This window comes from Agelaius tricolor, unplaced genomic scaffold (genome assembly GCF_023055355.1).
Source record: "Agelaius tricolor isolate 1412-34295 unplaced genomic scaffold, bAgeTri1.0.p SCAF_1, whole genome shotgun sequence".
Classification (NCBI taxonomy): Eukaryota; Metazoa; Chordata; class Aves; order Passeriformes; family Icteridae; genus Agelaius; species Agelaius tricolor.
In genome coordinates, this window is record NW_027269261.1 from 3832747 (window position 1) to 3976925 (window position 144179).

General features: G+C 44.4%; 1 protein-coding gene across 3 annotated transcripts; it reads right to left on the bottom strand.

Annotated features, from left to right (window-relative positions):
* Window positions 1-26609: 26609 nt before the first annotated feature.
* Window positions 26610-99556, bottom strand: CCDC85A (coiled-coil domain containing 85A). Of its 3 annotated transcripts, XM_071445790.1 has the most exons (5): window positions 98748-99556; window positions 95357-96272; window positions 44167-44243; window positions 34827-34946; window positions 26610-28600 (listed from the first exon to the last, which is right to left on the bottom strand). In XM_071445790.1, the coding sequence occupies exons 1-5, from the start codon at window positions 98964-98966 to the stop codon at window positions 28511-28513; spliced, it is 1422 nt and encodes a 473-aa protein (XP_071301891.1). In that variant the 5' UTR covers window positions 98967-99556; the 3' UTR covers window positions 26610-28510. The 3 variants fall into 3 exon arrangements, with proteins under 3 accessions (XP_071301891.1, XP_071301955.1, XP_071301988.1); XM_071445854.1 differs by lacking the exon at window positions 34827-34946 and having other exon boundaries at window positions 98748-99094; XM_071445887.1 differs by lacking the exons at window positions 34827-34946; window positions 44167-44243 and having other exon boundaries at window positions 98748-99094.
* Window positions 99557-144179: the final 44623 nt, after the last annotated feature.

Here is a 144179-nt window from a genome sequence, read left to right on the forward strand (position 1 = left end):
CAGCTGAGTCAGGGAGGGCCATGGATCCTTCTCCAAGGAGCCAACATCCATCCCTCCATCAATGTAACTGACCAAAACCAATTGTAGCTCACAAACAAGCACAGTATTTACCCAAAAAAACCCAGACCCAGAAAAAGTGAGGACATGTTAATTTAGGCAGAGTGTCAGTACATCTGCACTCTCACACAGGCTGCCTTCAGCAGTTTGATCAGAGCACAGCACACAAAATTGGAACAGAGCCCTACCCATAAGCAGTAAAATATATTTATTCTTGGCTCATGTTTCCACAAACCCTAGCACAAGAGTTGGGTTTCATGGTGACAGCCATTCTGCACCTATTGCAAAAGAAACACCCTAAAATAGATTTAAAACTCTACCTACAAATCAAAGGTGTGGCAAATGTGTGCAGAGCTGAGATTCCCAAGCAACACAGCCTTGTGCTCTTAGAACTGCCCTGTTACTCCCCTGGATATAAATGATAAAGACATCATATAACATGAAAAGGAATGAAAAAATCCCTTCACAACACACAAAAAACCCTTCTAGTGACTTAGTGGCAGGCCCAGGAGATAAGAAACAGAAGATAAGTGAAGGCAAGCACCCCAAGAGCATTTCAAATACCAGTCTCAGTCTAAAAGAAGAAAATCTATTACTCTTCTCAGGAGAAGAAATCAGGTTCTCTATTGTCTCCAAGCATGGAAGAAAAGAACAATATCTCAAGACAGGGTTTGTACTTCTCGGGAAATAGATGGGAAAGATGTTTTGTCATTTTTTTTGTTGAACTTTTCTCAGAAAAAAAAAATCACTATTTTACCAATAAATCACATTTTTCATAGCATTTGTGCTTGACCTGATACAGAAAAAGAATTTGTTTAGAAGATGTGAGAACAGAGAGTGTCGCAGACATGTTTTGTGAAAATCCTTTTCTTTAGGATTTTTCCTTCTGAGAAGCTGAGAGGCCTCAGAGACAAAATGTAAACAATGGTTTTCTGCTGCTGTGGAATGCAACAGGTGCATCTGGGATTGGTCTCGTGTGGATGTTTGGATTTAGTGACCACTCACGGCAGAGCTGGCTCTCTCTCTGTCCCAGACACAGATCTTTGTCATGCATTCCATTCTATTCCTAGCTGTCCTTCTGAGAGGAAACCTTTCCTTCTATTTCTTTTTAGTATAGTTATAATTTAATATATATATCATAAAATAATAAATCAAGCCTTCTGAACACGGAGTCAACATTCTCGTCTCTCCCCCCATCCAAGAACCCCTGTGAACACTGTCACACAGAGAGTTTTTCAGAAGTGATCCTACATCATTTGACTGGGTGTTACATCTCTGCAAAGATTGCAGCAATGACAAAAATGAACACACCCAAGACTTTCTTCAGAGCCTTCCAAATGTGCTCCTACAGTAATTCACACTGCAAACATTCCCCATTCAAGACCAGGTGTTTTAGTTCAGTAGAGTTGGAGGTAGTTGAGAGAGCGTCTGAATCCGCTGCTACCCTGAGCCACCCAGAGCAGCCTGCCAGGGAAAGGACAGATGTACCCACCCAATTCCTGATTTCCAGACAAGGGCAATAAATAAACCCCGTGGCAGAAATCCACAGGCCAGGAGGGAGCAACCTGTGAACACACACCAAAAAATACATTTTTAACCCAACTAAACCTCCAGAATCACCTCATACTCCATGTCAGGTTGGTTTGCTTAAGCAGCAATGGCAATAAACAGCTTTTGTACAGCTTTAGTGAGGCTTCTCAGCCAAATTTCAGGGACTCTGAATCAAATGCCAGAGAAAGCAATGGAAAAATTCCCATTGCATTGAAAGGTCTTTAGACATGGGCCATCTACCATAATGTCTTGGCAGAGGTATTCCTATGTACACCAGTAAAAATACTGACAATTTGGGAAACCTCCTTTTTTTGCCTATTTGTGACTTATCCCAGATACCCTCTAGAAATACCCCATTAAAATGTCTATACATTCAATCTGAAGTATGGAACTAACCCACTACAAGTCAGCCTCATGTCCAGTTAAGGCCATGATTGTGATATGCAGGATCAATTTATTTAGGAACAATGTGATTGTTCAATTTCTAACCTAACATCAGATTTTCCTAGAACATGTTGTCCTTAATGTTCACCACATTGCATGTATGCATTCTAGCATAAAACACCTTTTTTCCCCTTTTCCCTAAAGAGGTTAAAATGCATTTACTACTGGAACCTACTTCTCTACCAAACTGTTACAGGAGACAACATTTTTACTAGGCTTAATTAAAACTCATGTTAATAAGATAAAGTGTAATAAACTAAATATAGCTAATATTTTATTGTAAGAAAAAATGCTAAATATATAGCATACAGTAAACACATCATATAGTTAATTATATTAGCTATATTTTATTAGCTATATGATGTGTTCACTGTATGCTATATATTTATTATATTAGCTGTATAACGTGTTCACTGTATGTTTAAAGCATTTAACATAAACCAGAATGTTTGGTTAATAAATACAAATGTTAAATATCCATATAATATGGAGATGCCTAAATGTAAATTGAACATCAGTATTTTCTATAGCACGCTGCTTTCCCTTGTTGTAGGTAAGAAATTACTGATTTATCACATGTAAAAGCCCTGAGGTTGTAAAAGCTTTTTCTGAGGTCTCTGTGGTACCACTGATGCCCCAGTGCAGCCTGTGCTGAGCTCTGCCCAGCCACTGACATCCTTGCAGCACTTTGGGGGCAATTCAGTCAGATTTGATTCCCCTGAAATGCAAGGCCATGCACGTACAGCCAAAGTACCAAAAGCACAGCAAGGTACCCCTGGTGTGACCAGGACATGCACAGAATCCCCTCCTTCTCATCACTTTTCACCACGTGTACAACAAACACTGGCAGCTGCCAAACCCTGTCTGGGCTGGAACCATGCCAGCTCTGAAACCTGCACCTCCTCAGAGCCCATCTGCTCTGCAGCACACAACAAACAGCCCTGGGGTACCCAGCCAAGCCCTCCCCGTGCCCATCAGATCAGCTGTGGCTCGATATAATCCCAGGAGAAATCTTGTCCCTGCCCTGAAACCCCACGGTCTGGAGTCAGGGGCCTCAGGGGAGCAGCCACTCTCAGTCTGGTTTCTCTGCTCCCCCTCCTCCTCCCTCCCAGGCAGAGAAGCACTCCTGGCTCTTCTTTATTTGCACCTGCCCTCCCTGTGTTCGTGAGGCTCAGTCTCTACAACATCAAGGTGCAGTTTGCCCGCAGTAAAGGATACAAAGTACAAAAACTGCATTTGCAGCACAGACCTGCTCTCCTGGTCAGGCACAGCCCACAGGAGGCCTGGCCTGCTCTAGAGCCCACTCCATGCAGAGAACATGGAGTACATGACCTTTTCACCATTTTGTTGGTTTGGCATCACTGTCCTTCAGGTTTTTAAAGCTCATTCCAACTCCTGCTCCTTACAGGGACCAGTAAAACAGGCTAAAGCAAGCACAGCCCTGTGGCTCCCTGGCTGGAGGGAATGAATACATTTCAGGGATGTCTCACATGCTATGACAGAGGTGTATGGTCAAGAACATCTACAGTATTTTATAGGACATAAAGGGGAAAATGGGCTGTAATAAATTGTAAAAGTTATGCCTTTTAGCATCTGGATGGCCACTTTAGAAATTTAAGATCTTACCTTTAAAAAGTGAAACAACTGAGCTATAATTCATTTTTATTTCACTTCCCCATCAAAGACTTTCACTCCACATACATCACGTTTGGTTTTTTTTCAAAAGCTGTCAAGAACATAAGAAATTTTGCCTTGAAGAAAAACACAGCTATTTCTTTCCATCCTGCAATATCATGTGTTTCAATCCAGACAGGGTTGCAGCAGCTCCATTTATGCAGATTATATTTCAGGAGAATCCATCAAAGCAGGGAATGATTGCTGTATGTGAGAAAGGTTAATGCTCCAGAAAGGATTCTGGAAGGTAGATACTCCAGGAAGGACTTGGCCATCCTGCACTGTAGCCTCACCTCCTGCACAAGGCTGAGGCAGCTTCAGCACTGACTTTATCTGCTTCAGCCTTCCCAAAATGTGCTTGCATGGTCACAGAGTGTCTCGTTCAACCAATTTCTGAGCACACGGCTCTTTGGTTCTACGTGGTTCAATGTTGGGGTTATTTTGCCATTTCTGCCCTTACATTTTCAGCTCTCCAGGCAGAGCAGCACCTGAACCATGGACACCTTGAAGAAGCAAAGTCACACCTCTCCTGGACCAACCCCAGGGGCTGCCATTTCTTCAAAAGCCCATTTTTACTGCTGCTTGGGTAAAAGATGTTTGTGCAAAACTCTCAAGTGCCTGCGTTTCTATACAGAGCTTATACACAGACTTTTACTAATCCAAAGCAAAGCCACAGTACAGGTCCTTCCCTCTTCCTTTTTTTGGAGAAGTGGAAAACCTTTGCAGCTCCTTCACCCCTGAGGATGCAATGAAGGCTTCCCCTGTTTCACCCAGCAGTTTATTGTGGTGTGTATCACAGGTTCCTTCCTATGAGCCTGCGAACTCCCACAAAACACTGGGTGGGACCTATTTCTCCTGACTTTGGATTAATCCAAGGTCACACACACACATCTTTTTAAGGGAGTTGATACTTTTTAGGATCCCAGCCCTTTGGGTCCCATTTTGCCTTGGGCAATGGAAGCTTCCCAAGAGAACGTGGGTTTAGGCAGCATTTTATGCTTCCTTTCCCAATCAATACACCATAAAACACACGCCGAGGTCCCTCTCACAGCTCCAAGGAGCCTCCCAGCATCACTTGATCTTCCTTTGTGCCTTTGCCTGCAGAGTGGCCTCCCGTGGTGCCCTCAGCTGGAGGACAAAGCTGTGTCACTGCAGAGGGCTGCAAACGAGCCGCTGATTACAGAGCACAATTAAGAGACATCGTGCCGGTCCCTGCAGGCTGGTGCATCGCAACCTTCCACGCTCCGAAGGTCAGACGAAGTGAGCACAGTGGGAAGTTGGATCCCTGTCACCGGGAAGCTCATTGCATTTGGGAAAGGCACGTAGAAACATTTAGATTTAATTGCAAGTGGCAAACCAGAATGCCAACGAGATGAGAGCAAGCTGGTCCTCTGCAAGCATATGAGATTCAGTCACCAGCTCAAGCCAGGAAAAAAAGAATCAACTTTAAGAGCTTAGGAAGGTGATAAACTTCTGCCCAAGGATATAAGGATGTTCCTTAGCAGCAAGTGTGGCTTACATATATTCATTGTCTTTGAGACACCTACCTCAAGCAGGCTTTACACCACGAGTCTGATGTGGCTTTCACTTACACCACATTTATAGCACTTTTCTGCAGAGTTTGACAACACTGGAGTTTGGAAAAGCAAGCTCCACATGAGTTTTCAGATCTCAGCAATTTAGGCATGTTCTTCCATATTTTGGATTCCTTTCTGAAACAGAGGCTTACAAGATTACAGCCCCCTGTGAGCGCACCCAAAGGGAATAACAGCAAACACCGTGTGAACACAGCTCTCCCTGACACCAGCCCAAGTCCTTTCCCATCCTGCTGCACATCCCTGCTCCCAGCTGTGACCACAGGGATAAAGGCAGGCTGATGCTACACACCTCATGGGCTAAGCTTTGTCTCTGTAAATAAACCCGCTGCTATTTTTCCTTTGAACAACCTTTAGCAGCTTGATCCTGCCTCTGGGAATATTTCCTTTACAGAAGCTCATTTGAAGGATAATTCACACAGCCCCACGAAGAGCTGAGGAAAAGCTCCAGAGAGAGCAGACCCAGAAGATGAGTGCCACTCACTTTGATCTGCAAACCCTCACATTTTTGCTCCGTTTCTGCAAACTTCAAAAATTCAAAGTTTTTGCAAACTTCTTATGCCAGGATGTAACCTTGCTAAATTTGTTGTATGCGGACTATTCAAGGAATAAACTTGTAAATAAATTTCTCTTTTTCCCCCTATGTGTTCAAGGGGTTTGATGGAGTGTCTGCTGATATTTGGGCCAACAGTTGCCAGAGGCTTACAACTGCAGAGTAACTCCCACACCAGACGAGAAGTGCTGGGTTTGCACAGTCGGATCAGAGAGAGACAGACTGACACTCTTAAAAATATTTCTGCTCAGACTTTCCCTTCTGTCTCAGAGGAATAAAATGTTTTCCAATGAGGCTGAATTTCCCCTTTTGTGGTGCCTTCACATCATTCTCTCAGGCTCCAGAGACAAAAGATTAAAAAAAAATTCTTTCATGTCTAATTTCAGTTTAACTTCTGTTATGACTCCCTGTCTCTGGCCTTGTACCAGGATTTCCTCTGCCTTCTGAAGCAAGAGTAAACTCAAGTATTAAACAAAACCTTCTATTTAAAAAGAAAACAATTGAACTTTTCATGTGTAAATCTACACATTAGTTCTAGAAATTTAAAACTGATCTATCATCTCCAACACCTCTATAAAAAATCCCATGCTGAGGGCTTTTCCCCTTTTGTTGACAATACAACAAATAAATTCAAAACAAGAGACAACTGTGCACAGGCAATGTGAGAGTGAGAGCAGATGAAGAGTTGATATAGAGAAGCTGATTTGCTGTTCATTTTCAGTGCCTGGGTTGTCCTCTCACGTTTCAATATGCATATTGTACTCTGATTTCACAGAGATCACAAAGCCCTTGCAGACACAGGTCCCTGTGTCACAGGCAGGCGGGTCCTGCACAAGCAGGAGCTGCTGAGACACCCCCTGCCCCCAGCAGCACAGACAGAGTTACAAAGTCAGCCCTCACATCTGACAGGGAGAAGAGAGGACACAGAACAAAAAGGGAGACAATTCAGGCAGAAAAGATAAGCTGAGGACACAGCACAGCCTTGATCTCTAGCTGATCTCATGCCCTCAGCACAGCTGGAAGCTCTGGCTGAAGCACAGCAGACTGACTTAGACCAGTCCCAGTTTCATTTACTTGGAAATGAAAGGCACTGCTGGCAGAGGCTTAGCACAGCCAAGAGCTCAGGAGCAGGCTGGAGTCAGCTGAGGTACCTCAGGTGGCAGACATGTCCCCTTACACACACTCAGATGTGGATGCTGAGCTCCTTGCAGCCATGCTGAGAGCTCTCCATCCTTGCCAGGGATTTGGGCACAAAAGCAGCAGATCGGGGAGGGACGGATCTGCTGGAGTGGCTGGTGAGATCTGCAGCCACCATCAGACACTGTGGCTGCACTGCTGCTGAGTCTGTCAGAGGAGGTATGAAATCACACCCCATTAGTTCATTCTGAAAGTTGCAAATATCACTGTTTGTGCAAGAATCATCACAATATAAATGTGATGCTGTAAATGTTTTTTAAAATAATCTTTTATGTATCTAGGATCTGAAGTATGCAGAAAGAAGTTAAAAATGCTGGAGCAGAAGACAGAAGAAACTTGTCCTCTTTGTTCTTGCCAGAATGATGCTCCAAATTCCCTGGGAAATACATTGCCTCAAAAAGTACAAACTCTATTTCCAAACGAGCTTGAAACCCCACCAGACACACATGTGCTCCCAGACACAGAGCTCCAGAACACCAGGAGAAACTCCTCAAAGATTTCCAGCATAATTTTTCCTTACAGTGTTGTATGCAAAGCCCACAGGCCATTTCTGTCAGCTGCTGTGCAGGTGTGGAGCCCCACTCTCACACCTCATCCACAGTGTGGCAACGCTGCCTTGAACAGGATGCTGAAAATCCAGCAGAACCCACTGGACAACAGCCCGACATCTTCTCCTCCAGGGCATAAATGTGGTGTTGTTCCATAAGTCACCTTTTTGGTTTAGGTGACAACAGTCCAGAGCCAAGGCCCCAGCACTGCACAGCCCCAGGAGCAAGGGCATTTCATATGGGGATATGGCATTTTAAAAGGAGTAACTTCTGGCTGTATAATTACAAACTGCATCATTATGCATGTGCACAACCAGAGGAGAGGACAAACTGAGGTCACCCAGGAAACTTTGATGCTGTCATTTCTTCACCCACCTCAGAGCATCTGACTTTGCAGCTTTAATAATATTCTTGTCATGAAGGGGTTTTGTTTAATTTATATATAGATTATGGGCTGCTGTCCATTGGCAGACACCCACAGTCTTGGCTGGATGCAGTTTAAACAGCAAACCTTCCCTCTGTTGGAAACACCTGTTTTAGCCAGAAGAGCATTTCATTGCAGGTGTTACACTCTGAATGAAATAGGAACCTGTTTTGATTCTGTGATCTGCCCAGGGATGACAGCATCATTTAATGCACCCATCAAAAGTTACTAACTTGGTTGTTATGGAATGGGGAACAGTGCACATGACCTTTGTTTTAAAATTAGCATTGCAGACTTTTAATAGGTTTCTCAAAAGTTATTGCTATTAACATGAATATTACAGGAATAAAATCAGCCCCTTACAGTCAGTTACCACAGTGCTTAAACAAAGCTGATACCTGCTGAGGTATCAAGAACTCTGCTGTTCATAAAGGAGGACTTAGATGGAGACAAATCTGTTGCCTGGTAGAGATAATGGTAAAGATGTCACCAGAGTTCATCAATTGTTTTAAAGGGGACAGAATTTTACAGCGTGTCTGTTATTGGCATCTGCCACGCCTGGCTGGTGGGTGCTGGACGCTGGCTGGGAGGCACGGGGGGCACTGGGAGATGCAGGGCACCGGGCACTGTAATGGGTCTGCAAAAGGTCTGGTCTGGAAGAGCTGCACACACAGCAGGGATCAGTGGTTCCCTAAGGATGTCCGCTTGCAGCGTGTCCCAGTCCCTGGTCAAAGGCCCAGTCCCAGGTTCCAGGCAGGTGTTTGTGCTTTGGCCTTGTCTGGGAAGAAAGGGGTGAGTTTTGATGGTGTGCAGAATCTTTCTAACAGCTTCCCACTCCTCACGGTCCCAGTGAAGAGTTATCAGAGCCCTGAGTGCCCTCTGAGGGGCCACTGTCCTCTTTACTCCATTTAATGTGCTAAATGCCACCTTGTGAGCTACAGTACCTTTTACAGAAATCACCGTAGAACTAAGTTACTAAGCATGTCAAATTGGCTACAAATAGCAAAGGTATTTTTCCAGGGAAGAGTCACTTTTTTTCTATCATGCCATAGTTTTCAGCTATTATTGTCATTTCTAAAGTATAATTATATATAGTTGGTGCCAAACTGAGTTTACAGCCTGTTGTAATTCCATGCTCTCATCTATTTTTCTGCCCCAGCAAGCCTAACTGCCAAAAATAGGAAAAATCCACCCAATTTACAAAGAGAAAATCATTAAACTTGATTCTACCCATATAGCAACTTAAATACCATCAATTTTAATATTGGGCATTGCAAAGGGCACTTGGATATGTACTGTACTGCCTCCACAGATTCAGGATATGCAATAACTGTGCAATACAAGTCACTAAAGACTCCAAAAGCTACTGGAAATGGAGCATGTCTGGACCTGTGGAGCACCATGCCAATACTGTGTTATCCAGCTTTTTACCTGGCAGCTGGCCCAACCCAATAAAACTGATGACCATGAGATGCTTTTCTACAAATGGAAAGCCTGCAGTTCGAGACAATCCAAGTGCTGAGCTCTGTGCAACAGGCAAACACCACTGCCAGTTGTTTTTTCCTTGTGGAGAAAGGGGCAATTTTCTCCTGGTCACTCCAACAGAGGAAGTCACAGCTCTGTTCTCTGGATCTGCTGCTCCTGGGAGGCAGCAGCAGAGAGGACCTGACTACCACTGCTATGATAAAGATCATTCCCTTGGTGCACTGAAACACTTCCAATTCCCCTTTCATTCTATGCAATTTTTAGTTGCTTTTTGCAGATTTTTTTTTCACACATCCTTCAATCTGCCACTGCCACAAGGCTTCATCCAGTCAGGTCCAACATGCAGACACAATTTCCTGTTACAGAGAATCCCACAGACTCCTTCAACCCAGCATCAATGTAGGAGCTTTCTAAAAATCCTCTACATCACACAGCTCATGGCCTCGCTGCCACTTGCTTTTGGCACGTGGCAGGGGCTCACTAGTGTGACCCAGAGCTCCTGACAGGGGAGCAGAGACACAAATAAAGCTGCTAAAGAAGTCCTGCTAAAGCAGCCATCACACCCTGAACTGGCTGCCCCCTGTACCATGGCACATCCCAGGCTCACATCCAGGATTTTGTTGGCATCAAAAAGTACTGTTGATATTTACCCTGATCCTCTGAAAAATTAGTGGGAAATGAAAAACCAACAGAGAACAAGGGTCTTTTCTCAGGATGGCAAAAGCAGGAAGATTATTTGATCAGGAGAGTAAATCTGTCTCCTCCATAGGCATTGATATTTGGGATGGCACTGAGCAGCCATTTCCATAGTTCCAGAAATTCCCTTTCTGGTCTGTGACCACAGACAACACCATCACTGTTGGATCCTCCCATCCCATCTCCCAGTTCACACCTAACTCACCTTTACACTACCAGACTGTACAGACAGCAGCAAAGCAGCTCCCTCAACTCCACTGGGCTGCCTCACCCTGTGCCTGAATCCAGCCACGTGCTCCAGAGCCTCCTCCTGGCTTAGGGCTGGGGCTGCCCACTGCTCCCCGCACGTATCCATTGCCATGGCTTTAGGGCAGAACACATCATCTGCTGCTGGAAAGGCAGCTGGAAGCTTTGGTGCACTGAATCTATCAAGCTGTTTAAATTATTTGAGACTATTTCCTGGCAGGTGCCAGTACAACACAGTTTTTCACTCCTTTTTCTTCACTGGTGCTCCCATCCTAAAGGGCCCTTCCCAGAGCCCTCCTGGGAATCCATCAGAGACCTGTCCTCTCCTGCCAAGACCAGCCCAGGAAACAGTGGCTGATATAAGGCAAGAGGCATCACACCAAGTAAATGGCTCATTAATGACAAAGTTTAGCACAAAACAGACACCAAAGATCCCTCTTGAAAGAGGGGATCTGTGTCTGACAATGTGTATCTGACTGCAGGGAAAGCCAAAAATAGCATGGCATAAGGAAGGACACAGAGCCAGGCTCCCAGGGACACTTCTGCCCAAGCAGGAATCTTTCCCTGGGAGTCTACAAAAGCCATTGTTGGTCTCACCTGCTGCCCCATTTACTGTGCTCTGTACAGGTCACAATGGTTCAGGTACAATGAACACCACTGTCAATCCCCAGCCTCCAAAGCAAGGCAGGCTCCACACTGCCATGGACACCTTCAGAGCAGGGGACTCTGAGCAGGCTCTGTCCCTTCTGTAAAGTTCCAAGGGCATTCCCTTCCTCCCAAAGAAAGTTCCCTGAGCAGATGACTGCACCACTTTGGAGCACTTTTCCCGCTGCTGAGGGCACCTCTGCAGGCTGTGAGCCCTTAGTCCAGAGCTGCCACCAAAGTCATATGCATTTGAAACACAGTGACTCTGCAGCCTTGGCCAAGGGCTCCAGCTGCATTCCCCAAGCGTTATGCTCACTGTGCTAAAAGGCACCTGCAAAGCAGGTCTTCCTGGTATTTACTTTGTAAAATTAAAGTACAGGGAGGGAAAAAAAATAGAAATCAGTATCTTTCTGCTACCCCTTAGTTTGCATAAGCAGTCAATGGTAAATGTCAAATGGCAGCAGTGCATTAGAAAAGGATCACACTGAAAAATTCTGTCTTCAAAGCCAGATCCCAAACCCCTCACCAGCCCCAAATCTGCTCCCGTTTCACACACAACATCCTACATTAGGAGCATGTACACTAATGCTTCATTCAGCCATCACAGCATTAGAAAAGGATCACACTGAAAAATTCTGTCTTCAAAGCCAGATCCCAAACCCCTCACCAGCCCCAAATCTGCTCCCATTTCACACACAACATCCTACATTAGGAGCATGTACACTAATGCTTCATTCAGCCATCACAGCTCCAGGAGTGTGGGAGTCAGGGAGACTCCAACAGCACATATGCAGAGGGTTCTCTCTATGCTGAATTTTAGGAAGTGCTCCCCTGCTTCAGACAGCTCTTCCCAGGTTCAAAGGAAGGAACACGGAATATTGTGAGATCCGAGCTCATTAGAGGAGCAGGTGGGGATGTCTGCAGCTGAATAAGCAGGTTGCTTTGGGAATAACTTGAAACAGATGTCCTGTCTTAGTGCTCCCTGAACATTTGCTGCAAATAAATTGCAAGTTCACGGTTTAAGGCTGAGCCTGTCATTTATCTCTTTAGCAACTCCTCTTCTGTTTTCTTCTGCCTGTTTTCTTTCAGAGCAGAAAATCTCTTTGTAATAAGATGACTTCAGAAGCTAGAGAGCAAAATCTGCTTTTTGATTGAGCAAGGGAAATGAAGGACTCCCTGCTGGATGAGTTTACTGATATTTCAGGTAGACAATACTGAGAGATGCTCTGCACATTGTCCAGGACAGACACACATTCAAACAACATCAAAGCTCACTGAAGAAAACCATCAACCAGGCTTTATTAAGGGCATTTCCCTTAAGATATTTTCCCAAAAACATTCATTGTTCAGGCTGGGGAGGAAGTTGAAGTTTTACATATGTTTAGCCTGCAAACTGTAATTTCAGCACAGCAATGCATTTACTCATCTCAAATGTCTGAAAGAGATGAGGGACACTTGTTCTGACCCCATACCCAAGTCCTGGGAAAGACTCATTCTGGACTAGAACCATATTTGCCAAGAGATTACTTAAAGCACATGTTAAGGAGGCTTGATTCCCCTTCATTCAGGAACACTCTGCTTTGAGAGACCAAAGCACACAGCGTTTCACCCACAGGCAGTGTTCTGGGAGGCTCTGTTTGGAGACACCCCCAGCCTCTGCCAGAAAGCAGATACCGATCATCACAAAGTCCCTTTCATTTCCCATCTAGAAGGTGCCATTGAGATCCATTCAGGTTTGGCAGCCAGCCCCATTGGGCAAGGCTCAGAACATATTTAAAAAACGTTACACAGATAATGAACAAGGGACTAAAACAGGCAACAGCTTCTAACTCTTAGTAGCACAGAAAATAGGATGTACAAGTCCACTGCCTTAACCCACAGTGGTGTGTCTCTTCTTCCTGTGCTGCTGGGATAACCCTTCCTGTGGGCAATTCCCTTAATAATGTGCCTAACTCAAAACTGTGCAAAAGAAACTTCCAAAAATCTGCACAGAGGATTAGCTCAAGTCTCAAGACAAAGAGGCAATAATTCACCCACTCCATCAGCACTACCAGCAGCTAATGTAAAATAAATTCCATGGGAGTTTCCAAAAATGTCAGAAGACAGTAATACCTTAGTGAGGCAGAGCATATTCTATGCATCCTGTTCATTAGCTGAAAAGCCTGTCTGCATGACTGTTTCTTCTCATTTGAATTAATCACACCGTATATTAAGAAGAGACCCGCTGAGCTCTTTGATACATAAAGTATTTAAAAGATATTATTAAAAAAGTTACTTTGGAAAATTGCAATTACACCTCTATGTGTACACTTGCATTTATTGCTTCTCTTCCTGTCAGCCTGCATCAAACAGGAGACATGAATGTTTCCACAGCCAGAGGTTTGGAGCCATGCTAGGGATGTTTCCAGGGAAATATTAAAGTATTGTCCTGGTGAAAGGCTACACATGTCCCAGTATGTATTTCATAATAAATAGAGTACCTCAACTTTGATCTACACCCCTGTTCCAAACACAGGAACCCAGAAAATCCAAGTTCAGCCCGGTCCGTTAAGTAGAGCCAACAACCTCCAACTCATGCTGTGCATGGAAGCTCCTCTATGTGCAGTATCTCAGGCTGGAACCTTAAATGTTTTTAAAAGCCCTTTGCAAGGCAACAAACCCATCAGTCCACCAATGTACATCCCCCTTTTGTGAATTAACTCTCTTACCTAAAAGGAACTTCAACTTTTTTCTTTGGCCTTTACAGGCAGACAATTTTTCTAGCTTGAGATTCTCTTCCAACTGATACAATAAATGCAGCCACAGCCAGTTTATCACCATTTACTCTGGGATCAGGCAGCTCTTCTCCCTTCCTGATGTTCATCCCTAAACTATCTATAGACAACAGCCTAAAAGATCCAGCCAGCCCTTAAAGTGATACTTGGGCACTGATTTTTGTGTTCAGGACAAGCACAATTTCTGCATATAGGGCTATCACCTTGCTACCATAACTAAAAGCAGGAGAATAGCAAAGTTTTAATTCCAGAGCCCTAAAAAATATCTCATGATATTTGTGAATCACAACAGCAAACAGGCCTCACTCAGACCCCCACAGACAGCGTTAGTAAAGGCTGACACAAGGGCAGCAGCTCCAAGTGCTAAATGGATAAAGTGGCATCCCCAGCAGAATTTTTCTTCATTCATTATCAACACATTTTTAGAGTCATCACATAACCCTGCCCACCCTTCCCCACAGGGATATGGGTATCAAGTCATTCGTCAGCAGAATATTGTCACATTTTACAATATCACCCTTAAGTACACGAGCTCTCAACAGGACAGTGCTGGAGGTTATTGATTCTGAACCACTGACACAGCAGACAGCATCCCCTCAGCAGGAGAGATGCCCAAGGTCAAACGCCTTCTTAAAATACACATTTGGCTACAGAAGTTTCATTAAGTCCAATAAACCATCAGGTATTGACTGGTGGCGCTATTTATAAATAATCAGCCTGTGCAGTGCTGACCCCTTTTTTATTTAATGAAATTTTCCTCCTCTTGTCAGTGTCAGGTACTTTGAGTAGGCAAAACGCTGTGACCTCTCCTACGCTAAAGTGAAACTGTGTGTGAACACTGTCATAAAAGCCCTCCCCAGCTCCCGGAAATAGCATGTATCTACTTAGGCAATAGAAACAAGATGTCAAGTCTTTAGGAGCGTGAGCTGCTGAAGCAAGCACCAAACCCTCCCTAGACATTTGCACACCACAGACGGGGAGCGAGGGAGCTCTTTCATTCAGCCTTCATTAAATAAATAATATATTATGCACAAGGAAAGTTTGTGTATTGCAGCAATGACAACAGCTCTTTCTGAATGAAGGCATCCAGGAATTAAAGCGCTCGCTCTTTGTGCATTTCCTAAAGAGAAAGAATCTCCTAAAGGCAGGATTTCTTGTGGAGGAGCTGTGATGTCCCACAGCACTGTGGGCCCAGCCAGGTCCGGGCTGGGCCTCAGCAAAGCCTCCCTTCTCAGAGGTCCAGTGCAGGACCAACATCCTGCTCTGCCCAAGCTTCCACACACTCCCTTAGTTCAGCATTGCTTCTTCCTCCTTAGCCCAGAACTGCCAGGAGCTTTATCCACCACAGGCTGGCAAAATCTCATTTTGAGTTAATGGTCCTTTATTTCCCAATGGAATTTCCTTACTCCTATTCTTTATACCACAGTGGCAGAAGTAGGGATCTCTTTTCCTCTTTCTGAGGTAATTTGGTCTCCTGACCTTTAAATTCTCAGGTAGGGGTGGGGAATCACACCAAAAAAATCCAGGAAACATTAGCTCATCCCTTCAGGCCATTCTATATTTAGCAGTTCCCCGGTGTGCTGCTATGTTTCTAATTGCTGTAGTCTGAATATATGCAGGAGAGGGAGCTGCTGTTTTACAGAGGAACAGCCCTTCCTCCCCAGGTGTGAAGTGTGGGATGGCAGCTGACCCGGAGCAGGAGCTCCCAGGGTCAAACACAGCACCCAGATTGTTCTCCCCTAAGGCCCAGCCTTGCTGGACTCGCCCTGGAAGCTGCCTGGGTTTGTTTCCATGCACTCCCCCCATTCTCACAGCAAGGGTGCACTCCTGGTGGGTGGGTGCACACATTTATAGTCACTACATGGCAAGGGGACATTCTGATTTGCAAGTGAGCAGCGTTCAGTGACACCACACTGTAATGAATACGGGGCATGGAGAGATAAGGAGTTATTACAAGCAGGATTAAAACCCTTCAGTTGATCTGTATTGATTTTCTTTTTGCCGTACTGCCTGCCTGATCATACATCTTCCCATTCCCATCCCGCCGCCGGGCAGGAGGGGGCACGGCTCAGCCGAGCCTGCAGAGTCTGGCACGAATCCACGGAGCAGAGGAAAAGCCGCCGGCATCCTTGAGTGGTTACAAATTACAGACCTCTCAGCAGGGGACCGGGCTGGAGCCAGGATCCAGCTCTCAGCGTGCCAAAGCCAAGCACAGCTAAATTACACTCCCAGCTGCTCTGCCAAGCAGCCGCTGTGGCAGACGCAGCCCCGTGCCCGGGGCCGCCGTGCACATCCACCCACAGCAGCCCAGGCATGGAGGGGCCAAACCGCTCCCTGGCTGTCACTCTTGGGCCAGGTTTAGCCCTGTTCAGTGGAACAACCAAAATCCCATCGGGAAAGGCAGACAAGAGTTGCACAGTGGGAGTGCTGAGGGAGAGCTCCCACACCAGCAGCTCTGCGGTGCTGCCCTTGCTGCTGCTCCAGCACAGAGCTCCCTTTGCTTCCAGCCCACACTGACCCAGGAACAAGTGCTATGTGACCAAAGAGCTCCCACCCCTCCCTGCTGACCGGGAAGCAGCAGATTATTGGAAAGCAGGAATTATTTTCAACCTTGTTAGCATTTGCCAAGCGTCATTTCAACCCTAACATTATAGGTGTTTAATAGGGCCATACTGAAAGTCTTTGAACCTTGCAATCAATACAGCTGAGCTGCTGCACAAAATTTACAATTGATCTGTGTTTCACTTCATTAAATGTTAGTTTTACAAGCTTTGAAGATAGGCCTGCTTAAAATTGTTTAACAACCTGTGGCTGCACCATCAGCTCTAAATGGCCACGCAGCACTGACTGAAGGCTGACCCCACTAGTCAGGGATCTCTTGCCCTACAACAGCATCAAACTCACTTTTAAAAACCTGCAACACGTACAGCAACATCCCTTTCAGCTCAAAGCACGCTGACACAAACCACTTAGAGAAAGAGAGAGCACAGACAATAAAACTAAAACCCTGGGCCCACCTTCTTTGAACACCCATCTCAGATGTGGCTGAGCTGCCCACCCTACAGGCCTCAAGGAGGGACTCTTGAAAATTCTTCAAATACTAATTTTTGAACATACCAGCTCCCCTGGAGCAAGCAGGCACATGTTGTTAGTCACCTGGAGACCACACAATCCTCAGGTGGACTAAGCCATACAGATTTGCAGCAATAACGTGCACACCCAGCAAATTAATGATCAAATCTGTTTTCTGGCTTCTCTTTCTTGATCCACTGAGTTAAGAGTGAAACACAAAACCTTGATTCCTGCTACACCGGGATGGCTGAGAGGATCTATCAAGCCCTTACTCCACAGGCAACGCTCTGCATAGCAAACCATCACTCAGCTACCACTACTAACACACAGTGTTACTTATCTTCTAGACAAGTGTAATATTTTAGTGCAAATGGGTTTATGTACCAGTATTTCCTCATTTCTATGGCCTTGCCTCACCAGCCTCTATATTTTCACCTCCAAGCCAACAGCTAGTAATAGAGAAAAATACTGTACATTCATTACAGATGAAAACAAAAAAAAAAATTCCACTTCCATTATTTCTTTATGTTCCGGTTAAAGGTTACGCTTTCCTCTTCATTCCTGTCTCCTACAATTTATTAAGCCCTTTGCCAGGGTAACTCTTGGAGTAGGTAAAAATCTATTTACACAAACAAGTGATATATTGTACAAACCACCAGATAAGAATCAGCATTCCTGAAAATTAAAACATATATATATATATATATATACACATATAGCAGTAGCTGAGGAACTTTGTCACCTACCATGGGCAGACAGGCTGGGGCCTCCTTGCTTCTCCTGCTGGAGACGCCGCTCGGCTCCTTTGGCAATGGATACTCACGGCTGTGCCGAGGGCGGCTGTGACAGTCCTGCCCCCCTCAGAGGGAGCGCTCCTGCTCGGCACCAGGGGCTCAGAGAACCAGGCCACATTTACAGCCCAAAAACGCAGCTCCCCCGTTCACCAGGCAAGCAATTGGACATGGCAAAAGCACAGAAAACATTTTTGTATTGGTACTCCACATGACAGACCAAAACGTCCCAGATGTGTTACAGTCACATTTTCTGAAAAATCCCTTCACCAGGATTCCTTCTCCTGGGAAGCTGAGAAGCCTCAGAGAAAAATGAAAACAATAATTATCTGATTTGCTTCTCCTGTGTTTTGCTGCTTTGGAATGTGGTTTGGACATTGTTTACCAACTGGCCATTGTTTGATTGGTTTCATGGGAATTGTTTTGACTAAATGACCAATCATAGTCCAGCTGTGTTGGGCTCTGGAGAGGGTCAAGAGTTTTTCATTATTATCTTTTAGCCTTCTGTCTGTATCCTTCCTCTATTCTTTAGTATAGCATTCTTTAATATAATATAAGTACATAAAATAATAAATTAGCCATTAAGAACATGGAGTCAGATTCATCTTTCCTCCCAACGATGGGGGACCCCAAAAATACCACACAGATGCCACTACTGAGGTGTTACACTTCAGCAATTACTCATTCCTCTGCCAACAAATGGGAAACCTCTTTTGGTTGCCAGGAGCTCCATGGCCAGGAGGGAGACACAAATACAAAGTGATCCAAACCACCCCTGCAACACATCCCAGGGAGGTTCACAGCACCCACTACAGCAAAGGAATTCAGAAAATTCTCCTTTGTGCATTATTTCTCTCCCTCATCCACATCTTTGCTTTGCACCATGCTGACAGCAGAGGCTGGGAAGTGGAATGCTGGACTTGGAGCTAAAGCATCACAAAATGCAATGTTTATTGTCACTGTCTGCAGGAGAAAAGCTGTTTCTCTGACATTCCTACACAAAACAAACACACTCCTACGAGATAAAAGGAGCAGGGAGCTGCTCCAGCCACAGCCCAGCATGACTTCACAAGGCCCAGCAGCCTCTGCCAGCTTGCCTGGCACAGCCACAAAACCAACTCCAGACCCAAGGCAGGAAAGGAGAGGAACTGAATTCAGCTCTCAGCTGCTAAGTTTTATTCCTCTTTGAGCATTGACAAAATCCAGATGGTCTTTTCTCTGAGTGAAGACCATTTTGCACCTGGAAAACTCCAGTTGGGAAGAGAAACCAGAAGGCAAAGGGGAGAAATCTGCTCATGCAAGCACTTTGCTTTGCAAACAGAGCTGTACCCCTCTAATCAGCAGCAAATGTTCCCGTGCACAGCAGGAACATGTGCAAAGCAAACCTGTCTCTCAAAGAGATGAAGGCATTTCTTCACATCAATAAATATTTCACACTGATGTAAACAAAAAAACCCCAAACAGACACCTGTTGGAAGGTTTAAAATTGAGGGAAAATGTGTGAACAAAAATGGTGTTAAATGAGGCTGTTTGGGATCTACCTTTCTTTTCTGAAATCATTTGAAGGATTGAAGGGCTGAAGCCAGCAGTAGATTAGAGGGACCTTCCCTCAGGAGCAGAGTTCAAACAGGAGGAGTTTTCTGAGCAATGTTCCCAAGCAAAGGCCACCAAGCATTCCCAGATGCCTTCTAGTAGTACCACAGCAAATAACACCACATAAACATTAAGCTAAGACCAAATAAAATAAGCCTGCTTCTCAGGCCCAGGCTCCACACACCGCATACAGAGTTACCCCTCTTTACCAACTTACAAGGTGAAATTGATTTTTAATCCTTTTTAATCACTGCCTGTGACAATTCCCCTGTAATTTACCCACTCCTCAGGCAATCGCAACAGACACACCAAAACAAGAATAGAAATTGCATTGTTTTGAGGTTATTTTCCAGTCATTTCTTCCCATGAAATCCCAGTTAACAGGACTGCCCGTGTAAAGCAGCAATAGAAATGTGAAGGGATTTTGTCCTTTTTTTTAATTGAATATCTGGTAAACCAGCATTAATTTTCTGGTGGGTTGGAATATTGTAAGGATCACTCAAGTAATTGGAAACAGAATAAAGACTTGGGTTTGTGTGCAGTTATAGTTCAGCACTGCAGTCATTTTTGCTGCCCTTTGGACATCTTTATGTATCTGAAAAGAATGAAAACTCACAGGACACATCTGAGCAGAGGGTAACTTTGGTTACACAGCTCTCTTCTAATACTATCCCTTAATTGATACAATTTCAGCTCTTCTTGTTCAGGCCACTGGAATTCTGAGGCTAGTAATATGCAAAATAGGAACTAAAAATGTGGTTAATAGACAGTTTAGCCCAAAACCTTTCTGGGAGCATATTTAATTACTCCTAGGGAAGGAAATAAAAATGTCTGCCTAAAATTTTCTCCCCAAACAAATGAATAGCATGGGGTAATTAGACTAAACATCTTTCCCTCTTGCAATCACTCTTGCAATTATGGACTGTTTACATATTTTGTATGACAACAGAAAACTAAAATGCAGCAAATGTGACTTAGAACCCATTTTTTATAACATGCATTCAGAAATTTTTCCTCAATCTATGACATCAACAGCTCCTGAGTTACCCACAGGCACAGGCAAAATTTATTTACGTGGATTCCACCCAGCCCATGAAAAATTCCCTCCCTCTATGACACAAAGGACTGGAAATCTCCAAATTCCACCTTTTTTTTTTCTCCTTTTTCCCCATCCAGACTCTCCCAGATCAGTATTTTCTGTATTTATAGCAAGTACCTGTGCTGGAGATGAAGGCCCGGTCCTGTGAGGGGAGAATGGAGCCGTGAGGGAAGATGGCGGAGACGCGGCTGTGAGGGGAGAGAGGAGAGTTGTGAGGGGAGAATGGGGTCATGAGGGAAAGACTGAGCTGTGAGGAGAGAGAGAGGAGCTAGGAGGGGAGAATGGTACTGTGAGGGAAGGTGTGAGGGGAGATGGCAAAGATAGGACTGTGAGGGAAAATGGCGGAGATGCGGCTGTGAAGGGAGCTGTGAGGGGAGGTGGTGGAGACGGGGCTGTGAGGGGAGAGAGGGGAGTTGTGAGGGGAGAATGGGGTCATGAGGGAAAAATTGAGCTGTGAGGAGACAGAAAGAGTTATGAGGGGAGAAGGGCTGTAAGGGGAGATGGCAGAGGTGGGGCTGTGAGGGGAAAATGGGGTTCATGAGGGGAAAATGGGGTTCATGAGGGGAGAGAAAGGGGAGTTGTGAGGGGAGATGGTGGAGACGGGGCTGTGAGGGGAGAGGGGGGAGTTGTGAGGGGAGAACAGGGCCATGAAGGAAAAATTGAGCTGTGAGGAGAGAGAGAGGAGCTACAAGGGGAGAGAGTTGTGAGGGGAGATGGCAGAGGTGGGGCTGTGAGGGGAAAATGGGGTTCATGAGGGGAAAATGGGGTTCATGAGGGGAGAGAAAGGGGAGTTGTGAGGGGAGATGGTGGAGACGGGGCTGTGAGGGGAGAGGGGGGAGTTGTGAGGGGAGAACAGGGCCATGAAGGAAAAATTGAGCTGTGAGGAGAGAGAGAGGAGCTACAAGGGGAGAGAGTTGTGAGGGGAGATGGCAGAGATGGGGCTGTGAGGAGAGAATGGAGCTGTGAAGAGAGAGAGAGGAGCTAGGAGGGGAGAATGGTACTGTGAGGGGAGAATGGGGCTGTGAGGAAAATGGCAGAGATAGGGCTGTGAGGGGAGTTGTGAGGGGAGAATGGGATTCATGAGGGGAGAGAGAGGGGAGTTGTGAGGGGAGATGGTGGAGATGGGGCTGTGAGGGAAGAGAGAGGAGTTGTGAAGTGAGAGAGAAGGGAGGGAAATGAGGCCGTTGAAGGGAAAATGGGGCTGTGAGGAGACGGGGGGTAGTTATGAGGGAAGAATGGGGCCGTGAGGGGAGAGAGGGGAGAGCCGTGAGGTGAGATGGGAATTGTGAGGGGACGTGAGGCTCTGAAGGGCTGTGTGAGGAAGGTGCGGCTCCTGCCGGTTCCCGCCGTCCCGGCTGCATCATGTGAAAAAGCCCACTGCAAACACCAGCTCCAGGGACAGAAACACCCCAACAACCCCTGCCCCCATCCCAGCAAGTGAATCCTGGGACACAGCAGGACCAAGACCTCCGTATTTTCCTCAACCAGGCAAGCACATTTCCGACTGAGACCTCAGCGTCAATTAATTAATCAAGATCCAAGATAAAAACTTATCAGCGCCAGTCTGGGCACTGATCACCGGCTGCCTCTTCTCTCCATTGTTCCTTTTTCCTGCTAAGGTAGGGATATTAGCAGGGGAAAAGTCAAGCCGGCTGTCACGTGGAACTATCCTCTAAGAAAAGAGAAGGCAGCTTCAAAAGAGCTGAGAGAAGCAGCTGGGAAAGCTTCAAGTTGCCTATTTTTCATTTATTTGCTTTTTGTTTAACCAACTGATCATTTTAACACCTGAAAATGCCTCCGAAGTGCCTTTAGAGCAGCACATTCATTGCTCTCTGCTGGCACATACCTGCCTTCCCATCCAGCTCAGTTTACCATCAGCACTCGCAGAAACATTTTCCTGGACACAGTAAAGTTATTACTTAACATAAGCACATATGGATTATGGATGCTCTGCAAGGATATTCCTGCACTTTCCATTCTGTCAGGGTACCAACACAACTTTTTCAACCCCCAAAATGCTCAGGGCAAAACTCTGAAATCTCTAGTGAGAAGCCAAAGAGATGCTGTAAAACGGCCACAACAGGCTTAAAAATAAAAAACAAAACGAAGTGTGAAAATCATGCCAGAAAGGAAAAAGAAAAAAAAAAAAAAAAACCAAAACCAAAAAACAAAAACAAAACACCCCAGGAGTTTTAACATCTGAACATACAAGAATGCTTGTAAGGAAGGCTTTAAATTGAGTTTCATAATTTGTTGTGATTGAAGAAAAGGCCTTATTCATGACATCACTCATCTTGCACCTAATTGTATGCACATGTTGGGGCTCCAGCCTGAAGCAATGGGTTAATTCTCCAATTATTTCACAGGATTAAAACTACTTTTTTTTTCCCCAGGAAATGTAGTGTGATTGTGAAGCCCATCAAGACATGCTATTTCATAATTAATTCTAAATAAAAAGTGAATTCTCTCCTTTGTCTAAATAGTTTGCTTTGGCTCAGCTAGGAGCAGCAATTAGCAGGACAGCCTCCCTGAACACATTTGATCTGCTACAGGGTTTCCTGCTGTGGATCAGAGGAACAAACCTGATTTCACACAATCCATGGGGTTTATGTTGGCTGGATGTGCTGTAATTAAAATGATCTTTTTTTCCCCAAGGGCTTTGTTTATCTGCTTGTGCTTTCTCACAGAGAGGCATTCATGTAGCTAATTTAGCACTTCTGTTGATTTACACTTCTGCTCTTTACCAGCTCCTTTGTAGCATTCACTGTTTGTAGTTTGGTGCAGAAACTGGGACCTGTTGTCACTGGTGTTATAGGTCTGTTTTATTAGCAGGAGTAGAGGAACAGTTCCCATGGAAACATTCCCGTCTTTCATGGTGTGCTTTTCCTGGGATTCTCAAGGTTGGGTAGGGTGGGCTCTGGGCCTTCCTAAATGGGAGCATGCAGCAGTCTGTGAAAACTTCCCCTTCAGCAGGGGGAGGAAAAAACTGCATTTTTAGATTGTGTATTTCCTCTCTTATGAAGTCTAATGCCTGTGAAAACAGAGCAGCTCCACAGCCCCACACCACTGATTGATGTTCAGGCCAATCCCACCGCTCTGACAACAAATCGGATCTTATTTGGAAAGGCCACCTCCAAACCCAAGAGAACATTTTCCTTTCACTCTGACCTTTACACTTAAGCTGTGAGTGAAGCTGTGGTTTAGCAGGGCTCAGCACACTGGCCTGAGCCAGGATGGGCCTCCCTGTGTCACAGCAGGCACTTCCCAAGCTCCTTGGAAAAGGGCCCCAAACACGCCATCAAACCCCTCCTGTTCCACAGTGGAGGTGTTCAGGCCTGGGAACACCAATGCTCACAAGCCTCTGGCACTTACCAAGAGTGATGAGAAAAAGAAAATGAAATCACCTGTGAAAAGATTAAACAACCATCTCTCTCCCTCAGTGTTTGCCACACACAGGTGAGCTCATTGCAAATTGATTATCCCACCTAAACACATAATGAGATTCACCTGCAGCAGCCTGGATCCTGGCAGGGCAGGAACCCATCCCCATCCCCCTTCCCTTTGTACTCTTGCTTTCCAGAAGCTGGCAATGGGCTCCCAGTGTTATTTTTTATCTGCAGCCTCACAAATATTTTTTTAAATCTACTTCAACATATACACAGTAGTGGGGGAAAAAAAAAATCCAAAGAAACTTCAAACTTCAGGGCCACAGCCGGTGCTTTGAAGAGATCCTTACAAGTTCTTATTCAAGAGGAGAGTAATTATCATGTTCTAACAAACATATTAAATAATTCAGTATTATTATGTTGGCAGTTCTTTGTGAACCAGGGGTTTAGGAAGCAGTTTCAGACAGGACAGGTGATGCAGTCTCTGGGGTCCTTCCCCACAAGCCAGTAGCATGAGGAGAGCCACTGATGCCTGGACTAGGCTGGAGCTCCCCAGAGCCTGACTCCAGCAAAGCCCTCAAATCAGCATCACAGCACTCTGTGGTTTTACTTATTTCCATCATCCCCATCAATATTTCTCAATTTTAGAATTACTCACATGGAACCATCTGAGCTTCCACAGTTTAGGAAGATTCAAGTAAGGTTTTTGTCTCTGGTCTATGTTATCTTAAGCTTTTAAAACAGTCATTTTTATTTATGTAAGAGTATTCAAAAGTTCATTTTCCTTCACACTACCATCTCTGTGTTGCTTAACCCTTACCAATCCCACATAGTCTTGCTAAGCCTTCCCCACCTCTGACCTTCCACACACTGAAAATCTCAACCATACTATGGATTAAAAAAAAACAACAACCAAACAGGAGGAGTCTGGAGCCACCAAGCAGGAGGGGAAGGAGCTTTTTCTTTAAGAGAAGAGTGAGTCCAAGCAAGATGATTTCCTCGTTCCTCCTTTGGCAGTTCCCCTTCCCCCTCACTCCCAGTATTGCACACATCAGACCTGAGTTGCCAGCTCTGGCAAACACCACCTCACAATCCTCTCCTGCATGTACTAGAAAGTCTCATAACCACACACCAGCCCATCAAATCCCTGGTTTGCTGCTTGATTAATTAATGCAGAGCCTCTATTTACTCAGTCCAGGCAGAGCTGCTCTCAAATCAGCTGTTCTTACCTTGGGGACCTTGGATGACCAGAGCTGCAGTTTGGTGTTGGTTTGGGGACACTCATGACTGCTTCACCTGAGCCTGGAAAACACAAGTGTGGAGACAGACAGAGATTTTGGCATTCCATGTCCAGCAGCTGCATTTGCTGGCCCATTCTGCTCAAAATAAAAGACAGTCTCATCAAGACTTTTTTTCCACTTAAAAGTGGGAGAAAAAACTGGCTGAGCCATTTTCTTCTGTACCAAAGTGGTGAGATCAGTATAAAAAATTCACACCACCCTGGGACTTACTTCAAAAACATTTGGGGAATTAAACAAACCAGTGCCCTGGCATGGCTGGTATTTGTTGGGAAGGCAACACAGGGAGCCTGGGGGGCATTTGGTGTTTGAGAGGTTTGGGTAGCACAAAGGAGCACTGGGTTAGGCACTGTCCCCGGGCCACAGAGGCTGTTTGGGTTAGCTCTGCTCAAAACATTACAAAGGGCACTCTGGCTTCATGCCACGTTCATAAACATGTCCATCAACTGCAGCCTTTGGGGAACAGGCTCTACTGAAACCAGTCACTTGCTGAAAACAAAGTGCCATTCTTTACCTTCTAACCCTTCAGCAAAGCAGCTTTCCTGCAGTACAGAAGGTAAAATCCACTCCATACATCCACTACACAAGTGCTATTTAAAATTCACTTGCACAAAGAATTTATAGTTCATTCAGGCTCAGCTCAGATCCTGGGAAAGGCCCTGTAACATCATCTCCAACCAGAGCAGAATTCTGCTAAACACAACCACACAAAGAGTCCACGAGGCTTGGCACAGTTGCATTTCACTGAAAAGGGCTTAAGCACAGGGGCAGGGAGCAAGACAGAGGAGCTGAAGGTCCCCAAGTACTACAGCAATTTTTATTCATTAGCACAGAGGCATTTCAGCAGGCTACAGACTCTCCCAAGAGCCCTGACCCTCTTCTCCACACACTGCCCACTTTCTCCTCTTAGGAAGGTGCATTTGAAGGAGTTCCCATGGGATTTATTAGCTCAAAGATATTGATTGTACTAAGTATCTCTTTTCTCCAGAAAATTCAGTGAAAGTTCTCTGCACTGCACTAAGAGCCAGCCCTTTCCCTTGACCCAAATGAGCCCATGCTGGGACAGGGATGTGGTGACACACAAGGCCACCAACACACTACAGGACACTGCCAACCCCTCCAGCACCCCTTACCTGAATAAGAAGACACCAGGAGCTCCACATTCTCCTATCTGCACCCCAAAACTGCTCTGTGAGGAGGGCAGGAAGAAAGAAGCAGCCCAACTGTCCCGGGGCTGCAAACACAGCACAGCTGAGGAATGAATGAGTTGCACCTGTGCACAATTACCCACAGCTATTCCTTGTTTAGCAGAAAACAGGGAAGCAACTTCACATTGCTGGGATTTTTTAAAGACACCTGGCAAGAAAATGAAGAAAAATGTACAGTGTGCTGCTAATTTCTCAACCAAACATGTTCAATGGCTCCTGCCTGTAAGCCCAAGCAGCTCAGAGCTTCAGTCAGTAAAGGAGAGAAAACAAAGGTGGGATTCTATAATTTATTACCATTGCTAAGATGAACACAATACTTGATACCCCATCGTATGCAGAACTGTAAAAAAATAGTTTTAATACAGTATCAAAATTTACACAAGTGTAGTGTCAAAAGACCAGTGTCCCTCGCTTGGCCCCTGCACACCCAGAGTGCAGGCACAAGTACAGGTGATACAGCTGTTCATACATACAGAGATAGGAATACAACAATTGAAATTGAACTCTGCAAACAATATAGGGGAGAAAACAACCTGGGGAGAGAACAGATAGCTGGCTGGGCTGGGAGTTATATCAGAAACCACGCAGGAGGGCAATGGTTCAAAACAGAAGGCTGGATCCTGTACTTCCAACTCAAGGAGAAGCAGTGAAAGGGAGATTTCCCAAGAAAGCAATGCTGGATCAGAGGCCTTACATTGAATGGTACCAAGTGAAAATAACAACAGAAACCAACAGAATTACTGCTGCAAATGAACACGCTTTTTCTGAAGACAGATAGCAGATTTACATCATACTCCTATATAACAAAAGATTGTACAGCAACAGAGCTACATTTCACTGCAAATAGCCCACGGATACAGTCCAAGCTCAGAAAAACAGAGGTTCTGACTTTGGCTCAAATCTCAGTAACCAAGAACAAACCAGAAACCCAGGAATTGTTGCATTCCTATTTTTTTAATTAATTTTTATTAGTCTTTTTGATACTCAGCTATGGTAAAAAGTTAAGCAACAGCATTCAGTCACAAGCCTGTTGCACATTCATACATGAAACTATCATTGCTTTAAGATATACACAAAATATCTATCGTTGTAATTCAATACACACAACTAGGATCATACACAGAGATAAAAATAAACTAAGCACATCTAGGGCGCCGTCTGGTCAAATCTCAGGCAATCTGAACAAGAGCTTTCTGCCTCATAATAATGAAAGGCATGCTCTGAGGATAATAAAACCTTTTTCTTGGAAAGAACGCTACAGTGGCAAGAAAAGCTTTTTTTCATAATGCAGTGCAATCTTTTAGATCCTTGTAGGCTCTTGTTAAACAAACCAGCATGTCTCTAAATTAAACAGTAGAAATTAGCATCCTGACAATTGGAATATAATTTCAAAAATAAATTCTAATGGAAATCCTGACTTGAGACCTGTAATAATGATGCCTAAGTATTCTGTTCATTAAAGGGCCGTTCATTAAACACCTTACACCTCTTCAGAAGATGTGCATCAAAGTGAATCGAAAAGAAAGCTATCTTGACTTTCATTTAGAAAGAAATTGTGGATCACTACAAGTACTGTAGTTATGCTACACTACCGGCTGGTTAGGACTTTATGGTCTTTTAGCACCTCCAAAGGCAGGTATTCTACCAAAGCAAAAAAATCACCTGGAAATTGCCTAAGCACCATTAACGGATCCTTTACAGACTGAAGTGTGAGTTACTAAGAAGCGACTTCCTCAAACCTGCGGAGACCAAAGGCACAGTTTATCAGTGTCTCTCCAGTCTGCTGAAAAAACTCTCTTAACTCCAGTGGAAAACTTGTTCAGACCTATCAGAGATTCACTGTAACTAACCAAAATAAAACTTATTTCGCGTTACGCCTGCAGAATCCCAAATATCTTTTGGTTAGGATGGCAATACCTCAGTGCTTCTAAGGGTGGAGTGTTGCAGTGAGGGCGCAGAGCTTCGTTAGCTGGGCTATTGGAACAGCAGGATTGGGGGACACTGCCACACAGCTCCCTGGCAGGCCCCTGTGCAGAATGTCCCCCCTTTCCAGCAGTCTCTTGCAGTGCAGACCCCCGTGGTCAGCTGGGGATTGCGGCGGACACAGGCGGTGCTTCCCCTCTCCTGGGCGGTTCAGGCTGTGCTCTTCAGAGAGAGGATGTGCTCAGGGCCTCTTACATGGGTCCTTTGTACTGATTTCCTGACAGGTGCTGTCTAATTCCAGGGCACGACCCTGCAGCATCTCCAAGTTTCCTCCACACAACCTAGAGGGAGGGATGGAAAGAGAGCTCAGTTATTATTCCCTGCTAAGGAGCACCGGTGTTCTTATGGACATGCATCTGGAATGCCACAGCTCGGCACACACGCCATGCAGCACAGCTGGGACACAGGGCAGGGACACACAACAGGAGCAGAGACTGTCTCAAGGGACACAACATTGCTTCTGAACACAGAAAGCACATGCTGCCAGGTAAAAATGACTAAGAACAGGGACACATGAACTGGCACGTGCATCACTGGGATACTTTACGCTCCACACACAAGACTGAGGGTGTTTGCAGACCTCAACAGAAACTCTGTCCAACAATTTCCCCAACCACATCTCTTGCAGGATGTGACTGAGAAGCACAAAGATCCATCCAGAGGTGTCTAAATGTCACCAGTTTAAAAACCACAGAGCAGTTCTCTATTTCCAAAGGTTTACTTGTTCTCTTAAAATCAAGCAAGGCATTACAAATGGTTACTCCACTAGCTCTTCCTTGAGGTCAGAGGAACTGTGCTACACTTTGCTTAACACCCATGTTACAATGCTGGAATTAAAAAGGCAGAGAAGTGATAACCCCCAACACTCAGGGAAGTATTTTATAATGATTTATAGAAAGGTTGATGGAATAGGAGCACAAGAACAGTAGCTTGTGGCATGTCCCCAGGCCTCTCAGGGACCACTAGAGACAAGAATGGTGATTCCTATCAATTGGATCACAATTTCAGATTATTTTTTTGTAACTGCTACTAAATCACCCACTAATCTCCAGGACAACAGCAATAAGACTGTCAAGAAAGGTAAAAGCTGTTTTCAATTGTCGTCATTCATTATTTGTATTTTACCAGTGCCTAAAGTCCAGCAGTGAACAGACTGTGCATTAGCTGGCACTGAATAAAAACAAAGGAGCTGGATCCTGGGAAGCTGACATCCTGAAAAGGTAGTTCCTGTAGCTGATGGGAAAAGGCAGAACAAACCCAAGGTCCTACTGTAATTCTGTGCAAGAGATGGGAAAATAACCCAGTTTCTCTGAGCCTTTGCTGAAGAAAACCTGAGTGTAAGCATGAAAACCAGAAATATTTTAGACTGGAAGCAACATGGCTACAGTGCTAAAGCTACAGGGCCTAACAAAGTCAAGTCTTTAAAGGGAACTGTTTTTAATTCCAATGGGTGGGCATGACCCAAACCCTGCAAACTTGCCATATGACAAAATCTTGCAGCCAGAAATCCCAAGTCACCATCATAAAAAAATGTGTGAGCATGAAAAATGGGGGTTCAGTGACACCTCCCAAATGGGGTGTCTGTGGCACAGCCAGGCTGGACCTGACTATTCTTTCCAACCTCTGGTTCCTGATTTTCCTAACTTAATACAAGCAAAGAGGAAGATCTCCTGGACAGCTTTTGTGAGAAGGCACATTGTACCTACCCATGACTTTCAACAATTTTTCTTCTCAATAAAAATTAAGACAATATTTACCATGCAGCTAATGCTGACACAGTAATAAACCAGGGGGTGACTCTTCCCACAGTCCCTTGTCCCAGCTGAATGAGTGACCCCTGATTGCTAGGAAGGGACAAACCCATACAAGAGAGCCCAAGTCCTAAGCATAAGAGACAAGTTGGGATCAAAATGTCCCTCAAAATAATTCCAAATTTCAGCAGAAAGCTCAGCTAAAGGACAGCTGTGAGGCTCATGATGCAGCCATGGAGTTTCCTTTCCAGCTTACTTCCAACACAGCAGAGTGTCAGGATACAGGAATGCCCCTGGAAGCCAGACAGGAACCTGCACCCAACTGCAGGGGAGAGCCATTACATCTGCAGCAGCATTCCAGCCCTGGGGGACTCCATGAGCAACAGCAAATACCCCTGGAATTCTCAGCTTCCTGAGCCCTCCTGCCCAGCTACACCCCTAATCCCAGCTGGTGTATCCCACCTTCCCTTGGCCTCCCTTCCCAAGTGAATTATGAACAAAACTTCCCAGTAACCTGAGAAAAATCAGGACTAACACCCCTCCAGATTCCTGTGCTTTGGAATTACCCCCATGCTCTCTAATACCCCATGAACTACCTCCAAACCTGCTGCCACATGTGGCTACATTCTCAAAAGGCACTACAAGCTTACAAATGCAAAGCAAAACCATTCCCAAATCCATTGCTGATGAGGAGGCACCAATACCATTTGCACATCCTGAGGAGAGAATTCCCACCTCTGTTATCTTAATAAAATAGCAGCACTATCATATAGAGCACAAAATTCCTACAGCATGAATTACACATCCATATTTGCATTTTGCAATATTTTGGTACCAGATTGCATTTTGGTACCAGTCAACACCACACATCAAAATTCTGGAGCTCAAAGTGAAACTTGTCATCGTTCCACTGTTTTCACAGGCAAAAGGATGCCATGGCAAATGTTTCCTGTGAAACACCCACAGTGCATCAGGCTGCAGCTAAACACTGAGTTACAGCCTGGCAGGAACTGCAAGGAGAATGCAAAAGAAAAGAAACATTATAATTAGTTCATCACAAATCTCCTGTGCTTTTAATGTAGGCTGGGTGGGTGTAAGAGAAGACAAAACCAGAAAGGAAATAACCAACTATTTAAAAAGTATAATAATATATCAATAGTCAAATCAGGCACAGATTATAAGAGTCAGAGAAAAAGGGAGCATTTCAATGCCAGCAGCAGAGCTTTGAATGGCTGGGGAACAAAAGGACAAGGTGGGATACAAGTATATATTTGAGATTTACACAAAGGAAGTGATAATGTCAAATTGAGCATTTTGGAAGTGGCATTACTTACATCACATGAATTTTTATGGATTACTATTAAATATGTATAACTTACAAACTGGGGTTTTAGCCATAAATTGTGAAGGAATATCACAGGCAGAAAAATATAAAAGGGCCATTGCTCAGGTGGGGAAACTGAGGCTGTCAGGCTTCATCACACTTGCCAAGTTTTATTCTTATGAAGGATAAATTCAGGTCAGCTGAGTCATACACTACTTTATCCCAGATATATTATACACATAGATTTTTCTGATCAATATTAACCCACATGTTAACACTACAATGTTCCTAATGAAACAGTAACTGCATTACAGAAACAGTAATTAACTTAATTTCCATATAAAATCTTCAAGGGCGTACTGTCAGCATTTAAACAAAGATTACTCTGCATCTTCAGGTGTTTCCAGGCTCAATATGGAATATAAAATTCAACACCTTAAACTTACCCTGCACTTTTTCCCAGCTGTCTCAGTGCAAAGCAAATCTGTGAGGAGCACCACAGGCAGTTTGGTCAGATACAAGTGGCCCAGGCATGGAGACACACACGTGGCAACTTCTTCTTCCAGCAGGTCATGGAAGAGCCTTGGCCAACCAGCTGCATGCCAAAGCTCTGCTCCTGTTCCCCACTTCCTCCTCCAGAAGGAGAGTCCAGGCAATTGTTTAAATATTTTTTCAAGTTTTTCAAAGCCAGGAAGACAACAGCAGTATTTTAACAACTCCCTCCTCTGTTTTCTAATGGAAATGTCCCTTTAAAACACATTCCTGCTCTTTAGGTTTCTTGCTGTGCACAAGTGGGTTGCACTAAGAATGAGATTTTATAACACAGACTATTTCTTTGCTGCAGGAATTCCAAGTTGCCAAATTAGCATGGAAAAACAGGCTCCTGGTGCTGGCTGGTTCTTCCTCCTGCACCTGATCCTGCAGAGTCTTCATTCTCCAGAAAGGAGGGACCAAACCCATGTGTCCCCCCTGGGAAACAGCAGGGTCTGCTCCCTGACTGGGGATAGGGAAGTCAGGCAGTCTGTGGGCTGACAGCTCACTCTCCATTTGGATACAACACTTCATTTATATCAATTGCTGCACTACCTCCTTGTGAACTTCCAGCTCAGCTTTCACATCATATTGAACTAAACTCTGTGTACTTCTTATCAATCCATTTCAGCAAGCAAAGCATCAGCTGTTGTTCCAATATTTCACTTACACAGACCAGCTGTTATTACAGGTTGTCAAAAGCACCTTGTTAAATGCTCTCTTCAGGGAAGAGCCTTTGCCAAGGGGGATTTTAAGAGAACTACAAAAAGCTTTTTTCCATAATGACACATGATCTCTCGACAAAATTACCCAGCATAGCTTTATTTTCTCGGCAGCAGCAGGTGAAATACATGGAAGGTGCAGAGAGGACCTGGAGCACTCTGAACCAGGCACTCCTTGGAGCTGGGAACATTTCACAAGGGTGAGAATGGTGCACTCCTGGGGCATCCCCCGCTGCCTCTCCCCTGGGGATGCCAGCAAAACAGGCGAGGCGGCTGCAGGGGAGCGCTGCCGTGCCCGGGGCTGTGTTACAGGAAGGGATCTGTCCGGGGTTTGTGTTACAGGAAGGGATCTGATCAGGGGCTGTGTTACAGGAAGGGATCTGATATGGGGTTTGTGTTACAGGAAGGGATCTGATCAGGGGTTTGTGTTACGGGAAGGGATCTGATCAGGGGTTGTGTTACAGGAAGGGATCTGATCAGGGGCTGTGTTACAGGAAGGGATCTGTCCGGGGTTTGTGTTACAGGAAGGGATCTGATCAGGGTTGTGTTACAGGAAGGGATCTGACCAGGGGCTGTGTTACAGGAAGGGATCTGATCAGGGTCTGTGTTACAGGAAGGGATCTGTCCCAGGGTTGTGTTACAGGAAGGGATCTGTCCCAGGGTTGTGTTACAGGAAGGGATCTGATCAGGGTTGTGTTACAGGAAGGGATCTGATCAGGGGCTGTGTTACAGGAAGGGATGTGATCAGGGCTGTGTTACAGGAAGGGATCTGATCAGGGGCTGTGTTACAGGAAGGGATCTGTCCCAGGGTTGTGTTACAGGAAGGGATCTGTCCCAGGGTTGTGTTACAGGAAGGGATTTGATCCCAGGGTCTGTGTTACAGGAAGGGATCTGATCAGGGGCTGTGTTACAGGAAGGGATGTGATCAGGGCTGTGTTACAGGAAGGGATCTGATCAGGGGCTGTGTTACAGGAAGGGATTTGATCCCAGGGTCTGTGTTACAGGAAGGGATTTGATCAGGGGCTGTGTTACAGGAAGGGATCTGATCAGGGTTTGTGTTTCAGGAAGGGATCCGATTGCTGTAATCTGTGCTTGGTTCACTTGCATAAATCCATTTCCTCAGGCTCCACCGAGGTGAAGCCTGGCCTGAGGGGCACAATCACCCTGTGCAGGAACTTGGCCCAAGGGGCACAATCAAATCACCCTGTGCAGGGACTCGGATGTCCAGGTAAGTTAACAGCACTGCTGAGCTCAAAACCAGAGTAAATGTCTGCAGAAGTCTCTTTCAGAAAGAGGGCAAACCTCCCCATCCAAGTATGTCCCTGCAACACCTGTGTAGGTGGGGAATAACACCCAATGAACCTAGAACAGGTTAGAAATGAGTGAAGCACAGGAGAAAAGAGGTGCCCAAAGCCCCAAACAACCACGACTGAGCCAGCACTGGGAGAGAGGAGTACACAGTCCTCACTCTGCTCAGCTCTCCCTCCAGAGGAACACAAACACCACTGGTGCCTGTGCTGCAGTGGGACAGTGAGCTCAGTCACTCGTTGTCTCAGGTCTCCCCATAAACCTTGGACATCTTGTAACACTTTCTAAGTTTCTTTAATTGCAACAGTTTTACTGCTGACAGAAGGGAGAACTTGAAACTTTACCCCTCTGATCACTTGTGTCAACTGCTGCGTATCAATGCCACACAGGCCTTTGCAATCCAGCCCTGACTTCAGGGTAAAACACATCTGTTCCCAAGGGAGTTTCAACATTGACCTTGGAATTGTGGTCTTTGCTATTTTTAACACAAATATACTGTGTGCCTTGGCTTTATCTCTGCATTAAAGTCTTTCTCTCTGCACAGGTTACAGGAATCCCTTGTATTCCACTGGAGCACAAACATGAAACAATGAAAGACTTCTTTATTCAGCAAAACACCACTTCCAGCCTCAAAGAAAAACTACAAATGTAACATGGAGAGCAGCTACAGCTGGAACCAACATGGCTGAGAGGGCTGGACCCTGCCCAGGAAACACACAGTCCACAGATGCAATGAGTGACGAACAAAAACAACCCCACTGATGACAGCAACATCCCGGTGGTGCCCACGGGGATGTTGCCAGGACAATACACACGTGTTGAGGGACACACAGGACGTTTTGCATGGACTGTACCAGAGGAGCAGCGTTACCTTCAGAGCATTTACCACTGAGTCAGACTGCTGAGAGGCTGAGCCATGTCCAGTGACGTTGGCTGGCTCGTTTGCAGAGCAGTGACTCCCCTCCGCCCCTCCTGGCATCCTAAGGGCATCCTTCGCAAAAAATTAAACACTCTTTAATACACAAAAGGCTTGGTCACTGATTAAAACAGATGTCAGTCATTTATTGCTCTTTTGCAAAAGGCTGAGAAGTGCTGAAGGTGTGTGTTACTCCAAAGCCCCCTCTTTCTGTGCCACAACCGAGGGCCATTGAGGCAGCCTGGGTGGCACTGCTCAGTGTCACCCCGAGGGCGTCTCCGTGGGAAATCAGGACATAGTAACAAAATTTCCTATGTGTGTACATCGCCTCACAGAAGTGCTACAAAGTTTAGAGAGATAATTTCAACCTCAGCGTAAGGTTTTTAGAAAGTCTAATTTTATCTCTGTAATTCTGGAGGTTGTTCCTTCAACAGAAATCATATTTTGGAACGTTGCTGCGAGGTTTGCAACACGAGCTGTCCCGGGAAGGAGTCAGGAGCTCCAGGCTGCCAGCTCCCTCCTTCCCTGCCTCCAGCTCCTCCAGGCAAGGCCCCCTTGCCCTGAGAGATGTCAGCTTGTCCCCAGCAGTGGCAACCTCGGAGGCTTTGTCCTCCCAGTGGACACCTGGAAGGGCTCTTCAGGATACTGCTAAAAAATGCAAGCTACATAAACTCTTCCAGCCCAGTCAGCTCCAACTTTGCAGGATGTAAAGCATCTCCTGGAGTGAGGTAACCTGAGCAAGCAGGCAGCTCTGGAGGAGTGCTAAAAATACCCCTGCAGCATCCGTGGGCAGCGGTGGGAGCGCTGCAGCCGCAGGGCCCGCCCCAGCCCCGCTCCCGAGCTGCTCCCAGCCCGCCCTGCCCTTCCCTTTCATTCCTCACACACAGCTTTGGGCAAAAAAAAAAAAAAAAAAAAAAATTTGAGAACTACAAAGAAGCAAAACGGTTCAGACCGGGGGATGGAAATTTCCTCCTTTCCAGAGTAACAAACACCATAGGAAACATTAAGAAATAATGTAGCAGTAATTCCTGCTGGAATGTGTGGGAAATGCATTCTGAAGGAAAAATAATGACAGTGGAAAGAGCCTCTGATGAGGATCGGTGCCTCCTGTGCAGTCATTTGCCCTGCTGAGCAAGCACACAGCACAGGGCAGAGCTTGGGGGGGGTCTCTAATCTAAACAATAGGAAAAGATGAAGGGGGGTGTGGGAGAAAAAGGGCACAGAGCAAAGACACGAGGCTGAACTTGACAGATCCAGTCTGGAATTCATTGGAAAGTAACCCAGTCCAAAGCAAGTTCCTGATGCTCCTGGGATATGCCAAGGTCACTGTAAGCCATAGAGCAGGCTCAGAGCAGTGCCAAGGGGCAGAGAGAACCCTCACAGCCACCCAACACACCAGCTCAGCCCCCACAGTCATCTGGACTGGACCTCACATATTTTTAAAAAAACCCTAAAAAATTTAAATACCTTTAAAAAACACCAAACCTCAGAATGCTGCATATGCTAAAGCCATAGAAAAGGTACATTAAGCCTGAATCTGAAACTTCATTTCCTAGACACACTTGTCCTCCTGCCAAGCACAGGATCCATGTAACCCATTAGAGTGGGCACTAATGGATGGGATAACCAGGCTGACAGCAGCAGCACACACTCAGGGCTGTGCAGGGCAGCATCCTGCAATCCTCCCCTGGAAGGACCTGGAGCAGTTTGCTGTGAGGTATGGAGGGGTTTTAGGACTTGCTTTGGGAAGGATTTATAGATCTGTTAGTGACTGGCCAGACTTAATGCTGTACTTTGAGAAAGGAAATGAAAGTTGAAGGAAAAGGGGCAATAAAGCAGATTGGGTTAGGATAAATTCAGTCTGTCAGCTTTGGAGCTTTTACCAGTAAAATATTCTGTTTCTTTACTAACTCCAGAGGCAGCAAAGATTTTGGTCAGTTTTGAATCGAAAATAGAAATATTGCCATTAAAATGCAGAGAAAATGAGTACAGACTACACATGTAAAGTCTCCTGAACACAATAAAACCCAAAGCTCCTGCAAGTGGTGCTGCTCTCAGAGTTCAAGCCTTCCTCCAGGCAATTGTGTTCCACAGCCTCTTCCCTGCCATATGTAGCACATTTTTGTCTCCTTTCATGAGAAAGAGAAACTTGTGAACACAATGCTTCAAGCAGCCAGCACATGTTGGTAGGAGATTGAAAATTAGTATTTCCCCTGCGGACATCCTTCTCCTTCTTCCCTCTGTCCTTGATAAGAGACCTAAGTTTTCTTCAAAAAGTGAGGCAGATTTTGCAGCCCTGAAGGCCCTTCCCCAGCTCAGGGATTTCTCATTTCAGGTGAGGCCACTCCACTGAGGCAGCAAAGCTTCTGCCTCCCTTGAAGGAAGCTTTTTCCAGGGGTTTTGGGGAAGCCCAGCCTGAGCATGGCCCTGTGAGCTGGAGCACTCCAGCACTGCTTTTGGGAGTTCCTGAGGCAGGGAAGCAAAGCAGGAGGAAAAGGCACTTTGGGGGACAAGGACCTGAGGTCTGCAGAGCCTCTGGCACAGCTGCTGCCTCCCAGGGGGAGTATGGACACATTTAACCCTCCACCAAAACCTGCCCTTGGTGTCCTTGCACTGAGCCCTGTCACTGCCCTGCCCTGAGTACTGGATCCTGAGCAGGACCTCGAGGATGGGAAGAGAAATCTGCTCCCTTCCTCCTCCTCCTCCTCCTCCTCCTCCTCCTCCCTGGCTGCACTCAGTACCTTCATGGAGCCACTGGAAGCACAATCCCTGTGACAGATCTTTCCATTTCTTATCCAGTAACAAACTGTGAAAGTGGATCCAAATCAGACAGGAGGGATGAAGTCATAGCTCTGTAGAGCTGAAAGCTCTATAAACTTTAAAAATCTGGAGTAATTGTGAACAAACAGTGTTGTACAACATCAGCACCTGAGAAATAATTGACTTTTTTGCTCATTCCACACAACCAGCCTTCCCTACAGGCCCTGGCCAGCCCTTGTGCCTCTCCTGAGCCTGCAGGGATCTGTGTGCAGGTCATCCCACTGCAGAGAGCAGGTAAAACCCACACCACATCCTGTGTATGGCTTCCCATAAGGATCAGGATCCCTGAATGCACAGATCCATTTGCTGCTAGAAGTAAACCTACAAAATATCTAATGCCAAAACGTGACTCTAGTGAATTGAAAGAACAGGAAATCTGACTCAGCCCTGTAATATCACCTAACAAAAAGCCCAGATGAATGGAAATTTAGCATTTCACTCACACTAACTGCAAAATGTTATTACTCAGGCCATTTTCCCACAAACCCTGCACTGTACCCTGGCCAGGGTCAGAATAAAGCCCCCTGTGTAAAACAGGGGATTTTGTGATGGAGAGAATTAATCATAAGCCTTTCTACATAAGTCAGTGGAAAGCTTCATTTTTTCAATCTGTATTGTTGAAAAGGACAGTCGTGAATGAAAGCCACTGTAGTGCCCAGCCCAGTGTCCAGCTCAGTCCATGTGCCAGCCCCTGCAGAGGTGCCTGGCATGCAGGGAGAGGCAGGAAGGGAAAAGGAGTCCATGGCTGCCCCAAGGACACTCACAGCCACCTCATGAAAGCTTCCAAGAGAGCAGGAGTTTCCTGCCTGCTGGGCACTGCTCTGTGCACTCACCATCCAAGCCCTACCTCATTGTGCAGCAGCCTCTTATTCCACAGGCAAGTGCTTTACTGGGAACAGATCCTTCCTGCTGGGGAGCTGCCACACCAGGTCAATTACTACCTGATTTTCAAAGCTTTTTTTCCTGATTTCTCCAGCCCTCAATTTCCCTGTACAGCTTAAAGCAAACACAGACTGTGTTTGTCAGCTTGTTTCAAACAGGCAGGAGAAAGGAAAACCGGGAAGCAATAACTGCAGCATGTTGCTCTGCTGCATTAATAACACACTAAAGAAAACAGTGACTTTTTTTCAGGGAACATTCCTGTCAATTAAAATACATAATCTTCAAATGCTGCAGTTTTTCACCTGTCCTCAAAGACCTCAGCAGGAACCTGCTGCCAAAATCCACACACTCTCACAGTTTGTGCTTGGAGGCACACTCAGATTTTGGAGTGGCCAAAACCATTGCTGGCTTCACCCCCTCAGAAACAGCCATTTCCAGCAGGCCCTTCAGAAACCTCCTTTGATAATGAGCAGGCAAGAGAAAAACATTCTGGGCTGTGGCAGTTCCAAACCTTGGAGGCCACACCTGTAAAGTCTAGAAGATTCTGTAGAGTCTGCTAGAAAATCCTGAGGACAAAGTAATTCCAGGCCTTTTGAGTTATAACTGGAAAAAAGCACTATCTGTCCTCTGAGAGCTGCAACTCTCTGTACACCAAGTTTTTCTTGAATTTGTGTCTTGGTAGCTTGAAGCTCATGAGCTCTTGTCTTCCAGCCCTCCCCTGTCAAGCACAATGGACAGCCTGAGATAAAGGCTCTGCCCAGAACCTCAGCACTGGCAACTGGAGCCCTTTATTAATGGCCAGTTAATTTACACTGGGGATGGGAGCACATGAAGGAACTGGGTGGGTGGATGCTCTTGATTCACTTTCTTTCAGCAAATATTTGATTAGGAGACATCAGTTTGTTCAATGGCTTTTAATTACATTTTGGTTGAAGGATTCCCTATTCTACATGCTAAGGAAGGGAGGAGACAAACACTAATCAAACAGTTCCCATCTTCTAATTAGATTTATAATTTAAAAATATCATGAAAAGGGAAAATAAAAAACACAGACCTCAGCGAAAGGTTTTGGAAAGATTTGGAAATGGGTTGAAATTAAATGTGATAATCTAATGGAAGGGGGAAGAAAGAAGGAAATGGAAATGTTGGAAGAGGTAAAAATAAACTAACGTGTTTAGGCCTAAGAGTCATGCCTGCCATTTTCCAGTTTAACAGACCAGGACTGGAATGGATTAACAAAGATGCAAACCCCCCAAAAAAGGGCCTGAAGGACAATGCAAGTGAAAGAAATACAGCAAAAAGAGATGGAAAAGGACCAGAAACCTTGGAAAGGCAAGAGTGAGGAAACAGAGGCAGCAGAGCCCAAGTGAGAGGGAGCAAAGGGCTCCAGTTCAGCCCAGCCCAGCACTGGCTCCTGCTCCTGTGCTGAGGGAGCCAGGAGCTCACTCCCTGCAGCCCAGCTCCAGCCCCACTTTGTCTGCAGCACCCTCCCCTTCACTGAAAGGGAAAGCTGAATTACAAGGACAAAGAGCTGGAAGGGGAAAAGTCTCCTCCTCCTCCTCCCGTGAAACAAATAAGAAGTGAAGCAATTTAAATTGGGTGACTTGCCAAGTTTGTCTTTTGCAAATGCATCCACTGTCATTGTATGACAGATGTCCACATTGCCAGAGCATTTCAACTGAGCTGATCAGCCCTGAAATACCATCCCAACAAAAACTCAGGGATATCTTCAGCTAATTGACATGTGGATGCCAGGCCCTGCTCTCTGGCTTCCCCAAGCATAAGGCACAGGGAGCAGTCATGCACCACAGCAAGCCTGGAAGGACATTCCTCTTTCCAGGCCTCTGAAGTTACTCCTGACATAACAGGGCTGTCACAGCCCAGGGAGCTGCAGCTGGGATCCAAATCCAATCTTTGATCCCTACATGTTTTATTGATTATCTCTGAGCATCTTCATTGCAGCAGTATAGGTGTTATGTCCTGGTGTGATTTTAGTGGTAGGGGAAGATATAGGGTTTTAGTAATGGGGAGGCCTTCGGGATGGCTTCCCAGTTCCCAGCCCTGCAGCTCAGTGCACATGAGATACACATTTAAGGAAGAAAAAATGCCCTATCCACCCTGCACTGCTGATGGGGAGGAGACAGAGAAAATCAGGAGTAAAGCTGAGCCAGGGAAAAAGGGAGGGCTGAGGGGAAAGTGTTTTAAGATTTAGTTTCTATTCCTTATTATCCTGCTCTGATTAGAGTGGTAATGAATTAAACTCTCCAGGCCAAGTCTGTTCTGCCCATGACAGTAACAGGGGAGTGACCTGTCCCTGTCCTTATCTCAACCCATGAGGCTTCTGCTGTGTTTGCTCCCCCTGCCCAGTTGAGGAAGGGAGTGATGGAGCAGCTTTGGTGGGCACCTGGCCTCCAGCCAGGCTCAGCACGCTGTAGGTGGTTAGAGCACTGCTGATGCTGCATTTTCCCTTTTCCATGGCAGCTGCACAGCCTGATCCCAGTGGTGCTGAAGTTCCAGGTGTGCTTTGAGTCAGCAGAAGGCACTGCCAGAGCCCATGTGCTGCTCCTGCCCCAGCCCACAGGGAACTGCTCTGGCCTGAACTCCACCCAGCAAAGCAGAAACGTTCTTGCCCAAGCCCTGCAGCCCCCAGGCCCTGCTGGCATACAGCCTTGCCCACAGCAGTGTTTGAGGAGCACCAGGGCAAGATGCTCACCCCTCAGTACAGTCTGGCATTCCCAACAAAAGAGCCAGCTGTGTGCCATAAATCTTGGGAAGTATCTGCTTTCTTGCTCAAAAGTCCTGTTTGTGGCCAGAAACTGAAAGGGTCTGGATCATATCTTGTTGTTGGAGAGAAGGAAAACAGAACAACAACAGCAAAAGAACAGCTCTCACCAAACCTGCAACTTACAACTCTCTGTAACTCTGAAATCCCCTCCTATGCTCTGAGCCACCTTCTCAACCACTGTGCAGCACAGCAAGAGCCATTAACAGGCTTAAGTGAATATTCCCATTTTTATACCTTTCCTATTACCTGACCAAACTAAAATGTTGACTCAGTGGTGGTACTGCAATTCCCCTGACAAAGCAGCCCTTTGGTACAGCAGAGTGAGCTGAAACTCAGATTCCGTTTGAACAGTGGTGGCAGCACTTAAAACCATTTGCTTTGGAAATGCCCTTGCCACTAAATATTAATAAAACCTTTACATTAGAGGTCTGTGGGGTTTTGAAAAGAAAACTAATACATATGGAGGAAGACAAGCAAAGCAAAAGAAATTGGAAAAGAACCACATCTAAGTGACAGAGGAACAGAATGATTTGTCTGGAGAGGTGTCGACAAATGTGTCAGTGCATTTCTGTCAGTGGCACATAAGCAGAAAAGGGGGAGAAGAAAGGATATTGAAAGCAGAGAGGAAAAAGAAGAAAAGTGTGGCAGGAGGAGAGAATAAAGCCTGAGACAAGGCCAGGGCTCTTCAGCAGAGACAGCAGAGGTGTCACACTCATGGCTGTGAGTTCTCACCTATCTCCTAAGTGCAATCCTGCAATTCCCAAACCCTCCCAGTGCTCCAGCACCTCATCAGAGAGGGACTATCCAAAAAGCATCTCTCATGGAGGCAGTCCTGAAATTTTAAGGCAGGACACTGTAAATGAGTTAGGGCTGTGCCAAAAACCTTTATCAGTTGCTGAGCTTGTTGTAGATTTTCAGTTTATTTGTCAAAAGCACTTGGCTTGGCTTCATGCCCAACAAACTCCCATTCCTCCCATTAAATGGGATCAAACTAGTGCCAGGAGTTTATGCATTTCCATCCTGCAGCCTTGTCTTTGTGACAGGGCCTGATCACACTGAGGTGAGCACGTTCTAGGTGGGACCCACAGGAATAACAAACCCCCAAAACAAACTCGGGCAAATGTAACACCGAGGTGATGAGAGCAAAGTTAGAATCAGCTCGGTGTCTACACTTCCTTCCTCTCCCCAAAGCCATGACTTCAACCAGGAGGAAGAGTAAAATATGCCAGGAAATGTGAACTCTTGCCACTCATTAAGACTCAGAATGAAGTAACCAGAGATAGGAGGAGATTTTTCAGAACTCTACCACAGATCCTTGTGCCAACAAAACACACATAAGACAAACTGACCTGGCTATTTGAAAACAAAAATAGCTTCCAGGCTTGCTTGCCTCACTCTTCCCTTTTAAACCCCTACCCTCAGCATATTTTGTTTCAATATTTTTACAACAGCTTCAGGCTTAGGTGCCAGGCTGTTTTTACAGGGAATTTTCTCTGGTTTGGCACCCCTGCCAAGATATTTTCACTGAACCCAATGCACACAGGGTGGGTATTCCAGGCTTTGGTCAGATTTGGGAATGCTTTTTGTGGGTTCTGCCTCAGCACCTCAAACCCAGACAAATCAAACATTAAACACACAGACACTTCTAAAGATTTGGCCCATGAAGAATGTTCTGCACAATTTATGTCCCAGTGCTGTTCCAGACCCAAGACAAACCACACAGTATTTTTGGGTGGGTTTGTTAACATTTGCCCTGAAAACCATTCTTGAAAAGAAAATAATATTCGTTATCACTGAGGATCAACCTTTGTCTTTCCTACTGAAAACGGTTTACATGTTAGTGAGCAGGCATTTCTTGCTGTCCTTCTTTTCCAGATCCAAAAATTAGGGTAGAGAGAAGAAAAGTGCCCAAGGTCACCAAGCAAACAGCTGTAGAGGCCCTTCCAACTGTCACATGAAAGGTGAGGGGAAAATCCACCACACTTTACCTAAAATCTGCCTCAGGAAAAAGGGCAATAAATCTGAGCCAGTGCATTTTACTTCTTACTACATCACTGTTACCTTGGATTTTACAGTCAAACAATGGCACTAAGTCCAACAAAATATACTTTTCTTCGTCAGACCAAAGACCAGTGTTCAATTTAAACAAAATCCAACTTCTTTTCCAGTGGGCAACTTCATTTGAAGACCTGATGGATTTTCCTAAGGATTATTTAATGAAATATAATAGAAATACATTCTAGTAAGTATGTGCATATATCAGGATTACAAGTGTCTTTGATTCATTTGTACCAGACTTTTAAGTTTTTCATTCTTAGAAACATGTTAGGAAAACCTTTAAGACCATATTTGGTTATTTATTCAATTGCGTTTCAGCCTTGCATTAATGTAGCTAATATAGTCCTTCAAGCATTAAAAATAATATAACCCAATTATCACTTATAATGTTTGTGTTTCAGAGCAAAATATTTTTGTTAACTATAAAAAGTAGTTGATATTTTAACAAGAACCTCTTGGAATAAAAGCAGAATGCAAAGGGTCAGTTCCCTGTGATTCCCAACCCATTAATTAATTAATTAATTAGAAGTAGCCGTTTCCAGGAAATTTTTTCTTAACAAAGTATCAAAGCCTGCAAAAGAAAAATAATTAATGAAAGCATTGTCAGAGCCTTAAATGAACCCCCTAGTGGAACACAGCAGGATGAGCAAACAGATGTGGGAGCCTCTGGGTGTGTGAGTGTTGGAAGGCAGGAAGGACAGGGCTGCTGGTCCCTCTGCAGCCCGGCACTCCCGCGGGGCTGGCACCCACCTGGGGCAGCATCCGATTTTCCTCCTCCAGCTGTCTTACTCTGGCCTCCAGCTGCCTAACATAGGACAAGGTTGATTCTAAAAAATCAAACAGAAAAAAACTCGTATTACCCACAGAGATCTGCTCGTGTTCGCCAGAGCCTGTGCCACACTCTCACTTGTACTCACAGCAGACTGCCTCTCTCAAATATCCATGGAACATCCCACTCTGCTCCTGCCAGGGCAGAGCAAACACCACTGACCCTGGAACTGATCAATTCCTTGCTGCTTGTGACTCTGCACTTTAAGGTGGTCCTTTCTCAGACCCAAGGTATAGCTGCATTTCTCTTCACAGAGAAAAGCAAGGTACAACTTCCCAAGGCTGTTTCTAGGATTCACATTCTCTGAACCTCAGAGAAAGAAAAAACAATTCTTATCTCAATTGCTGCTCCTCTTGTTGTTCACAAGTGGAAAGCATTGTGGAAGATTGTTTACCTGAAGGGAATTGGTAACTGGATTCTGGTGTGAGTGTTTTGATCCACTGACCAATTGAATCCATGTGTGTGTGTGTGTTGGGACTGTCACGAGATTCTGGGCAGTTGAGTTGAGTGCTTGGCAGATTCAGTGTAATATAGTGTAATATAATATAGAATAATAAAGTAATTAATTAGCCTTCTGATAAGATGGTGTCCTTCTCGTCATTTTCTTGCCTTTGTCAGGGTTGCCCTGCTTTTACTCTACCCAAGGAATCTCACAGAAAGACAACACAGTTTTCCAACCCATCCCCACCTGGAAATGCTCCACATGGACAATGCACCATCTCACATGGACAATGCACTGTCCCACATGGATAATGCACTATCCAACATGGATAATGCACTGTCCCACATGGAATAATGCACTATCCCACATGGACAATGCACTGTCCTACATGGATAATGCACTATCCCACATGGAATAATGCTCTATCCCACATGGATAATGCACCGTCCCACATGGACAATGCACTATCCCACATGGACAATGCACTGTCCCACATGGATAATGCACTGTCCTATATGGATAATGCACTATCCCACATGGATAATGCGCTATCCCACATGGATAATGCACTATCCCACATGGACAATGCACTGTCCCACATGGATAATGCACCATCCCACATGGATAATGCACTATCCCACATGGACAATGCACTGTCCTACATGGATAATGCACCGTCCCACATGGATAATGCATCATCCCACATGGAATAATGCACTATCCCACATGGACAATGCACTGTCCTACATGGATAATGCATCATCCCACATGGAATAATGCACTATCCCACATGGATAATGCACTATCCCACATGGACAATGCACCATCCCACATGGATAATAATGCACTATCCTACATGGATAATGCACTATCCCACATGGACAATGCACTATCCCACATGGACAATGCACTGTCCTACATGGATAATGCATCATCCCACATGGAATAATGCACTATCCCACATGGATAATGCACTATCCCACATGGACAATGCACCATCCCACATGGATAATAATGCACTATCCTACATGGATAATGCACTATCCCACATGGACAATGCACTGTCCCACATGGATAATGCACCATCCCACATGGACAATGCACTATCCCACATGGACAATGCACTGTCCCACATGGATAATGCACTGTCCTATATGGATAATGCACTATCCCACATGGATAATGCGCTATCCCACATGGATAATGCACTATCCCACATGGACAATGCACTGTCCCACATGGATAATGCACCATCCCACATGGATAATGCACTATCCCACGCAGATAATGCATTATCCCACCAGGTCAGCACTGCAGAGCCCAGGGAGAGTAGAGGGTGCTGTGCAGGCCGCTGGGTCAGGGGCACCCCTCACAACACCCTTGTAGGGCTCTGGTGCACATGCAGCCTCCCCAGCAGCACAGCAGCTCCTGGGCTCCACCCCAGCTCCACCAGGCCGTGCTGCCACAGCTGGGGCTGTGCTGGAAGCAGCTGCGTGTCCCCAGGGCCTGGGAGGTCCCCAGCTGGTTGACAGCAGGACCAGCCAGGGCACAGAGCAGCTCACAGCGTGTCCTCCTCTGCCCCAGGGACACGCTCCCAGTGCCCTGCTCTGCCCTCAGGACTGCACAGAGAGCAAACCCTGCTTGCTCTGCTCACCAGGCACTCACTGACCTCCACAAGGGCAACATTTGGTGCCTTGTGAAGAATGTGAGACACTCCCAGTCTGCTCCCAAGAACCTGACATAAGAAGAGGAGATCCCTGATCCGGCACTAAAAGCCCCCACGAGCTTTACCATCAGACATTTCCTGGGTCACTTAGAAGTGCTGCTCTTCAAGTCCTGGATCTAAGAGGGAGACATGTCTAGGAATGCAGCACTCAGGTGTAAGAAAAAAAAGAAAAAAGGTGCAGAAAAACTGCTGTGACTCCTGCACCTCTTTGGGTGTAGGTGGAATTCTGCATGTACTCATTCCTGACTCAGAGAGCCATTCAAATTCCTCTGAGATGTCAATTCCCATCACACATTGGTACTCACATTGCCATGTAATTAGCAAAATTGATGATTGATGGTATGGAATCCATGGGTATTGGGGCATTGCTGATGCCTGATACAGCCCTTCAAAGCTGCATTGACAGCACAGCTGTTCACTGGTTTAAACTGACAGATGAATTTGGGCATGAATTTCCTCTGATAGCTCAACACTAATGCAGCCTGCCCGTAAAATAAGGGAAATAAGGTGTCACTTACTGCTCTTACAAGGCTGCAATAGGCTAAAATATGCATGGGAATTTACACAACATGAAGACAACAAACAGTAATTTGTCAAAGATGATTAATGCCCAGCCAGGCACTGGATTAAAAATAGCCTTGTGCAATAAAAGAGGAAGAGGTAATCTGAGGTTCTGCAGGCTCGGCTGCCTGAGGATTTTCATAGTTAGTGATGGGTGCATCTCTGGAGAGCGCTGAGCCCGGCTCAGATGAGCACTTAGGAGATGAACAGCTCATTCAATTAACTGCCAACGACAGGGACCCTCCCACCAAATCAGCTCCTTCCCAGCACAGGCACTCCTGGGAAGGGCTGCAGGAGCTCCCTCACATCACATTAGCACAGGCAACAGCCCCCAGCACATCCCAACCCTCCCCTCTGCTGTTTTCCATATGAGATGGCTCCTTAGCACTCATTATGTCAGAGGGCTGGACCAGGAGCTCTAAATTCCTTGGTTACAGGTTCACTGCTGTGTCAGTGTGGGCTTGGACTTCATGCTCCAGTCCAACTGCCCAGCTGTGCCCACCAGTTCCCTCCCTGTGAGCTCCTCTCTGGATTCTCTTCAGCTCCAGGCTGTCACAGACACATTTTATGAAAAATTCTTTCCTTAGGATTTTTTTCTCCTGAGAAGCCTCAAGAACAAAATGTAAGCAATGGTTATCTGCTGCTGTGGAATGCAACAGGTGCATCTGGGATTGGTCTCATGTGGTTGTTTCTACTTAATGGCCAATCACAGTCAGCTGGCTCGGACTGTCTCAGTCAGTCACAAGCCTTTGTTATCATTCCTTTTCTATTCTTAGCCAGCCTTCTGCTGAAATCCTTCCTTCTATTCTTTTAGTATAGTTTTAATATAATATATATCATAAAATAATAAATCAGCCTTCTGAAACATGGAGTCAGATCCTCATCTCTTCCCTCATCCTGGGACCCCTGTGAATACGGTCACACCAGGCCTTCTGTGATTTCCTGGCTGAGCATTCCTTATCTCCTCAGATAACAAGATAACACACACCTCTTGGCAACATCTGCCTCTTACTAGTTTTACTCCTTCACTTCTCTGTTGGGAGTCCAGAGCAGAGATCCCTGCTTCTTCAAATCACACAACTCTGCCTCAGTTCTCAACTTCCCAATGCCAGCTGAGGATTTGGTCTGGAATCTCTGGGTCTCCTAACCCTCCTAAAGTGTGAAACAGTTACTTAAATCTCCTCTTGTAATCTGATTAAAAGGGAAAATTAGGTCATCTACCAAAGGCTTGAGCAAGCAAATCCTAATGTATGTGAGCCTTCTTGACACACAGACTAGACACATATATATTTCAGGATCTGTTAATATATTTATGCTGGGATGGTATGAGCTTAGAGGAAAAATGAGCAGAAAAGTCAGCTAAGGACATAGCAGACAGAGAAACTGAAAGCACAGTGAAAGTGAAACAGTCACCAAACTTTAAAAAGACCAACCAAACAAAAGTTGCACTCAAAGAGTTTATGAGAAGACCTGTATGATCCATCCCTTGTGCTCTGGAACATCCTGTGCAAACAGGTCAGTCACTGGCTCATGTCATTACTGCCAGATTTGACCCCTGTGGGCCCCTTGGTTAGAAGATTTCCATTCCTTCCCATCTCCCTTTGTGAGGCATTGCTAAGGATGGAATAATTTGGAAAAATTCCCATTCTCAGGAATAGGTTACTACCAAATGAGCTCCCCTCCTTGAGCTTCCTATGCTCTTAACATCTCTGAGAACACGATCAAGGTGGTGCTTCATTCCAGGGCTGAAATAAAACTATTTCTGAATTATTAGAGACACAGAAATATCTTGCTCTTAGGGAAATTCAGTGACAATTCACCCTCTCTCCACATCTGTCACTCTAACATGTTGTAAGAGAACATCAATATTTACAGAGCTGATCTCCTTTTCTTTTGACATCCACACTCTTGAAGCAAGGAGATATTTTGGGGTTATGTCAAACTTTATCAGACACTTACATTGCTGCCAAAGGCATATTTGTGCACTGGATTTATCCATTTTTATATGACTGTGCCTGGTCTCAGTCTAGCAAGGAATTCATAATATTCTTTAAGCCAGATTATCCTCTGCTGTTTCGGAATGGGGAGGATGTCATGTTAAATTCTGATATTTTCCTTTTTCTTTCTGGGTTTGTTTTGGTTTTTTAGTTTTTTGCGTTTTTTTGTTTTGGTTTGGTTTTTTTTGAGGCTTACAACTCACAGGCAGCTGTGGGACTGCACTGGAGAACATTTTAAAGTCTGAGATCCTCTACACACTTATTAGATCTCTAGAAAAGGAGAATCCCACAGAAGACAAAAACCCAGAGGTTCAATCAACTTTTCTGCTTGTTCATAGGAGCTGGAGTAACAAGCTCAGTATGGCAGGTGGAAGGGATTTTATCTAACAGGGGAATACTTGAGGGAAAGACAGAAAGGGAGAGCCAAGAGCTGGACAGAAGGCTGCTCTGAAGCAGTCCTCACATCCTCATGGCCAGAAAATGGAAAGTCATGACTTGGTGATAATGCAAAATTCCCCTGGGTTCTGTTACCAGCAGCACTTCCTGCTTTGGTACTCACCTCCTAAAGGAGGCATCCAGAATCCTTGGGAGCCACTTCTCAAGGCACATTTTTAAACACTCAGGGTATAAATGAGGGAAACTCATTCCAACAATCTACCTGGGCAAAGGATTCAGCATGTTGGGTTCAGGGATACTTTGATGTGTGGCAACAAGAGTTTGGCTGAGGTACATCCAACTTCAACAAACTCCATTTGTTATGCTGCTCTTCCAGAATCACAGAATTAACTAGGTTGGAAAATACCTTTGAGACTCCTGCACTGTGCTGGCAGGAATTGAATAATTGCACATCAAATCAGATTTTGGTCATTCAAATCCACACCCAGCACACTGCAGTGACAACTAAATAATCTTTCATTAAATGGGAGATGAAAACCAAGGTTGTGCAAGGGGTGCTCTAAACCCTCCTGTAATGCCTGGCAGCTCCACACATTTAGGAAAGGGTTTCTCTGCTAACTGGGGAGCAGATTCAATGATATGCAAACCATCTCCCTGTCCTAGAATTCCTAGTCATCTGATTTAATTGCTTCAATATTAATATTCATGACTGAGACAAGCTATCACTGCAATCCATCCCCTTTCAGCTACCTTGTTCGGATATAAGAAAATAAAATGGCACTGCTGGATTTACACTCTCAGCAATTCACACCCCTTGCACTCAGTGCTGGCAGTGTCCACCTCCCCAGGGCAGGATCAGAAGACCTCCCAAGGTCATTTTTAGCCCTGTCTCCTATGATTTTCTATTAGGGCTGTACATCTTACATAACATCCCTGACTGGAGAAGTGCTGGAGAGTTCCTTGTGCAGCCAAATTCCCCCACAATGCAGCAATGCTGGGATTAGTGCTACCATGTAGAAAGAAAGACAGACATCTGCCCAAGGCAGAGTTTTATTAAGCTCACCAGAATGTTTAGGAGCTATTTATGACAAAGGCACATATTCTCAGGAAGTTTTGGGACAGTGAGCACCATGGCACTAAGACAGGGTTTGCATTTCTCAGTCTTGCTGTTGTCTGAAATTCTCTGTCCCCAAACTCAGATTCCTCCTGATTATGGATCCAGCAATTCTTGACTTCTCTCAGTAATTAAAAATATCATTAACTAAGCTGAGCTAGTTCACCAAGTGTGTCAAAACTGAATCCTAGCAAAGGGAAAAGCTGGCACATGCTGGTTCAAATATCCAGGATGCAGTGGCAGCCCTGACACTTCTCAGGCATCGTGTGCCATGTTTCCCCTTTTCAGCACACATTACACACAGACAGGTGCTAATTACCTTATCTCTGCAATCAGAGAATTTTATTCAGATTTCACACAAAAACTATGTGTTTTCTCAGGTGCAGCAGCTTTTAATCACAGATTAACTATTTCTTAGAAGAAAGCATACTCTCCTTATTTGAGGCAGCCCTGGCCATGCCTTTACCAATTCAGTGATGGGGTCTGAGTCAGACTCCAAGGTCTGACTGGATTTAGGTGCCACTGTGGATCAGACAGTTTAGTAAGCAGGTCTGGGCTGGCTGTGCACACACACCCCTGTGGTGGAGCTCTCCAAGGCTTTCCTTCTTCCCCAGATCACCAAGGAATGTCCCAGGTCACCCAAATGCTGCCTGTGACACCACTTACCAGAAATGTAACATTGGCTTCCACTTAAGAACATTACTGATTTAGGCTTAGGAGGTTTTGTTGCACATTTAGCTTTAGGTGCAACAAAATTTCCAGTTGAATTCACCTGGAAAAAAATAAACTCAAAAAAAAGCTTAAAAAAAGGTTTAAAAACCTTGCATGGAGAATAAAGGATTCAACTATAGGAGCACCTAAAAATGATCTCAGATGTCAGCTGAGGCAACACTCTTACTAACAGTTGGATAACACTGTCCCACTAATGGGCTGCTGAAACACTAACCTTGCTTTGTTTGAGGTTTTTTGGTGCTAGAGGTGACAACAGCAAGGCTTTCCTTGCTGGCCTGTTTGATACTGTGTTAGCTCCCCTCCAGCCTGTGCTAAATGCATTTGGCACAGTATTGATGGAAACAGAGAAAATCAAACCCATTATGCTGTTGCTGAAGCCTTTCCCACTGGCTGTCAGCTTGTTTTGCTATTGACTGCTGTGGTTTATGATGGGTAAAATCTTTATTGGTTCCATTTACTCAGGTTTGTCCCTGTGCCACCACACTCTCCTGGGCTCATCAGGAATGTCCCCAACGCAGGCACAGCCCCTGGCCTGGAACACAGCAGAAGGAAAGGGGGGTGGGTGTTCAGCAGGCTCCTGCATGGAACCCAATGGAAAGGTGGAAAAGGCACCAGCTGGGAACAGCTTTGCTTAGGGAAGGGAGATGAAGCATTCATCCATCTCTCCAACCCAGTGCCCTCATCTCCTTCCTTCCCCAAGCCAGGCTATTCTCAGGCTTGCCTCTTCCCGCTTTCCAGCTGATATCACACAGGAATCTTGACCTCACACCAGTGTCATTGCATCTTCTAAGTGTCCCTTGCTGAAAGGGCCCCGGCTCCCTTCCAAACCTGTGACCACTGAGAACTCACTGTACCCACAGAGCCATCTCCAGCTTTTTCCAGTTTTGCTAAGCCTCTGGAAAATGAACAGTTACAGGATAAAATTAAAAAATACTATAAATGAAAATAAAAATCTTCCCAGCAACAGCAAGATTTGTACAAAAACCAGAGGGTCAAACTGACTGAGACACCAAATACATGCACTAAACGTCACTCACAATCCCCACAATTCTCCCCAGATGCTCACAGCCACTTTTCTTAGCCCATAAAATTGTGTTTCACAAGCTCCAATCATCAGATGTTGAAGAGACATAGTTTAGAAAAGATAGTTTAGGTGAGAATTTTACTATTGGTACAGCAATCTCAAGTTAATAGTACATTGGCTTCCACCTGGCAAACTGCAGCTTAGGCCAAACCTGAAAACCACATCTCCAGGAATTGTGAATCAGACCAAAGCTCTCAATCATTTTTATGCTCATCTAGTGCCTTGTTAGGAGGCAGTTATCCAACCTGTAAACTCCTCTTTTATGGGAACTGTTTGTGTGACTCAATCCCAAATTCCAACAATGTTCCTGAGAGTACAGAAATAGAAGCTCTCTCATTACTGAAACCATTGAACCATTGAACATTTTGTTGCTACAACTACAAAAGAGATGCCAAAAATCACAACAAAGATCAATAGCCACATGAACATGTGGAGGAACAGCCAGCCCACAACAGTTCCTGTTCTGGGTGTATGTGGGGTAAATTTGAAGGAGGGAGAAGGGCTCCAAGAGATGTTGGGCAGCAGGCAGTGCCAGGAAAGCAAGAGGGGCAGCAGGGCCACCCTCTCGACTCTGTTTTCAGCTCCTTGCCTCACTTCTGATCCTGCTGATGCTTCATTGCCTGCAACAGGAGCATCCTGCATGAACTGTGCTGTGCACACAGCATCCAAAGCCTCCTGTAAAACACAGCAGGAAAAACTACAAACCCAGTAAACATCCAAGGGAAAAAGCAGCAAGATGTGCACAATGATCCAGCTCTGTGAGGAGCAGTGGGGAGCGTTCTCATGAGCAGGAAAGGGCAGCAGCTGGGGAACTGCCAGAGGAGGACAGGCCAACCTGGGCAAACTCAGTGGAGATTTAAAATCATCAGGACAAAAGGAGGGCTTGGATTAATTTCTCTACACTGAGTGATTAAGATGTAGGACAGGCTATTAAATGCAGTAAAAGATGTTACAAGATTAAATATGTCCTGGGGACTGAAACCACCCTCTTGCTTCCAGAGCCCATTAAAGAGCCATGGTACAGTAACACCTGCCTGTCCCTCCTGAGCTGGGCACATTTAAAGCAGGAAAGATGAGCATTTTGTAAAATTACTGCACCAGCAATCTCAGCACAGAACCTAATTCCAAGGAAAAATTAGCTCTATCCATTTCAGCTGGCAGCTACACAATAGCAGAGGGAAAGGCACTCAGTGCAGTCTCCATCTCCTCTGTAAGACTCTTTTGGAATGATTGGGGAAGGCATAGCAGAAAGAAATAATCAAATGACAAGGTATTTAAAATCTATCAGTGCAAGCATGTTGCTCTCTAGGGACCCACCTCTCCTGGGCTGCTCCCTCCACAGCTGGAGCATCCATGTCTCCAGACAAAATCCCTGGGAGGGGAAGCCCCAAGAGGGACCTCAGGGATCAGGAATCTGTGTCCAGCTCTGGCTGAAACCAGTACTCAGCTACTTCAGCACTTAGGAAAACCCTGCAGATGTCTCCTGCATGTTCCTGACAGCTCAAACATCCCCCTTAGGGGCAGAAAGATTCCAGAGCAGACCAGACATCACCCAACAGAGGATACTGCCTCAGTTTCAGCTCATTATTTCCCTAATTTCTGAAGATCTGCATGTCTGATCATTATCTCTGTGCTCCTGATATGATGCTGGGATTATGGGATTATTCCAGAGAGACTCCCAGCAGCCAGGGCAGAGGAAACTCAGGTGCTGCAAACCAAACCCTGCCACATTTAGGCTTCCAAGCTCTCCCAGGGATGGGGTTTAGGCACCTTTTACATATTTTCCTATCCACATGATGAAATTCTTTCTGTCCTATACCCACATTTTTCCCTGTCTTGTTGCCTTTGCTCCCTTCCTGAGATTCCTGTGGCTGCATCCTACATTGTTGCAGCTGGGCCTGGGAACTAATCAGACTGTGCTTTATCTGGTAAAAGTGCACAGCTACAAACCCACACCATGGACTGATGCAGAACACTTGTGAGAGGGCAACCCATGTTTTTCAGGGCTTCAGAGGAAGCCAAATGTTCCACATTAACAACTTCATGGTTTCTCAGTGCTTTTCAATGTTATCTCACTGCAATCAACATACACTGCTGTTATACTAACATGATGCTGATTAAAGCACTCATAATTTAAAAGTAACCTCAGCACAGCACGTATTACTGAGAGCTGTACTAGGCACATTCACCTGCTATAAAGCTGTTGGATTAATGATTTATAATTATTTACTCCCAGACATGGCAAATCCCACAGATCCCAGCACAGCAGATGTGGCAGCTCCTTCACTGATGGGACTTCTCCCGAGTGTTGGTGAAGCTGATCCTTGGGCTTTAAACATTGTGAGCATCTTCTGACTGTCACAGTCATATTTTCTGGAAAAATCCCTTTGCCCAGGATTCTTCTCCTGAGAAGCCTCAGGGAAAAAGGAAAACAATAATTATCTCATTTACTTCTCCTGTGTTTTGCTGCTTTGGAATGTGGTTTGGAGCTTGTTTACCCACAGGTGGTTCTTTCATTGGTTTCATGTGAATTGTTTTGACTTATTGGCCAATCAGGGTCAAGCTGTGTCGAGGCTCTGGAAAGAGTCACAAGTTTTTCATTATTATCTTTTTAGCTTTCTGTAAGTATCCTTTCTGTATTCTTTGGTATAGTTTAGTATACTATTCTTTAATATAATATAGTATCATAAAATAATAAATTAGCCTTCTGAGAACATGGAGTCAGATTCATCATTCCTTCCTTCATCCCCACAAATACAATACCTGACCAAAGAGGTGAAGAAAGCACTTTCACTTTAATACACTTCCAAGACTCAACTACCTCTCCATGCAGTCCTAACTAAAGGACTTCAATTGCCTTCCATGGAATGGTCTGTCCACCCCTGTGGATGTCTGTCCATCCAAATCAGCCACCCAGCACAGCCATTCCCAAATCCATGTCCCTCTCAAGCACAGGAATTGATGCCATTGCTGTTGGCTGCCCCAGCACCTTCTCCTTTTATGTTCCAAGCACCATTTCATCCAACAGGGATGAAATCAGCCAAATGCAGGAAGTGCTCTAGAACCTGAAAAGGGCAAATCAGCAGTTGCAAGAATTCCTCAAGTTTCTAAATGACCTGCATCCATTTGCAGGGTGTGTTCACCCATTACAGTGCTGTGTTCAGCAGGAGGGCCTTCAGACAAAGCTGGGATGACTCAGGCAGAGCAGCCCAACTTGAGAGCTCTCCCAGCTGCTTATCTCCACCATCAGAACAAAACAAACATTTTAAACAAGGTCTCCTCTGTTTATTTCCTGGTTATTCACTAATGGGAAAGCAATTTACGCATTTCCTCTCCCCAAACACACAAATAATTGAGCAGGGCTGTTGGTTCCACAGGCGGCTGGAAGTGGTTGTGTCCTTCTGGCTGAGGTTTACACGGAGCAGCCCGTGACTAATCCATGCCCCTGGCTCAGGGAGCTCCTCAGGGCCCTTTCCTGCCCCTCCTGGGCCACTCAACACACACTGAAAGAGGAGTCAGACTCAAAAATCAAGTGCATGTGTTTGTGTGGACATGGGCATGTGAGGGGAGGGTTTTCCCCCATGAACTACCTGCCATCAAATTACCAGGATTTCATTCTGGCCACTCTGAAAGTTTCTTTTATAGGGTTACAAGGAGGAAGAATTTGCCCCATCAGCAGACAAAAAGCAACAAGAGACAGGTGAGCATTTGCCAAGCAGGTGGTACTGTCTCATTTATCATCTCTGATTAATACTACTAATTAAACTAAAATATAGTAATGTTGTGAAATAGAAAAAAAATCTAGAAAACTAAAAAAAAACCCTGACATTTTTCTCTACCAGCAGCTGCACAGTAGCACTGAATCTCCTGAGATTTTTTAGAATGACGACAAAAAGAATTATTGCCAGGGTTCTGGGCACAAAATACAGATGTGACTGTAACTACAAACTGCAGGAAAACTCCAAGTAAAACAGTTGGGGGGGGGAAAGGGGATTCCAAATCCCATTATATGACATATGTATGACCACAGCAAGTCATGTTAGAGACACAAGCAGAGCAGCCTTCCTACTGCTTCATTGCAGAGGGATCAGCTCAGATACTGTAGTGCTGTGGGCAAGGGAGGTAAAATCAGTGTATAAATGAGCTGTCAGGGCAGCTGCTGTAACAAAATGCAGACAGCATCCCAAAATTTCTGGAGAAAATTGAGACATATAGACAGCCTTGGAGGTTTAAGGCTAGAAAAATGCTATTAAAACAAAGCAGTCTGGCTTCCTGCCCTGTGGAGACAAAGGAATTTTGATAATAATTCCAGGAATGCCTGGTTTCCTTTTCACTGCTGGAAGTGGATATGGTTGAAAGAAATCTGTGGGCTTTTTCCTGTAAAGAAAATCTTGGCAGAAACAGTTGGACCAAAATTAAATTTATGAATGAGGTTTTTTGTGTGACTTAGGACATGAACATAAGATCTGTAGCAATAAATTACTGCAGGAGGATTATATATTTCCTGGGTTTTGTGAGTCTGACACCCAGTTCCAATCCATGTGCACTATTTTTGCCATTCCTTAAAACAACACTGCTTTCATGCTCACCTATGGAAACCTGTATCAATTACCTGCAGGAGAAAATCTGGATCAATTCCCCTCTGTGACTTCTTTTACAGCATGCTGAGCACAAAAAGGACACCCATCCACCCCAGATAAAAACCACAGAACATCCCCCGGTGTTTCCTGAATCCACCTGCTCTACAAGGGTATGGAATTGCCTTGGTGGCTCCAAGATTTGGCACATTACAGCTGTTAACATCCCAAAATCTTACACAAATATGACCCCCAGCACCCCCTGATATTTCCTGGAAGGTAACAAGCAATCCTGGCCTCACTAAGGGTACAAGGATCTGCCCTCAGCCTCAAAGCCCACAAAGCTTCCAGTCCTAAGGAAGACTGAGAGAAAAACAGAGCACAGGGCTGGAGACTAAAAGGAATCTCCTCTCCTCCCATTCTTCCCAGAGCAGCAATTACAACACCCTGACCCCAGGAAGAGCTGGCACACAAAACAATGCCTGTCTGGAAAGGTGCCAGCAGCTCAGGGAAATTGTAAGCCACTTTTCCCATAGAATAAACACATTTCAAGGAGGTTCCTTGAAAAACAAGGAACCTTTCCTCTGGCAGAGCAGCCCCTGAGAGCTCCACACTTCCCTACTCAGCCTGCTCTTCCCAAGGAAAAGGGAACTTTCTGGCACAGCTGAAATAACCCTTTCTTGGGCACTCAGGTTCCAGCTCTGGTGGGAACTGAACTCTTCCAGCAGTGGCAAGTCCCACCATTCCTCATCAGCCAAAAAGCACTTGGGCAGCAAGTGGAGTGAGAAGCAATGGGAACTGCTCCATTTGCTTTGTTTGTAGAGCTTTGGGTTGGTTTGGTTGTACCTTTTTTTGTCAGAAGGCAGAAAAGGCATTGAACACATCTCTAGCCCATATCCCAGGAAGCTGTAGTGAGATTTCCCACCTCAGTCTCCTCCTGCTCCCACACCTGCTTGTTCAAAGATGATACTCCCAGGTTTCATTCTCACTTTTTGGTGAGGCAATGCTTGCAGAGGCAGCTGACACAGCTGGCTGAGTTTTGCTGAGAGGATTTGTTCCACGCTGACCTGGCCTGGCTCCACAGTCAGCACCCAGGGACAATTTACACTGGGCAGGACAGCAGGAAAAGTGCTCCCACTGCAGAACACACGAGGTGACAAAAGGGCTTTTCCTGATTTTAGAGAAGTCCTTCCCTTAGTCAGTGATCCAAGGATGCCCTGAAGGGTTATTCCCACCCTCCCAGGAACTCTGACTCCAAGGGATGCATCCCATCATCAGAGAAAGAGGAAAAGCAACAACAGAATCAAACCAGGCTCACTCAGGTGTATGACTGTGGCAGCCACCTTCTCATCCAACTTTTTGGTGAAGTTCCTAAGTAAAAGGACTGAGAGCTGCCTGGCCAACACTTTAATGAGACATCATTTCCACCTAAACATCAGGAGCTTTATTTAAAAGCCATCAAGCCTTGTGTCAACTTCCAGATTTGCTTGCTGATTACTGTCCTTACTGAGGACATTTTATGTTTTGACAAAAATCCTTCTCTTTGAGTTAAGCATGAACACACAAGTTACTGCTCTGTCTTAGAATATGAGATTAAAGGGTCAGCTCTCTAAAGGACTGGGACTTTTAGTAAGAGAAAGGTTGAGGGATAGACTCACACCTGGATTTGAAGTTTTTGGAAGGGGAAGTCAGGGTGGCAGAGTCAAAGAAAGGAAACATGATCTCAGTTTAAACTAACAAGTGAGACAAATCTCTCCTGGTGGAAGTCAGAGGAATGCAGACCTGTTTGGGAAAGTAAAATCAGAGGAAGTGAGTAACTATCAGCAATCTTATTTTCAGAAAATAACCTTATCTTTACTGCCTCATTTTAAACATAAACACAGTGTTTCTTATGTGGCAGTAAAGAGTTCCCTGTAAAGAATTTGTGGTTTTTTCTTGCCATCCATTACATCCAAAGTCTACAATCCCTTGAGCATCAACCATTTACCACTGGACACGGTAAATGTTGGCAGTGCCAATTTTGTCTCAGTGTAATTGTTCACTGTGTCCTGTCAATTCCTACTCTGTTTTCCTTGTTCTTGCCAAAGCCCAAACAGCATCCACTGCTGGGGCCACCAAACCAGCTTCTTCCACAGAACCACAGAACAGTCTGAGTTGGAGCAACAGAGCACATTTCAGAACCACAAAATAAATATATTAAAATTAATTGAAAATAGTTTTTGTTGAAAGCTCTTTCCTTGCAACAATAGCTGTCTCAGTTCATAACTCCCAGGTGTTGAGACCTCCCTGTGTCACAGGGATATCCTAGGAACAGGACATCCCATTGTAGACATGAATTACTTTAAGATCCAAATCAGTTTTCCTAGTCTTTAATCAGAGACACTTCACTCTTCAATATTTAACACACTGACCCAGGACTAATGCAGGACACTTGTGATTTGAGTATCAATTTTTAAAGTGCTTCTGAAGTCTCAAGAGGCTTTTCCCACTAAAATTCAGCCCATGCTTAACCTATTTACATAGTCTTTCATCTTCCTGTTGTAAGAACATTCCATCAAATCTGCTGAGTCAGATAAACCTCTTTACAGGAAAAAGGATATTTGTCCTTTGGATTCAGGCTTGAAAAAGATAATGGAAACCACAAGTTTTCACAAATTCTGTAGTAACTGCTGATATTCTGGGGAAACATCTTTGTGAGTTATTATTTGCTGCTTGGGGAGCATATCTGAGGAAATTCTGAATCACAAAAAAGCTTTCCCATGCTGTAAAAAGATAATTTCCCATTCTGTACATTGCAACTTCTCTGTACATTGCAAATTAAATTCCTTTCCCTGCTGAAATACCAAATCCAACCCATCCAGCCTACAGTTCATTCAGGGTACTGAGCAGATCACATGTCGAGCCAAAGTCACTTTGATCCTAGAAAAAAAGTACACTGTTGAATCAGCAGAGTCATCCCCTAGATTAAATTTGCCACTAATCCAATCAGATCCAGCACTTACTTTGCCCTCCATGTTGAGCACCCCCTCCCAGTCTATTAAGGACAGGGGATTGTCACAGACACATTTTATGAAAAATCCTTTCCTTAAGATTTTTCCTCCTGAGAAGCTGAGAGGCCTCAGGAACAAACTGTAACCAATGGTTGTCTGCTGCTGTGGAATGCAACAGGTGCATCTGGGATTGGTCTCATGTGGTTGTTTCTACTTAATGGCCAATCACAGCCCAGCTGGCTCTGACTCTCTGTCCAAGACACAAGCCTTTGTTATCATTCTTTCTTTTTCTATTCTTAGCCAACCTTCTGCTGAAATCCTTTCTTCTATTCTTTTAGTATAGTTTTAATATAATATATATCATAAAATAATAAATCAGCCTTCTGAACCATGGAGTCAGATCCTCGTCTCTTCCCTCATCCTCAGACCCCTGCGAACACGGTCACAGAGGATTTCATTGAACGGTGCTGCTTCACAACTCCCAGCTCACGTCTCAGCACAAATGAAAAGCAGTTTAAATTCCACTTCCCCTTGCTGATGCATATCTGAGTGAGCCACTGCCTTGGCACCGTGGCCATGTCCCACATATCTTCCCCTCCAAGTTGTGTCTTCCTCCTCGATTTTTTCCCCTGCTTTTACATCTGTCAGGTTAGTTTTGGCCCTTTGCACTGCACCTCATTTTCTCCCAGACCACTTTCTTGTAGTCTAAATCTAAACACCAAATCTCCTGATTTTCTGGGTTTTTTGGATTTTTTTCAATTGCATTTCATTTGATCATATCTCCCTCCCAGAGTGTTTGTAAGTCTTTCTTTTCTGTTCCACAAGATTTCGTTTCCCCTCCCAAAAGGAAATGTTATTTCCTTTTGGGAAGGGAAACGAAATCTTGCAATTTCAATGGGGGTGCAATGGGCAAGCTTTGGTCCATGTCCCTGCACTTGATGGCATGCTGTGCCTTTTGATGGCTTTCACTTTGGCAAAGATTTCTTTTTTTCAGTATCCATGCCATGTCCCACATACCTTCCCCTCTAACTTGTGGGGACACAGCACAGGGCTGAGTGAGCTTCTCTGGGACTCCTGGGCTGAGGGAGGTGGAAATAGGATATTTAGATAGTGTGGATATCTGTATTGTTGTTGTTAATAATAATAACAATAATAACAATAATAATAATAATAATTATATTTTGTATTATTATTTAAATAATGATTTTTTAAATATATACTCTCAAAAACAAAATATAAAATATCCTAGTTTAATAAAAAAATAAAATTTTTAAAAAGTTATAATCAAACCAATCAATACTCAAATTTAAATATTAACACCTAATATAACCACTAAAAACATAAATACGCCTCTAAAACCACAAAAATTTAAAAAATAAAAAACTCCCAAAAAAACTCTCTCTTAATTCCAATCCATAAAAATGCCCACATTCACTTATGGGGCAGCTGGCAGAGGTTCAGCTGCATCCCCTGCTCTCTGTGCCACTGCTGCTGTAACCTGGGGGTCACCAAGCCCCAGGGGAGGCCAGGCTCCCTCCTTCCAGAGTTTTCATTGAAATCCAATTGAAAATCAGCCAATTGAAGTCCCCAGAGCAGGGACCAGAACAAGATTTAGTGTGGCCTCTCCCTCGGACCCAGCCAGCTGTAAACACTGTGAAGTTCAGAGCCTCAGAGCAGGGCTGGGCCAGCTCTCCCAGGACATTTCCCTTCCCTCTCCTGCATCCTGCAATGGATGTTATGGACTGGTGTATCTGTTCATCCTGCTGGGAGTCAGGGCCCAGCTCACTGGGAGTTCCCAGTTTTCACCAGGCATTGCCTCTCAGCTGCTGCTCCAGACTTGGAGAGACCTTAAACCCTTCTCACCCAGAGCTCAGAGTCCCAGAGCACAGGCAGTGAGTCACTTCACACTGAATTAACTCCTCCTGCTCCTGGGAGCCACAACACAAAAGTTAATCAAGTGGAAGAGAAATTAAGGATGTCGTTACTCAAAACATCCAAGTCGTATTTCTGGACTCTGAGATTATTTCATATCTGCCATTCATTTGTTAAAGCTCCTCTGTGAAAGCACTCCAGAAAAAATATGTTTATTTGAAATGTCACCTTTAAGGAGCCTCATACCAAATTTAAGCTCAGTTAGCTCATACCCCACTAAATTGAAAATCTGTTAGATGAAAGATGAATATGACTGAATTGCAGTTTGCATAATGCAATAGCACATAATCAAAGGTAGGATTGCTGTCCCCAGCAGAATTCTCTCTAGAAAAAAATCTGTTTCATTGTAACAGGACAGGTTAATTACTTTTTGCCCCCCAATAAAATTACTTTTATATAGTTTTTGGTTATTACATTAGAACAAATGATGCATGGACAATTTTAAACATGATTTCTCCCTCCATGAAGAGAATCAATTAGCAAACTCCCAAGTCCTTCTGCAGTTTTTATCCTGGGTTTATTGAAATTCTCTTCAGATTTTCCTCCATTCTCATTACTCTCGTTGCCTGATCATTTCTGAGACTGGGAATTATTAACTAAGTAATTAACTTCCTTACATCTTCATATCACCCATGAACATAAACTATTACCTTGAGCACCTAGAGAGGTGCCAACAAAAACACCTGAAAGCCCACAGACAGCAGTAAGAGTGGAAATCTGCCTCCATGTCCTCAAAATTTTGCTCCTCTCTCCTTGTCAAACACATCTCTTACATCTGACATGTTTATCAGCTGGATAAATATGCACATTGTTAAACTTCACACTCAGAAGCATCACTTTGACCCTGGGGCAGATATTCTCATTGTATATTTTTGCAGCTGGAAGACCCACAGAAGAGAAATATGCTTTGAAAAAGGCAGCCAGGTCAAGGCCATAGGAATGAAGATTTAACATTAAGATTTATTTAAGCAAAATAAATTTTTAAAATAATGATTTCCCCCCCAAAAATAACATTCCAATGAAGTTAGATCCTGTCGCAAAGAAAGGTGAGGGGACAAGTGTGGAAGGAGTGAAAAAGTCCAATTTCAGGGTGCCATTTAGAACCTTTTTCAAGGGGTTAGAATTCACACAGAACCATCTTGCATGTTAATTAATCCAGCAGGGGAAGGGGCTGTCCTTGGCCATCAGGTGGCTTGTCACCTCTGTTATTTGTCTGACATGTCACTGGTATTTCTGGCATTTTGACTGTTGCTCTGCATCCCCTTTGCAGCCAGCCAGGGACTCGAGGGTTGTTTCTTTCCACGGGTATTTTCAGCAATTGTCCCCCACATTTTTGTTCCTAACTGGCCTGTTTTGTTACAGGAACAAATTGTAACCCTTCCAAATGGTCCTTTCAAAATGGGAATTGCCCATATTTATTCCTGGAGTCTGTCCCATCTCCAGAGAGAAAATGTCTAATTACTCTGTTCATCTCAGACATTATTCACTCACTCATTTAGCTCCAGGGGAAGTGAGTACTCGTGGCATTTTCTTTTAAAGGCTTCTAATTCTGATAGTGTCACCAATGTAATGAGCATTATGATGTGAATGACCATGACATTTATTTTCCCTAATAAACCAGCTCAAGCAAGGTCCCCATCCTAAAGAGCCACAACAGGAAGCTGCATGGATAAGATGATTAATATGCAGGGGATGAGTGAAAATTTGGTCTTGATTTATTTACTTGAATTAGTCAATGCAAGCAGGTGTGAAGGGAAGCAATTTTCCCTAAAAATGCAGGAAAAGCTTTGTATTCTTTATTCTCTTTCTGGCTTGTGTCAGAAAATCATAAAACCTTTCTAGCTTCCCTTTTAGAAAAATGCAAAGCCAACACAAAAAAGCTGCTGTGAAGTCAGTGCCTGAAATGATGGATGCTGTGAGAATTTGGTCACAGCTGTCCCCAAGTTGGGAACAATCTGCAAACAGCCCCTGGACCTCTGGCAAATGGGAACAGAGCAGAGGCACAGCTCTTCCCAAAGGTCTGGAGCTGGCACATGCACCCTTGGAGCAGTTAGTGATGGCTCTGAAGAGGGACAAACAAGTGGCCACCACAGTGGCTCTGGGTTCAAGGTAGATTTGAAACAGATTTAGACACCTTGAGCAGGATTTGGGTGGAACTCAGGGGGCCAGATCCCAACTGTGCTCTTTAGATGCACTGATTTGGGCTCCCTGGGTAGAGAGAAGGCTGAGAAGGGAATTCCCCAGCACAGGAGAATGTCACAGGGCAGCTCTGCTGCAGCACAGCCACTGCTTTCTCTGTGCTTCCTCCCACTTCAGCCCAGGGAAAGCACAATAATCTGATTTTTGCTCCAGCATTTATCTAGATACCGTACAAAATAGGTACACTTATTTGCATTTTCACACAACTGCTGCATTTTCACACAAGTGCTGCATTAATAATTGCTCCAGGCACCATAAGAGGAACTCTGCCCAGCCTGGCAGAAGGGACAGGAGATGTTCCCAAGAGCAGAACACTCATTGTCACTGCATCAGCAAATATGGGAGCTGCTCTTGGGCTGAAGCTGGGAAATCACAGCAGCTCTCCATCGCTCTTTCCCTCCTCCAGAGCCAGCCCCATTGAGCACAGGGCCTGCCTCACACTGCAATACACAATGACCACACTCCAAGGACAAACTCCCTAGGAAGGAGCCCTCTGCATCCAGCCAGACCTGGACAGCCTGGGCTTGGCTAACAGAACCCTTCCACTTCTGTCAGGATTAACCTAATGGGATATTTATGGTGTAAATGCTGCTTACAGCCACTGCAAATGCTGACATCCACTGTAAATGCTGACAGTCATTTGTTGTTTATTAAGTTATGGGTCTGATTTTCAAAGGCAGCCAAGTGCCAGCTTTGTTCCCGTTGAAGCCATAAAGAAAAATCTCCCTTGATTTCACAAGAGTCAGATGAAGACTCAAGACTTTCCAAAGCCCTTAATTGTATAGAGATGCAAAACCTCACTGAAAAAAAATAAGCATAGAAAAACTGAAAACACTCAAAAAAATTCTTCAAGTTTACATCAAGCAAAATTTTGTGCAGTTTGCAGGTATTTCACATCAAAGCTATGACAGATGTGAAATCCAAAAGGAGCAAGAGTTAATTGAGATCCATGAGTTCTCTGTTTCTTAAATGCATGACTCTTCTGTTCCTTAAATCCAGGTACAATGCAGAATGACTGATTCCTAACCTTGCCCTGAAGTATAATACACAACAGTACAATGTTTCTCAAAGAAGAAGGATCTGTCTTGTGGCAGTAGCACGTCCAATTTAAATTACATGAATATTTAAGGAGATATTAATAGGTACCTTAAATAAACAATGTGCCATGAAAATAGCACCATGTACATGTTTTAAATCCCTTAAAGTGTAATAAAGCACTTGCAGGAAGTAATTTTTACTTTCATAAGAGTCTAGAACAGTGGCTGAACGCACCTTCAGAGCTGGCATCAAAAAAGCAAAGGTTTAGCCATGGATCACAGTTCTCAGGACAAACCCAACATCTTCAATAGATCCCAGTTTGTTTCAGAAGCATCTTCCATCCCATCCCTAGCACATCATCCTCAGCACCCAGAGGTTTAGGTACACCCAGGGAGACAGAGCCCAAAAACCAAAAATCCCTTCCAGCACTTCCAAGAGCTGAAATCAGCAGCTGCAATTCCACGGAACTTTGGTGTCCTCAAGGCAAAGGTAACACTTGCAGATCTCTAGCAAATAATTGTTACTAAAATAACTCCTACAGAGGTATCAGGTAAATCAGGGGCTCTTAAAATGCAGAGAGGCTTTTACCAATTTAGGTATTTGGGTGCAAATCCCACAAGCCAAATTGCAGGTAAGGGAACAGCCCAACTTGCCAGCCAGGACACCAGAGACCTCACACAGCAGCTCCCCCCTCAGAATAAATGGTTCAATGTTGAGTTAGAAACCTCCAGAAATAGAACTTTGAGATTATAATTTTCACATTCCCTTGGCTAAAGGTGTTGCTCTAAAAAGAAACTGCTGAAAAGAGAGATCTATCACTGAATTAAAAATTCAGGGCAGGTAAGTTCCATGTGGAATGTCTAGGTATTTAAGAAATCCATTTATCCCATGCATTTCTATTTCTCCCTGAGCTTCCTTTTCATGAAATTGTATTTAGAATTAATAGGATTTAGAATTATATTTAGAATTACACAGTCAACACTGTACAGCTGTGTCCATCTTTTTAAGATGCTTTATAAATTTCCTAAATTTCCCAAAGATTTCTCAGCAATTTGAGCTAGATATGGATTTTTTCCCCCCATTTTGCAATTCTACAGATATTTGGATTTAAAAAAATGCTTAAACAAAATGAAGCTTAAAAAAGTACCTGCTAATGACAACCATTTGCTTAATGGCAGTTGTTCAGCCAGTGCAGCAGGAGGCTGCTTACATCTGCCAACAGAAACCATTTGTAAAAATTAGTCTTGTAAACCACCACACATAAATCCATGGAAAATCAATGCCCATGGTTTCTATTAGGAAGTAGCAATGAATTATTCCTTATCCAAGGAGGAAAATAAGCAGCCTTTTTTCTTTTTTTTTTCTTTTCACCTGCAAAATTCTGGAGGCCAGATCAAAATCCTTTATCAGTGAACTTCTCAGTAACTCCTGTGGGCTTCGGGTGACACCATTCGCCTGTCCTTAATCTTATCAACAAATTCCATCATATCCTTTGGAGAAAATCCTGCCATTGTTTTAAGTATGTCTAATCCATAAGGACAAAGCTTTAATGAGTTTCTAAATTTGTATCCTAAGAAGTAAAATAAAATAAAATTTAAAAAACCCCTGTGACCTAGAATCCATTCCAAAGTGCTGCTCATGGCTTTGCTCCGTGGTGAGGTCTCAAGATGGGATTTATCCCACACCCAGGAGGAAGAGGCACAAAGCAGGAAAGCTTCCAGTGCTTCAGAGATGGTTTTCATATCCCTCACAAGACACCAAAGGGGGCATGGTCTGCATGTCCCCATCACTGGGGAAGTGCCACTATTGTATTTGCTGGGATGCCCTGAGCAAGGCAGGAATGATGAATCTGACTGCATGTTCTCAGAAGGCTAATCTATTACTTTATGATACTATATTATACTAAAGAATACAGAAAAGCTACTTACTGAATGCTAAAAAGATAATAATGAAAACTCCTGACTCTTTCCAGAGTCCTGACACAGCTTGGCCCTGATTGGCCATTGAGTGAAAACAACTCACAGCAGAATCAATGGAACAATCACCTGTGGGTAAACAATCTCCAAACATAATCCACATGAACACAACACAGGAGAAGCAAATGAGATAAGAATTGTTTTCCTTTTCTCTGAGGCTTCTCTCTGCCTTTCAGCTTCCCAGGAGAAAAATCCTGAGCAAAGGAATTTGTTCAGGGAATGTGAATGCCACATGGCACCTCCCCTCCCTGCAGGTGTGTGTGTGTCTGGCAGCAGGACACCATTCCTACATGAGACACAGCAATTTTGGTGAAAACAAGGAGTCCAATAACTGAAAGGTGGAGGAGGCCCCTGGGTGTCACTGTCATGTTTTCTGAAAAATCCCTTCACCAGGATTCCTTCTCCTGGGAAGCCTCAGAGAAAAATGAAAACAATAATTATCTGATTTGCTTCTCCTGTGTTTTGCTGCTTTGGAATGTGGTTTGGACATTGTTTACCAACTGGCCATTGTTTGATTGGTTTCATGTGAATTGTTTTGACTTAATGACCAATCACAGTCCAGCTGTGTCGGGACTCTGGAAAAAAGTCACAGGTTTTTCATTATTATCTTTTAGACTTCTGTCTGTATCCTTCCTCTATTCTTTAGTATAGCATTCTTTAATATAATATAAGTACATAAAATAATAAATTAGCCTTCTAAGAACATGGAGTCAGATTCATCTTTCCTCTTCACGAAGGGAGACTCTGAAAATACCACACCTGGGAACAGCAAGAGATTTCTCCATTCTCACTGTCCATCCCTCAGGTGCTTTAATAAAGGGTAGGATATTGAGCATGGCAAAATGAAAGAGATAAAATTCATAAGAACTCCTTGTGTTCCACAGAGTTTGTTTGTCATTTGGCAGTTGTGTAATTTAAAAGAATTGAGCAGCACTTCCCATGCAGGCTTTATCAACCTGAAAGCAATAACATCCTTGCCTGTTACCTGGGGTTTATTACACTTCCAGCAAAATGACAGACAAAACACCAACCTTTCACCTGCTTCTAGTCAAGAATTTAAATTCCTTCAAATGACCCAAATCCATACCCTGCAGGAAGCTGCAAGGCAAAATTGTTGACTTGGTCCCTTTTAATTTAATTTTTCCTTTCAATCTATTCACTTAGATAAAACAAATTAAGGCTGGTAAGCAGGTAGGGGAGTGGAAAATAAGTGAGTGTAAAAATAGATGGGGTTGTACATCCTGCACCGCTTTCTTTCTGGTCCTGTGTTAGAACCCTGGTTACTGAGAATATCAGATTTCTGTGCTGACAGGCACTGACCCCCAAGAAAACATTGCATTTGATCAGAGGCCATAAAGAAGACTTCCAAAATTAAATGGTAGAACTAAGATTTTGAGTGTGTAGTTTGAATAGAATTAAACATCTAAGTCCAAACAAGAAATACCATCTCACACATTTAATCCCAACCCTAACAAAAAAAGAGGTAAGACTCCACAGTCCTGTGGCTCTTTGCTCTTGATGCTGGTGCATTTGTAGGAAGGAATGCCTTTGCTCTCATTCACAGGCACTGCTGGATGGCTCCTCCCTTGCTTCATATTTTATTTCTGCCCAACCTCTTCCCTGCCTGCTCAGCCCCATTCTGCCAGAGGTGTGTGTGTATCTTTAGAATGCAATCTGTGTGGTGTTACATCTGCACATCCAGCCCAAACAAACTTCTACCTGCAAATTTCTACAAATTCCCTTAATTATACCTATAATAAGGCAGAGTGTTTAAAATCACAGCATCCTCAGGGTGAGCTCACAGGAGCACAAGCCAAACCAGGCACACAACCTGTAGCTGCACTGCAAATGCAGGCAGGCTCTGCACAGAGGGATCCCCTCCAAACAAGCACAGCTCTGTGTCTGATCTATTAAAACATTACCAACAATTGATGGGGTAGTGTCGCAGACATCTTTTTATGAAAATCCTTTTCTTGGGATTTTTTCTTCCTGAGAAGCTGGGAGGCCTCAGGAACAAAATGTAACCAATGGTTATCTGCTGCTGTGGAATGCAACAGGTGCATCTGGGATTGGTCTCATGTGGTTGTTTGTAATTAATGGCCAATCACAGCCCAGCTGGCTCGGACAGAGAGTCTGAGGCAGCTGCCTTTGTTATCATTCTTTTCCTTTCTATTCTTAGCTTAGCCAGCCTTCTCAGATGAAACTTTTCCTTCTATTCTTTTAGTGTAGTTTTAATGTAATATATTTCTTAAAATAATAAATCAAGTCTTCTGAAATATGGAGTCAAATTCTATGTCTCTTCCCTCATCCTAAGATGCCTGTGACCACTGTCACAGGGTAGGACTTGAGAATGAAAGGAAGCTTCAGTATGAAAGGGCATAGACAGCTTTTAAATGGTCCACCCAAGTTGATGTTGGAGCACACAGGAGTTGGCATGCTGAGCTGCAGCGAGTCTGCCCCGTCACTCAGGGGTTCTTAACAGCCACATCTCAGTCTTTTTGTTGTTATTAATTGCTTCTAAGTATCAAATTTTATTTATATGTTCAAACAATATCATTTCTTTCATTGCTTTTGAATTTCCTGATACTGCATTTCATAGAGCTTCTCCAATATCTTCTAGAAGTAAAATGAAGCTTCTATCTGTCTTTTACAGTTACTCAATGTTTATATATTTTCACTTTCCTCCCTGTCTCTCCTCAGAGATTAAAGTCTTTTCCAGTTATCCCTGACCAATTAATTCTTTTTTTGTCCCCAAGGAGGAGATGACCAGAGCTTCACTTATTATTAGCAATGAAGCTCATACAAAACACATACATTTGTATTTAGGTTAACTGATATCAAATTCTAGTGGAATTGGACTAATTTATGATATTCAAGTAAGTTGATCTCAAATGAGTTTGTTTTGCTTTGGGATGCATCTTGAGTAAGTTTATTTTCCCAGGCATGACTCACTTCTAAAGCAAACACCATCTAGAGTGTGGTTTTACTCCCAGAGACATTTGAATCTTTTGCTAAAATAGTGACAGAAGAATAAATATTTGAGAGCTCCTCTGGGAGAAACCTCTGGTCAATCACTGCTTTACCTGGGGCTTTCTTCCTGATCTCACTCACACCTTGGTTATGAATTCTGCGGATGCTCCCTTTGTTCACTTTTAAATGTCACCCTCTTCTCATGTCCCAACCATTTTTTAAGGCGATTTTCTTAGCTGCTAAAAGGGCATTTGAGAGAGCATAGCAGCAGTCTAACACTTTCAGCTCCAGTCCTGCACTGTGTCAATTTAATCTCATCACTTGCCTGAAAGTTCTTTCATTCTCCTTGGTTCGGAACCCACAGACATATGGCAGTAGTTGTCTAGAGGCAAAAAGAAGTGACATGTGGCATGAGCTGTGAGCAAGCTAAGGAAAATGAACAGGCAGAATGTGAGGCTTTCACTGGAGGTAACAGAGCTAAATATAGAACTGAAGTGTCCCAAATACAACAGCAGCACTTTCCACAGGGGTGCACTGCTATAAATACCTGGGTTTCTGATGGCACACTCCAGGAGAGGAGCAGGATTCCTGCCCAGCTGAAATGCCAGGGCTCCCCCGGTGCAGCCCACAGGAGACAACAGCAGCAGCACTCAGCAGTGAGGGACCAGCAGCTCCCACTCCTCTGCAAGGTCAATACTTCAATACTTGCTGACAGCAAAAATCACTTTCTGGGGGAACTTGGAGGCATTTATTTCCCTGGTTGCTCTCACAGTGGTTCAGCAAGAGCCCAGGGAACAGGGCTGGGGACCTGCTCCTGCACTCAGTGAAGAGCAAAATGCCCAGTGATGAAATTAGAGGAAAAGAGATTTAATCTACATAGATATGAAGGTATTTGCTTCTTTTTCTTTAATGAAATTATTCCAAACTCAGGACCACCTCACAGCCAGGGTTTATACAATAAACCTGTTATACATATATATGTAGTACAGTTGCTGGTATAAACCAGTACAGGGTTTATACATACCTGTTAGACATATTTTCAGGTACAAATCAAATGCAGAGCAATAAAGATGCTCTTGTAAGTCAGAGGTGTTTAACCCCATGTGCATCACACCCTCACCTGTTTGAAGTTGACACAAAACTGCTCTGCCCACCCAGACCCTTACCAGAGCCCAAGCTGCAGCTGACAGAGAGGCTCAAACAAAAGCAACATACCCAGCCCACCAGATGTAAAATGATGGATATCCTTTTTGAACTGCTGCCTCTTCATGGGACTTTACCTTCCCAGGAAATATTGAAAAATCTGTTGTCTTTTGATAAGCTTTAGTTTTAAGCCTTTAAGGAACAAAAGGGAAAATTAGTGGGGTTAATGTCTGAGCACAATAAAAATATCTGCTGCTAAAAATCCCTATAAAAGTGAAATACAGCTTAATCTGCTTGCAGCTTTACATGCAGCTTGCATTTCTTCCCAGAGCTCCAGCAAAGGCCAGGAGACAGACTATTTATCAGAAAACCATCAAGCTGGAATTTCATACCAGGCTAAGAGATCCCAGCTGAGCTGTTTACTTCTAAATAAAAGAACCCATGAAGTATGGTATGGAGCTTGAATTCCTTCACTTGGAACCCCAAAGCTGAATGGTCAGACCCAGAAAACTCCCTCCAGAGTTTAATTAATCTCATTTTTGAAGTTCTGCTGCACCTGGTAACCAGATCCACTGTGTAGAGCACAGCTTTAGCCAAATCCACATCATGAATTACATGAAATACACTGGCTGAGCTTACCAGGTAAAATGGACTGTTTTATTAAGCAGTAAAGTCAGGGTATGGAAAGAAGATGGAAAAGAAAAACTTCTGCATCACTGGGGTGGCCACTATCCAAATCTTTGCAGCTTTCAGAGGAGCTGTCATTATTTGATGTCATGTATGAAATGCCTTGAAGATCTGAAAACAAAGCCAAATTCTCCATCAGTCAGAAGCCCTTTGCATTATGCCACCTTAAATTAGTTAAGGGTTTGGCATCTCATCTGTTCCATTTTTATTCTTTTATCTGGTGATTTGGAACACCCACACAAGCCATTTCCCATCCCCTGTGGCTGCAGGGGGCTGGTTGCATGGAGTCACATTCACAAGGTCCTTCTCGAACAAGAGAGAAGGAAAAAGAAAGGAGGGATTTCATTTCTACAGCTCTGTGGTCAGGAGTCATTTTCTTCCCTCCTCATTACAGTGTCTGCATTCATTAAAACTCTTTTGGGGAGAAAAAAGAAAAGTGAAAGGAACAAGATGTATTAAGATGCATAAACAGCTAAACAAAAAAAAATCTCTGTATTCCAGCTGTTACTAAATCAGATTAAACCAGCTCCTGCAGTCAGACCCCACTCTTACTGAGGACAGAAGTGAAGAAATGGCTGAAAAAAGGACTGGCCTCAAGAAAAGCATCATTATTATTTCCTTTCCACTTCAAAACTTTGAACAGATTCAGCTTTCCTTGATTTCATCAAGATGCTGCTTAGGCAAGCCGAGGGAGCCCCAGCCCGCCCCTGCAAGGAGGACAGGACTCCTCGATGCCTTGTGAAGGCTGGCCTAGAGTAGAGACTGGATGGAGCTAAAGAATAAAGTAGGGATTTTTTAGGAAGCCTCAAATAGATCCTTGGGCAGCACAATCCCAAATGGCCACAAAATGGATGACAGGTCATGGGGTCTCACACTTTTATAAGTTTTAGTCCATTAGCATATTGCAGTTAATTGTCTAATTACAGCTTTGGGTTATGAAGTCCCATCATTCTTGTTTTCTCTCTTCATTCTGCTGTTGTTTCTGCTCTTGGGCCTGAGATCTTGATCAGCTGTCCTTGGGTCCCCAGCTAGAGAAGGAATTGTTTTGCCTCCCTATTCTGTGGAGAGAGCTCACCATCCCCTAATATGCAACCTAGACTTACACACTAAAGCAGAATAGAATCTGAAAAATAGAAAAGCAAAAAGCTGAGGCACCTCCTGAGCAGAGCTCTCCTCCCCTGCTCTGACAGAATCCAGGGTCTGCACACTCAGCACAACCCAAAGCAGCCCTGACAGCAATTCAGGGCTCTGCTGTTCTGCAACCTCTACTTTCCCTTTGAAACAGTTGCTATTTATGTGTCCTACCAGACACAAAACACCCTCAGCACATTCCAGGGCTTCCTGCCTTTCTCCCCTTTTCTTGGCTCTGGTACAACATCTCCAAAACTTGACACCAAACCTGCTTATTGTTTTAACCACTCATGGCATTAAGTGTAAGGAATACTGCCTAGAAACCATCCAGTGCCCTTTTCCCCATCCTCCTGTCCTTCAGAGACTTCTCATTCCTGCTGACACTGCCCACCTGCAAAACCTCAGCTGGGGGAAGGATTTCAGTTTGCTTTCTCTAAGGAAAAGAACATTTTAAAAAAATAAGAAAGAAATCACACCATTAAACAAATTGCCTTGCTCATTAGTCAGGCAAACATTTGGGGGGGTTTGTTTCATTCATGTTCAAGAGTTTCATTTCTGTTCCCTCTGGATTAAAACCAAACCTTCCACCACAGCAGGTACAGAGGGACTACAACTTCACACACTCATGGAGTTGGTTCAGATTTGTTCTGGATTCCCAATATAAGACATTCATTCCTTCTCTACTTTTTTTTTTTTGCTTTTTTTTTGCCTTTCAACCAGGAAAAGCTAAACTGAAGCATGCAGTGCAAAGTGGGCATCTAATATCAAGTGTAATTTATCCTTAGGGAGGCATCAAATCCAAATTCTGCCCTGGGACACAAGGATAAAGCTTCTGCAAGTGTATCAGAATCAGAGAGAGAACTTTGTCAAGATTTAATCAAGACCACAAAGCTCCAGTCATCAGAATTTCCAGAAGCAGAAGCTGGAATGATGCCTGTGGCTTTAGGAAGTACAGTCAATCTCCTTTCCTTGCTAGACTAGACTATGAACCCTTCAGTGTTTTCTATCCCAAAGTTATATCCTGTTTCAAGATCACCTCTCATTCCTTGTTGACAACACTCAGCTTTTTAGGAGTTTTAATTCTATTAATTAATTATATTCCAAAAAGCAGCATTTTTGATGCATACGCTGTTCTTGGTCAAAGGCTGTTTTACCCTTTTTCCTACCCTGAGGAACCATTTTTGTTTGCTAAATATCCAGGGAAGGGACACCACCAGCACTGAACCACACAGCATCTCTCTGATATAAAAATGAAGCCCAGCCTGCCAACTGCTCACATTCCTGAGCAAGAGAAGCTTGATCATCACCCATCAAGACTTTGATAGACATGGGCTCCTGTCTCAAGGAGAGGAACAAACTGTGGTGTCTCTTCTGACAGCATCCATAAGGGATTTTAAACTTAAAATGAGATTCAGAACTATACTGATTTCCCCCATTATTCATAATAATAATAGAAAGATTTCTTATTTCTGTTGGAAGGAAAATGAGGAGCACACCACTGAGATAGAAGAGAAACTGAAGCAGCATTTACAAAAGAAATCTGTAAAATGTGTTTTACCACTGCAAGCAAAGCCAAGGCTCAGAAGTGCTGAAAGTCCATGCCTTGAGCAGCTGGAATAAGGCAGAACACCTCGAGGAAATGTGGGAAACCTCTTCCAGAGGAACAGCAAACAGGGCTCAGTTTGGGCAGGTCTGCTCTGTCCTGCCCAGGGAGGAGCACCCAGCACCAGTCCAGCCACATGAGGATCATTTCAAAGAGCTACAGAGAACACACAGAGGTTTGGCTGCTGAGGGAGACAAAACTATTTTTGACCTCAGATATATTTCTCCAATACCAAAAGATTTTTCCATAGCAGAAGTTTGATGATTCCACATTCCAGACATCAGTAATTTGAAAGCACTTTTCTATGACTACCTTGAGCATAAAGCTTAGTCCTTGAAAACAAACCCATGTCTCCCACATCTTTCATTTTTCACCATTTTTCCAGGGGTGAAAGTGACTGAGTGCCAACAGCCCTTTAAGGAAACTGTCTCATGGCCACAGTTGTTTGTCAGACAGCCTGGCCAGATTTAGGGATGAAAACCCAAACATGGATCATTCTGATGAATTCAAGGTGACAGATAACAAAACAGAGGGATGTAGAAAGAATATGATGATTGATTTTTACCAAACAGAATATTCCCTGGATTGTTGCACTGCAGGGCTTGGTGTCTGTAATGGAGAGAGGAACTGTGAGCAGCTCCAAGTATGAGCAGCACAGTCATCTGATACTTATTTACTCAAAGATTAAGGCCAAAAAACTGACTTATAGATCATAAAGTTCTTTAGCATTGAAATTTCTGAAGATGTGTAGGGAAGCATAAGGGAAACAGAATTTCCAAGAGAGAAAACAGGTCAGAGAACAGAGGTTTTTCTCCAGCATGGAATGATTCTTCTTGACATAGTCCTGCACCATTCCCACCCTCAGCAGGCATTGTTGATGATAGTAAATCTATTTTATCTACCAAACCACCAGCAGAGTGGCAGGCACAAGGGGCCAAAGAGAAGATGTAAAGAGGTTGTGATAAAGAGAATAAATAGGTGCTGTGATGAGAGAAGAGAACACAAATCAGCCTCAGGACTTGAAGGAGAGGGGGATGCAGGGCTGTGTTTGCTTGGAGCACAGGGCAGCACTGCACAGCAGCTCCTGACAAAAAGTGAATGATAATTCCACCACCAATGTTTGCAGAGAGCCTTGGAAAAACTTTCAAGCTCTTGGTATTTCAAAGAGCAAGTAGAAAGAATCTCAGTTTAATATTTCAACCTTTACCCTCTCAGTATTTATGACTGACTCAAAGATAATGGTTTTTCTACCACAAGCTCATCTGTGTGCTTTCCAGAGGTTAAAAATCCAGGTAATGATCCAGACTGACCCTGCTCAGCTTTCAGGTGCTGAGAAGAGCCTTGCTAGCAAAACTACAGCTTCTTTCCTTTTAAATAAATAAAGGATTAAATGAAACACAGAGCCTTTGCTTTTGTCAGCTAAGACACTGCCAAGCCCTTGTGTCACCCCTAAACCTGCACAGGAGCCTGAGCCTAAAGGAGGATTATGAAACAACTTCTCCCAAAGCAAAGTCATGGGCTCACCTCAGTTCTGCAGGGCAAGGACCAAAACTGCTTAAGGACCCACAAAATTCCACCTGAGTCCAACCTTTAGCTGCTGTGGAGCCTGTCAGAGCACATATCCTGTGTTGCCTAAGGCCCTGGATTTGGGAAGCACAGCTGATGGTTGCAGCAGCAGACAGAGCAGCCCTGGAGGCTGACACTGCTGAGCTGAGCTGCTCTCTGCTCCAGCAGGACTCACCAGAGCTCAGCTTATAGACCCAACATGGCCAAAATGAGACCTCCAGGACAGACCAGAACAGAAATGTCTATTTTTACAGAGTCCTGAGTGTAAGGAAGTCACTGGGGGAGCAGCACGGGTTTTTTCAAATCCCCACAGTGCAAGAGGCAGAGCCAAGGCTTGCTTGATGAGTCAGATAGATTTCTCTTTAGAAAGATAAATCAGAAGAAACCCCAAAACTCTGTGTCATGTTGTGCCTGTCACAGGGAGACAACCACAGCACATTTAATCCTTTTCCTTGCCTCTAACACACCTCTCCCCTCTCCATCTCCTGCTGGCCGGATTCTCCTCTTAGTTTTCTGAATCCTCTGCCTGAGCAGGTTTTTCTCCCCAGAAGTTAAAGGGTTAAAGCAGCTGCCAGACTGGGAGCTGAAAATTCCCCTGCTGTGGGCATCTCCCAGTGCCTGGGGCTCCAAACTGAGGGCTGTCAGCTGGGATCAGCCCAGGAATGAAGGACCATGCACAGAGGGATCATCCATACACTGCAGCTTCACTCAATCCCTTGAGAGCTTTACAGAGGAAAACCTGGAATTTGATAAGGAGCCAAATAAAGTGAGCTATAAACACCTTCTGCAGCACAAAACTGGTGCTACATTAGGTTTGTAAAACATCTCAGGGGAAAAGGGGGGTGTTCTGAAATGCACAACCTAAAAATCTCTCATAGTTAATTTTTGAGTTTGGTTTTTTTTTTCCTTTTAAATTGTTTATCAATCATACAAGATTCCAAGGGATAAAAACAATGAATAATCCACTCAAAATTAATTCTGCACATTGGTTCAACAGTTTTGAAGGTAATAAATCATCAATCACCAGCACAGGACCACAACATCTATTTTGTGCACGAAGCAGCACTTTATCATGGTAAATTTAGCTGTGTCTCATTAAACTGACTGCAGTCTCTGGCCAGCCAGTAAAACCTGAATAGGCTTTCACATTATATTCCTCAGAGCTCAAAATAAATCACAAAGTTTCAGCCTCATGTATCTACATGATCTTTAGAAAATGAATTAACCGTTGCCACTACTGAACAGTGTAGAGTTAGTCCAAGCAGCAAAATTTCAGAATCTTTCCTCAGCCTCCATGGCTCCATAACAATCATATTAGAGACCTAAAAGCTAATTTAGTCTCCATGCAGTGAAGTAGATTTTGTTTATTTGTGGTGGTTTTTGTTTGGGGCTTTTTGGAGTGTCAGTGAATTACTCTGTACCAAGAGGAAAGCACAGTCACAGGCAAACAAGGTGGCACATCCCATTCCTCCAGAAATCAATGGCAATATTTCTGCAAGAGGATCCAACTGTGGATGATCAATTTCTCATTCAAATTCATTTCTTCTTCCCACTAAAAATGAAATTAAAGCCAAATCTCTCTGTCCCTTCCCCCTGTGGTTTACTGGCCACACTTTTTCACCCCTGTTAATGCTCTAAAAGATGTTCTACATGTGGCCAACTGTGCCAAGGTTTTATTCCAACCCCACTTGTTTCCTTCACTGCATTCCCACTGATTTTTCATACTTCAGTTATGGTGGGAAGTAGAGACTTCAGGAAGGTGTTGACAATTAAACATGAAACATATGTTCCTGTGAAAATAAAATCAAGATAACCATTGTGTGAATGGTTCTTTGCAGCAAGATAAATGTCCTCTCTCCTTCTGACATCCCATTTTTCATCAAAATGGGGTTGAACATGCTGGGAACTCTGCTTTGGAACTGCCCCTGTGATCTGCCAACTTCCAGCACCCCAAGTGTTGAAAGGTCAGTTGTTGCTCCTGGCAATCCTAATTCTTATTCCTGCTTCAAGGACTGCACTCCTGGCAGGAGAACAGGCTCAACAATCCTAGTTCAGTATTTCCTTGATTCTACTTCAAATCTCTCTCCTGCATGTGTAAGAAATAACCTTGGCTGTAAGTGTATATGGATTTTTCTGTTTTACAACTTTAGTGAAGGGAGTGACTGAAAAAGCAAATGATGCTCTTTTCATTCAAAATATTTAAACACCAGAACTTCTCATGTTAGGATCCATTCAATAAATTATTTACCCTCAAGATTCTGGGCTTACCACTGCACCATGTTTGTTCCTGTGATGCCCACAGGAGTAATTGCAACACAGCACAGCTTCATCCAAAGGTTCCACAATCCTGTGCTTCACCCTCTCCACAATTTAACCACCACCATGTTTCTCCATCTAGTTCCATTTTCCAGTGAAATGCTTTAAGAAATTCCTTGGCTTAAGAGGAAAAAAGCTCCAAACCACACCCAAGATCACACAGTAATTGTAATTTTAAATTATCAGTGAGTAAAATCTGCATTTCCTCAAGGAGAAGAGCCATCAGCCTACCATTATCTCTTTAGCAAACACTGCTGGCCCTCAGCTGTCACCAGAGAGATGTCAAAAAGAAGCAGGCAAAACCCAATTCCAATCTCCAGAAATGCAATCCCAGATTGTCACACAGCCTGAGTGCAAGTCACACACAATTCTTTGAAGCACCAGACAGAGCCTGGTGCCCAGCAAGGAAGGCTCCCAGACTTCCATAAAAATCCCTTTGTGGCATAGAGCAGGGCTGATTTCCTGCCCTCAGCACAGTAATGGATTGGCAACACTTGTATTAATTCTATTTTCTCCCTTATTGTGGCATCTCAGAGAGACTGTGCATCTGAATATTGAGCTTTTTGTACAGCTCCAGAACAAGCTCTGTGTCACTCCCACTGCACCTTCCTGCACTGCCTATCCCTTGGGTACAGACTTGGAATTTCCCACCAAGAGCTTCACATCCAAGCGGGAACCTGTCCAGGAACATGAAGGGAATGGGGTGTGCTGGCTGTGAACAAATGCAGCCCACAGCTCTGGATTTCCCTGAAAAGCACTTATTACCTTACAGTGAAATTGGAAACACAAAACCCCTCCCTGATCAATGTTTTGACTGTTCACAAACACCCTGGCAGAGGGAGGGATGGATGGATGGATGGATGGATGGATGGATGGATGGATGGATGGATGGATGGATGGGTGTTCCCAGGCAAATGCATGTGATCATTTTCTGTCTGCAAACCAAAAAGGCAGTTTCATATTAACCTGTGCAATTAAAACCTATTTTCTGAGTAACCTTCCAGAAAAGCTTTCCATCCCACAGTACCTTTGATTCATGTTAAATTTATCAGAATTACCATTTAGACAAATGGAAAGATTAAAGGTAGCTCAGCTTATAGTTAGATATAATCCTAAGGATAAAACTAAGCATTAAAAATTATTAAATAAAGCTTTCAAACTTTCTACCTTTGTAAGGCTATTTAGCTAAGCTCCTTGACAATTCTGAAAACAAAATAAAAACCCCTCAAAACTCATGTTGGATCAGAAATTTGTAGTTTAACATGTTAGCTATAAGGTGCCTTCTACTTGTGGAAGATAGGATTAAATTATTACTGAGCAATTCATGGCAGCCTTTTTAACTGAAGTTAATTCACTGCTTTTACCTTAATTAATCTGATCCCATAATAGGTGTACAGATGGATAGTCCTATTTGTGCAGCTGAGTGAGCATTTTCTAGTTGAATTAAAATGAGAGAAGTGGTCCCCTAAATGAGCTGCTACCCTGTATGGCCACATATCAAATGAACCATCAGATTCTTACACATTCACTTCACCTGGGATTTTTTTCCAAGCCCCAAAGCACCTACAGGAACTTTTTAGTGCCATAAGCTTCAAACAGCTGCTAGGCAGGGATTAACAAGGAAGAATTCCTAGATCCCTCACTCTCAATAATAAATCACCCACTATCAAAAATAAATCAAGGAAAAGATCTAGAACTGTAGGTTTTAATCTCACAATTGACTTTTAGTTGATTTTCCAATGTAATTGCTTTTCCACCAGCAATAATAATCAAAGGACTCGTAGTAACGACTTGCACAAATCATTAAGATTCATTTAGCAAAAGTGGATAGAAAAAAAATATTTTGCTTTCTCCTTTTTTAACAGGAAAGCTCAGATTCAGCAGCAGAGTTCAACTAACACAGACTATTGACTGATCCAGTGGCAGCAGTCATTTGAAAAATTAAATACTCCATAATGAGAGATTTCTGCCTTCCAGCACACAGGGGAAGAATCCTGCTTCACAGAGAACTCTGGGAGACGAGGAGAGGCCAGACAAAAAGAAATTCACTTTTGTAGACTGTCAGCTGCCAGGATTGCCAAAATCCCATTCACAGTCATGAGGAAAGACTGGCAGGAGCTCCTCCAGGTGCTCAAACACCAAAAGCCAAGGGGGGCTCAGAGGTGCAACGGAGACAGAAACCCTGAGCAGCCCCTGGGAGCTGGTGAGGTCCAGCAGCACCACGATGGTCACTGGCCATGGCTGGCACTGTGACAAATGTCCTGGTTTCCACCTGCCAGCAGAATGAGATGGGCAGGAGACCAAGCTGATACCTGTGACTGACTGAAAAACTACAGCCATTGGCAAAACCCTTCAGTCGTTGCATTCAGCACACACAAACAAGTGACATATAAGTGGTCATTACCTACAGCTTTTCCTACCATTTCAAACTTGGAAATGCTGGAGCTTTGGTTATCCTGTACCCTAATTCTGCTCTCCCACAGCTCCATTTTCAGGAAGCAGGAACACTGTTCAAAAACAGGGCAAATTCAACTTAATCCAACTCTAAGTAACTGGATTATGACATTTCCCCTTGCCCAGAGTCCTTCTGACATTTTTGGTTTTTTCAGTCCTTCACTTTACAACCTATGCACTGTTAGACATAAGTCTGAATCTGTCTGACCTCATCCACTTTCTTCTTCTCAAAATACTCCTCAGAATCCATTTTCTGAGCAACTCTATTGTCTGCACTCAGCAGGGTGCGACTCCAAACCTCCAGCACCAAACACAGTCTGCTCTCATTGCAGCTCCAAAAGCCACCTCCACATGGGAGTGATGTTTCCCCAGAGATGGCAATCAGTCCTGAGCCCAGCTGCAGGAGAAGGGAGATCCTGTGCAGTCCTTCCTACTCCTGCCTTTCCACTTCCAGCAATTGTGTGTTTGCTGCTCCATCCGGGATCCCGTAGGGGGAGAGAGCTCTGCCCCCCAGGCAAGAGTGGGCCAGCTGCTCCTCTCCTGGAGATGTTTCATCCCTGCAGCTTTCTCGAAGGTGCCTGGTTAGTGAAGAGCTCCAACCTCAGCCCAGCATGCCCAAGGCAGCAGAGGGAGCCTGGCACACTGCCCCTGGAGTGCATTTCCCACTGCTGTATGAGAAGGGTTGCAGATTTGCATCATTCCTGAGATATGGATCCTTATACATTTCTAAATATGTTTGTTTAACAGGCCAATTAGCCTCTCACTAATCATCTCTCATGCTGGGTAAGTGTCTAGCAATGTAGACAAAAAATATACAGAATATTCCAGTTATTCCACTCCTCTGACTCTCCTGGCCGTGCTACACTCAGGAATATTTCCAGTCTCCCTTCATTGTGTATAGATGAATGTGCTGCTGGTTTACATTTTTTAATACATGCTCCTGACTCAAGCTTCCCATGGCTCAGGCAGAAGGAACACCATGACTTGGGAAGCCTGTTCACCAGACTGAACACAAACAGAGATGTAACTGGTTTCCATGTGGGGATTCTGGACACTGTATCAGAGCATTCCATGTCTACTGACTGCCAAGAGCTCAGCTTAAAAATAAAATTACTGCTTTGACCCTTTCAAAGTACCTGGGATGTGTTTTGATAAACTATTTTATTTACTTTATACTATTATCATTATTTCTTACTACTCTCTTTGAATTTCTAACTGCTTACTGCTCATTTGTCTTATTCAGGGTTCAGAGTTTAATTTCTTGACCCACATCCATGAAACACTTGCAATTATAAAAACATGATAATCCCATTAAGTAGCTATAAAACCAGTTAAACACAGTAGGAATATTTTTACAGGAGAAAATTATACAGCTCTGCAGAAAATTTTACAAGGAAAGATATTTAAACAAGTGCTACCTCAGAAGTAGCACCATATGTTCCTGTACTTCAGCATGAAAGACAAAACGCCTGCAAAATGAAAAGCAATGACTTTTTTCCAAAAGTTACTGCCACGAGATTTTAAAAATACACACTTATTTCAAGTACCAAACAATCAGAGCAATTAAAAGACTAACAGGTTGCTAAATCATGCTCAGGACACACAACCTGGTGTTTGCTCTGGTTTCTAATTGAATTGCAATTCAAATTCAATTGCAGATGAGAATAGTAGCAGTATTAATGTCTCTTTAATCTCTGCCCAGGTCTGAAACCTTGGCCTACACTCAGAGCACATTTTGGCTGAGAGGGGCCATTTAGGAAGGACTGGCTGTCTGCACAGCAGGAGGCTGCTGGAACTGCAGGAGCTTTGTGCTCCCGAGCAGGATCGGTGCTGTGTCCTGTCAGCACATCCCCCTGGCCGGGAATGTCCGGGCTGTCACCCCGGGATGGCAAACCCCGGCTCCCCAGCACCGGGAATGTCTGGGCTGTCACTCCGGCATGACAAACCCCGGCTCCCCAGCACCGGGAATGTTCGGGCTGTCACCCCGGCATGGCAAACCCCGGCTCCCCAGCACGGGAATGTTTGGGCTGTCACCCCGGCATGGCAAACCCCGGCTCCCGGGTCGGGAATGTCCGGGCTGTCACCCCGGGATGTCACACCCCAGCTCCCCAGCACCGGGAATGTCCGGGCTGTCACCCCGGGATGTCACACCCCAGCTCCCCAGCACCGGGAATGTCCGGGCTGTCACCCCGGCATGACAAACCCCGGCTCCCCAGCACCGGGGAGCTCCGGAGCGGGCCCCGACCCCTGAGCAGGGCCAAACCCTTCCTGAAGTGCCCCTGCCGCAGTGACCTCGCACAGAGAGCTCCAGCTTTTGGCAGCAGGGAGAACCTTTCCCCAGCGCTCCCTTGAAGGCAGCCCCGGCTCCGCAGGACTTTAGGCAAACATTTCAGCCCGCAGAGTTTGACAGAGAGCAGCAGCCACCTACCTGCCAGAGCAGAGTCTGCCGGCAGGCAGCCAGAACAGCTCCAAACCCTGAGCTCCTCCCTTCCACATCTGCCAAAGGCACAGATGTTCAGCCTGAGCCTCGCCGTGGAGATTTATTTCTGCTAAGCATCACTTCCCCCTCCCTGGCACACTCACAATATGCCACACTGTGGATGGATGCTGAGGGCCAGATGACCATCTTGCCAAAATACTGCGTTCTCTCTTTTTTTAAGCTCAAGAATATTCATTCTCAAATTTTATTCTGATGGAAGACAAATGCTCCTCTGGATTTTACCAGTTAGCAGCCTGAAATCCACAGCAGAGAGCTGCCCATGCCTTCATTTCCCAAATCAAGACAACTACAGCTACACAACTACTCTGTGCCAGTAAAAACAGGCCATGAGGAACAGGACAGAAAACAGAGCTTCCTCCAGTAAAGCTATCACAGCCCTTCAGGTGGGGATCCATTGTAAATCACTTCGTGTGCCAGGACATCTTTAAGCAGCCCTGTAAATGCAAAAGGTAGATTAATGGCTTCTAACAGGAATGCTGCACACACAAAAGAGAATTAAAAATAGCTTTGCTTCCCACTAGCCCAGTTCAGGAAATTCAGGAAGGAAGCATTGCCTTAAAAGTTGATTTTTAAAGGAAACACATTGAAAATGTTTGTCTCGAGCTGATTGCTCATAAAGGTGTTTTCTAGGCATGTGAGTAACTTCAGCCCCAGTTTTTACACCATGCTGAGAACAGACTAATCTAAGAATAAAGCTGTTAGAAAACTGACATGATGCAATGGCATAATCAGCAGCAAAACCTCAGGAAACCTGCACTAATTGGTGGCTGATTAATCCTGTCTTGTCTTTTGTTTAGCTCATGGTTCTTAACACACAGGTGATGATGACAATATTTCTGTGGTTGGTAAATTGTTTCCAGAAGTATGGATAAGAGCTGCAAGCAGAACCAGGCCCTTCTGACAGGTGTAAGCATTTCCTCAGGATAACCCACAGCTCTTTATACACATCAAGGTCTCACCTCCATAAAGACATTTTTTCTGACTGGGCTCCACCAGGGGAGCGTTCTCACAGGTAAATCAATGTTCCACACATCACTGCTGTCCCAGCCCACACACAGGAGCTCTGCAGGGCCACACTCTGTGAGCTCATCCTGCCAAGCTCTCTGGGCAGAGCTGCTGTCTCTCCTCACTCACACAACACTGCTCCCAGACCCTCTGCAGGCTCAAACTCCAGTTTCAAAGTTGGAGCAAGGACAGGAATTGCCACTGGCTTTGCTCAGCAAGCAAGGGAGCAAAGGAAAACAGCAATGTCCTCCTCTGCCCTGGGTACTCCAGCCCACCTCTGGAGCCACAGACTTGCTCTGGACCTTTCAGATGCTCACAGGACTCCATGGAATTCAGAAAGCTTCTGCAGCATGAACCAGAGCAGAATTTTGGGCCTGAAAAGGACAGACATACTGCAAAGGCCATTTCCAGAAGAGGCATCAATGTTGTTAATCTGTTGGCCTGTACGTTACTATGTTATTTTCAGTCTTTCCCTCTGATGGTGAATTCAGCACCTAACACCAGGGCTGTGGGTCCAATCTCCACACAGGCCATTTGCTAAAGAGTTGGACTCAATGATCTTTGTGGGTCCCTTCCAACTCAGAATAAGCTGTGAATCCATGAAAATAGATGTCACTGAATATTTCTTTTGCTACCTTTCAGATCTGACATACACTTGGGTTTGGGTTTTTCAGCATTTGGCTTTGTGTTCAGAGGGAGAAGTTTTCTGCACAACACATACATAAAAACACAAGTTCACAAAACCAGAGCAAAAAGGGGTGCAAGGTCTGATTACCCCCATGTCTGATGAGCTCTCCCCAGAATCACACAACTCCCCACAGTCAGCAAAGCAATCAGCTGGGCTAGAGGCTATCAGAGCAATTCAGAGCCATTCTCCAGGCATGGAGAATAAACACAGATGGAGCTGGGCATGGACAGATGCACAGGTGACAAACCAGCACCATGCCAAGCCAAGGTCTACAATCTCATCCAGCCCTGGTTCTCCACAGGCCTGAGCTGAGCAGTTAGAAGTTGAATCCTGAAGGGTTGGTGCTCAGAAACAGAACTGTACCTGCCATCTGCAAGGCAAAGAGCCACTTCTGATCTACACCATTAAACAGAGAAATCTGTGGTTTTTACCTCAGATGTCTCTGGGTGTGGCTGACCTGAGACTGTGCTCTGCTGATGGGACTTGTGGAGCAGTGAAGAAACTCTCCTGAGGAACCCTTCCCACTGTGCTTGTACAGACACGATGGGACACAAATTTGGCACTTGGGCCCCATAGCAGCAGTTCCATGAGCTGAGATGCAAATCAAGCAGCTGGCTCAGGCAGCAGCCAACTCTCCTGACACCTGATGAGCAAAGCCACAGACCAGAGTGCCTCGGTGTCTGGCGTGAAAGTGCTCCTGCTTCCCTGGGGAACAGCATTTCCTAATAAACAAAATGCAAATTCTATCTGGATTTTTCTCATTCCAGAGAGTAAAAACCTTCTAGTAGCTTCTATCTTTCACAACAGATTGTTGCCCAAGATTTTCCAGAGCCTCTTTGCTTCCTGTGCATCATTATGGGTTTCTGAGCAGCACTGCATAAACAAATAAATCAAAATCTAACAAAACTGGGAAGGTATTAAAAGTACCTAAAGTGTTAAATTTGAGAACAAGCAGCACCTGACTGCATCTTTGCAGTCAAGATCATGTTTCCCCTGCAACAAGGACAAGGAATACTCAAAAATCCTTAAGTGACATGCAGGATTAATATCTAGCATCAACTGACTTAAAAATACATGTGCCAAGTGCAGCTCTACTGAGCACAAAGCAGATACAGCCAAGGTTTGCTACATTCAAACTATAGATCTTTACAGTGATAAATTCAGCAGTATTTTGCTCTCAACACCAATAGAAATTGTTTCTCATTCAAACATTCTTCAGCAATCCTTCAAATATCCATTTTCCAAAGTGACACTGGAATCAACTGTCAGGTTTTCTTAGTTAAGAAAAATGAATAAAATAAAAAACACCACAAAACAGGAAAGCTGGCATAGAATATGTTGCTCAGGAAACTGACTCCAGTGCCTGAAGGACACATTTCAGGTGGCAGCTGATAAGTAAATACACTGGAATTTGCATTGCTGTAGAAAGTGGCTCATGCAAGTCCTTTTGTGCTACATCTCCTTTTGGAGTTCCCCAGCCACCTTTTCAGGATTCCATGGATACAACTGGCTGTACTTGCAATACTGCAATCAATACAAGGCATCAACACTGCTCAACTCATTCTTGACAAATCCAGGATGATGGAGTGGCTTGACAGCACAAAACTCTGGGATCTGTGCTTCCAAGACAGTCTGATCAGTCACTTCCACGCTCTTGGCCAATGCAGCAATCCAGGCTGAACAGAACATTCCAGTCCACTCAAAAGTGAAAAAAACTTTAGCATTTGATTATGTTCATGGAGAAACTAAAGCACATAAAATCCCAATGTCTTCACACTGAAAATAGGATTTGTTTTAATAAAAACTCAGGATCTTTTCTCCAAAATCTGTGCACATGCTGTGGTTAGAAGTGGTCACAATGTAGCCTTCAGCAGTATGGGCTGGAGGACAGGCCAGGCATCAAGTTCCAACAACAGGAATGAATCAAAGAGTTCTCAGCAGCTGTACCTGGAGGGGACAGATTTGCTATCTACACTGAAGAGCCTTTGGTCTCAGTGGTTGGAGATCTGATTAGGAAAAAATCGTTGCTGGAATGATTTCTTTTCATGTTTTCTTTTTCGACTTAGTGACACTGCAAAAACCTAAAATTCAAAATTTAACTTCAGGTTACATAAATTTCTAAAATGGACCCGAACAAACAAGGTGGATGACAGTGACAGACAAGTGACTTCATTCAGAGCACTGCATGAGCAGGGATATTTAAGCACCATGTCCTGTCTGGGCATCCCATTTCAGTGCAAGGAGTGAAGTGCTCAAATCCTTGGAAGGATCTGAGTCAATTTGCAGGTTCTGCCTCACAGCAGTCATGTGGTTGTGCTTGATATATTCATCTGCCTCCAGTGGAATGTTCTTTTTGTTTCTCATAATCCAACACGATTTTTAGAGGCTCATCTTAATGTCCTCAGCAATGTTTGCTGACCACAAAAGTCATCAGATGGATTTTGAACATCATTAAAGTTTGTTCATTGTAAACCAAAGACAGGCTCAGGAGCCAGGAGGGGATGTGGGCCAGGAATCAATGCTTTTCTCCAGGCTTAGCTGCACTTGGCCTAAATGGGAGCTTATCACAGAGTGATGAATCAGCCTTGCACCCTTGGTAGAAAGCACTGATATTTTCCTTTGAATCCAAGTCACAGGTACAGGCTCCACTGTTGATCAAGGCAAATTTTCACAGCTCACAGGAGCTTAGAGAGATGCACTGAAAGAAATCCAGTGAGTTTTGAGGTGACACATTTGGAGGAGCTATCTCACTACTGATCAGATTAGAGGTGTTTAATATTACAGGCATAAAGGCCCTGGAATAATTTATGCAACCTTGAGGAAGTACCAAATTGGAGACCTTTAGGAGACATTCCATATCATGGCTGCCACATGGCTCACTGTGCTTTTTCAGCTCTGACACATCTTTTACTCTTGACAATGCTTGAACTGCTGTTTCACTGGTCCAAATACCCACTCCATTTATTATATGGGCTTTTACAAACCAGTAAAGTCCACAGAATCACGCAAATAAAAAATAAAGGGTAGAAGAAGCATGTCCTTGCTGAGCTACACAGGTCCAGAGCTGCTGCCTTCTTCACTCCCCATGAATGTTACAGAAACAATGCAAATATGCCCAAAATTTTATAGCAGAAATGAGGAGTAGCACTAAGACTATTTGTTATTCACAGCCTTCACAGAACTGTTCATCTTTTAAGACAGCCTAGCTCAAGATAGCAGCTTTCCCATTCACAATCAATAAATTTGCACACACTTCTATGCTGCATACCAAATGCTCATGGACACAGATTACAATCCTGGCCCTCCTCTGTGTGCCTTGCAGAATTAAAAACACTTAAAAAATAAATGTCCAAGTCCACAAAATAAGCACAGAGTAATATCATTACTGCTTGTTTTTCTAAAGGCAATTTTAGTTGATGCCCTTCACCCCCCATGTTACACTAGTATAACTCATTCCCTCTCAAACAATTATTGTACTGCTTTCTGCAATGAGAAAATTCAAAGCTGTGTTTCAGTCCTTGCTGATTCTCCTCACAGAGACCACCCTTGAACCAGTGAAGAAGCCCAGGCAGACAAGATTTACATCAAGATCATGACTTGAAGATAATTCTCAGTGCTCCCTCAGTAACTATATATCTCTGCCCATGACAATATGACCCAAGATAAGCTGTGCTTCAGTTTACTAATTAAGACATAACTTACTAGCTCAGAAGCCAATGAATTTTCATTGCCAGTCATTTTCTTATGTACACAAGGCTTTATTATAGCTTATTAAATACCCTGTAATTTGGAATGCCTTGCTGTCCCTTACTCCTGTCAACATCCCTGCCCTTTGTGCGTGTGGCAGTACAAAATGTGAACCCCACACTACCCTGCCTGCCACGCTCCTCCCTAACTCTTAACCCATTCAGCTCCAAGCCCTGCACAACTCTCCACTGTTCACTTCTTAAGAAAGCTTAAAAATAAATAAATAAAAAACATTAAATAGGTGAACAGAAGGGACAGGACATTCTGACTGGAAAGCATAATATGCACTACAAGGCTGAATGTTTTAAACAAGCAGCACTCACCAAAAATTACTGTAATATACTGACTGTATTTGAAGTGCCATAGTTCAGAGAATTTTACAATTTAATCACTAATATTTCTAAACCCATATTTGACTGTTCTAAACTCACAACACTAACTCCAAAAGCTGTGTGAAGAACTGATACACGAGGTCCTGAGCTCAGGTTAAGGGTACTCTCTCTATGCAAGGACTCAGACAAGGCTTTAATGTGAGGATTTGCCATTCTGGCACTAAAAGAATAGAATAACACACAGACGTGCCCACTTATTTCAGGCAGACAACACCAACAGCCGTGCAAACTCCTGACAAGCTCTCTGAGGTAAAGGCAAGTGGCTCAGACCTTGACCCAATCTCCATGAAAAAGAGATAATCTTCTCTGCTGTTTCCTGTATGCACCAAAACAAACTCCCACTCACCACTCAGAAAAGACATTGTTTCTCAGAAATGCCCAGCGAAATAAAGAAAACAGAAGAAAGATTAATTGCCAGCTCCACGCCAGATGTACCACTACCACAGTCAGGGGGTGGGAGCAGGGCTGGCTCGCAGGGTGTTTGTGGGGACACAACACCCTGGGATGGATCAGCCGCCCTTCCCTCCCGGAGCCCCGGGGCCAGGGACGTGCCAGGGGACACTCCAGACACGAGACATGGCCACACGTCCCCAGTCACGGAGCCAGCGCCGCTCCTCCCCTCTGTCCCGCTCGGGAGAGACGGGCACTGCTCCCGGGGCTGCAGGGAGTCACCGCACGGGGCTTGGCTCCCAAATCCCTGCCAGCACCGACCCCCTCCCACTTCATGGGCTGACAGGGACCCTGCTCCCAGAGAGACCAGGTACACTGGACATGGCTTAAAGGGAATGGCTCTGTTCTGTTCCATCCAAGAACAGCTGAATCAGCATTAAGTCCTCAGTGCAAAACAGAGCCTCCTGGGAGAAAGGAAAAGCCAATAAAACTTGGAAGCAGTGATTTCCCAGAAGGTGCTGGGGTGTTCTCAGTCTCCCTGCACATCCCACTGCAGCCAGCAGTGCCACAGCACCCAAGAGCAAGCCCTGCCCCCAGCACCTGGGATCAGCCTCTGAGCCGGGCAGGAATCAGTGCTGAACATGCAGACAACCTGTGGAACCAGGCTGAAGCTATGATATTTTCTGAAAAATCCTTTCCTTAGGATTTTTCCTCCTGAGAAGCTGAGAGGCCTCAAGAACAAACTGTAAGCAATGGTTATCTGCTGCTGTGGAATGCAACAGGTGCATCTGGGATTGGTTTCATGTGGTTGTTTATAATTAATGGCCAATCACAGTCAGCTGGCTCAGACTCTCTGTCCAAGACACAAACCTTTGTTATCATTCTTTTCTCTTTCTATTCTTAGCCAGCCTTCTGCTGAAATCTTTTCTTCTATTCTTTTAGTATAGTTTTAATAGAATATATATCATAAAATAAGAAATCAGCCTTCTGAAACATGGAGCCAGATCCTCGTCTCTTCCCTCATCCTTGGACCCCTGTGAACACGGTCACACCAGGCCACTCTCCATAAGGAGAGGCATCACTCTGCCAGTAACACAGCCAGAGTTCTGCTGGAAGGATGACCCACTGCACACTAAAACATTCACATAAAATGCAGTTATGTCAGGGAAGTTAAGGGCATAGAATTGTAAACCTCTCCCAAAAGTCCTACAGCGTGGCTCTCTAGTAGGTTCATTGTTTTGATACTACAAAACATTTTCAACATGATAAATCACTCCCAAAAAAAGAAGTTGGGTAATAAATGCAGCGTGCTGTAGTCACATCCATATTCACAACTCATGTCCCAGTTCTCTTACAGTGTGTAACAGCCAGAACCAATTTACAAGTTTGACATCAAACCTACAGAGCTCAATTGAAAGACTCTGATTGACAAAGCTTCAGAGCTCTACACTTCTAAATTAAATACCTGAAATAAACATGACATCACAAGGAAAAAAAATTCTACTGACCCTGGTAGCCTCTGGTTTCACTCTGAAAAGTAAGGAGTGCTGCCCCAGGCTCCCAGCTGTGCAGTGCTGGGTGCCACCAGGACAGGTCAAATCACACACAGAGTGTGTGCAGTGCCATTGATGACAGGCAGATTATTTGCATTTCAACTTTAGGAAGCATGAAGTGTAAGAAAACAGTGATGGAAACATGACATCATGCCACTCTTCAGCCAGCAAAGGGGAGCTGTTTGCACAGAGAGGGTATCAGTTAACTCACCAACGTTGTTAGGAGTTTTTTCCCCTCTGGAGTCACACTGCAGTTTACCCTTTTTACTCAGTGCAGTGTTTTCTAATTTAATATTCCTTCTCACAGGTGAGTTTATAAGAGAAAGAGTCCAAAATTTATGCTGAGTCTCTGTTTAGCCTCCAAACACCTTTGCTCAAGGAGAGGTGATGCTGCATTTGTTCTGTAAGAGCCCTCACACCTCCAGCAGTACAGGAGGTGTTAGTCAGCACTTTGACTTCTCTTCATTAATAACCTCAGCAGGAAGCAAGAAGCACACATGAAAGCCTTTGGATACCTTCCTTTCACACAAAAGTCAAAGCTCAGAGTAAAACAAAGGACTTCTTAAAATAGAAAGTTGAAAATAAATCACTTAGATTAAAAAACCAACACTCAGACTGCAAATGCTGAAAGCAGATCAATTTATAGAGGCACTTACACCCCAGATATCTGTGTCAGAGCTAAACTGTCAAGTGTTCTTCTAGGGTCTATTAATGCTCTCTTCTCAAAATGTTTTTGCTGCTGGTATTTTCTCATCTAATTTCAGCAGTCTTTCTATCCCAAATACTTCTGTTCTCATTACCAGAACATTTAGGTGTGATTACAGCAAAAGATTGTTATCATGTTTTATTTGGTTAAAACCTCTAGAATTAAATACATGTGTTTTCAATTAACAGGCACCAGGCCAAATTTAGCTCTCCCATCCCATTTTCTGTCACTCCAAAGTCTAAGGACACTCATTTCAGGAAAATATGTAGGAGAACCATGAAGCAGAGGTTATTTTTAAAGCCTTATAAATCTTATAAATGAAAGCTGACATGTCATACAAGAAAAAATACCAAGATCAAACCTTTGAGCATAGAAGATGAGAAGAATTATGAAAGGAAATGTTATCACCTCATCCTTTATTCCTGCAGCTGTGCCTGTGAGCGAGAGGCTGAGGTAAGTTCCCCCATAGCTGAAAACATGCCTGAAGGCCAATGATTAATGCATAACCACATGCTGCAAAGCAGCTCCAGCTGCACACATCACATTTCTGATGGCACTGCCATGTCACACTGCAGCCCCACTCTGTGAGGAACCTGCAAAGCCTCTGATCCACCCCAGCCCTCTTCACCTCCAGCCGCAGCTCTGGGAGAGGCCACAGCCCCTGTGCAATCCACCCCTTCCCTGTGCTCACCAGCTGCTGACAGCACTGCAAATCCACCCAAATGGGAGCTGCCAGAAGCTCCCACTTCTCCAGGAATAGCCAGGCTGCTCCTAAACATGCTTCCAATCAGGAACAGCAGTTCCAGGTAGAGAGTACAGCACCTTTGGAATGAGGTTTGACATGCAAAGGAATAACTTCTCCTCTCAGACATGATTCAGAGCCCAGCTCAGAGCAAGGAAGATGGGACAGGCTTGTACTGACTCTGGTAAATTCTGGCTACGTAGTCAAAATATTTTCTTTTACTCCTTTTAATATCAAAACATGTTTGTCTCTGCTGTTTATCATTTAGGGCAAGCAGCACTTCACTCTTGCTGCTCACATGACAGCCCACAAGAACTACACAAAGTTTAGAACTCATGACCCAGATGTGCAAACATCTGCCAGCTAGAGATATTCCAAATTTGAAAACAAACCGGATTGCACCAATGAGATATAATACTGTATGTACTGCATGGCTTTGGGATCACAATCCAATATTGTCCTTTTGTATTGCTCAGCAGAATTTAGGGCCAGGTTTCCAGGCCATTTCCTAACTCCCATTGTCACAATTTCAGCCTTCCTTACATGAAGATCAGGATTTTCATTGCCTACACTCAGCTGGCAGGGTCAGGTACACACAGAACATCCAAATTCAGATTTACACATTATTTTCACAACAATAACAATTTATAATGACCAACTCTTCTAGCACTTCCTTATTAACTGTTCCCCACAACTTTACAGTAGCTGACAAAATCAGAACACAAAATACCCAGAAGGATCCAGCCTTGCTGTGAAGACCAAGTATTTCCCTCAAGTTTAAAGCCTTTTCTTCACAGCAGAGCTGTCAAGAGTCTTACCAAGTTTGATCAAGGTCAGACAGATGTCAGAATTAAACCTCAAACTTGCAGCAAATTATATAAATATGAAAGAAGAGAGGTTTGACAACTTTCTGGTGAAAGAAGTTGTCAAACCAAAGAGGACTTTTCTGTAGAAGTGCTTCTATAAAGCACAGGGCAGGCAAAGCTCTGATTAAAGTCAATAAAGAGCCTCCCAGAGCACCAGCTGCCCTCTCCAGCACCTTGTGGCCTGAGTCCAATCTTTTGACAGCTGAAATATGCTGCACAATGGATGCCAGTCAACTCAGGAGTAAAGTAACAACTGCTTTCACTGCACTGTTAGGGAAATGGTTCTTAACAAGGCTACCTGGGGGAAAAAATCCCCAAAACAAACAGAAAGCCTACAGTGCTGGTAGCAGAAAGCCCATATCTTCCTTCCCCTGTAAGTGAATTTTAAAAATAAATACTTAAAACCTTGGATCACCTTCCTGCATTAACTGTGGTGGACTGATGAACATCATGGGTGCAAGAAACAAGTCATTTTTAGGAAGTCTGGTTCCATACTTTGTGCTGCTTACAGAAGGTCAATAGTAAACACAAAAATCTGAATGGAGAAAAATACAGCATTTAATGGGAGTTGTGTAAGACCACCTTGAATAACTTCTGTGCTGCACATCTTCACATATTTGTCACACACTCACCTTTTTAATCATTTCCAGGTCTTTAGAAACAGGAGTCTCTACACTTACCATGTTGGGGTTGGTCAGCCCTGTCAAAAATACACATTTCACTGAAAACAACGTGGATTTGGCCCTGCAGAGAGGGGCTAACTGAAGGCATTGTGCAAGTTAATCCCAACGGGCCACTGGCCCAGTGTGACAAAGGCTGAAGAGACAGCACCCATCTCACAAGCAGATCCAACAAGGGGCCACTTCCACTGATGCCAACACAGCTTCTCACAGCTGCTTGTGACATGGAAACACAGGAGCTCCATCCAAGACAATTTGCTGAGGCAAAATCATCACTTTCTGCAGAGCTTGATTTCAAAGCTAAGTGTAAAGGTCTGAGAAAAGGGTTTTCAACTAGGACACTAATTGCCTTCATGAGAACACCCCAAAGCACATGGAAGAAATAAAAAGGAGCAGGCTATAGGAATTCTGCTAAGTCTAAAAGGAGTGATTTCCACAGCAGTTGAACTTTGTAGCTTTCAAAATAACAAGATACTTACATTGTGGCTCTCCTAAGACAAATCATTTATTTCCATCAGTCAGGACACGCTGCACTTAAAAACTAGGCATGTTCATTGGAAACCTCTCTAAAAGGCAGCAATAAGAACAGCAAAGAAACCCCTTCTTGATCTTCCTAAATTTTTAATTTGTTATGATTAAAAATATGCAACTCAAGGCTTTGAACGGAGCTATCAGATTCATTTCTATTGAGCCTACTCCTCATCTGGGGTCTTTTCCAAAGTTTATGGATAAGGATAAAAGAAGCCTTCAATCAATAAACAGGAAATTTTAAAATCTTTAAAGCTACAGACAAAGCAGATTAGGAAGGTGGAAAGAAATTGGAGACACTCACCTCCACTCTGCTGACTCAGATATAAGCAGGACAAGAAACATAATGCAATTCCTCTCTTACGCAAACACAAATGCACCTAGGGACAAACAGTTCACATCTACCAACCACAGAGCAGGGTCAGGGCTGAGATCTTCTCCTTGATACCCTACACCAACATTCAAAATGCATTTTCCCCCTACTTCTTTAATCCACCCCACACCTGCTGGATGGACAAACATGTACTCCAATGAAATCATCTGCTACAGGAATAATGGTAACACCAGACTCATTGCCTTTCATTTCACACCAAACATCATTCCTGCTGCAGAAATAGCTGGAATAACACCAAAACTACCTTAGCAATTTTCAAAGGGAGCTTTTGCAAGCATTGACCCACCATTCATTCCGTTGTACAAACTCCTGTGGTGAGGGGACAGCTCATCTGTCACTTGTCTCCTGAGGGTCCCTTCTCTGCTGCCTCCGCTGAGGTGTTTGAGGTGCTCTGGGCTCCCTCCAAAGTGTTGTTTGAGATGCTCTGGGCTCGTACCCCTCACCTTGTGCAGGTGCTCTGTACTTCCACTGGGCGTGTGCTTCTGCAGGTGATCTGGGCTGCCACCGCTGTGCTTTTGGTGCTCAGGGCTACCACCAGGCCTCTGCTTTTGAAAGTGTTCAGGACTACTACTCAAAACGTGCTTTGGGATAGTTTCTGGGCTGCTGCTGCTGTGCTTTTGTGGTTCAGGTACTTTGACAATGGTTTTGTGATGCTCAGGGCTCGGCCCTTTCAGGTGGTGATCAGGACTGCCAGAACTCCTGGGCTTCTGTAGGTGCTCCGGGCTGATACTCCTGTGTTTCTGGTGCTCAGGGCTCCCTTCCCCCCGAGGTTTCTGCAGGTGTTCTGGACTGGTGCTTGGGTGGTGTTTGTGATGGTCTGGGCTGTCTGTGCTGCCCGTGCTGGAGGTGCTGCTGCCGTCCCCGACGTCTCTGATGTAGGCGCTGGTGGCAGTCAGCTGGCACAGGCTGATCTGGCTGTCGATGGAGCTCCGGCTGCCTGCTCCTCCACTCTTCTCCTCATCCAGCAACACACACAACTCCTTCAGCTCCAGGTTCTCCTTAACCACTTCTTCCTGCCTCACTTCCAGCTCTTTCAGCTTCTGCAGGTACAGGGCCACCTCCTTGTGCATGACGCTGGCGCTGTACCTGCCCAGCCGCTGCCACTCGCGGGACACCCTCTTGCCCTTCTGCCGGTCGTCATCCAGGAAGCAGCAGAGGTCCCTCAGCTCCTGGTTATCTTCCTGCAGCTTCTGGTTGATGTCCTTTAAAAGAAAGATCATCATGGCAGAGGGCTGTCTAAAGGAATTGATGTTAAACTGTTACTGCAGACTCGTGTTTAAGCACTCCAGTGAGGCATAAATAATTGCATGTGTAGATCTGGCACGTTGGAACAGCCCCGTGCTTTGAGCAAACAAAGCTGCTGTCCAGCAAAAACTTCCCTTAGCTTGGAGCTAATTTCTAATCCCTGATACAGCAGAGAAGTTTCAGGTGCTTAATTAATTTTCATGCTAAATATCAGAGTAATTTAGCTCCCAAATTGAGCAAAGATTGTAAGTGCTCTCATGATGATCTCGCTCCCCTGAGAAATATTCACCTGCGAGTTATTGCTAAATAAAAGTGCAAGATACATCACAAATTGTAATCTCTCTTAAATTATTAATTATTAACATTTATACCCCCTAAAGCATAGTCACATATAAAGATATTTTAGAGATTTTTTAAAGAGAGGGGTTTGTTAGATTTTGTTTCTGATTGGCATAAAAAGCCTTGTCGGTTATCACTTAACCAGGACTGCTTCAACCACTCTGAAATTAAATAATCTGCCTAAACAGATTTTTCTTTCACCCTTAACAAAATGAAGTACATGATTCTATGCCCTTCCCTAAGTGAGGAACAGTCTGAAGCAAATGCTCTGAAGTAAAAATGTTCAGGGCATTACTACAGCAGAATAAAAGCATTTTCAGTATTTTATTCTTCTATTTTGGTCTTGTGACCATATTTATCTTTCTCCCATCATCTACATATCCATTCCTTATGTACAACACTACAGCCAGAGATTAGCCAAAATTGTTAAAAAGTCAGTCTTATGGAAACACCATTTCAGCACAGTTTCCTAAGGAAAGGAAGCTTTTGTAACTTCACTGGATTTAGGTGCATGAATGTGTTTGTCTGATTTTTGCCTCAAATAACTTGGAATTTTAACAATTTCAACCTGTACTTGATAATGGAAAAGAATCTCAATGAGGCTTTAAGGCATCCTTAAAAACCTCTGCTAGCAAGAGATGTTTGTAATGATCCCACAGTGGAATAAAAAAAGTTGTGGAAGTGCACAATTCCTCAGTGAGGAAGCAGCAGACACCCATCCAGCTGGGCATTCTTACTCATGGAGCAGCGGAGGGAGCTTCCCAGACACCAACACAGGGCTCAAAAAACCTCCTTCTCCCAGATTCTTTCTGAAAGTTCCAGCTGAGGCATCTGAACAAAAGGAGGAAGTCAAACAAGACTTGAGGAGTTTGGAATTGAGAGAGGAATTTGTGACTCTGTCCTACCCACCTGAAGTGTGTTTGGTCATTTATCTGGAAGCTGCAGAAATACTTTTGCACGTAACTGGGAGAAAGTTACTATTGCTGTGACTGAAGTTACACTTAAAATATGAACTTCAGTTTTACTCAATGCTACCATGGGTGGGTCTTTTTTACCCTCAGACACCACCAAAGGGACACACATACTTTGCAGAACACAAAAACTTGGAAGGCAGGATCTATCTTCCCCACAAGCTATTTATTTCATGCCATGCTATTATCAAAGACATTTTCTCAATAATTCTGTCATTTCAAGCCATTCTACAAGTGAAGAACTCTCTCCTAATGCACTTTCCTGTAATAATTCAAAAGCCCACACTGCATCTCTGTCTCTTCTCTTCTTCCCTCCAATCTCACCTCACTGAAGGAATTTCCTGAAAATTCTCAAAGCTGTAAGCCAGAAAATGCTCTGTAGTCCTGCCTACTCAAAGGCAACTTTCTAGGTCTGTAATCCACAAGCAAGGTATTGCTCTGTAAATAGCAACACTTTCTTCCCAGTCCTCAGAAGCAGAAAGGAGGCATTAGGGACTAAGCTTCTCATCCACCAAGAGAGCGAAATTAAGAGTGGATAAGCCACTACAGACTTGGTCTGCCTCTGACTGCAGCCTGCAGGAGCACACGACTAAGAATGGTCTGATCAGAGATGCGTTACCAGATGCGTTTCAGACATTAGGGATTGGTTCTGACCATCCCAAACCCGAGCCCAAGGGTTTGCCATCACCTGCCACAGGCTGCTCTGCATCCTGGAAACGACCAGCTCTCTCCAGCAGCCTACCAGCCTGCCTGACAGACCAAGTCTGTCTGAAAATAGTGATAGAAAACAGCGTGAGCTACAGAAACCCTTCTTTCTGTGCACTTCAGGCAGGATCATTTAACCTCACTCACAACGAAGGAACTCTAACACAAAGCTGACAAGACTTCAGCGTTTTTATCTACCCAAAAGAATGCCGGGGCAGAGCATAAACCAGCCGTGCCCCACAGCCTGCCGAATGAATAGCTGCCTATCCCTTAGCCGGGCGCTTTGATTATTAAGCGGAATCAAACGCTCTTCAGCCCGGTCCTCATCCACTTTTCTCGGGAGCGGCTCCTCCCAGACCATCCCCGGCGGGAGACACCGCACAAACTTCAGGGCTCCCACCCTGCCCACCCCGCTACCTTCAAGCCGCGGATCTCGCCGAGGTGGAGCTGGAGGCGGCGGTTCACCTCGCGGATGAGGTTGCTGTGGTCCAACATCGCGCTCATCTTCTCGGCCTCGGCGCGGCGGAGGCTGCGGATCAGCTCCTCCTTGCTCCACTTCAGCAGCTCCTCGTCCGACACCTTGGACAAGTCCTCGGCCGGGGCTGCTCCGCAACTTTCCGCCGCCACTTTGGACATGGTGGCGGCCCAGCAGCCCGGGGCACTCGCGGAGCCTCCCCGCGTTCCCGGGGCCGCCCCGCCGCCGCCGCCGCCGGGGGAAAGGGCGAGCCCGGAGCCCGCGGGGTGCCCCCAGCTCCAGCGCTGGGCCGGGGGGAACGAGGGAGACCTCTTCTGGCCCCAGGCAGCGGATTCTGGAAAAAAGGAGGAAAAGGAGGAGGAAAGGGTGTGGAGGAAGCCGGGCCACAGGCTGGGGAGCAAACTTCCCCCGTCGAGAAGATTAAAAAAAAAAATAGAAAAAAGACCTAGACAAAAAGATCCCCGAGTCAAGCCCGGCTCTTGCAACAGGTCAGCGCCAGCTGCGTGCGCCCGCTCCTCGCCGCAGCGCCAGGGATGCGCGGTGGCTCTCACGGTACCCGCCGCCCCCGGGCTGCGGGATGCAGGGGAGGATGCGAAGTGCCGATGCCGCGCACCATGGCGGTGGGCAGAGCGGGCCGGGCGGCAGCGGCGGAGCGGGGACGAGCAGCGGGGATGAGCGGGAGGGACGGAGCGGAGCGGGCGCTGCCGGCGCCAGTGGCGGGCGCGGGGCCGCTCGCGGCTTTTCAGCGGGGCGCGCGCCACGTGCGGGCGGGGGCGGCGCGGGCCCCGCGCGGCTGGCGGGCGCCCCCTGCCGGCCGATGCCCGCCAGCGCGGCCGGGACCATCCCGGGGCGGCCGCCGGGACGGATGGACACACCCGAGGGACGGACGGACGGACACACCCGAGGGACGGACACACCTGCGGCGGCGTCCCGGCCCTCCCGGCCGGTGACCGCCGCGCGCCGGCGAATGGAGGCACAAACGCAGGCGCCGGTGCCTCCAGCAGCGCGGCTGGCGGGAGGTCACACACATTACATCACCGGCGGGCAGCGCCGCCCCGGCTCAGCGCAGCTCGCACCGAGCCTGGGGGCAGCTCCTTACTCCGGCTGGAGGTCGTGAGCTAAACCCCTCACAAGAATTAGGCTTGGGCTGCTTATACACCTTCCCTAAGAATATTCAACCGCAGTGTAGCAAGAGACTCACATTCCCCAATTCGCTTAGAGATACAAAGACTCTGCATAAAATCTGCCTTGCAGATGATTTGAGAATGAAACTTGATAATCCATTCATGCTGCTTACAAAGAAAGATGAGACGGCAGATCTCAGAGGCAGAGGTGGATGAACTGAAACTATTAGATGAGTAATTGGTTGAATCCCTAGTTTTCAATCACAAAGTTCCTCCTGAACAACCCCCCTGCGGGCAGAGGAGGCTGCCTCACTTAATGGGCCCTTCCTCCCTCCAGTTCTGCAATTTTAGAATTATGTAGTATTAAAGAAGATTTCTAGTTCTTGAGAGGAAAATTGAAGTAGTTAATGCCAGCACTGGCAGATCACAGGGCTGTAGCTGGCTCTGCACAGGCAGCTGCAGAACCTGTCCCACGTCACTGTCCCAGCCGGCTCCCTTGGCATTTCCCTGCCAATGCCAGAGGCCCAGCCCAAGGATTATTTTCTGCTCTTAGTCCTGTATAAAAGTTGCTGCTCAAATGGTTAAATCAAACACTGTTCCTTTGTTCTTACTGCTAATCCTCTCCCTGAACTGCCAGCTGTACTTGACCACAATAAAATTCTCCTGCTCCTATCCACCGTGGGCTACACTTGGACTTTTCCCCACTCAAGTCCTCCATGTTTTCCCTTCCCAACTGCCATGAAGAGATGTTCTTTCAGCTGATCCATTTTCCAGGTGCCTCCAGCCTCCCAAGCACATGCCAGACACTCTGGTTCCATCGAGTGGGAATCCCACTTGAGCTGCCCCCACAGGTTCAGCCTGCTGCTCAGGATCCTCTGCCCCTATTCCAAGGAATACCTGTGCCACAGGAGGGGGACTGCAGGAGGAACCCCAAAGCCCATCACTGTCAACAAGAGCTCCCACCAAGCACAGAGCTTTGCCAGCATGAAATCCCATTTCTTGAGCAGCACCAAGTCTTGTGTGAAAATTTTATTTTCTCTGCAAACTCTATCACTCTCTTAAATCCTCTGATTTTTTTTTTTCCACTGAAAAGAATAAAGCTTGAGATAAAAGCATCTGACCAGCCACAGCAAAAATACAGTAAGAGGCCATGAAAAGGAGTTGTCATCTTTTATGCCCAAATATATTTCATTTTAATGCAGCTGAAAAAGAACAGCTTGGCAGCAGTAAATAAAGACTTTTCTTCTTCTAATTCAGCAGTGTATGAGTTGAAAGGTCACATGATGTCAGATTTTTAAAAGTTCAAATTAATTTCCATCCATGAAATAAACAGTTAACTGAAAAATGTCCAAGAACTTTTTAATCCAAAAGCTTCAGGGAAGAGTATCCACCTGCCTCAATGTTACCAATATTTCTCTGGAGCAGCATTTCCCAGCTTTGATCAGGAGGAGCCGTGGAAAGCACAGATCTGAGAGGAACAGCTCCAGGGGACACCGTGTTCCCCACAAACACAAAGCACCTCCACATTTGTGTCTTCAGGGGGCACAGTGTTATTTTACAGGCCCCAGTGAGATGGGGGAATTCATGGAGCATGGACACTGGAAGTGGTTCAAACTTCAAAGGTCTGGGACAAATGTAGCTCTAATAATGAAAGCAAAAGTGTATCAAGTGAAACTAATCTGGAACGTTTCTATAAGGAGAGCATCTAATTTCACATTCACTCTTGCTGGTGTAACAGGATCAAAACCAGAGTGGGAAGTGCAACATAATTACTCCCATCTCCTTTAGGTTTAAAACTTTCCTTTCAGACAGCCCAAATGCCAAGAACTTCCCTACTCCTGGGCTTTACCTCAGTGGTGAGAACAACAACTGCCCCAAAACAAACACTCTGCTTTTCACATCAAAGCTGCATTTGTGCAATACTCCCCTGAATAATTCTCATACACAGCCAGAAATGGAGAGTCTGGGCAAATGAGTTTGGAGACTGCAGTGCTGGGATTGCTGCAGCCCCTGTCCATCCCCCAGTTCCTTCACACCAGGTGCCAATGCCAGCAGCAGTGTGGATCCACAGCCAATTAAAGCTCCATAGCTGCCCATGCTTTGCCAGCTCAGTAACATTTTCACTGCTGTGTCCTGCTCATGCCTGGACATGCAGATACCAAGGAATTGTTGCTGGAAAATTTCTCTGGCAAATCCTCAAGGATTTGCTTTTCATTGCTGTCTGCAGACCCTCCAGTGCTTTAAATTCCTGACTGCTGGGTGGAGTCTCTAAGGATTATAATAACCAATAATAATTATCTGATGATTTTAAACTCTTGGACATTTCCAATGAGGCCCTAAAGCTGTTCAATAGCTCTCTGCCAAAAATATGTCATAGCCAAGTACTTGCCTAGCAGTCATTTTACACAAAGATGGCTAAACTGTTTTTGTTCAGACCTTCCAAAAATAGTTTTGAGAGGAGTTCAGACTTGAAAAATGTCATTCCCAAATTGGAAGGAAGTGGAGAGAGCTTTAAAAATGAAAAGTTCAAGTAATTTTAGTTATAGTTGCTTCTAGATGCTGTTCCCATCAGTCATGTGTCTGTAGCTGACACCCAACACAGCATCCCCAACATCAGCTGCTCTCCAACACAGCCTGTCCCTTCCCTGCTCCCTGGGCAGAGCTCCACACCTTCCATTCCTAAGCAAGGAGAGAGTTCCCCTTCCCCACCTTCCCATCCTGGCCCTACAGAGTGTCTCTGCACCATGGCACACCCCAGCCATGCATCTCCTGCCTGCCAGTCTGGCCATTATTCCCTCATCGGTGTCACTGTCACCAGCCCCCTCTGTCCATCCCTAGGTTAAAGATCTCCTCAGCAGCTTTGCCAAAATGCCTTTGCCTCATTTGGCCAGGTGGACCCCACCTCAACACTTCCTAACAGTCCTTGACACCAAAAGAGGGTCCCTTGGTCACAAAAACCAGATCCCTGCTGTCAGTGCCAGCACACTTCCTGGCCACAGGATCCGTTCACTCCTCCTCCAGCTCCTCCACCATCACAGGATTCACTTCCCAGCCCTGTCTGCCACTCCTGTAGGCTCTGTGCAGCATAAACTAGATAATGCATTTTACAGTGCAATACAGATCAACTGCTCCTAATGGAGTCTCCAGCAGTGTTCAGAGTGTTGGTGCATATGAAAGTTAATAGTCTGACACCAGGCCATCCACACTGTATTTCCTACCTCACTGCATGCCCACTGCCACTGCACAAAGGATATTATGGATAATGCCATCTAGCTAAAGCTGGCCCCAAACAAAATCCTTCACTACAGGCACCTTTGTATTCAAAGCCTTTACAGATGGAGTCCTTGTCCTTTGCTCCTGAGCTGACCCCAGGTGAAAGTAAATGGCCAACTCTGAGCAAATCAAACCAGGCAAAATGCACTTTTCTCATCCCAGAAATACTTTGGAGAGAGAAAAAAGTTCATGTATTTCCAACTAGGAGAAAATGTAAAAGAAATCTAGAAAAAAAAATGTTTTCAAAATAATAGTCTGAAGAGAGAGGGGAAGCTCAGCTTGAATTAATCATTGAGCTTTTTAAAACTTCAGAAGTTGCAACTTAAACCCCTTTACTTAACTACTCGCAGTAAATAGTTTCTATTTATTCTGTAAGAAAACTAACTGCATAAAAAGCTTTTTCTTCTTGAAGTTGTTGAGAAATTTACCTCCATATTTCAAAATCCAGAAATTCTCACAAAGCAAAGTTTTCTGTGAACTTCTTCCTGCTGCCACCTACATCTTCCTTATAGTCCAGCAACCATGCAAGTGTGAGGTAAGCTGGATCAGCTTTATGAGTCAATGAAAGAATAATGTTAAAATCTACCACTTCTGAATAATAACTGGTTTCCCATGGATGACTGCGCTGATCTGGCTCACAGAAGCTGTGTGGGATGCAAGGGAGGTGGAAGGAACACACAAGGCCAAGGATGGAGATGGAGCAGGTCCATCCCCGCTGCCAGAAGCCTGCATTTGGAGCAGACTAAACACACCCTGAGTCAGGCAGCCACCAAAATGTCCCAGAGGAGAGGAGAATGAGAATGAGAATGTCCTGCTCAAGCTTAGGCAGTGCCTGTGGCCCAGCCAGACTTGCAGCTCCCATTTGGAATGTGTAATAGAATGAAAACTCCTGGAAGGTCTCACGTAGGCACTTTGCCTTTTATTTCAATTGCAGACTTGTGTGTGCCTCCTCCAGGACAAACCCAGGATCCCCAAGTCAGGGATTACTCACAGGAGGTGAGCAAGGAAAAAACCTTTTCCTGAGTGAGGAAAAGGTACTGCCACTCAAACTGACAGGGAATTGCTTCTGCAGGTGTTGGCCCATGCTCCTGAAGCTGCCTGTTCATCTCAGTGAGGTTCATGGAAATGAACATGCTTCAGAACTGCCCAAGGTTAAACAAGTGGGCTGATGGCTGATCCTCAGAGAAACATCAAATATGGCAACAGGCACCTTTCCAACTCAGCACAAAACATCCCTGAGACAATAACTTAAAGGCATCCATAGATGTTCGAGGGAAATGATTAATTATAACATTTTTATGGCGTTGATTTTATCGTGGAGGGCTTGGCAACTTTTCTGCAGAGCTGACAGTTTGTTCTGGCTGGGATCCAACAGAGACACATAACCAGAGCATCTGGGGGGTTGTTTAATTGTGCTCCCATTCTTCATTTGGGAAACACTGGACTTGGCTTCCTGTTCATGCTTGATTAGTGAGTTAATAAGGGGCCAGATGCTTCTTTCCACTATTGTTGATGGGAATAAAGCACATGCCCATATCATGGGGAGTGAGACAAGGTACATGTCCTACAGCATCATTCTTTGCTTCTCCAGCCCCAAAAGAATGGCAAATACTGGCACAGTATCTACAGACATGAAGATGGAGACCTTCTGTCCTCCTCTAAGGCATCAATAGAGATTTAAGCATTTATGCCATGCTTAGTAAGCGCTGGAATGAGATTAAGGCTTTACTGATACTTGTAAATAAAACCTTTTTACAAAAAGTGATTACTCACTGCATTGTTTATAAAGCTATGTGTGCTTAAGGAAAACTAATTTGCAACAGGACAGACCTCCAATGGTTTGTAACACTGTTTTTCATTTAGAATCATCTTAATTTAGCAAAAAACATTTAAATCAGCCACCTGTCCTCTCACTCTGGCTGACTCATGGTTACGTGATGGCCTTTTGTACCCAGCTCCTTCCTTGGTAGGGCAGGATTTTGTAATTTACAGCAGATCTCCCAAAATGTCAGGTTCTGCCTGCAGTATGGTGGGCTCTGTTGTGAAATCATTGCTCACTTATTCACCACTTACTCTGTCACAGAGACATCAGTGGTGTGTTGCAGCAGCCAATTTCTCCCTGTCTCTTGCTGCTTCACTGACAGCTTCCACAGTGCAGCTCAGTGGGAAACAATTCCAGGGACTTCCCAATTATCCAAGCTCCCCATCCTAAGGTTTTCACATCTTTACTAGGATTACCTATTTACAGAAAGCAAAATTAGATTCTTTTGAAGATTTCCCTGGAGTCACTTAAAATACTAGACTGGTTTAAAAACACAAACAAAGCCATTCATCCAGCCAAGCACTGGTCCCTGAGTACAAAACTGGAGACCAAGGAACACCCACAGGAGACATTTGCACATCAGTCCATATCAGTCTCATGTCCTCACTGCAAGCCCAAGTCCATCTGAGCACTTCCCAAAGGCAGTGGCCAGGCCCCAGCATCTGGAGTGCTGCTTCCCACCATGTCCCTCCTTGTCTGGGCTCCAGAGCCAGGCCAGCAGCTCAGGAACAGCTCATTCCACCTGCAATGCTGCCCTGCCAGCCTAACCCAGGCTTCATCTGAGGGCTGCACAGATCTGCACAGCTCCTGCTGCAGGAAAGAACTCCAAGACAAAAGGGCTTTAACTTTTAGATAATAAAAGGCAGCAGGAGTAACACAACTTCTCCAGCAGATGTGGCTGTGATAACATTCATTTCCTTTATACCAGTTGCAGCTCTACTAATTCCCATTTCCTTATCCCTATTCTGTAAAACTGGGCTGGTTTTTTTCCCTGTTCCTTTTTAATTAAAAACAAACAAACAAAAGGAAAATAACAGAACAAAAACCCAACAGAATAACAACAAAATCTTCCAATGTTTGGGCTGCTGTGAAGTTAAGCATTCAGAGCTTATCTAACAGAACATGGCACTTCCTATTGAGTGCATTCCCTGTGCTGCTCCAGCAGTTTAGAAGCCACTGCAATATTTCCTGGGGTTTATATCCCACATCTGAGCAGGCCCTGGGTCCCCAGCTCACTGGCAGCTCCTCACAGGCTCTGCTGGAGCTGGGCAATAAGAGGGGTGAAGGAGCTGGCTCAGAGCTCTGTGGGCTCATGCACAATGTCAGTGAACACAGAGCCTGACCAGGACAGCACACACCTTTTGCCATTTTGTAATTGCTGCCTACAGATTAGGTTTTCATGAGAAAAACAAGAAAAGCTGCCCAGAAAAGGAGAGTTAAGGGTATGGGAGTAAAATGATCACAATGCCTAGAGGAGTTCTGAGTTTTAGCTGGAATTAAAGCTCAGCTGCATCTAAAGTCAATGCCTTCACATCAGCTGGAAACCACAGGACTGCAGAAGGAAGCTGCCTGCTAATAGATGAACTGCTCACTTGCCCCAGCCCTGTGCAGACACCAGTGGCTGCAGAAATTAATGAATTCATTAATTATCAGCTCTGACAATGGAATAACGACTGCAGTGTATTATCCATGCTGAGCCTCACTTATTTATTTGCACTGCAATAAATGAGACCCCCAGGCAGGCAGTGGGATGCCTTGGAGCTGGGGCTGTGGAACCCCTAAAGGAGAGGACTGTCCTCAATCTAGTCCATAAAAAGACAGCTCCCCTAGAACTTACAAGATACACCTTTAGACCTCAGGTTCCTGCAAAGAGTCAGAATTAGTCAAATCTGAGTGTCCTATTTAACATGTGGGCATTTCTCACTGCAGAGCTGCACTGACGTTAAACTAAAGAAAGAACAAAGCACAGCTTTATTGTCAGTTCATCAAACAGTAATCAACAGAACATTTACCATCATGTCATGCAGTAAGACTTTGAAGTTCTTCTTCTGGTTTCAGGCCACTGAGAGATGCATCTCCATATCAATGTATGAGCGCCCCTCTCAGAAGGAAGGTACCCAGTACCTGCAAAGGCAGCTCATGAGGTTATTGAATGAACAACAATCCCCACAGATCACCTTCCTCTGCAACTTACATTTCCAGGAACAAACTCCTTAATTTTTCTGCTGATTCCTCTCAGCAGGAAAAATCCATTAAATATTTAATTAGGCTGTGTTCAATATATTAGGTAAGTGAACCACTCTATCTAGTGCTAACTTCACATCAGATGCTGTATCATTACAAAACCGTGCTGCAATGATATGCACATTATTGGAGACTTTGGTCTGAACAGGAACAGCAGAACCAAAAGGAACACCCAAATCAGGATTTCTATTCTAAGCATCCTCCTTTGAGCTATTATTACTTAATCAATTCCAGAGGAGATGCATGAACTGGGCATTGGAGTGAGGGGGTCTTGGCTTGTTTGAGTTTTTAAGGATTTTCTCTTCTGAATTCATCAGTAGGGAAAACCCTTGTGTATGGCTTGCACAGCCACAGGCATGACAGACCAGAGTGGACATTCCAAACTGAATGAAATAGAGCTAAAACAGAGAGAGGGCAACTTAGCAATTCCAAGAAATAAGATTAAATCTAAGTAAAGCACAAACTATTCCTTGAGAATGGCCAGCAAAATCCTGCTGACCTCAGTCACCTCCCAGCAATTTGGGATGACACATTCCATAATGTTTGGAATACTCAGGGAGAGGAAAGAGAATCTCATTGCTGCACATTTTGTCCCAGCTGAGGTATGAAAAATGCCAAGGGCAAGTGGTTCTGAAAAGAAATGGATATGTTGCAGTTGAACCAATAGTTTCCAACAAGGAAATATTAGATGCCAAAAACCCCAACCCCCAACCTTCAGAGGATGAGCCTTTTCTCTGTTGGTAACATTAGATAAACAATGTGCACAAAGATCTTTGCACAGCAAGCTCCTGCAGCCCCACACCACATGAAACCAAGGAGGATCTAACCCAGAACTGAGATTCCCTGGGCTGACTCAGCCCATGCTCTTCAAAGCTACAGAACAAATTGTAACTTTCTAATCTCTGTGGACAGGCACAGTTGGGCTCAGCCCTGGAGCACTGGGGATATGATGCCACTATCTGAGCCCCCAGAACTGACTAACAGAAAGTTATGATTATGAAAAGAAACAAACTTCACTGATTTTTAATAGGAATTCAGTGCTATGGAGGCAGAGAGCAGTTAGATATTTTAGAATTTGTCCCAAAAGTCACTGGCTCCAAACATGGCTTTCCATTATTTGCAAGGAGTCCTGGATTCATAACCTGCTCAATGACTTCTTACCAGCCTTGGTCCTCATCTCCTTTTAAAAGCAGAATGACATTTATATAAAGAAAATGAGAGAAAGAAAATTAGAAGAGGGAAATAGCTAACAAAAAAATAATTAGGGGAAAAAAAAAATCACATTGCCTGCTTTTTTCTCTTGTCAAATAAAACCCTCACATAGTTGCAGTAATCCAAGTGGTACTTCCTTATGTTGCCAAAAATGCAAAGATGTTAAAGAGAATTTTGCAAGTCAGCCATGTGTCAGAAAATCCCAGCTGATTGAACTTTTAAAAAAAAATAAATGCCTTTTAAAAAAGAGCAAATGCGTTTGCATTCCTTTTTCCACTACGATGCCTTTTTTATTTTGCTCAGAGATTTTTTAACAGAGGTTCTTATAACCATTAAAATCAAAACATTTGGAAAAAATGCAGAGCACAGAGCCCTGTTGCAAACAGACACGGGAAGATGTGCAGCTGAGAAATTACTTTTGGAAATAAAACAGGTTCTGGAACTAAACCATCTCCAACTTTACATAAACCCAGAATATCCCTGATCTATCACAGGAGTGGGGGAAGCAGTCTGGACCAAATTGAAAGGAAAACTTCCCAGAGGTTTTCTTCCCAGAGGATCAGATGTTGATGCTTCCCTCAAAAGCAGCTATTTATAAATAAATAAATAAATAAGGCTGAATAGAAATTGTTATTTTCCATACAACCTTCCAAAGCTCAGACAAAATGAAGGACAAAGTCAGAGGGTTTCATCATGATTACAGACATAAAAAGAAAAGAGAACAAACTACAACCAGATCCTTTTAAAGATACTATGGCTTTAAAGACAACTCCCCTTCTTCAAAGGGTGGCAGAAATGTGCTGGTCCCACAGGGAAATTAAAAATCTTCTCATCTTTGTGCTATAATCTTCTTGTTTCTCCTCTTGCAGGGACATAAATCACTGCTCAGCCCTGTGACACATCCCTCTGTAGCAACAGCATCAGCAGGCTGGGCTGAGCGTGTGCCAGGCTGGCCCCACACAAGGAGCATTTTGGGGCAGAGGGAAGCCACGGGAGCCATGAGATCCATGCAATGTAGGACAAACCTGGGAGGATTTGTGGTTAATGTGCATAAACAAGGCAGCAGCCTGATGTGGGTGGATGGGCACTGCAGCTGCTCACTTCTCCAGGATTCCAGCGACAGCCTCTAGTATGAAATCATCCTCACCAAGTTTACATCTCAATAATCCACTGAAAACGTACAAGAACTAATTAAACTTAGTGGAGAATGATAGTAACAATAGTCCATAGTCATTTCTAGCACTTTCTATCTTCAATGCACTTTACAGGCATTAACTAATTAACAGATAACATGAATTTAAAAATCAATGCATGAGCATAGCATATGATTAGAATTAACATTTCAATTACTCTCCTTATCTGACCACTACATTTACAAAACACTTCTCACTTCTTTGCACATGTGTGTAATCATTAGAAAGGATCCTCTACAACTTATTACAAAGCAATTTTAGACTTTCAGAGCTGTCCTGTCCACTGAGAACTCACATCTGCTCTCCTATTGTCCCTGAAATTCTGCCTTTTTAGCTATTTAGCAGTAACAGATCCCTGTTATTGTTATTGCTTTTTCCTTAAGCTTTGCTCATGCACAGGGGGTACTGTGAAGTTCCTGCAGCTACTGGAGTGCTCACTCATTTGGGAACTTCCAGAGACCAAATCCCAAATCCCATTGCATCTTCCCACATGGCAAATACCCCCAGCAGACACCTGGTGAGTGCAGCTCTCACTGATGCACCTCAAAAATCACCTCAAGTGCTAAAAGCAGAGCAGGGCAGAGCTCTCCATGGGCCAACTGCTCTGGATCTGCCTCACAGGACATTTCCTTTAGCCAGAGCCTTCAGCAGATTAAATTAAATGCAAGTGTGTCTGTGCAGGGGCCAAACGTGGAAGTCTCCCACTAGGAGGAATTGAGGCTTTCAGAAACACAAAACAAAGACACATTTTGGCAACTTGTCTTCCCCTGCTGCCAATTTAAACCTTACAGCTTAGAATTACTTCCTTTCAACATCTGTTGTTTTTGTGGCAAACGGATTGACCTTTGTGAGAGGGAAAAGTTCCTTCTGGGTTTCTTTGCAGACCACTGGCCTGCAGGGATGTCAGTGTCTGGATAACTCACAGTTGTTAGATTTTTTTCCAACAGTTTTTGAGGGTTTTCAGGTACTAAACCCAACCCAAACTAACAACCCCCAAAGCCACGAGGACCCACACACATCAGCTACCACACACAGCCTGCAATGAGCAGAAACCTCCCACAGCTGACAGGGTGAATGCATTTGCCTCTTCTCCAAAACACCAATTTGCAGCATCTTCCCTGCTGGTGCCTTCCTCCCACTGCCCTTTCCATCTGCAGAGACTTGCAGTTTGTCCTCCTGCTGTTCCAGGCACCTTTTTAATGAAAATTAATTCATGTTGCAGCATTTTCCCTGCTAGTTGTGTGGGCTGAGCCTGCCTTGCTCTGCTGTTCTCTGCCTTCCTTTATGGACCAGTGCAAACTGCCCAGCCAGAGTTTCCTGCAGTAATCTCTTTTTCCCACACATCCCCACACAACTGTTGAGTTGCACACGTGGATGGCCAAAAGCATTTCTCCAGCCTGACCCCTCTTTAAAAAGTTACCTTTTTCAAATGACTTCTCTGCTCCTGTCCAACTCCTCAGGTGGCTGTAGCACCTCTGAGCAGCTGGTTCCTGCTCCAATTCCCCTCCCTTGGTGCTGTTCCCATGTTCCCAGTCAATGCAATCAATAGCACACCTCTCATGTTTGCCTGATTACATAAAGGAATATAGATCCAGTGCTTCCAGAGCACAGGTTGAGGTGACAAAGGGGAGCACAGCAGTGAAAGCCAACAGCAATCACTCAAACCCTGCTGAATAAAGTTCTTAGGAATAATTCAATTATCAGCTTCCTTTTCCCATTTAAATTCATTAAATGCCCATAAACTTCTAACAGGAAAGGCCAGCACTGATTTTAATCTTGCTCATTACCTCTCCTGCTTCTGACTAATAGGGCTGCAAATATTCATTCTCGTGTTAATTATTTTTTTATAATGTTATTATTCTTTAAAATGGAGTCTTTCTTTAATTTACACAGAAGCTGGCTGGTGAGGTCTATATACTGAATTTTCCAGCTCATTGGATTTTACTTTCAGCCATGAAAAAACTGTGCAACTATGAAGACAAGTTTCAATCTGATCACTCCATAAAAGTTTCTGGACCCTGTGGAATGGAAGAACTGTGCCAATAAAGTTCTCTGAACCCTGAATGGAAATTCTCATTGGAATTCTCAGGAACAGGACAGTCCTAAACCCTTACTAGTAACTGTGGGGAATATTTCACCATTTTACAACAGCAGTAGTGAGGCAAACAGGTTGGAACTGGAAAAACCCTCCAGTGCCATTACTGCCACACGAGCCAGAGCTGTGAAGCTGAAACATTTGGTAGGCACAATGTAGGAATCAGATTCAATGACAGAATTTTCCAAGCAAACAGAAGATGGAAGGGTTCCAGGTACTCTGACTTGGAGCCCACCCCAGGAATGCCCCTGAATCCATCCCTGGGTGCCACCATCACCCTGTGACCTCTGAGGAGGATAAGGAGGGAAAACCCAATTTCTACAGCACAGGGAAATGTTTTGGGAAGAACAGCAACGAGTCCCATCTTGGGAGGCTTGGGAGAGCTGGACAGGGATATTGCTCTGAGCCTAGGAGATTATTTTAGACAAGATTCAGGCACTGGCCCAGAGCACAAGGAAATTTCCACTGCTGTTGGTACTGTACATCATTGGGATAAATAAAGGCTTTCCTAAGCTATCCCTTCCCCATTGCCTTTCAGAAGTACTGCAGTCACAAAATCCAGCAAAAACTTGAAGACTGAAGGAAATGCAAAGTATTTCTCTTCTATAAAAATATTCCGAAGCCAAGAGGTATCATATGGAGCAATATTTCATAAGAAATTACAGCCTCATAACTCTGCTTTTTGCTTTTCCATTCAGCACTCCTACCCACCTGCTCTCCCACCCACACACCCCCAGCATTATTAATGCTTATGAAAGGGCATAAAGTTTTCATAATAAAGAAGGTTTTTGTCCATTTTCTAGAGAATAATGTGGTTCATTCAATATGCTCCCTTGGGGAAAAACAACGTTTGGGTCTGCTCTAACTAGATGCTCTTTCCTGGGACAATACAACCTGATTTTCTTTTGGATTTGTAAGAGTTTGGTACTGAACTGTTTGGTACTCTAATAAATCCAAATCTGCCTGGAGACACTGCTTTTCACTGAGGGGGTGTCAGGTGTGCTGCTTGTTATACATCATCAACCCATACTATGTGTTGTTATGTGTGGAACAAGATGTATCTTTGATCCTAAAAGCTGATTCTGTGTTTTTTTAATCTCATTACTGAAAATGAGATTGCTCATGCTCAGTTTTTGTACATAAAATCTTCTTCAAGGATATGCTTTGTTGCCATTTATTGTTTGCTTCTGGAAAGTCCTTGATTAGCCACAAATTTGGTGATGCCATTAAATCATACACTTGCAAAACAACCTAAATAAGCATTTGCTTGTGCTAAGGTTAAGGCCAGGCTGCAAATTTGAAAGTCAGTGGTGGAGCCAGGGATTTCAGCTGACAGTGCTTTAACATCTACAAGCTTAATGTTATGGTATAAAACAGCAGGAGCAGTCCAGGCAGGAATGTTTTGGCAGAAGGGAGAAGCAGCTCTCAAGGCAGCCCAGTGCCCTCTAAATGCAAACCACAGTTTGGATGTGCCCCTGGCTGCGAGGTGACACTGGCACAGAACAGGGGAGCACTGGCACAGGTGTCACACTGTGAAACTCCTGGTCACCTTCAGCAGCACCTAAAGCCTCCAAGCCCTCTGTTATTCTACTTGACAGTGACCTAAACTAGGAGAAGCCAGGCAGGAGTAACTGCTTGTGTCAAGGCTTGTCAGAGCCCTCAGCAAGGATCGAGCAGGGAGGGGACAGTCCCCTAAACATCACTCCCCCAGCTGAAATAACCAATTCCATAGCAGCCTCATCTGTCCGTGAGAAGTACTGCATGGGAAGTAGGGAAACAGCAGTGGAGTGTCTTCAGTCAGCTCAGTGAACTGCATGGGTTTGTTATTTAGTGAACATGAGCATCACCTGGGGATAAACAGACAAACAATCCAACCCCTGGACCTACTCATAGAAATTTTCAAAAATAATTAATATGAGCACTAGAACTGCAGAAACTAGACATAAAGCATCAAATAAAACATAATAGTACTGAGGAGCCAAGAGCTACATTCCTCTCTGGTTTTATACAGGTAAGTCAAATACAGCTTAAATAAATTGCTCTGTACCTGCCTGTGATAAGAAATGCTGACCCAGACTTTTCTTCCTCAGCCTTTGCCACCTGGATAGATGTGGCCACATGGAGCCAGTGACTCCGTGGGGTGAGTGTGGGTCTGAGAGGATGGCTCAGCTCTCCAGGAGCCTCTGGATGCATCCCCAGCACACAGACCTCTGGACTGAGGGATACCTGCTTCCAGCCCCCTGTGCCCACAGGGTACACAGGGCACATCCAGCCCTTTCTGGCCGTGTGCTCCCATCAGAGAGAGCTGGAAAAATGTGTGACTTCAGCACCACAAACCAGAGACCAAGGCTGGGAGCACTGGGAGGGCAACCCTGGGTAGGAATAACTGCTAATGGAGAACAGGGTGCCCTGAAAGAAATCCCTGCCGGCATTAACTCAGCCGGAGACACTGAGAGATGACCGGGCATCTCCACTGAGGGGGAATCTCACCAGAGCACAGAGGATGTTTCCTCTGGGGCTCAGAGCTTGGCTCTCCCTTGGAAAAACTTAAAAATAAGGAGGGATTAATGTGAGTGACATGTAACACGGCATGTGGACATCGCCCACCGCTCAAAATACCTGCAGCCTGCCCGGGCGGCTCCCTCCTCAACCAAATCCCCTCACGGCTCACCCGTGTCCCACAGAGAGCGGCGGGGAAAAGGGCGGGAAAAAGGCGGGAAGGGCCCAGCGGCCGGCAGGTGGCGCCCGCACACAGGTGGTGCCTGAGCGCGCCGGCCCCAATGTTATCGGCACATATAAAATACACACAAATTTTACACTTACATAAATATGTACATCAGCACTCTTCCGGCAGCCCGAGACTCCCTCCTGCTTGATCTCCACAGAAAAAAGGGGCTTCACTTCAGGCCGTGCTCCTTAACGGCCTTTGGAGCATCCCACTCCTCTGGGCCTGCAGCCTCCAGCCTCCTCTCCCAGCACTGGCCAAGAGGCAATGGCACCACAGAAAGCGATTGCAGAGAAATTTCCTTTTGCCTCCTCAGAGAAAGGCCCACGCCTTTTGTGACTCACACAAAGAGCCACTTCCACGGGTGATTCCCCAGAATCTCCTGCCATTTTACAGGGTTTCCCCTCACAGACCCCGTTCTTGTGAATGGACATTTGCACACGACATTTTGTACCACTGGCCACTGAGGTTACCCACTGAAGGGATTCCTTAAAAAAAATCCAGGGGTACAGTATTGTTTGGTAGAGGAAGGAAGCTCAGGCATGGCTTACAGACAGATGTAAATCAGAGCAGAACAGGATTCCTGTCCGAGTCCGTGCTTTAGCATCATTCCCTCAGCACCAGATCACGAGTCAATGTTGTCACACTGTGTCAGACAGAAATCCCTCTGAACGTGAGCTCAGCAAAGGAGGTGAATGCTCTCAGTGACAGGAGCCATGGCTGAGGCAGGGAAAGGACAGAAATCCTGATCCTTGACTGCTGCTCTAACCATTGGGACCATCCCTGTGAAAACTGGCACCTGATCTTCCTGCCTCACTCTCTTCTCTTGCACACAAGTCAGGAAAGTCTGTGCAAGTCAAATCAAATCAAAATAAAAACCAAAACCTGAGCAATTTGCTTTTACTGCGGTGTAGTGCACGTAAAGGTGACTGTGCAGTAACTCATGGTTACAGCTCTCAAACTGTGAGGAAATAAAACCAAGGCACATTTCCCAAAAGGACCACAGTCCATCCAGCTGCAGCCCATAAGCTTGAGAACAGCTGATAAAATAAGCACTAAGAAAGCCAGAATTTGAGTGATGTAGCCACCTCCAAAAGCATTTGTTCCTAGAAATGTGTCTGGGAAATATCTTTCTCCCCCAGTGCATCGCCTTCCTCACAGAAAGGTAGGAGGAAACCATGCCCCACCTTAGAGTACTGTATTTGACTAAAACCAGTAGCTGGATTTCTATGGGATAGGACAATTCCCTCTCTTGAGTGATGCCATCTCACACTCTGCTCAATGATCTGTGCCAGAGTTTGCTGGCAAAGGGACCTGACAGGCTTGTTCTTGCTTGGGCTGGATAAACTCATTAGGCTTACAAGGGAGAACAAGCCTAAGTAAAGTGCACACATCACTGTGCCCTTCCTTAATTAAAATGCATGATCACCAAACAGCTGACACCCAAAACACTGCCTGCACAAAGCAGGCACACACGTCCCTCAGTTAACAATGCTTTATTTTCTGTCAAAACTTCTCAGGCAAGGGATTTTGTTGGTGGGTTTGAGGGGTTTTTTTTGGGAGGGGCATAAGAGACTGCACCATGTGGAACTGGGTCACATAAGTTTCTGGATGTGTTTCAGAAAGCACTTGAAATATCAAGGTTTTCAAGATAATAATTGGAAAATATGCATATCTTTAAGTGACTTGATGACATTTTTTGCAATCAAGATTTTGCAAAATACCATACAAGCACTGACCTTCTTTTCTGCTGTTTCCCATTTTGTAGCTGATGGCAACGTTCATACAAATCTAAAAGATTTACACCTCAGAAAGAAATATAAGCATCTAATTATACAGGTTTATTTGCAGAATGGGGAAAAAATGTCAGTCCTCTGCTGCACTTTTTAATTTTGCCAGACCTCAAGTAAGGAACATTTGCCACGGGTGTTTCAACACTGCTCTGCCCACTAAGTGTTCCAGAATATACGATCCAGGCTTTTTCTATCAGCTAACTGATTCTCAGAGAGAATCAGCTTTCCAAAGGTGAGGAAAAATTATTTATGCAATCATTTTTTCTCACAGCAAGCACAGCTTTAAAGGAAATAAAAATTTTACTTGGAATATGATAAGAAAAAAGCATTTCAGCAAGCAGGATTCTTCTCATGTCACTTTGAGAAGAAAAATATATGGGTTTTTTTTTAACTTTGTTCTATTACTTGTGATATAGAGGGTTTAGATTTAAGGTTATCTTTTTTATATCCACTTTTATCACCAACCTTTCCAATGATCTTGTTCATTCTGGCTGCAGAAACTGGGGCACATAATATTATGCCATTTGCAACCCATTACAGAATGTTGTTCCAATGACTTGCAATGGAGTGCAATATAAAGCTGTTTATAAGGCAGTTACTTGAGTACAGAGTTTAACATAACTAAAAGATATTGAAAAGAAAGGCTCTCAGAGCCATCGTATTTTTATTTGCTCATAAAACTATTTTGGAACTTTAATACCCAAGCGTAAATTTAAGCCAAATTAAAGCGCTGAAATGTTTACTGAGAGTCATATTTTAGGAACAAGTAACTTCAAAAGTATTAAGAAAACAAAAACTGGGATCTGAAGGCATACCTCTGCACAGGACAGCAAAACTCAGACAGGATGGTTTAGCTGGAAAACAGTGAGTTCACTCAAAGTGAGAAGTAATGAATAACCCTCTTATGAAGGTGCTTCACATGCACAAATCCCATCAAACACAAGAGGCTGAGAGACACGTCCAAGTCCCCTTTGAACATCAGGAAAAACCTCTAAATCAAATGTACATTTCCTTAAAAGGGGCAGGTCTTGGGGAGGTAAAAATAGTTGAGCTTTGCTAATTTAAGTCCAGGACTTGAACGTGTTTTGCAAACAGTCCAGGCTCAGCACTGCTCCTGGGAAGTGAAGGTGTTATTGTGTCCTTTTTATAGACACACTGCAGGAAGCAGATTTTTGCTCTCATATTTTGAAACATCAACCACGAGGTAGAAACAATTTTGAAGCACATCTGTCCTTAATGGAGTCTTAGGTCAGCTGCTGCTGCTGGAACGCTAAAGCATTAGTCAGATTCAGCACAGGAAATTCTCTGTTCCCAAAATTGAGGGGAGAGGGGCTAAAGGGGAGCAAATTTGCTCTTTCACACTGTGAGTGCTGTGTGGATACTGACACCCCTGATCCAAAGGGAAAATCCTCTGGTCATGGACCCCTGTATGAGCAACCAGGAGCAGATGTGGAGGGGCCAGCACAGCACCTGATCCCAGATTATTCCAGACAGAGGCTGCCCAGGGCCAGGAGAGCCACTGCCCTACTGGAGCAGCCCTTTGGGGCAGGATCAGAGGCTGAGCTGTCTGGGAGGGGACAGCGATCCCCCCAAGGAGCTCTGTGGTGGCATTTGGCAGTTTCATTGCTTTCCACATCTTCTGCTGGTTTGCATTACTGCAAAAAGGCAGCATAAAGTGGAAAAAAGCACATGTTTTCAGAGTTCTGACAGTTTATACAGTGTGCCATGCAAGACAGCCCAACTATTTTCCTTTTCTGAAAAAAAGATTCCCCTGAGCAAGCCTTAATTCCCAGTTCCAAACTGACTGGCAATTAGGAGTAGATGAGCACTCCACGCTCCATCACAATACAGTTACAACTATTTAAAACCCAACTAATTTTTTTCTAACTTTCCCATCAAGCTGTAAAGTTCCAGTTGGCAAGGATTTTTACTTTGATTTTGAATTCCTGCTTGGAAGATTAACTGAAAATGGATTTGGCTCGAACAGCTGCACCGAACATATTTTGTTTTATTTTGTTGCCATCTCAAATAACAATACTTAGCACTCTTCATCTTCAAAGCATTATACAAACATTGAGTCACATCCCCTCCCAACAATCTCGTGACATCACCTTCTGTGAATAAAATCATTCTCATTGCAAAGAGGTGGAGAAGCAGCAAGAGCTCCACAAGCTGTGTGGGGTCACAGGAAAAGCCCTTGGCTGAGGCAGATGGAGGAGCCAGGGGCTCACAGGCCCCTCCTGGTCCTCACTTTATTAACCTCCACCTCTGCAGAGGTGGGGGTTGCTTTGGGGTGGAGTTTTCTTCCCTTTTTATATTTTTGCAGCTCTGTTCATCTCAGGATAACAGCCATTTAGCCAGTTGTGCACGTAGCAGCTTGCAGGGGCTGTGCCTCTACCTGCCCTGCCACCTGAGGCTGAGAATGCATAGCTGGATCCAGGGCAGGGAGTTCCCTTTTCCCTCACTGAATAAATGGTATTTTAGGCATGGTCCTAGGCAAGTGTGTGTCTGCCCTCGAGTCACTGAGGCCGGTGGACCTGGCTACATCCAGCAGGGAAGGAAGGTGATCTTTCTCTTCAGCCACACACTGATCTCCAGAGTTCACTGCCTGTGGGGGGAAGCAGTGCCAGGGCCAGCCCTACATCCCTGAGTGCTGTTTACTCAAGGCTCACACACTGCACACGTGGCTTATGGGCCTAAATTAGGAACCTCAGGTTGCTCTGAACTCGCTGGAGAAAGGTGCCTCCTTTCAGGGGGTAACTCAGAGACCATCATTTAGGCTCTGCTGACAACAGAGAGTGCCTGTGCTCCTAAATTAGACATCTAAATCAGTAGTGTGTGCAAAGCAAAGTCGTGTGAACACATCCCTATAAATACATATTCTCTGCAGGCCCAGCTCCCATGAAGTGAGTGAACGTCAGACATGTTGAGCACAGAGCTGTCAGGGCCTCTTTTCCTGAAGAAAACTGACAAAACCCCCCATGCTATTTTTGGTCCTTTGCACATCTTGGTTTGTCTCCCTCCTTATTTGGCTTCTTCCTAAATACCTAAAGAGATTGGATTATTCCTTACAAAACTATAACATTACCTAGAGAGCCCCTTTCCAAAGCATTCCGAGGCACAAGCGAGGGAACTGCTCCTCCTGAGCCATGACAGGTATGTGGTGACAAAATCTAGGTTTTGCTGAATTTACACCTTTGTGAGGTCAAACACCCTTGTTTGTAGACTGGGAGGCACTGGGAAGAGCTGGCACCAGGAGGCTGAATCATTCCCAGGCCACTACTCCTGCACAGCAGCTTTTAACAAACTATGTCACCTTCATTCTGTGAGGTAACCTCCATCTCAGCAAGCACTGCCAGGTGCTCCCTCTATTAAGTCCTAGTGCCAGTTTTTGAGTGCAAACTGCTCACAAAATTCCAAAAGAGCTGAATTGTTGCTGCCTTGAGTGCAGGAAATTCCAGACAGGAAGAGGGTCCTTCAACTAAGAAAGCTGGAGCCAGTGAATCTGAGTGCAGAAGGACTAATGAAATTGTCCAGAATCTCGCTGGAGATGAGGGCACCCTTGCCACTCTTCTCAGAACAGATAATCTTTTTCTGGTATCTCAAACTAAAAGAAAACAACCACAAATACACCTACCAGTGACATGCAGCTTTCCAAGTAACAAGTCTGACTCCAGAGGTGAACACTGTGCCAGCACTGACCTAGCTCGTGTCTTCTGCAGCACTTTCTGGCATTTTAAGTTCCCCACAGGGAGCTGTTATGGCCTTTCTATCACTGGGGTAGTAGGAACACATAAAGACACCAAGAGCACATAAAAAACACACAAGGATAGAAAGAGGATGCAGCTGAAAGAATTTTTGAGAATTTCTTTCTTTCCATAACAACTCCCAGTTGATGGCTTTTGTTTCATTCTGTATCTCCTTTGTTCCTTCTGAGACTGTATTAGCAACTGCATACGCGGGGACTGAAATGAACCCATTGTACTCACTACAATGTATCAAGTGTGTAAAATAATCATTTCCCTCTGTTTATCATCCATCTCTACACATTCTGGTTGCAGAATGGCAAAACACTGCACAATAATCTCTGCGATGGAAGAAGCAAGAACAAAATCTCTGTGCTGTTCCTCCTGGACATGCTTATGTGCAGTGAATTAAATGGCACAGAAGGATGAGTTTAAAATTGATATTTCTCATTGTGCCATAACACCTGTAAAGTTTACAGGGTAACACCACTGGCAGCTGAATCAGGGTCCCACTGGGATTTGAACAAGTGACATGTAAGACCTTACATGAACCACCACAAAAGTTTCAGGCTCTGTTTCACACCAGAACAGTGTTTTATACAAGCTTCACTTCACAGGAGCATCACTTTTTTCAGGTATGATGAAGTGATGAGCTGTGGAACAAAAAGGAAGAAAGGTAACCAGATACCAAAGGCCTGTATGTATTTATTACTTCAAAGTGAAAACACAGTGCAGACTGGAAGGGGGAAAGGTTCAGTAAAAGCAGTGTCAGCAGAGGAATTTAAAATTGTTCACATATTCCTTGGAAAGAATCCATGGCACTTTCATCTGGTAAGAGTGGTGCTGTGTTAGAAGTTGTGTCATCTGCAAGAGCAAGAAAATAATGATCGAGCTAACACTTGACTCTGAACCATTCTTGACTTGTCCAAGAGCAAACAAAGCAGCATGAGAAGAACAGGAATAAAAATACACCCTGACCAGTCCAGGGTCAAGAGGAGGTTTTGTGGACTGTAAGAGCACAGATCCCCTCTCCTAAGAAACAGCTGTTATTCCAAATAGCTCCTGAAAAGCACTTTTATGAAAATTCCATTGCTAAAAAAATAAACAAGGAGGCAGAATGGCTACTATAAATATAAAAATAAAGAGTAAAAATACACATGTATGTAACATATATATCTATATTTAAATATAAATATAGACAGAGAATGAAGTGTTCTCAGTTAAGTCTGAGACACCATACAAAGAAAATGTGATGTTCTTGCCAACTATGAAGATAAAAAGCCCAGCAATTGTGGCCATTAAAGATTTATAGGAGATTCCTGTAAAAAGCAAGAGGCAAAAACCCAGAAGTCACCAAAACCATTTCATTAGACAGGCCAACTTAATTAATTTGTTCAATTTGCTTCTCTTCCACGCAAGGGTGTAAATGCAGGGTGGGAAGCAGGAGGCTAGAGGTGATGGGAATGAAGCTCATTAGGAAGCAATAAAGAAGGAAGAGACACCAGAAAATGAATGTTAGTTCATTGGGAGAATTTTAAAAAATGCCATTTGTCTTCATGACACAGAGGCAGAGAGCTCAGCGGGCCCGTGCATGGGGTGGGTTTGCCGGGACCTCTGGCTCCTGCTGGCCTCTGACCTCAGTGTTCAATCAAGGCAACACTGAGCTGTGCACAGGGCCACCTTGGAGTATCTGGTGAGTAGAGTCCCTAAAGCTTACAAGCCAAACCAGAGTCAAAAGAGACACCTAACAGACCTGCCACAGGATTTCAGCAGGCTGCAGATTACCAGTGCCAGTGCTGACAGCTGAAAATCCAAGCTCATACACACCTTGGCCTCTGCCCAGCCTCACCTGACATGTCACAGAGCTCCTTCCTACTCCATGTCTGTGTGACATGTGTGGATATTACTAGCTGAAGGAGCATTCCATACTTCCATGCTGGACTGGAGTTAAATGCTCCTGAACTGGGACCATTCAGCCAGGCAAAGATTTTATTTCTGCATAGAAACTCATATCCTATGAGCAGGAATTCAGGGGAAGGCCAGGTTGCCCTTAGGAAGAAGGATCCAGACACTAAGCCAGCAGTCTTCTGGAGGAATCTCCATGAGCCACATCCCATAAATAAGTCAGGCTCAATTATTTTATATCAAAACAATATCTTGGCTTTAATGAGTGCAAGTGCCAATACAGAGAGCCCCGCGTTATGAATCGCTATTTTCTCCTTCCCAGCACTTTCTAATTTCCTGCTAAGGAGGCAGCGGAATGGGGTCATTAATCTGAATTAGGAATACCCTGACCTGCTCTGCACTTTATCTGCTAACATTTTCTGGCACAGCAGTATCCGATGGGATTCTGTATGTGAGACAACAGGGGGAGGTGAGAAATGTAGGTCCTGATTTTAAATAACCTCAGGAGAGGTGTATTTTCACTAGCAAACTCTTAAACGTAAAAGCAGCACAAGGTTCTCTGTCTGAAGCATCACAGGAAATGTGTTGAGCAGACAGCAGATAATATGTTCTTTAAATGAATTAGCATGAGGACTTTTCCACTTTAACTTCAAATTAAATATTGGAATATTATTGCAAATACACCAATGAATGAGATCAAATATAAAACAAATAGAAATAGAAATATAAGGTATTAAAATAGAAAAAGAACACAATTAATAACAACGCTCATAAAATTAATGAAAACACTGCTCCATTTATAATGCAACTTCCCTCACCTGGGAGCCCAAAGGTCCTGACAGGACAGGTCATGCTGGATTTGTGCTTCTCAAGCAGAATTGCACAAAGACACAAACATGATGTAGCCCAAGGGGTCTAATATCTGAAAACAGCTATGCACTCAAGCCTTGCTTTCTTTTTTATGATTATTTTTATGGGACTAAAATAGAAAGTGCAAGCTGTAATCACAGAGTGCATTCCCATTGCACGTGGCACAGGACAGAGTCGGACCAACAAAAATCCACAGCCAGGACTGAGACCTCAGCAGTGCCCAGACCCATTGCCAGCTGTCCTACAAAGGAATGCACCTCCCTCCAAATAATTTTCCACAAATGGATAATCCCTGCAAAGTCAGTTGGAGTTTTCCACAGGATTTAAACTGCTCATGGAAAGGAGAATTTCCAGCAGTCAGCCCAAGGCCCCCATGAGATCCTAAGTGAGGTCTCCTGAGTTTCCAGGGCTCCTCTAGCAGGACTGGGCCTAATTCAGAGAGCAGCTTCACAAAGGCCATGCCTGGAATGGTGAATATTCATCACCTGGGACTCAGCATCCTCACCAGCAGCAGCACCACAGAAAGCTTTGGCTGAAGACATGGAAGAAGTGCAGCACACACATCTAACACAGCAGAACATGGCCAATTCTCACTACAAATTACTCACTAATTATTCTCCAGTCCCTCTATATATTTGAGAAGCCAAGAAAAAAGACAGTAGTAAAACTTTCCCCTCCCACATATTTCTTTGGTAAAATCCTACTTTTTTCCTGCCTATGGCTGTTTCACTAAGCCAAAATCCCTTCAGCATTTAGTCTTACTTAGAACTAAGTGATCTTACCTCTGGCTCCCAGGGTGGCACATCTGTTATCAGGCTTGGATAACATGATAAGCAGTTATATCTCATAGTGCAAACATTTTTCAGCTCTGTGAACCTCGTTGCTAAATGTGTACCTAGGCAGACTAGAACCTAGAACCAAGGAAGTTTATTAAGGCAGAAGACAAAGCTTGTCAGTTGTTCATATTTCTGTGCTTGTTATTTGTTGGCTGTGCCTCGATTTTTCTCAAGAGTGAGACAATCAGCTCATTTCAGCCTCTTCTCAGCCTGCTGACATGACACAGAAGAGGCAGAAAAGCTAATGCTGTGCTCCTGAAGCTGACAGATATCAAGAAATAGATTTGAAAGTTTGAGGCTAAGATCCCTCCAATTTTTGTACAACAGATTCTTCTCCAAACAAGCAGTGCTGTGGTGTCCCCCTCCCTCATCCTTGCACAGCACACAGCAAAGAGTATGAGATGAAAAGTTTGTGCTGAAAACAAGATGAGCACTGACAGGTTGACAGGTGAGCTGATTTCTTCCATTATTTGGTGTAAAAAGTTTTACAGGAACATCAGAGTTTTCTCTTCCATGAAAACAGATTACAAAAAATGCAACATACAGGCTACAGAACCAATTTTTTTCTACTTCTGTTAACATGTGACACTCACAAGAAACAGGACAGAGCTGGAGAAAATTAAAACTGGCCTATATATCTTCCTACCATTCAGAGTCCTGCTAACTTTGTCCCATCTCCCTTTCTTACCAGAACACAGGAATTCCCATGCATGAGATAACTACCTGACTTAAAAAGACATTTTGTGCTGGAAAAAGATTACAGAGGGCAAAGGGCTAGGAGCTCCTGTCTTGATTGATTTCATTTATCTTTTAAAAATACATGCTGGTATATGAGCTAAAAAGAGCAAGGTAGCCTTTTAAAGTGTAGGTGTACCCAGAAGGAACCCCTCTGCTGCTGCTTTAGCTCTGACTTCCTTTTATCCCAGAGAAAGAACTGCAAACTGTGGAGCTGATGACCTGTGGTTTGACAACTGCTTTAGCAACCACTTGCTCTACACTGGACAGGCGCTGATTCACTTTCCTTTTTTTTTTTTCCTATTTCAACCTTTGACTATAAAAAAAATTTATTACATTTTGGCAACCAGTTAAGAGTGCAGGAATTGCTGGTCAGCAGTCCTGCTGCCTCAGCATCCTGCCCTTGCCAGCAGCTTTCAGGAAACCCATCTCTTTTTCAGGCAAACTTCACCCTGTCCCCAGGGCCTACCCAGACTCTCCCTGGTGGCTGTGCCCCTCCATGGTTCAGCATCTCAAACAACCCTTCCTTAATTTAATATTATTTTATTTTAAAAAATTCACACTGAAGCAAAGTCAATTCCATTTCATTACAACCAAGAATATAAAATAAATGCAATGAACTCGTCGCTTAGTTTTAACAGTAATTTCAAGAGTGACATCAGGACAACTTAAAAGCAGTAAACTCTCAACTCTAGAATGAGAAACAAGTGTTTGTTAACTTTGAAGGTGCTCCATTAGCTTCCTTTCTTGCACACTACCAACCTTTGAGGAATGGCATTGTTTCTCAAGGAAAACCTCATGATTTTGCACTGACATTCCACCCCTGCGCAGTCCTACAGGTGGAATACATTAAAAATAATTAATTCTATCCCCAAATTAATTTCTTGTCCCGTTTGAGTTGTGACACAAACAGGTAAATCCTAAACTCTATTTCCAAATCCCAGTAAAGCTGAAACATTCTAACACTTTTTTTTCTCTCCTTCCACTGCCATCCAGTTTTTCCAAAGGAAACAGAGCAGCTCTTTTCATGAGCTTTTTGAGAATTTTAGAGGCTGACACTCAGCCATGCAGCAATTCCTAGAAAAAGGAAAGCAGAACAACTGAACATTTGAACTCCCACAAATAACCTCCACGATGATTTTCCACATGACCCAGAAGAATTATTTTTAGACCCAGAAAAGTAGCTTTATTCTCTATTTCCATTTAGTCCCTGCAATGTTGGAAAGGACATTCAGTAAGGATGAGTATTATTATTTCTCCATGATGTGGATTCCCTTGGAAAAGCAGCAATTCCTAGAAGTACCAGCCATGATGAAGACAGGCTGTTCTAAGCACGGTGTAATTCATGGTGAGAGCTTCTCCCTCCCGAGGATTTTCAACCAAAGCAGGCAAAACAGAGCAAACCAAAGATGAGGAGTTTGTTTTGGAGGCTGGGGATCTTCCCTGGCTCCCGTTTTGCTGCAGTTTTGTGTGAGATGGGACAAGCTAACAATCTTTCTACACTTTATATTTCCAGGCAGAAATGCCTCCACCACCTTGCCATGAATTGAGAGGGTTTGGCAAAATCTCTCAACTGCCCTTTTCCACCTCAGACCCAACAGGAAACTTCCCTCCTTCCCTGATTTCTGCTCTCCACTCCCCAAGGGGGGCACTAGGTGCCACTGGGTGGTCACAGAAGAAGCTCAGTGGTGCAAACCAGACCATCCCATTTCCAGCTTTGACACCCCCATGGCATCACAGCCCACAGAAAGTCAGGGTATTTCCACAGCATCCCTGCCCCCCTCATTTCTCAGTGAATACATGTTGCTCAAAAGCCCAGCAAATGCAAAATGCTGGTGTCCACCTGGCAGGATCCCACAAGATCCTGGCTCCCACTGACCCCTCAGCGAGCGCAGTGCTGAGGGGAGGGACAGAATGTGACATTTCCCACACAAATGTACCTGTCCAATTTGCCAATCTCTCACTTCTTTCTCCAGCCTGAGGGCAAGCAGCAGCCAATGCCAAATGCTGCCTAAGCAGATTTTTCTGTATGAATTACACAGAACTTCCATTTGCATGGCACAGGAAATGAAGCCATAAATTCTATTTCCTGTAAAATCCCATTACATACATCATATTACAGACTAACACAAACTCTGATGAACTCAAACAAAATGCATCTCAGCAAAGGGTTGTGGAGGAGCTGAGCTGTTTGAAATCCATGAAAATTAAGGAGATGCATCACTTGGTTCAAAAATATTTGGCATTCAGCACAGGTGAAAACCAGAACCTGATTCATGTCTGGTTTCTTCCTTAATATTAAAAGTCCATCCAAACTTCCCATAGCATTTATATCCCTATTTGTCAAATTAAACTGGTCTATGCAGAAGTTTTTGTGCTGTGCAATGCTGCAGATAAAAAACCTTGGCTCAGGAAATGCTTCTCTTCAATGCTTTCCCAGTGCAGGGTCTCTCTCCTGCAAGATCCAGCTGAGACATCAATGACAACATGGATACAAGTTCAGACTGAAAACTGGAGTGATTTTTAAGGTAAAAAAATATTCCATGAGAACAATTCCTTTTAAGGAACCACTGGAAAACTGCTGTGAGAACCACACAATTTATAGTGAATCAAAAGAAGAAATTTCATCTACAGAATTTATAATTCAGGAATTTTGTACGGTGATTTTTATTTTGTGGTCTCATAGAAACTCTTGAAATTTTCTATGTGTCATCTGTTGGTTATTTATCAATCTGTGACATACTATGCTACCTATTTTAAGGAAGTTGTATTAATTTGCCTGTTTTTGAGAGGCTCTCTTGGCTTTATCTACATTTTATGCATAGGAAGAGTTAAATGACAGACTGTAGGAATGTCACAGGAGGTATCTATGTAGGAATGTCACAGGAGGTATCTATCCCTCCCTAGGTGCAGGGCAGAGCCCATGCTCCAGGCCGATACAAAAATTCATTTAGTGTGGAAACACACCCAGGAATATTCTCAGAACAGATAAGGCAAAAGTGCCTTATTGGCCCTTCTTCTTTTGCCCCTGTTCTGGAGAAAAGGAGATGAGTTCCCCCAGAATGTGTAAAGGTTGCTGGGCTTTATCCCCTCTGGGATAAACAAAACCCCCCAGGTTTTGTTCCTTTCTGTCCCCTCAATGAATGAAAACTCTGATGCTGCAGAGGCCAGGAGAAATTTAGGCATAATTCAAGCAATCACACCCACATCCCCTCGAGTGTGCAGGGTCAGTGTGCCAGGTTTTGTTTGCTCAGGTGGCTCCCATCCTTATCTGATTTCTTTCCCTCTGTGGGTCATGGCTGTGCTGAGAATCACGTTCCATTTCTACAAATAGCATTTCAGCTCTGTAATTAAAATGCAGCATAATCACAAACAATTGAACAGCCATCAATGAGCACAAGGCAGAACAGCTTGGCACACACAAGCCACAGAATTAAGGCTGGAGACAATTTTCATTTGTTTCCTTATTAAGGAACATGAATGAAGCCTTATACTATTTGAGGATGCTTAGAGAATATAGGTATGAGCACTTGGTGGGTTAATCACTTCCAGACAGAAGACTATTGGCAATTTCTTTAATTACAGTACAACTAATCAAACACAGAAAACTCTAAAGAATTGGCCGGTTCCTATGGATTAGACTGCAGGGGTCCCATCTAATTTCAGCGACTTAACCCACGATTTCCAGTGATGTATTTCTACTCCAACTCCAGAACAAAAACCAAAGCTGCAGAGCAGATGGTGAGGTTACCATACCAGTTTCTGTATTTTTATTTAATACAGCCACAGCTGAGGTTTGATGGGAAGAGAACATTAACAATCAAGTGAACTGATCGAATGCAGCTCTTGCTATGGAGTCAGGATAATCAGATTAAACTTGCTGCAAAAAGCTAAGTTCATAAACCCATAAAAGTCACCTAATTGCAACCTTTGTTCAAAAGAGCAAATACAAGTGTATAAACTGCTGCCTTTGTCTACTTTAGTGTTTAAGACTGGAATTTTTCTTTATATTGCGACTTAATTACATTTATTTAAGGGGTTTCAATGTATTAAATAATTTGCTGCCATTACCTTAATATTTTCCTGAATTACCTAATTTTCTATTTATTTTTAACATGCATTTTTCATATTTTTAAAAGCCTTTTATAAAATTAAGATGTTTATATTTGGCTGATTCTGACATAAAAATAGAATGAGCCCAGTGAGTCAGAAATCAGCTCTTGCTAGAGAAGACCTAAAGAATCCTAAATTTATTCACAGTGACACATGGAATAATAATTATTTTTACATGGGCTGTGATGGAGAAGGTAATAGAGTCTATTACAATGCATGAAAATAATAACCTGTCTTTAATCCAACATATGGTTTTCATGAAAGATGAACTTTAACTACAGACGAAGCAGAGGGGGGAAAAAAGGGAAGGCCAGTGAGTTAACACAGGGACAGACAATTTACTACCTTAATATTAATAGAGAAGGGAAAATATCTTTCTGGCAGAGTCTATTCACACAAGAATGAGAAGATAAATTTCAGGGAAATTCCCTTCATCAAATACAGCAGTTGGAAAGAATGTAAGTGCAATCCTTTGCTTCCCCATCATAAAACAGAAAGGGATTGCCCAAAGAGTTTGAGACACCTCTGGATTTTCACAGCTGATTTGTAATATGCACTTCTGCATCTTGATTCTCCAGAGAACTTGGTATTCTCCTGCTAAATCTCATTTATAGTCCAGCCAATTCTCACCTTGAATTTTCTAGAAGCCTTCTGACCTCAGGTGCACACAGTTAATTCATCCTCATAATTTATCTTATCCTTCTTTCCAGCTAATTCAATTACTGCTTGATTAGTGACACAAGACAAAGGAGAAAATAAACCTGGGCTATCATTAATGAACAGAGCCAGGGAATTCACCTGCAGGTTTCCATGAGAAGCCTCTCCAGCAGGGCACAGTGACATGAGGAATGACCAGGGGTCCCTGTGCCACCCTCCAGAGTGGCCCTGAGGCCACAGGATGGATCATACACACTGTGGTCACTTGAGCTGGTCCTGCTCAGCACTGAGTCAGTGCTATGGGATCCAGGCTCCTTCCTCTCTGGAGATTTGGGCAATTTCCCTGAATTCAGTACCCAAATAAAAAGATAGTAAGAATTTTTAATTTATTGTCTGGGTAGGAAAATAAAACCACCAGTGCCTCGGTGAAGGGTAGGAGTGGTGTAAGTCACGGAGCTGAACACAGAGCTGGCAGCTAAGTGGGAAATTTGCTTATCCCAGCAATGCTGGCTTGGAGTTATCCAGGGAAAGATGCAGCAAAGCCCAGAAGTAATGAATGACTTGCTGCACGTGCCTTCACCAGGAGCTTTGCTGATGACAGGAAGCTTTAATCAAGTACTCCAAGGGTTCCCCAAATGCTTGAGCAGATATTCCAGCCCACTGCTCCTCCTCCTATCTGCTCACTTAGCAGCATTTGCTCCCTGTGCTCTGAAAACACTTCCCTCTGCTCTGCCTCCAGCCAGAGAGGATGTGAAAGGGAAGTGGAAGGTAAATTCTGCTGGTCCCAGAGCTCCAGAGAGTCCTCCTGCTGCAGTTTGTTAAATGATACTGTTAACAGCCCTGCTTTAACAGCCCTGCTCCAGAGCTGCTCTCAAGTCTGCCCAGATGGGAAAATATTTTCCTCCTTGCCATCTCCTCCAGCTGGAAGAGGATTGCTCCTCTAGTAAACCCCACCAAGTGACAGAACCATGCACTGCTGCAGCACGGGGGAGGTGACACTGCACCTTGTGGGGGAAAACTGCACGAGCTGGGCAAGGTTAACAGGCTGCTGTGGAGCTCTACTGAGATAAATGGAGTTTTGCCACACAAAACAGAGGGTATGGAGAATATCAAAAAAGGCATCATTTCCCACCATGTCAAATTGCTGCCCAAAAGCAGAGTTTTTAGCGTTCATCTAAGTGGCCTTTTAACTGCATAAATGGAATATTGTTATCTCCAGAGCAATGCTCCAAAAGGTGATCTCAGATAAAGAGAAGCAGGGAAAGCTGAGGAACCTGACAAAAATAAACATTCTCTGAAGATGAAGATGTTTCTGCTAGCACAGATGGTTTACAGCAAAAGCCACTTACAGCCAGAACAGAGATTCATCACAATTATTTTACAGGGTTTGCCACATAGTACCACAGCAGCCTCAGACATTTCAGGGATCTAAAAAGTGTCACCTGGTCTCATGCCTGGGCTTATATAAATACTCTGCTGGTATAAAACTCAAGAACCAGATAAATATTGTCCTTTGAGGAGACTTGAGCTCCAGAGGATGTTTCAAATGTAAAATTTTACACCCTGCCTCAGGAAACTCAAGCAGTAATTCAGGATATTCTGAGTTCTCTAGTACCACTGCAGCCCCACTGTTTTATTCTCCAGTGTTAACATATGCTTGGCTTGAAAACAGGGACTGCTTTAATCAAGGCTTATTTGGCTATTGTAATTTTGGAATTATGAGATCATCAAAGGACCCAGCTTAGGATAATGACAGTGAATAGAATGACTTTGGCTTAACAGGGAAGTATAAATTATGTCTAAAGAGGATACATCCACCTTGTGCCAACTGGTTAAGCAGTGCTCCCACAGATGTTTCATACATACAAACTTCTCAAATCCCATCTTTTCATTTAAAAATGACCATAAAAATTCAGATGCTCAGCTGAAGATGACTGCTTCACCCAGTGCAACAGACATTTTTTTCTTATTTCATTTAAGCTTTTGAAGCATGGTTTGGGGCTGTGCCCTCTTTGCAGAGCACACTGGAGCTGATCCTGTAATATTTACACAATGAGTGTTGGATGGAGCAAACCAGAGTTAAGGCACTGGGTGTTGAGCTGTGACTGCCACGTCCTTGGTGGGTGCAGGGGGGCTGGAGGTAAAACCACAACCAAAAAAATTCTTTGTTTTCCCTTGATTCACAGGAAGAGAAAAGATGCAGGAAGAGAGCCCACAGGCAGTGACAAACTATTCAGTGCCTGCTCACTGCTGGCCAGTGCCCTGGGGCAGCCAGGGAGCCGCAGGATTTGGCATAGCCCTGACAGCCCCTGTGCAACACCCCATGACCCATCCCTACCCTCCAGGATGCTGTGCATGCCCTGCAGCCCCTCTGGCACCTCCCAGGGCCAGAGCCAGGATGCTGTGCATGCCCTGCAGCCCCTCTGGCACATCCCAGAGCCAGAGCCAGGATGCTGTGCATGCCCTGCAGCCCCTCTGGCACATCCCAGAGCCAGAGCCAGGATGCTGTGCATGCCCTGCAGCCCTTCTGGCACCTCCCAGGGCCAGAGCCAGGATGCTGTGCATGCCCTGCAGCCCCTCTGGCACATCCCAGAGCCAGAGCCAGGATGCTGTGCATGCCCTGCAGCCCTTCTGGCACCTCCCAGAGCCAGAGCCAGGATGCTGTGCATGCCCTGCAGCCCCTCTGGCACATCCCAGAGCCAGAGCCAGGATGCTGTGCATGCCCTGCAGCCCTTCTGGCACCTCCCAGGGCCAGAGCCAGGATGCTGTGCATGCCCTGCAGCCCCTCTGGCACATCCCAGAGCCAGAGCCAGGATGCTGTGCATGCCCTGCAGCCCCTCTGGCACCTCCCAGAGCCAGAGCCAGGATGCTGTGCATGCCCTGCAGCCCCTCTGGCACATCCCAGAGCCAGAGCCAGGATGCTGTGCATGCCCTGCAGCCCCTCTGGCACATCCCAGAGCCAGAGCCAGGATGCTGTGCATGCCCTGCAGCCCCTCTGGCACATCCCAGAGCCAGAGCCAGGATGCTGTGCATGCCCTGCAGCCCCTCTGGCACATCCCAGAGCCAGAGCCAGGATGCTGTGCATGCCCTGCAGCCCCTCTGGCACATCCCAGAGCCAGAGCCAGGATGCTGTGCATGCCCTGCAGCCCTTCTGGCACCTCCCAGGGCCAGAGCCGGGATGCTGTGCATGCCCTGCAGCCCCTCTGGCACCTCCCAGGGCCAGAGCCAGGATGCTGTGCATGCCCTGCAGCCCCTCTGCAGGGATGGCACCTCCCAGAGCCAGGAACTCAGGCAGCACAGTGAGGAAATTTGTTGAAGGTGCAGCATTTCCGAGCAAACGCACATTCATGGCTCTCCCTGGAACAAGGCTCCCAGTATAGCTGTGGTCAGAGTCTGCTCCAAGGGAAGCTGTGCTTATTTATATTCTGGAGACACATTTGAGCCCTTAGTATCTTGTTTTCCATACTCACTTTAACAAAGCATGCCTTCTCCAAGGTTTGCTAATGAGCCTAGCATACTTAGGGAAAAAAATGTAAAATATACAAACAAACTCACTGTCAGATGGGTTTTTCCAGGACCTGGCCTGGGTCTCAGAGAAAATAAGAAATAAATGCTACATCCTTCCAAATATCTTACAAACTCTGATGGAGAAAAAAACCCCAACCTTGATTTTTCGGCCAAATCTCCCAGCTGCTTTTGCAATTCATAACAGGTCTGGCTGAAGAGTTGGTTCATTTTTATAAGTTCAGTTCCTTTTCACAAAAAATGTTATTTTAATAACATCCAAATCCTGATTATTTCATGCTTAAAACCAAACCTTGTTAAAAGACAGTGCCTTTTCCTGCACTGCACTTTCACCCAACATATATTAAAGCACTTTTAAATTTCTTTTGGAAAGAGTGTGCCCCTTCCAGAACCAATGCTGTTACTCAGGGACTAGGATGGGTGAATTTGAGAAGAAAAATCATAAATCAAGATAAAAAGATAGCATCTAAAATCCTGGAGATCAGTAAACCATTAAAACATGCATGGCACTCAATCTTCAAAAACCCCACATGTTCAAACTGCAACTAATTGGTGAACAATCAGTGCAAGTTCCAAAGTGATAACGTCACTCTGAACACCAGGATACCCAAATGTCAGGTTTTGAAGGATATATTTCACTAGATTTCCTTTATTTCATCAATGCTGATCAGCACTGGGCTCTCAAGGATTCTTCTCCCTTATTGCAGATGTAACATTTTCAAGGATCCCTTTGCTACCTCACTGCTCTGATTTCCTTAGAAACTCAGGATTGGTGTGTATTTTGTGTAAGAAGACATCAGGAAACATTTGTGCCCTATAAGCACACATTGTTCATGGAATTGTGTGCAAACACATCTGTGAGTTCTCATCTGCCTCACCTGAGCAAGCTCTCCTCCACAGGAGCTCTGTCCTGACAAATGACACAAAAATAACCCTCTAGGAACCAAATGTGTTTCTCAGAAATGCATCTGCCAGCCTTGCCACAAAGACTTTTTCCACCTCCATTACTCAAAATAGCTCTGAAGAATTTCCAAAAGGCCATCAAGACACAAAGCAACTTTCACATGTGGCTTGGAGCCTCTTGTTTCTCACCTACTTCATGACAGAGGAGGGGTCTGGGGAGGTTTAGACCCGATTAAGCCTTTGCCCCACACATGTACCAGAAATCTCTACAGAGCTGCATCCTATAATGTGCTTGGTACCAGACTTACAGAAGTGAATATTGTAATTTCTGATGTCTGATGAGCTTTTCCTGAAGGACAGCAGAACAGATCTTGGTCAGGGGCCAAGCACACAGGAAACACTGTTATCCCTCAAATAAATAACTCATAGAATATTGCTTAATGAAAATTTAAGAAGCAAAAAATCACACCAGCATTAGCAAGTTGTCCTTTGAAGAATTTGCCTGCCAAAGTCAAAAAGCAGTCACCTGAAAAGGGATCAACCAGCCAGAGATTCAGATGGAAATTCATCTTTCTCAGATCAGGTTCTCCAGGTGGTTTTGGTGTGGAGGGAAGCATTTCTTGCTGTGCTCACTGTGCTGCTGAGCACCAGCCACAGGCACCGTGCTCTTCCCTTGTCACAGACATGAGGCCAGCTCAGCAACCAACTCTGCAGAAACTGAAGGGAAACCAAAGACAGCCCAGGCTCTGCCATACAAACCTTGCAAATGCCACCCCAGGGGATGATTTGGACCCAGTGCCACCAAGAACTCACAGGCACCCAAAGAGTGACACAGCAGCAAGCTGGAGCTCAAGTCTTCTTTCCTCAAAAGTCAGTCCTGTAGGACTTCAGGGAGCAGGGCTCCAAACCCTAACAGGGATTTTGAGAATTTGAGTTTGCTGCTCCAAAAACACACAGTTTGACCAGTCTGCTGTCAGACCAATTCCTACTAAAACAAACATTTAACATGTGCAAATACTAAAAGATGAATTTCCTGTTTGAACAGTCAGCACAACAGAACATTGCCAAAGGAATCATTGCAAAATCTGTCAACGTAACCAACTTCCAGCCAGAAAATAGGACAACCATCATCTGTCATCAGAGACAGAACCAATGCCCCAGCACAGCCTTCCTGCACCAAATTCCACATGGACACAAAAGATGAGCAGGATGGGGTGCAAGGAAGGGCTCCTGTGATCTCTCACCCTTCCCTTCCTACACAATAAGCCAATATCCAGCTTAGGACTGGAAGCCCCATTGGTACTTGGCAAAGGAAGCACCCTCCAGGCAGTGACACGTGGAGACAGTTCTGTTCTCCCCAAAAAATCAGTTGCTTATGACCATGGAGCTGCTTCCCTCAGATATCTCATTGACAGAGTCACCAGCCTGGCCAAACCCCCCCCAGCAGACATGTACAGGCATTGCAGTGATAGCAATGACAATATTAATGTTCACAAGAAATTCTGCTTTTTTAATAAGAATTTCCAAGGTCTTTACTCATTTTCTAAGCGATCACACATTCCTTGTCATTCACAGGGAATCACTGATACCAAAAAAGTTTCATTTCAATTCCAAGGGAAAAGGTGTTGCTGCTGACAGCCCATTGCACAGGTGTGTGCTGTCCCTGCAGCTGTGTCCCAGCCCTCAGCCCTTCCTGCCTGCAGGGACTCACTGAAAGCTGTTTGGATGTGCAGTGGGACACTGCCATCCATGAGAGATGTCATTTATCAGTGGAAACGATGCTGATGTGGCTGTGGGGGTTTTAATCTTTTTCAGGAGCCAGAAATTCCTCTACAGCCTGAGTGCCTGAGAAGTTATTACACTTGTGTGCAGTTACCAATTTTGCTTTTAAACTTATGTAGAAAAAGCAGAGGGAGACAAATTAATGCAGTTGGATTTGCCCAGGTGGTTAAAGAATCCTCCAGTGCCAAAGAGGTGGTTTCTGGCCACAAGTGGCCAGGGAAAAAATTCTTTTGTGAACTTGCTGCCAGTGGAAAGGTGGTGGAGACATTTCTGAGCCACTTCTTACTATTGTGGCACATGGAACATGCCAGGGAAAAAGAAAAGAAAGAAGAAAAAAGAAATAAAACAAGAGTGCAGCAGACCAGTTTCTGCTATCTCAGAAGAAGATGCTACACTGAAGCTGCAGGAGCAGGACAGCTGAGTTCCCAGTGCTCCCTCCCAGGGAGAAAGGAGCTGCTGCCATCAGCCAGCTCCATGCCTGGGATTTGGAAATGTGAACGGGGCCCTTAACTTCCAAAACCCTTCTTCCTGTTTCTATTTTAAACTAAAAGGAGCCACTCAGAACTTGCAGGAGAAGGCACAGCCCTAAAGCTCTCCAGGCCAGGGGCATCTGAAGCAGCCACAGAAGATGTTGTGCTTGTAAATTGTTGCTGCTGCTCTTTGCAACTCTGTTAACAAAATTTGTAATTTTCTTTTCAAATACAAAAAGTGGAAGTGGAAGAAGGAGGAAAAAACCGCAATTGGCACAGCTCAAATCAGACACTCAGCCAATGTATCAACCATTTCCAGTGCAAGACTCTGTTTCCAGCTCACTTCCATACATTGTGGATGGGAGTTTCCCTGGTTTCCTTTGGGATACCATCCCCAGACATAATCCAGCTCATTATCAGGAAGATCTTCTCAATATCCAAGCTCAGTATTCTTTTTTCACTACTTTTATCTTACCAGCCTCGATCATGCTTTTCCCCCCATTCTAAATCACTCCTTTATCACTTGGATATATTAATGCTCTCCTTCTCAGTGATAATCAATGAAGCAGTTGCATCCAGAAAAACCCAAGATGAACTCAATTAATTAATAAGAAAAATTTGTAAATCAGTGTCATACTCTCTAATTAGCCACTTCCCACTCCTGCACAACAGCAAACCCTGTCTTGAGAGTTTGGACTCAATTATTTGACCCCAAGTTTGGTGGATGAAGACCCAAATGCATCTTTAAACACACAGAGCAGTTTCCTGAAGTGAGGCCACGCAGTTTGAAGCAGTTAAATCCAGCTGGCTGCATGATCCATACAGCTGTGGCTTCCCTCAGCTCTTAAATAAAATATTAGGGTGTGTTTCTATTGTTTGTTGGCTGTCATCAGCCCATCCTTCAGCTGACGGGGGTTAAAGGCTATGTAGATTCCTGGGACAGCTGTTTGGTAATTGTCACAGGCAGTTACTTGGTAACCCAGGAAAGGCAATCTCAGGAGGTGGATTCTTGGTTGCTAAGCGATAAATTCAGGTAAAATAACCTTTTCCTGGATTTTATTGCAACTACAGGCTCCAACTGAATAGTCCTGTGCTTTTTTTTTTTTTTTTTTTTTTCCTTTCTTCCTAGGGATGGGATTTAAAATTATTGCTGAATAACTTTTCTGGGATCTCATGCAGCATTCAGCATGGGTTAAATGAGGTGGCACAATATTCTACTGCTATTTAAAAGGATAAATCCACAAGGCTTCTACAGCACATTGCAACACGTGCTGTTTATTTGCTGGGTGCAGAAGAGAGATTCACACAACAACAAACTGAGCAAAACAGAGAAAGGGGCAGATGCTGCTCCAAAAAGGATTTGCTGTTCCTATTTCCCTTTTTGGGGGTAGGAAATTTTTTTATTTACTTATTTTTAAGAAACTGCAGCATGCAGGTTTGAGCTGAGCCAGATGCTTTTGTGCCTGAGGCTCGCTGAGCAAAGCACTGCAGCCCCCCCTGCCCTTGGCAGCATTGTAGGGGTCAAACTCCCACATGGACACAAAGTCCTTCAGCAGTTTCCCCACGTGTGTGTCACAAGCAGGAGCTCAAACAGAATCTCAGCTCTCAGTGCTCTGTAATTTCTTCACCTATGAAACAGACACTGGTAAGACTTATTTTTCTGCATGGCAACCTTATTTCTGAAAGCCTTAGAGGGTGAAATCCTCAATCTTCATTTCCAAGAAAGGTATTTTTATTGGTTGCCACCTTATCATTATTGAGTAATTCTCATGTCCATTTTCAAGGAAATTACAATGAATCAACACCTGCCTCCCTCCAGAAGAGATGTGCAAACAGAATTTGGCTGAGTTGGCTGCACTAACCCCATCCTGCTGGTACAGGGCAGGACAGGCTCAGGATGGATGGATGGAGGGTCCAGCATTGGCTCCAGGCTGGGAGCCAGGTGGAGCTTCCCAAAGGATGTGTGCAGCCACCCCTGTGTGTCTCAGCCAGCAGCAGCACCCACCAAGGGCAGGCACCAGCCCAGTTCCCTTTTTGGGGGCCTCTGGCCAGCACAAAGACAATTCCATCCCAATTCCTCTAACATCCCATCTTGCTCTCCCTGTGGATCTGAAGGAGGATGTTGGTCCCTGCCCCAGGATCAGGCTGTCTCTGCCACTTCACTTCCTACACACCCCAGAAGGACTTGGCAGAATTCTCTCATGTTCCTTCCAAGAGTAAGAAATCAAAGGTGCCTCTGTGCCCAGACTCTTGTACCATAACCTGTGATCTGGGAACAACCAAGCTCTAAAGAGCTGCTGAGCTGACACCAGGAACCTTCAGGGAGGATTTCTGCTGCCAGCTCTACAAAATCCCAGTGAGCAAGACCAATTCTTGCCCCACTGACAGGAACTTCACCTTATTCCCTTGACCAGGAAGAAGTGAACTCCTTGAGCCACACTAAGAACCTAAGGACACCCCAGCTAACCAAGGAACCTTCCTGTTCTACTAATAAATGTTAAAGGAGTGAACTGGAACCAGAGAATTGGTTTGAATGACAAACACACTGACATGCAACAAACTCTTTTGTCACAAAGATCACAGACCTGCTCCCCTTTCAATCACTACAAAAATTACTGTTGAGGAGAAGGAAGACCTGGGAGAAAAAAAAAAATAAACAGGAGAAAAATTATGATTTCCAGTGAGACAAAAAGCACATTTTTCAGAGGCTGTATTTCTGGTGAAGGAGGAAGCCCATTTGCTGATGTTTGCCCTCACACCTGGGGAAAATGACCCACTCCAGGATGAGCCAAGGTTTGATCCTTGCAGGCTGCTCAGGGAAATGCTGATGGATTGGTCAAGCCCTGGTTCTCCACTGAAGGGCCAGTGCAAGTTGTGTTTTCCACTCCTTTATGTGCCATATGGCAAGTAGAGGAGTCTGGCTGGGATTTCTTATTGATGATTTTAGCTTGATGCTCAATTTCTACAGCCCCAGGAACACCAAAGCTCTAAAGCTGCATTGTTGTTCAAGGTATTAGGTTTGCATGCAAGCACAGAGAAAATACCACCTGCTCTAGAAGTCAGGTAAAATGACACACAAAGTCAAAATCCAGTGAAAGACTGGGGTCTAACCAAGGAAGAATGGGCAGTGACTTTCAAACACACAGAAAAGCACAGAAACAAAATCCAGTAACTGGGAATGGCACAGGGAAGGGATGGTCACATTTCACACTACAGAGAGTAAAGGAAATAAATATTTCAATACATCTTATTTAAAGGTCTGAAAATCAGATCAGATAAAATATAGTAATATTCTATACCCATCTATAAACCAACCATCCTAACCCATTTCACTGCTTCTTCCAACCAGGGGAAAGCAACTGCATCCAAATAAAGAGGCACAAAAATTTCTGTTTCTGTGTGATCTGAGGCTGCTCCAGCAACTGCAGAGTCAATGAAAACATTCCTGTTGACTCCAGTGTGGTTTGGATCAGGCTCCTTGTAAGAGAGAGTCTTATACCAGGGAATTTTCTATGGCAGAAGGAACATCTCCGATTCTGCCTCAGAATTTTCTTTCTGTTCCTCAAAAATACTTTTTTGAGGAAACAAGGTGTCATCTTTTGTGAGATGTTTTCAGGCAGTTTTGAATGCTGAGCAAAATTACTTTGATACAGAAATCTCACTGATAAATGGTTATTAAATAGGTTTTGAAATGCTACAAAGACCTGGCTCAAGAATTAAGCACAATATTATATCTGTGTTCTGCAGAAAGGAAGCAAATGTTCAGTCTTCCACAGCATATATATCATCCTGTACCTAGGAGTCATTTCTTCCCTTAAAATGGCATTATTTTCATTAAATTCTTTATCTTTTTTTTTTTTAATGTTTCAGGTGATAATTAAACTTTCAATAATTAAGCAGCAATGCCTTCCTGAGAATGGCCAGGCCCTGTTTCTGTTCCCTTATTCCCTTGCTGCTTAGGCAGTATCCCTACCTAGAGCAGCAGGGATAAAACAAGCCACGACTTTTTGGGACCCAGGCAAACAGAGAGTAGAACAGAGAAGGCAAAGATTTTTTAACTCACACACACCTTAAAATAGCACCCTCCTTGCTTGTCATTTTTGTCCCTTGACAAGATCTCCAGTAAAAAAAAAATAATTTTTGCATTTTCAGTCTCACAAAAACCATGGGTTCTCCAGCAACGAGGCAACGGAAAAAATCAATACTTGCCATGTACCATGTAACCAATAGAATAAGGGCAATGATTTATGTATGGATGGATGCAGACTGAATCAGCTGGGGCCTCAAACACAGGCACACAGAGAAGGAGCCAGAGAGAAAGAGAGGTGTGGGGGTGAGCTGGACTGCAGTGATTATTCCTCCACTATGGCCAGATTTTTTTTTCTGCAGCAATAATCCCCCTCGCTGGCGCTGCAGGATGTGGAGGAAGGACTAGCAATGTGTGGAATATATGCTGGACCAGCTTTTCTCTTTTTGCCTCAGAATAATGATGCTGTGTTGAATATTGAGGTACAGTAAAAAAGGAAGAACGGTACACGGGCTGCAGTCCTTCAAGCTTCCAGCTACCTCCACCCTAATAAAGAGCAGCCCACTGGGGCAACAAGAAATAGTTTAAAGAGAGTCAAATTATCAACAGGATAAAAATGTACCATCACTGCTTCATGACAAGGAAAAGCAGGAAGGGCTCACTGAAGAGAACTACTTATACCCCAGGAGTTTCTGCTGAGAATAGAGTTTTGTAAATTGGATTACCAGGGACACAGCACCATAAGGTATTTAATGACTGTGGTAACTTTTAGGATATCTAATACTGCTGCTGCTTTAGAAACAAAAGCATCATGCTAAAGATTTACTTGTCTGTTTGTGTGATGTAGGCTAGCAATAAACACTTATCCAAACTATATTCAATGCTTTATTGCTGTACTGTTAATAAATAGCTCGGGAATGACTTTAAAGTGAGAGTAATTTGCTGCAGAAATGTCATAGTATTTTATTAAAAATACCTCCTGTGTAGTTTGTGCCAAGTGTAAAATAACCCATAAGCATTCCTGCTCGGATCCAGGCTGCATTTACATTTTGCAGAATCAGATGTTGGTTCAGGACTTTCAATGTCTTAGTTTGCCATGAAGTAATTTGCTATAATTCATATTTCTGCCACAATTACCACGAATCAATTCTCTTTTCTTTCTATAATATTTAGACAACATTTAGACCTTGGTATTTTCAGTCTCTCTCTTGAAAGGTAAAATATTTCAGATAATGCTATAGAACAATAGGAGGCCACCAGTTACATACACCAGTGAGGCAATGTTAGACCAATTACAGCTTTAAGAATTGGGGGATGTTTGAAAGCCTTGAATTTTATAGATGTCTGGGAATTTATCAGGTCAGAATAGAATAAAAATCATTTCCATTCTGCCTTCCCACACCATATTATGACAATCTGCTGGCGAGATTTATCACCAGCTCCCAAACAATTCTGTTTTACAGCGAAAATATCAATGAATATAAAGAAAAAAATTAGTTTAAGTATAAATAGATTTTTGTTTTCTAAATAATGTGGTTGTATGTCACCAGACTTTGCACTTGAATTATAAAAATTCAGAGTATTTTGCTTTGCTATTACCTACCTATACTGTGCTTAGCATAACAGAGCATACACCTGTATGGGCATAGCAAAAAAGCAGGAAAATAAAACCCTGAAAACAGAGTTGGTATTTGATTTCCCAGTCAGCTGACAATGGCAAACAACAATAAATTTCAGAGAATGAAAGTATGAAACATGTTCTAAAGCAGAGTAAGTATAAACAGCTCATTCTTAATTCAGTTAGAAAATCCTTCTGGTGGCAAACACTCAACAGCAGTAACAACTATCTGTTCCTCATTCCTCTCTTTTTATTCATCCCACAGATTAAAATCTTGATAAATTTAAACCTTTTAGAGTTATGTCAGGATACAATGGACAAAGATGCAGCCCATGAGCCAAACAAAGCACAACAGAACACTATCCACAAGAGAAGACACAGCAGCAGCAACTTCTGCTGTAGAAATGAAATGTGCACGATTCAAGGGGATTTTCCCAACTGCCCAAAGTCCTGGAACAGAACAGGGCATGGAGAGTCTTACCTTGAAGCAATAATTGTAATTCTCCTCCTGCTTTCTCTTTCTCAATGAACAGAACAGAAACTGCACAGATGATGCTGGACTTCCTTGAGTTTAGTTTGGCTGCAGCCATAAGGCCATGGACCCCTTGGAAGAGCAGAGGGAAGAAGGGAAGAGCCAGAGGAACAGGCACCGCTCCTGCACAGCACCAGGGCCAGGTGAGTCACACAAACAAAGCCTTGGAGGCAGGGATGGGGGAATTTGGGTTGAAAATGAATGCCAGCATTTTCCTTTCTGCTGGCCCTGCACTGCTTTGGTAACTTAAGCACAAGGTTATGCAGTTAGAGCACCTGAGCAAAGCCTGGTTTGGGGTTTGGACAGAGCAGCAGAGTTCATTTTAAAGCAACAACACCCAGGTGCACGTTCCATAAACAAAAGGAGAGGTGCACTGCCACTCCTGCAGCCCTGCACTGCTCCCTCACCTCAGAGGTTCTGACTGGCAAAGAACTTCAGGAATTGAACCAGAGTGTTATAATTAGGAAAAGATTACAGAAATTACTGAATCTGCAATACAGAAAATTATCCTAATGTTTCACATGTACCAACAAATGTCTGTTTCTATCCAGCACATGATGCTCTCTTTGCAAATCACCATTTGAAAATACCCTGAAGTTGAAGAGAATGTGGTGAAATCCACAGCTGAATTTTTAAAAGCTGATATATAAAATACTAGAGGAAAAAAATCTTATTTATCATTTTTAAATGAAAATATTTTAATCTGATGTTTACTGCAATTCATTTCTTTAGCATGATTTCCAGCTTTTATTAGAGAAATACACAGTTAGGCTTGTTCCCATTTACACTGCTGGTGAGATTATCAGTAAAATTGAATTATTCTTGTTGATATCTTCTTAGCATTTTTAATATTTGTGCTTTGGAAGCAACTAAAAAAAAGGAAGTGGGTGTGTGACTTTAATAAATGTGTAGTTTTAAATTCACTTTTTATACCAGGAAATGAATGTCTACAACTGTGTGTTAATTTGTTTTCAAATGAACGTGCAGAAATTTCTCATTCCTCTAAAAGCAGCAGGATAATTTTAAATTATTTAAGGACACATCTATAGAAACACATTTACAATTTTTTCTGACATTAAAATATTGTAGTTTGTCTCATGAATAAGGAAATGGCACATAATGTCACAGATTGAAATGCCTTATCATGCTGTAAAAACTGGGACACTGTGGAGCAGCAACATCTGGATTTTTGATGTCTTCATAATTTTTTGCCCTGGTGTGGTCAAAGGATATCAATATTTGTTGGAAACTGCTAAAGTACTTCTGCAAAGAGCAGCACTAAACTAAAGCCAGTTCCTGGGGAAATGAACAGCCCAAGATCCTGCCTAACACAAAGCAGAGAGAATTTAACAAAAATGCAACGTCTGCAAGGTGTCAAATTTAAACCACAGAAAAAAGGGAAAAAAAATCAACTCAAGAGCATTGTAGGCCCTGATTTTGGAAGTGCTTGGATCACAAAAGCAGCACCCACTCTGAAAACAACCCAGTGTTTCCAGGCATGGCCTCAGCTCTGGGAAAAAAATCTGAGGGGGAAACTGAGCCCTGATATTTGCCACATAACAAGCCCCAAATATTGGTGTATCAATGCCCCCTGAGCAGTTGGAGAGCTGGCAGTGATCATTTGCAATTACTGTAATTGCATTCATTCCTTGCTATCATTTCCCCTACTTACAGGGCACAACATCTGATTCTTTTATCTCATGCAAACCACCCCAGCTCTGTCAACAGCTCCTGAATTTTTAAACAGGTACCTTTCCCTCCCCTCTTTTATTCTGCCAGAAATTTTCTGACCCCACATCCTCAGCTAGAGCAACTTCCATGGATTAAACAGTTCTATAGCAGTCACCTAATAAAACACTATTAATTGTAATAGATTTTTGTTTCTTCTTCCAATGATATTTCCATGGCAACATTTTCAGGTTCTATTGTTGAGGGTGTTCTTCATTCCCAGAGCAGGTTAACCACAGGGCAGGAAGGGCAGGCTGTTGGTCAGCTTTTATTTTCTCTGGTCCTTCAGCAAAGGTTAGTTGAGGTCACCAGAAGCCAAAGGGTAATTACTTTTCCTCAACAGGGTTAAAGTCACACAGATTGCTATTGAGACAACTGTATGCACGACCTTCAGGATTTTCTGTTCAATCTTCCTTTCTTTCAGCACAGCAAATGTTAATAAGGAA

Bases quoted from the DNA above. Each gene is read 5' to 3' on its own strand.
- CCDC85A (XM_071445790.1), bottom strand. From the start codon at position 98,966: ATGTCCAAAGTGGCGGCGGAAAGTTGCGGAGCAGCCCCGGCCGAGGAC. The intron at 96,273-98,747 runs GTAGCGGGGTGG...TTTCTTTTAAAG, and splicing joins GCGAGATCCGCGGCTTGAAG to GACATCAACCAGAAGCTGCA. The intron at 34,947-44,166 runs GTGGGTGCCAGC...TTTTTTGCGAAG, and splicing joins AAAATCGGATGCTGCCCCAG to GATGCCCTTAGGATGCCAGG.